The sequence below is a fragment of the Hyaena hyaena genome, unplaced genomic scaffold (assembly GCF_003009895.1).
Source record: "Hyaena hyaena isolate Hyena2069 unplaced genomic scaffold, ASM300989v1 scaffold_655, whole genome shotgun sequence".
NCBI lineage: Eukaryota > Metazoa > Chordata > Mammalia > Carnivora > Hyaenidae > Hyaena > Hyaena hyaena.
This window is the reverse complement of record NW_024081289.1, coordinates 867,346-1,007,378: the sequence shown is the minus strand read 5'-3', so window position 1 is coordinate 1,007,378 and position 140,033 is coordinate 867,346. Positions and strand designations below refer to the sequence as shown.

The window sequence follows — 140,033 nt, the reverse complement described above, 5'->3', positions numbered from 1 at the left end:
AAATAATAAAATTGATAAAATTCTAGCCAAATTCATCAAAGAGAATAGAGAAAGGATCCAAATAAATAAAATCACAAATGAGAAGAGAAATCACAACCAACAACATAGAAATACAAACAATTATATGACAATATTATGAAAAACTATATGCTAAGAAATTGGAGAAACTGGAAGAAATGGAAAAATTCCTAAAACCATATAAAAAGGCTGAAAAAGGAAGAAACAGGAAATTTGAACAGACCAATAACCAAGAAAGAAATTGAATCAGTAATCAAAAACTCCCGACAAACAAAAGTCCAAGGTCAGATGGCTTCACTATGAATTCTACCAAACATTTAAAGAAAAGTTAAAAACTTATTCTTCTCAAACTATTCCAAAAAATACAAGAGGAAGGAAAATTTCCAAACTTATTCTATGAGGCCAGCATTACCCTGATTCCAAAACCAAATAAACACACCATAAAAAAGAACTACAGGCCAATATCTCTGATGAACACAGGTGTAAAAAAATCCTCAACAAAATACTAGCAAACTGAATGCAACAATACATTAAAAATATAATTCAGGGTGCCTGGGGGGGTTCAGTCAGTTGAATTTCCATCAACTGATCTCATGGTTTGTGAGATCAAACCCTGCAGCTGACTCTGCTTACAGAGCGTACTTGGGATTCTCTTTCCCCCTCTCTCTATACCTCTCACTTGCTTGCACATATGTGCACTATTTCTCTCTCTCTCTCTCTCTCTCTCTCTCAAAATAAATAAATAAACATGAAAAAAATTTTAAATAAAAACTTTTAAATATCATTTACCACAATCAAGTGGGATTTATTCCTGGGTTGCAAGTGTGGTTTGATATTTGTAAATCAATCAATGTGATACATCACACTAGTAAAAGAAAGGTTGAGAACTATATAATCCTCTCAATAGATGCAGAAAAAGCATTTGACAAAGTATAGGATTAGAGGGTACACACCTCACTATAATAAAGACCTTATAAGAAAACCACACAGCCAACATCATACTAAATGGGGACAACTGAGAGCTTTTCCCCTAAGGTCAAGAACAAGACAAGAATGTCCACTCTCACCACTGTATTCAACATAGTACTGGAAGTCACAGCCATTGCAATAAGACAACAAAAAGAAATAAAGGCATCCAAATTGGCAAGGAAGAAGTATTGACAGATAACATGATACTATCTATAGAAAATCCTAAAGAGTCCACGAAAAAATTGCTAGAACTGATAATTGAATTGGGTAAAGTCATAAGATACAAAATCAACATACAGAAACCTGTTGCATTTTTATATACCAAATAATAAAGCAGCAGAACAAGAAATCAAGGTATCAATCCCACTTACAATTGCAACAAAAATAAGATACCTAGGAATATACCTAACCAAAAAGGTGAAAGACCTGTACTCTGAAAACTATAAAACATGGATGAAAGAATGAGGATGACACAAAGAAATGGAAAGACATTCCATGCTCATGGATTGGAAGAACAAATATTGTTAAAATGTCTATACTACCCAAAGCAATCTATACATTTAATGCAATCTCTATAAAAATACCAGTAATATTTTTCTCAGAGCTAGAAAAAGCAATCCTAAAATTTGTATGGAACTACAAAAGACCCCAAAGACCCAAAGCACACTTAGAAAACCAAAGCTGGAGGCATAATAATTCCAGACTTCAAGTTATATTACAAATCTATCATAATTGGGGCCTCTGGATGGCTCAGTAAGTTATATCTGACTCTTGATTTCATCTCAGGTCATGATCTCACAGTTCATGGGTTTGAGCCCCACATCAGGCTCTGTGATGACAGTGTGGAGCCTTCTTGGGATTCTCTGTTTCCTGATCTCTCTCCTTCTGTCCCTCCCACACCCGCATGTAAAATCTTTCTCAAAAATAAATAAACTTAAAGAATAAATAAAAAGAATGAAACAAAGCGGTCACAATCAAAACAAGTATGGCACTGGCACAAACTAGGAACATAGATCAATAGAACAGAATAGAAAACTCAGAAATGAACCCACAACTATATGGTCAATTAATCTTAAACAAAGCAGGAAAGAATACCCAATGGGAAAATGAACGTCTCTTCAACAAACGGTGTTGGGAAAACTGGACAGCAACAGGCAACAAGGTAAAAATGGACCATTTTCTTACACCATACACAAAAATAATTTTAAAATATATTAAAGACCTAACTGTGAGACCTGAAACCATAAAAATCCTAGAAGAAAGCACATGCAGTAATTTCTTTGACATTGGCCATAACAACTTCTTTCTAGAAATGTGTGTAATTTTTTATATCAACTACACTTCAATAAAGTTTTTTTAAACTTTGAATTAAATGAAAAGTTTAAATTTCATGGAACACAATCCATCAATACAACTTACTATACCAACAAAAACAAAACTTTAAAAATATATGATTATCTCAATATCTGCAGAAAATACATATTTAAAATTCAGTATACATTCATGATATTTTTAACTCCTAGAAAATTAGAAAGAGAAGGTAACATTTTGAACTTAATATAAGGCGTCCATGAAAAACCAGCAACTAACATTAATCTTAATGGGAAAGACTGAGTATCTTTCACCTAAGATTGGGAACAAGGCATTGTCCACTGTCACCACTCATATTCAACACTATTATAAAAGTCCACTTATAAAAGTGGGATAAGACATGAAAAAATATTGGAAAGAAATAAAACTGTCTTATTTGTAGACTACATGATCATCAACACAAAATTCCAAAGATTCTACAAAGGCTACTGGAAATAATAAGTGAATATAGCAAGATCACAAAGTACAAGTAAACATATAAAAATCAACTGTATTTCTATATAGTAACAATGAGCAATTACTAGAGCACCAGACACAAGACAGCTGTGTGAGTTCTCTGGCGATCTGCATACGGTTCTCTTGAATCATCACTGAGTACTAATCAGCAAATGTGTATAAAGAAACTACTCAAGATTTGATCAGTTACTTGTATCTAGCCCTCTCTGGCTTCTTTCTGTATGAACCAGGAAGACATCTAGCTAATCCCCAAAACAAAAATCCCTAAAGCCATCTCCCTGGGGCAAAGACAACAAGTCTTCTTTTGTACCTACAGAGACTTATTAATGAATTCCTGTGCCTTCCCTGAGGGCACTTCCATTAGTTCCCTAGAAGCCAAACACAGCTTCAGGGTGAGCAGGCAAAAAGGTAACTGGAATTTCAGATGGAATCATGAAGAGTATGGAAAAGGTGAACAGAAACCTGTTCACAATATTCTAGAATATGAGAAGTATAGGGAAGTTTCTCAAAGCATGAAAACAATGAAATTAAGACAAATCAAAAGACATCTAATATATAGCATGATCTTAACAGCCAGAAAGTTTTGTTAAAAACTGAAAAACTAAATCCAAAATCAATAAAGAACTTACTGAACTCAACACCCGAAAAACAAAAAATCCAGTGAAGAAATGGGCAGAGGACATGAATAGTCACTTTTCCAAAGAAGACATCCAGATGGCCAACAGACACATTAAAAGATGCTCAACATTACTCATCATCAGGGAAATACAAACCAAAACCACATTGAGATACCACCTTACACTAGTCAGAGTGGCTAAAATTAACAATTCAGGAAACAACAGATGCTGGTGAGGATGTGGAAGAACTGGAACCCTCTTGCAGTGCTGGTGGGAATGCAAACTGGTACAACTGCTCTGGGAAACAGTGTGGAGTTTCCTCAAAAAAATTAAAAATAAAATCACCCTACAACCGAGCAACTGCACTCCTAGGAATTTATTCAAAGGATACATGAGTGCTGATTCACAGGGGCACTTATACCCCAATGTTTATAGCAGCACTTTCAACAATAGCCAAATTATGGAAAGAGCCCAAATGTGCATCAACTGATGAGTGGATAAAGGAGATGTGGTTTACATATACAATGGAATACTCTTTGGCAATGAGAAAGGATGAAATCCTGCCATTTGCAACCATGTGGATGGAACTGGAGGGTATTACGCTAAGTGAAATAAGTCAATCAGAGAAAGACAGATATCATATATTTTCACTCTTATGTGGAACTCAAGAAACTTAACAGAAAACCATGGGAGAAGGGAAGGGGAAAAAATAGTTTCAAACGGAGAGGGAGGCAAACCATAAGAGACTCTTAAATACAGAGAATAATCTGAGGGTTGATGGCCGGGGGTGGGGTGGGGGGAGTAAGGGAAGGGAGGAAATGGGTGATGGGCATTGAGGACTTGTTGGGATGAGCACTGGATGTTGTATGTAAGCAATGAATCACAGGGGTCTACCCCCAAAACCAAGACCACACTGTATACACTGTATGTTAGCTAACTTGACAATAAATTATATTTAAAAAATTATAATAAAATAAATCATCACAAAAAAATTTTCAGTAAAAAATAAAAACTGAAAAACTAAGATTCAGGAGAGGGAAATGAATTGTCCAAGGGTTAATAAGAGAACTAGACTAGAATCAGAGTCTTCTGATGTCTGATACAAAGGCATACCATATCCACATCATGAAAAAGTACCCTTATTTAATGCCATTTCTGAGCATGTTTTAGCAATACAATTTAAAAGAAAATGAATATTGTGAACAGGCTGGACATAGATGGCTATGGTTTGAGGACTAGCCAGAATTATAAGGATGACAAAGTTCTTTGATGCCTTTTGACCTACTTATCATTTCTCAAAAATATTTACAAGCAGAGAAAACAGATTCTTAAATATAGAGAACAGAGGGTTATCAGAGGGAGGGTGGGGGGTGAAATAGCTGATGAGGATTAAAAGTACACTTACAATGATAAGCATGAAAAACTGTACAGAATTGTTGAATCACTATATTGAACACCTGAAACTAATATAAAGTTATATGTTAACAATACTGGAATTAAAATTTTAAACTAAATTTTAAAAATTTACCAACAGTTATTACCAACTACATTATCAACAACTGATAGGGACAAAAATATTCATTAAGAAGCAAGCTCTTAGGTAAGTATTTTGTCATTGTCACAGGGGATTTTTGACAAACTGTTCTGCTTATAATTTGTAAACTACATCCTGAGTGGATTAGTGAATTCTGATTACAAATTCCCCTGGGTACCACTTGGTTTTTTTCCCAGCATTTATCCCCTGAGTCTGTAATAGAAGAGTCTATAAAGCAAATGTCCCTTTTCATTGAATGGAACCTGTTCAGAAGCCTCTCAAATGACCTAAAACTTCAGAACCTTAGATTCCAGGAGGAACCATGGACCATAGCACGAGGGGGAAGCTCCCAGCCGCACCTCAGACTTTCCCTGAACCTTCTGCTGCATGGTTTGGATGTTGACTAAACAACAGTATTTTGTCTTTGGATAGCTATTTTTTGGATTGTTGCTGCTGAAGGGCTAGAAAAAAGAAAAATGGGTCAAGAAAAGATTTCTATGGAAATGTAACCTGTGACTATTTCTACAGAATTGCCTCCACATTTCGCTAAGAGTCTGAGCTCTTTTCATGAAACCACAGTGGACTTGCCAGACTGTACGCTCCCTACTCCCTCTTTGGGGGATCCTCAGAGACCTGAAAAGCTTGTGTTGTCCCTGGGCTGGTGAGTTCCTGAGGCCACTTCTCAGATAACCAGTCATTGTGCAGAAAGGGAGGGAGCCGCAGAGCATAGCTTCCCTTGCCAGGGCCCAGAAATGACCCAAGATGAAGGTTTCTGAATTACTAGGCACTTTGGCTACTGCTCCTAGGAGCTTTCTTGTGCTCATTCTGAGAAAACAACAGGCTCGGAAACTTAAAGAAAAAAAAGGGAAGAAGAAGAAGAAGCTAAAGGATAGTCTCTCCAAAAAGAAAATGAGCCTCTTTGCAAACACTGGCTGCCTGTGGGAAGGAAGATAGGCAACAGGTCCCTAGGCAAAAATTTTCCAAGCTTTTTAAATCATATATCACATCAGTGAAAACTTTTAAATGAAGTTGAGGAAGTATCACCAATATATGTGTATGTTCATTAATTTTTAAATTATTTACATATATAGATACATAAGCATATGGTTTATGTTTTAAAACATACACAGAACATTCTTTTCTTCATGAAGTAGCTTCCTGGCAATGTTATATTAGTTTTGAGAAAGACCTGAAACCATAAAACTCCTAAAAGAAAACATAGGTGGTAACCTTTTAGACGTTGGTCTTACAACATTTTTCTGGAGAAGCAAACTTTTTTAATAAGCTAAAAATAAATCCCATAGCTTAGCAACTTTAGGACATACATTTCAATATCTCTGAAACTGGGAGGCATCTTATGATCAATGGCATTTTAGCATGGGGTCACTGTCTGGTTGGGTTAGCATCTTTCTTTCTTAATGGCACATAAAATAGTAGTGTGTCTCACACTGAATTGCACCTTAGATTTTATGAAGTGGTGTAACTAGAAGGCTCTCATATCTACTGCAGTGATTCATCTGGCACACCAGCAATGTAGGTGTCCCTCACATTTAAAGAGCAGTGAAAGGGACCACGGGGGGTGGGTCTTGGGCCATTGGTCTCCAATGAAAAGGAGCAAGGGAAAATCCCTCATAAGAATTCCATATATTTCTCCAAAGAAAAATCCCTGTTCCATTCAGTAAAACAACACATCTATAAGCCTCAGAGAATCTGATCTGATTAGGAAACATTCAAGAGGCTTTCATTTATTTGTTTTAGGTTCTTACCATGGCCCTAGGCCAATAGTTAATTTCTGTGAAGTTTATCTTTCTTCTCAAAAACTGTGAGTGCAATAAGCCCCACAGTATTTCATTTCTTGTCAGAACTGCCCTAGCAATCTTTACAGGTAACTAATCACATGCCAGAGATCAGTATGAGAAAGGGGTCTGAGCACCTGAATAGACATCTTTCCAAAGAAAATATACATATGGCAAACAAATACATGAAAAGATGCCAACATCACTAATCATCAAGTAAATGCAAATCAAAGCCACAATGATATGTCATCTCACACCTGTCAGGGTGTCTATGGTCAAAAAGACAAGAAGTAACAAGTGCTGGTGAGTGAATGTGGAGAAAAGAAAACCATTGTGCACTGTTGAACAGAAAAGTAAACTGGCACAGCCACTATGTAAAATAGTGTAGAGGTTCCTCAAGAAATTAAAAATAGAACTACCATATGATCCAGCAATCCCAACTCTGGGTATACATCCAAAGGAAACAAAATCATTTCAAAGAGATCCCTGTACTCCCATCTTCATTGCAACATTATTCACAGTATCCAAGGTACGGAAACAACCTAGCTGCCATCAACGGATGAATGGATAAAGAAAATGTGACATATATAATAGAATATTATTCAGCCTCAAAAAAGGAAGTCCTGCCATTTGCAATGACATAGATGAACTTGGAGGCCATTATGCTGTGTGAAATAAGCCAGACAGAGAAAGACAAATACTGTATGATATCTTTTATATGTAGAATGTTAATTAAAACTCAAACTCGAGGAAACAGAGTAGAATGGTGGTTACCATGGGGTAGGGATGGGGGGTGAATGGAGAGAGGTTGGTAGTAGGGTACAAGCTTTCAGTTAGAAGACGAATAAGGTCTTAAGATCTAATGTATAACATAGTGACTATAGCTTTCTGAAGGTCCGTGTCCCTTCTGCCAGCGGCTCTAGGTCTTTGGCCACCCTGGTGGGCCTTGGGCCTCACTCCTGGCCTTCAGAACCGAGCCCAAGCCCAAGGGCATCCTCTCACACCGGAGGCTTCAGAACTCCGGGACTCCAGAACCCAGGCCCCAGCACTTGCCAAAGCGCCAGCTCCCACCCAGCTCCCAGCGTGGGAACCGGGAGCAGAGGAGGCCGGGCAATCATCAGCTTCGCAGACTTGGGGTACTGCTCCCCGTAGGAATGGGGTGTCTGCGGACCGAGCAGAGGGCCTGCGCAGGAGACCTACCGCCCCCTGGGTGCGCTCCGTGAGGCCCTGCCCTCTCGCCAGGGCCACCTCCCAGCTCACCCTGCCCACCCTCAGGCCGGCACCCACAGTGGGAGGCCCCAGGCCAGGAAGTGGGGACAGCAGAGGGCGGCCTCCCCGCGGTGTGGGGTTTGTTTGCATTTTCCTTCCTCAGTGTTCCGAGGCACTAAACCAGCCTTCCTCTGGGTGGAGGAAGAGGCCGACCGGTGGAGCCCTGATGCCCGGAATCCGGAAGTGGGAGAGTGTCTGACCGAAGCAGACGCAGAAGCCAGAAATGGATGGGAAAGACCAAAGAGAAAGGACTGAGGCACCGGAGAAGATCCTTCTGTGGAAGCTCAGCCTCCTGGGCTGAAGGCTCTGAAACACCCTTCTGCTGGCTCCCTCATAGCTCGGAGCGGCCGTCCAAGGCAACCCGCCAGGCTCACTCCCCACTCTGTGCCCATCCCCGTCCTCAGAGCCGAACAGTGTCAAGGTTGCTACATGTGCAGTAGGAGTTTTGCCTGGCGCTTGGCCCTGGTGACGCACCTGTGCTACCACGTGGGCGAGAAGCCCTTCTGTAGCCCTGACAGTGGCACAGCACAGGCTGCGGCCAGGCCTCCTCTGCGAGCAAGCCCCGGGCCAGCCATCGCGAGAGCAGCCCCAGCGCTGCCTGGACTGTGGCCCGGCTTCACCCGGCGCTCGGCCCTCCCCACTCACCTACGGGTCCACGCAGACCAGAAGCCCTGTCGCCGTACTGACTGTGGCCGCTGCTTTAGCCAGAGCTCTGCCCTCTACCAGCACCATCGGGTCCACGGCTGCGAGACTCCTTTCCCCTGCGAGGACTGTGGCCGCGCCTATGCCCCGGCGTCAGACCTTCGGCGTCACGCGCGCACGCACACCCGCGGGAAGCCCTACGCGCGCCCAGACTGCGGGCGCTGCTTCTTCAGAGCTCAGAAACGCCAGCGCATCGGTGGACCCACACTGGTGACCGCCCCCACCCCAGTCCTCCGTGTGGCAGGCACTTTGGCCAGAAGTCAGCCGCGGCCAAGCACCAGTGGGTCCATAGGCCTGGTGCCCAGGGGGCACAGGGGCTAGAGTGCCGGTGAGATGCCTGAGCCAGGGGCCAGGGGACCTGGATCCACCTGTGGGCTTCCAACACTACCCAGAAATATTCCAGGAGCGTGGGTGATGGTCTCAAAGGTTGCAAGTCAAAGGGTGGAGATCTAGACATTGCCTGAGGCCCAGGCTGGGCTCAAGGGCCAGAACCACTGTGGCAGCTCCAGGGAGGTCACAGAATTCTGGGCAAGAGGTGGACCTGGGGATGAGGATCATGTTACCTTGGGCCTTCGCAAGCTTGATCTGCTGACACCTTGCTCCCAACTGTCCCAGACTCTAGAAGCCCCCTTTGCTGAGTTGGGGCATGAGGTAAGCCCCTCCATAAGACAACCACTGTGGGGAAGAAAAAGCTGTTTCTCAGCTTACACAAGAGAACTGAGGTAGAAGAGAACTTTGTTTTATCCATGGTCTTTTCAGTTCAGAAGCTGAAAACTTATGGCCATGTACTGAATCTGGCTTGCAGCAACCTTTGAAAAATTAGTTTTGGCCCAACCAGCATTTTTAAAATGTTACAGATTTAAATGGTTAAGATTTAAAAAGATATTTCACACAAAAACTTAGCATTTAAATGGTTAAGGTTTAAAAAGATATTTCACACAAAAACTTGGGTTTCTAGCCTCTTCAAAGATTTGGCAACTTGACCTAAGCTGAGGGACAGCTGTTCGGTGTGCCCATCACTCCATTTCCACTCCTGAACAGTGCCAGCTGGCACTTGTCATTGTTTCTCCATGTCTCTGGTAAAGCAGGCCCTCTCCATCTGGCATTTCCCCTCATTTGCATGACCTGTTGGGCTCCTGTAGTCATTTGGGTTTGCACACTGGTGTACAACATTCATGTTTTTCTGTATCAGAGATTCAGGTAGACAGCATAGATGTGAAAGGGTGGCACAGGGAGAGAAGTAAAAGCAGACTTTATTAAAAAAAAAAAAAAAAAGACCATGGTGACTATAGTTGATAATACTATATTGTGTAATTGAAATTTCCTAAATGAAAAAAAAAAGGTTAATATGTGAGGTGATGGATGTGCTAATTAACTGTGGGGCCTTTTCACAATGTATACATATATCAAATCATCACAATGTATACATTAAATATCTTACAATTTTATTTATAAAGTATACCTCGATAAAGCTGGTGGTGGGGGGAGGTAAGGGAGTCTGAGTAAAAGTAAGACGCTCCCTCTCTTCCAGTAATTTACAATCCAGGTGCAAATGTCAGACAACTTTTAATAAGGGTTCAATGTAAGCAAACAGCAAGGTAAGTGAAAAATGCTTCTTATTCCAAAATACATGCTACATATGCAAGCAATGCTTTAGGAAGCAGAAAATTTTGTTGTGAAACTGAGAGTTGACAGAGGGAAGTGGGTGGGAGATGGGCCAAATGAGTGATAGATGAGTGATAGGTATTAAGGAGGGCACTTGTCAGTGTGCCTGGGTGGCTCAGTCAGTTAAGCATCTAACTTCAGCTCAGATCATGATCTCACAGTTTGTGGGTTCAAGCCCCACATCAGGCTCTGTGCTGACAGCTCAGAGCCTGGATCCTGCTTCAGATTCTGTGTCTCCCTCTGTCTCTGCCCCACCCTCACTTGCAATATGTCTCTCAAAAATAAACAAACATTTTTTAAAAATTTTAAAAAAGGATGGCACTTGTGTTGAGCACTGGGTGTTATATGCAAGTGATAAGTCACTAAACTCTACTCCTGAAAACAATAATACACTGTATGTTAAGTAACTAGAACTTAAATGAAAATTTGAAGAAGGAAAAAAAAAAAGGAAAATTTTGCTGTGAATACAGATCTGAGAAGACCAGTGCATATACTGATAAGGGAAAGGTTAGGTGCTGAGATACACAGATGAACAAAAAGCAGTCCCTAAGCTCAAGGTATTTATGGCCTGGCAGGGAAGAGAGGTTCTATCCTACATCACTGACTCCACAGAAATATAACAGAGGCATAAAGTATGTGTTACCAGAGCTGGAAGAAAGCAGCAGAATTAGCCTAGGGCTTATAGGAAAGGCCTTGTGTAAGAGGTCACACTTAGACTGGATCTTGAAGGATGGATAAGTGTTTGCCAGTTTTAAAGAGAACTGGAGGAACAGCAGAGAATTCTTATGGCCTCTCTCAGAGGAAATAAAAGTAAGAAAAAAGGAAAGAAAGAAAGAAAAGAAAGAAAGAAAGAAAGAGAGAGAGAAAGAGAGAAAGAGAAGAAAGAAAAGAAAAGAAAGAAAGAAAGAAAGAAAGAGAAAGAAAGAAAGAAAGAAAGAAAGAGAGAGAGAGAGAGAAAGGAGAGGGGAAAGTCACTGACATTCAATAATTCCTCAATGATTCTGAAAGATCTAGGCTGATTTCTGACTAGGGAAGAGTCTCCAGAAGCTTCTGCTCTGCTCCCCTGAATCCGTAGGGAGACACTGGACAGGTAAAAGAATGATGCACTTTGGCAGAAATTTTCATCTTCTTCATCCTAATTTCTGATGCTCCTATCTGCCCAGGTTGCACGTTTCTGGAAAGGGCTGAGGCCCACAATGGCCAATCAGACCATAGTGACTGAGTTCTTCCTCCAAGGCCTGACAGACACCAAAGAGCTTTAGGTGGCAGTTTTCCTGCTCCTGCTGTTTGCCTACCTTGTGACTGTCTCTGGAAACCTGGTTGTCATCAGCCTGACCTTGCTGGACACACGCCTGCAAACCCCTATGTACTTCTTCCTCCGGAATCTGTCCTGCCTAGAAATTTGGTTCCAGACTGTCATTGTGCCCAAGATGTTGCTCAACATTGCCACAGGGACCAAGACCATCAGTTTTGCTGGCTGCATTACTCAGGAGTTTTTCCACATCTTCCTGGGGGCCACAGAGTTCCTCCTCCTTACAGCCATGGCCTATGACAGGTACATTGCCATTTGCCAGCCCCTCCGCTACCCCATTCTCATGAGCAACAGAGTCTGCACACAACTTATCCTCACCTGCTGGCTGACAGGATTCTCCTTCATCATAGTGCCTGTCATCCTGACCAGTCAGCTTCCATTCTGTGACACCCACATCAACCACTTCTTCTGTGACTATACGCCTCTAATGGAGGTGGTATGCAGTGGGCCACAGGTGTTAGAGATGGTGGATTTTACCCTGGCCGTGGTGGCACTGGTTAGCACTCTGGTGCTGATCAGCATATCCTATGTCCAGATCATCCGGACTATTGTCAGGATCCCCTCTGTCCAAGAGAGAAAGAAGGCTTTCTCCACCTGTTCCTCCCATATCATTGTGGTCACCCTGTGCTATGGCAGCTGTTTCTTCATGTATGTGAAGCCCTCTCCAGGTAAGGGGGTTGATTTCAACAAAGGAGTGTCCCTAATCAATACAATTATTGCCCCCCTCTTGAATCCCTTTATCTACACTCTCAGGAACCAACAAGTTAAGCAAGCAGTGAAAGACCTTATCAGGAGAATGGCATGGCTCCAAAATAAATGACAGCCCTACAAGGCACCTTACTGAGAAACATGACTCTCCTCCCCAGAGTCCAAGAATTCTACAAAAAAAAAAAAAAAAAAGTAGTTTTGAGGTTAAGCTTTCATGAATAGTCTCTTCAAAATCCTCAAAACTTTTCCAGCTTCCACCCATTCTCTGGTCCCAAGGCCACACCCATATATTAGGTATTTGTTATGGCAGCACCCCACTTCTAGGTACCAAAATCTGTATTAATTACCTGTTGCCCTTTAATGAGTTACTCACAAAACCTAGTGGCTTATAGCTTCAGTGAGCCAGAATCTGGGTGATTAGCTTGGTAACTCAGGCTTTAGGTAACTCATGAGGTTGTAGTTAAGCTGTCAACAAGGGCTGTGGCCTCATCTGAAGTCATGATTGAGGAGACATGTGCTTCAAATTTCACTCACTTGGTTGTCAGTAGGAATATCCCTATGGGACCAAAGCCAATGCTCCCTGTAAACCAGGGAAGGAGGTGAAGAAAAAGGAAAGAAAGGTAAGACTGAGGCAAGAATCTGAACAGGGACCACTCAAAAACACAATAGTATTGGGACACCTGGGTGGCTCAGTCAGTTAAGCATCCAGTTTGGCTCAGGTCATGATCTCACACTCGTGGGTTTGTGTCGCATTTCGGGCTCTGTGCTGACAGAGCCTGGAGCCTGCTTTGGATTCTGTGTCTCCCTTTTTCTCTGCACCTCCCCTGCTTGTCCTCTGTCTCTCTCTCTCTCTCAAAAATAAATAAACATTTTTTTAAAAGTCTGAAAAAAAAGTAGTGTCCCCAGTAACAAGTCTAAATGCCCTTCTGTGCACGGCAAAGGAAACAACCCACAAAACTAATAGGCAACCAACGAAATGGGAAAAGATAGTTGCAAATGACATATCAGATAAAGGGTTAATATCCAAAATCTATAAGGAACTCACCAAACTCCACACCCAAAAAACAAACAACCCAGTAAAGAAATGGGCAGAAGATATGAACAGACATTTCTCCAAAGAGGACATCCACATGGCCAACAGACACATGAAATGATGCTCAGCATCCCTCCTCATCAGGGAAATACAAATCAAAACCACACTGAGATACCACCTCACACCAGTCAGAGTGGCTAAAATGAGTAAATCAGAGAACTCTAGATGCTGGCGAGGATGTGGAGAAATGGGCACCCTCCTACACTGTTGGTGGGAATGTAAACGGGTACAGCCCCTCTAGAAAACAGTGTGGAGGTTCCTCAGGAAAGTAACAATAGAACTCCCCTATGACCCAGCAATAGCACTGCTAGGAATTTACCCAAGGGATATAAGAGTGCTGATGCTTAGGATCACATGTACCCCAATGTTCATAGCAGCACTCTCCACAATAGCTAAAACATGGAAAGAGCCTAAGTGTCCATCAATGGACGAATGGATCAAGAAGATGTGGTTTATCTATACCATGGAATACTACATGGCAATGAGAAACAATGAAATCTGGCCATGTGTAGCAACGTGGATAGACCTTGAAGGTGTTATGCTGAACGAAATAAGTCAGGCAGAGAAGGACAAATATCACATGTTTGCACGTATAGGAGGATTAGGAGGAACTTAACGGAGAACCATGGGGGAGAAGAAGGGGAGCAATGGTGGGGGAAAGGGAAAGAGGCAAACCATGAGAGACTCTTGAATGCTGAGAACAAACTGAGGACTGATGGGTGTGGGGGGGAGGGGGGGAGATGGACATGGAGGGGGGCATTTGTGGGGATGAGCACTGGGTGTTATATGGAAACCAACTTGACAATAAACTATTTGTAAAAAAATAAATAAATAATAAAAATAAATAAATAAATGTCCCTCTGTATGAAGAGGCAGCTCTGAAACTCCAGGAAGACAGGCTATTAACCAGACATCAAGGGGAAAGTTGAGTTGCACACACAGTCACAGACTTCAGACTCCAGCTTCACCATCATATTCACCACTGCCTAACTTCCAGAACTTAGGCCTCACTTACCCTCCTGACCTTTCCCCACGTCCGTCATGCCAAGCCCATAACCTTCAACCCACTGTCAGCCTCCTCTAACTCTGCTCCCAAGATAGCATGATCCTGAAGAAACAGGAGGCCCCCAGACCTGGCCTGTTCTGCTTCATGCCTCTCCCTTCAAATCTGGCCCTCACAGCTGCTCAGGAATCCCTTTCCTTACCTCTGAAATCCCTGATGAAAGTGTCTGGGAGACAATATTTCTCTCTTCAATCATGATCCCTGCCCTTTCCCACCCTTTTTCTCCTTGGTGAGCTCATTACATAATTTTCAGAAGAGCATGAAGCTGTGCAGCCTAAGCCCAGAAAAGTTCACTCCCTTCACCTCAGTGTATCTCTGGCCCTGCGTCTTTCTCATCCTTGCCTCCTCTTTCAAAGGAAGAGGGATCTCTGGATCTCTGTCACCTCAAAAGACACAACATGGTGCAGGGAGTATTAAAGAGAACATAGGGGTGCCTGGGTGGCTCAGTCGGTTAAGCATCCAACTCTTGATTTGGGCCCAGGTCATGATCTCATGTTTCATGAGATTGAGCCACACATCGGGCTCTGCCCTGACAGCACAGAGCCTGTTTGGGATTTTCTCTATCCCTCTCTCTCTGCTCCTCCCTGTTGGCCCTCTCTCCCTCTCTCTCAAAACAAACATTCTTTTCAAGAAAGAACACAAATTCTCAAGCTAAGCAGGCCTGTATTTAGACCCTACTTCTCCTGATTTCTAGTTTATGTGGCCTTGATCAAGCAAGATATTTTTTCTCTCTCTGAGTCTTTGTTTCTCTTCTAAAATATAGTCTGTAGTAGAAAATATTTGATGCTTCTAGCCCTTTTCTTATCCTCCCAAGCCCCTCACAGCTGGACCTTTACCCCAGAAATGAGTCCCTATTGCCTTTGCTCACTTGCCTCCACCATGTTGCTTCTTTTGAGGTAATAGGGATGCAAAAATACCTCCTCCTCTGAGAGGGGTTGGTTCCCCAAACCAGCTCCAAATCATTCCCATTTGTATTCGTTGTACCACCATCCTTTCACTTTTTTGGGCTAGACATCTCCCTTTTTAAAAAATATTTATTTAGTTTAGGGAGAGCACAAGATGGGGAAAGGCAGAAAGAGGAAGACAGGTGATCCAAAGTGGGCTTTGCACTGACAGGCTTACAGCAGAGAGTCCGATGTGGGGCTCAGACTCACAAACAGCAAGATCATGACCCAAGCCGAAGTCAGACACTCAACTGACTGAGCCACCCAGGTGCCCAGGATAGACATCTTGAAGCCATCACTGACCCTTCCCTGCAATCTTTCACCCACCCCTGCTGTCTCCTCCCTCAAAATGATTCTCAGATTCACTCTACTCCTGTATTTCAACACTCTGCATATAGGCCACATGTCAAATACGACCAACTATCAGAGACTGCAAGAGGTGGTCTCACAGTCTTTGCTTCCCTACAGCCACTTTCTTTGGTAAGACCCTCCCACATTGACCCTGGGTTTGGCCATATGGCTTGCTTCAGACATTGTGACACTAGCAAACATAATGCAAGCAGAAATTCCAAAAGCCTTTGAAACCCTCTGACTGCCATGTGAACAAGACTGAGTTGTCCTACTAGATGGTAAAAGACCCAAGACTTCTTTGCCACCATCACCCTTGCTGATAATAATCACACACACACACACACACACACACACACACACACACACACATACACACATACCCTGCCCAGGTGGCCAGGTAGGCAGCAGCCAACCAAGGATGCATGAATGAGCCCATCAAAAATCAACAGAAGAAACACCCAGATGAGCCCAGCCCAAGCTGTCTACTGAATCATGAATTAAATAAATGTGGTTGTTTTAAGTCACTAAGTATTCAAGTGGTTTATTACTCAACAAAAATTAACCAGTACACAAACCAAAAGTAAGAATATATGGTAAATATATGTTGTGTGCCAGTTAAGGATCCAAGATTAAGAAGTGAGTTTAAGTTGGCTTTGTCAGGTCAGGAAAGAGAACTTCATCTCTTCTCATCCATGGCTATAGATAGACCTGAGAAAGTTACCCAGAAATGGGCCCTCAACAGAATGCATACTGAGGCAAAATTACTTACTTTTCTTCTGGGACATTCCATGTTCTTATCACAGGTAATCTGACCCCTAAAGTAAGACTTAGGTGGAAATATGCACCCAGTGGACTTTGAAAGTCTTATCCCAAGGAACCTGATTTGAACATTCTCTATGTGAAATGAGGTTTCAAAGTTTCCCAGAAAGGGACGCCTGAGTGGCTGAGTCGGTTAAGCATCTGACTTCGGCTCTAGCCACGATCTCACGGTTCAAGCCCTGTGATGGGCTCTGTGCTGACAGCTCCAAACCTGGGGCATGCTTCAGATTCTGTGTCTCCCTCCCTCCTTGTCCCTTTCCCGCTGGCACTCTGTGTGTATCTCTCTCAAAAATAAATAAACATCTTTTAGAAATGTTTTTAAATAAAGTTTCCCAGAAAGTTCAGAAACCACATGGACTTCACATCCCCACACTCTTGTCAGGAGCATTTCTGGGATACCCTTTTCCAGGGACTCTATCCCCAGAGAATAAAAATTCTCACATGAAGGCCGTAGTCTACAAGAGAGAGACCTGGAGCTACCGAGGCTGAGTGTGGGTAGCTGTGGAGAACAGACAGGAGGAGGATGTGCTGTTTCACTCACTTCTCAGCCTGAATCAGCCTTAACTGAATGTAGGTCTTTCCTTTGTCCACACCCAGTAGACACAATTTATGAGCCAAATCCAAAGTAGATAAATGCTTTATATGCCCACAATGTGTTCTCATCTCAAGCACCAGCATACTGTATTAGTACCACATAAATTCATTCCATCTTCTACTTCGATGTTATTAGGATAATTCCTTTGTGATGCCCCCACCAGAACTGTGGAATGAGAAGAGAGACTGAAGACCCAGGTGGTCACTTGTAAGTGGCCTGTACAGGCAGATGCAACCAGATTCTCAAATCGTGGAGCCAATATTCCAGAGACTATCAGGGAAATGGCCCCCTCTAGTGGGATTTTCTATTTTTACAATGTCACATTCACACCACAGTTTAAGAAGCTCAAAGGATTAAATTCTCAAACAATGGAATCACTGTCCCAGGAATGAACAGCTCCCTCTAGTTAGAATTTCTGTTGTTTTGTATTTTGTTTTTTGTTTTGTTTTGTTTTTGTTTTGTTTTGTTTTGTTTTGGAATGTTTTGGAAAATGTCCACTACAGTGGCTGGCACGAAATTGACAACCCTAATGAATCGATTAATTTTCACCCCTGCTGTGTCACATATGGGTGTAATCAGGTTAAGGAAGGCATTGTGGGCTACTCTTTATTCTTCTTAATGTCTGTTCTTTCTAATCTTAATGTCTGCTCTTTCTAATCGCTGGTGATTTGGAGGGCAGTCTCACTGGGATGCAGATACTTTCATGTGTAATTTTATTAAAAATTAATTTAATAAAAATTAATTAAAACCTGCATTTATGGAGTTAATAAACTCAGCGAGGCATTTTGAGTGCCTTGCTTTAATTATTAAACCAATAACAAGTCAAATCTGTTAGATCTGCCTGTAGAGAATTTATAAATTTAAGTGATATGTTGGTATTATTGAGATGAGGTTTTAAATTGTTAAGTAATTTTTTTAGTCTGTTAAGGTTAAGAATTATGAGGACTTTTTAAAATGTTTATTTATTTATTTATTTATTTATTTGAAAAGGACAGAGAAAGAACACATGCATGAGCATGAGCAGGAAAGAGGCAGAGAGAGAGAGGGAGAGGAAGGATCCCAAGCAGGCTCTGAGCTGTCAATGCAGAACCCAACACAGGGCTCCATCCACGAACCATGAGATCATGATTTGAGGTAAAATCGAGTCAGATGCTTAACTGAATGAGCCAACCAGACTCAAGAATGATGGGGATTTGTATTTTAGGGCTTAGTGAAATGTATTTTTATTTTAATTTTAATCAAACAAAACACCAGATCTAGGGAGATGCTTATGAAAATTTTATGAATTTAAGTAGCATGCTGGTATTAGTGGGAAAGATGTTTCTAAGTGGTTAAGTAGTCTTTCTAATCTAGTAGGGCTGAGGACATAAATATTTTTGTTTAGAACACTGAAGGGGTGTACTCACAGATTCAGGAACTCTGCTTAGATACAATTCCCAATAGCAATCTAACCACTTTTAATAAAAATTAAAAATCAAAGAAAAATCCTTAAAGAAAATAGCAGAATTGACTATACACTGCTCTTGCCTCACAGTTCAAATAAGGAAGAACAGTGACTTGGAGTGTTCTCTTCCTCCCTTCTTTTTTTTTTTATGTTTATTTATTTATTCTTGACAGAGAAAGAGGGAGAGGGAGCACGCATGAGAGCATGCATGTGTGGGAGAAGGGCAGAGAGGGAGGGAGGGAGAGAGAGAATATCAAGCAGGCTCCATGCTTAGCATGGAGCCCCATGTGAGGTTCCCTCTCCCAACCATGAGATCATGACCTGAGCTGAAATCAAGAGTCAAATGCTTGACCTACTGAGCCACCCAGGCACCTCTCTTCTTCCTTTCCTAAACAGACCAACTGGGGGGAGAGAGAGAGAGAGAGAGAGAGAGAGGGAGGAGAGAGAAATGTTCAGCAGCTTCTAAGCTGAAAGGGACAAGAAACTCCTGTGTTAAAAAATAATTTTAGGGGCTCCTGAGTAGTTCAATTGGTTGAACATCTGATTCTTGATTCAAGCTCAGGTCATGATCCCAGAGTCATGGGATTGAGTCCCACATCAGGCTCCATGCAGAGCATGGAGCCTGCTCGAGATTCTCAAAAATAAAATAAAATAATAAAATAAAATAAATTTAAATTAAATTAAATTAAATTTTAAAATAGTAAAATAAAATAAAATAAATCTCTCCCTCTATCCCTTTTCCACATTTGCTCTCTCTGAAATTAAAATATATATATATTGGGGCACCTGGGTGGCTTAGTCAATTGAGCCTGTTTAAAATATATTTTTTTAAGTAATTTAAAGAATCTACAATAATGCATTGGAAATATTTTAGCAATTGCACCATTCACAGCTAGTGTGTATGTAAGAAAATTTCATATTTATGTTGCTAAAACTCCAAGCACTTTAGCAAAACACTGTAGTAAAAGTCTTGAGTTACACACAGGTGATTTGAAATGAGCACCATGAAAAGGAACAAGGAACTGCCTATTGGTTGTTGCTGGCTAGAAGACTTTCTGTTACACACAGTGCAACTGTTAGTTAACAACCATACTAATTAATGGTCAGGAGTAATTTTTAAGCATTTTACAACCTAAATTGATACCTTTTTGTTGTTTGTTATAGTTTGGTAACATTTGTGTTTATTTATTTCTTGGGAAGTTGGAGGCTTAAGGTTGACACCATCACATAACATTTTTTCCCATTTAAAATGATGGGAAATAAGTTCCCAGTTAGCATTCTCACCCAGAACATCTGTCTTTCATGAGTGGATTATTGATTGTAAAGAGGAGATGCCTGTGTAAACATTGAGATATCTCAACAATAGCATTGGTATCTTGAAGATAATGGAATAACACCTTCAAAATTCTAAAAACAAAAGAATTAATCACACCTAGACTACTACACTCAGTCAATTCTCAATCAAGCACAAGGTTAGAATGAAGAATTTTCAGATATGCAAAGTTCCAAAAACTGTATTTCCTTTGGACCACCCAGTAGTACCTGGAGCTACTGGAGAGTGCACTTCACCAAAACAAGAGTAAGCTAAGAGAGAAAGAGACATTGGAGCCAGGAAACAGGAGTTCTGGTACAAAAGAGAGTGGAAGGCATTCCCAGCCATCCCCGATGGAAGCCACTCATCAGGCTGAAAAAGACACAGCCCAGAGGGGAATCTGTAGACAGTCTCTTGCACATGCCACACCCCAGGTACATCATAAACACTCACAGGTCCATCGCACTCAAACTGTACAAGGCACATCTACACCCACTACACGACCACACCTCCCTCCCTTCATAGACACTACACACACTACAGGCTCAGTTTCCAGAGCCAGTGACAAATAGTAATCTAAGACATTCTTTCTCAGGTCCCAATTTTAAGAAAAGATTGCCTTTCCTTGTTCCAAATTCCAGTTTCCTATTGACATCAAGCCAGAGGATCTCTGCCTCAGTGGAACCATCTACCCTCAGGAGCTTCTTTCTACTTCATACCTCCTCCAAGAGTGTCACCTCTTGCCTTCACAGGCCACCTGGCCATCCAGTAATCCAGCCAGCCAGCCACACTTCCACCTGTCCCTCTTCTGTCCATGTGGCCAGTTATCCATCCATTTATGTGCCTATCAATCAATTTGTCCATCTGTCCATCTCTCCCGAACTTGTCAGCATAGTTTACAGATCCACAAAGAGCCTTACCACAAACCCCTCTCTAGGTGCTGCTTTGTGAATGAGTCAGAAATGCCACCCAAGAGCAGGAAACAGGCCCAGTTTCTCTATCATTAGGCCCAGGGGAACCAGTGCACACCAGCATGCATCAGACAAAATCCTCCCAGGGAGGATCACCACAGGGAGGGTCACCACATCCTCAAACCAGGGAGGCTTGTCTCCTGGCCCAGCCAAGGGCCCTCTGAGCTGTTGGTTCATAAACCAGGCCCATACACGGAGGGAAGGAGACACTGAAAAAAGAGACAGCCAGTCCAGATTGACAGGTGGCAGGTTAACAAACAAGCAAAATTACTTACAAGGCTTCTCTTGCGCATCTGCTGAATGCATAGACCGCAGCACCCACCGGCCAGAATCTTAATGGTTTATATGGATGACTTAACAGGCAGTAATGTACACCATCCAGAAAGTCTCAACAACAACTTATTCTCTCAATGTCGCATTCATGAAATGGTCCTGTGAGAGAAGCGCATATTCAAAAGACAGCGGAGGGGATAAGAAGCCTCCAGTTGCCCAGATGCAGCTCTGGGGTCAACCAGCAGTCACATCTTCTCAGTAACCTTCTCCTGCACACCCCCACGGTGACCAGCTCTTACAGTCTTACATGCCTGCCTCTTCCTCCTCTACAATGCTCCCTGAGCAGTCAGCAAAGAGTTTTACTGGCATGGAGGTGTCTCTTTTGGTGGCTATCTGGCTGCATTTGAGACATGTGAGGAATAAAACCACAAGATTAACATCATGATTCCCAAATAAGGAACAATCATTTTCACCAAGAGTCCCATGAACAGAACCATTGATTTATTAAGTCTCCTAGGGTGGAGGTTGGATCACTCGGGGCATTTACTTGTCCCCTCATGTGATTTAATACAGATGGTACATCAGCAGACTCATGAACACATTCTGTTTGGATAATGGCACAGGTGCCTCTTTTTGAGGCAATAATAATGTCCAAGGCCATTCTACTTTGTAGGACAGCTTTGCTCATTCTACTTTGGAGGACATTTCAGTGTTCATTAAAGACATGTTTTTCTGGCTATCATTTAAGGCTTGCTGAGTGAAAATAGTAAGGGCTTCTATGTGTGCTATACTGTCCTCCAGACCAATAGAGGGGGTACAAAGAGAGTAGCCAAATATTAGTACCAGTAGAAAACGGAATGTGCCTACTTGATCTTGCGGAAAGGGAGGGTGGCAGCTTTAGGAACTTGCCCTGGTTGTGCATATCATACATGATGGCCAAGGGCCGTAGCACTGGAGGGCATGCGCAAAAATAGGTGAAGGGGAGTGGGAGGTACAGGCTTCCAGCTATGGAATGAATAAGTCACAGGGATGAAAGGCACAGCATAGAGAATATAGTCAGTATTGTATGGTAACAAATGGTGGCTACGCTTGTGGTCAACACAGCATAACATATAGATGTGTTGAATCACTATGTTGTATGCCTGAACTTAATGTAACATTGTATGTCAACTATACTCAAATTTTTTAAAAATGAAATTTAAACTAAGAAATTCTCAGATAAGCAAGTATCTCTGCCAAGCTACTAACCAACAAAGTCCCTGCCTACACAGACATACCTTCTAGTAGGAGAGATATACACTAAACACCCAAGCAAACAAAAACAACAAATATTATAGTTCTGATTGAGATACATGCAATAAAGAATAAAAATAGGATGATCAGCGTATGGTGTCACAATCTCTAGGGCAGTTTAAGAAAGTCTTTCTAAAGTGGTGAAATTTGAACTGAGACTTCAGTAATGAGAAGGCATCTGTGGAAGATCTAGGGAAAAGCCTCTGGACAGAGGGAACAGCAAGAGCAAAGATCCTGAAGTATGTTTAAGGAGAAGAATGAAGGCTAGTGTGGCCAAAGTATAGTGGGCAAGGAAGACAAAAGCAGGGTGTTTTTAAATGTAGGTTTTAGGGGTGCCTGGGTGTCTCAGTCGGGTTAAGCATCTGACTTCAGCTCAGGTCATGATTTCACGGTTCACAGGTTCAAGCCCCGCATTGGGCTCTGTGCTGACAGCTAGCTCAGAGCCTGGAGCCTGCTTCGGATTCTGTGTGTGTCTCTCTCTCTGACCCTCCCCTGCTCGTGCTCTCTCTCTCTCTCTCTCTCTCTCAGAAATAAGTAAAATAGTAAAATTAAATAAATTAAATAAATAAATAAAATGTAGGTTTTATTATTATTATTCTAATACAATGAGAGCAACAGATCAGAAGACAATTCCCATTAAAAGATAGTTTGTTACTCATAGTTCCCAAGAGAAGAGGACATGCTGTACCACACAGAGCCACATGGAGAAGCACCAGGGTAGATCAGGAGGCAAAGGGAATGAGAGGTAATGTGAACAAGAGACTTTATTGTGGTTTTCATGGAAAGGAAGGCAAGGCAGGTTAAATAGACTAGGCAAATTTAGAGTTAGCTAGTTTTGATAATTTCAGCCAGTTCTGGGTTTAGGGACTGTGTCTAGTTGTCTGGTACCTGGCTCTGGATGATTAGGTCAAGAGGATATTGGCCCAGAGTGTTAGAACCCAATGAAAGTGGTGGCTGAGGATACAGACTCTTAATTTTTGCTTTACAATGGCAGGCATGCTTACAGGTGAGTCATTTGTTATCTCTAGGAATTAGCTGAGCCTGAGAGGGGCAGGCTACATAAGGTTAGTAAGGAGCCCAAAGTCAGTAAGGCTCCAGATGTCAAAACATCTGAATAAAAAGACATGCTTAATACACAGGGACAAAATCATTGGGTCTTATAAATCAAGGGAAGGAGTTTATAGTTTATTCCACCTGAACTGAGAAGCTATGGAGTTACTGGAGGGTTGAAGGGAGAAGAATGGTATCATCTGACTTACACTTGGAGAAAATCACATGGGCTGGGTAGAGACAAGATGGAGAACAAGATGGCCCTGGTGAGAGACAGTATGCTGGCCTAAGACCTAGCCATAGAGATGATAAGATGGTTGGCCAAGGAGTTGAATGTGGAGTGTTAAATGAATCAAAATCAACAGCTAGATTTTTTTATCTAAGCAACTGGATGGGAACAAGTCCCTTGCTGGGATGAGGAAATTTGGGAGAGGATCAAGAGTTCTATTTAAGACACAGTAAGTTTGAGATGATCAGACTCTAAAGGGAGATATTCAGTTGTGTATACAAGAAGAGGCCAGGGCCGGGGCTACTGGGTGGCTTAGTTGGTTAAGCGTCCGACTTCCGCTTAGGTCATGATCTCGCGGTTGGTGGGTTCGAGCCCCACGTCGGGCTCTGTGTTGACTGCCAGCTCAGAGCCTGGAACCTGTTTCAGTCTGTGACTCCCTCTGTCTCTGACCCTCCCCTGCTCATGCTGTCTCTCTCTCTCTCCTAGAAATAAATAAAACATTTAAAAAAATTTTTTTAAAAAGAAGAGGCCAGGGCCAAAGATTTGTGTTTGGGAGTCACAGAAGTTAAAAAATAAAGTGTTTTAAGAAGGGAGAAAGGACCAAATACTGCTGAGAGATTAAGATGAAGAATGAAAATTGGGGCACCTGGGTGACTCAGTCGGTTAAGCGTCTGACTTTGGCTCAGGTCATGATCTCACGGTTGGTGAGTTCCAGCCCCATGTCAGCCTCTGTGCTGACAGTGTGGAGACTGAAGCCTGCTTCCTGCGTCAAGTTCTGTGTCTCCCTCTCTGTCTGCCTCTCCTCTACTCATACTCTCAAAAATGAATAAATAGTTTTTAAAAAGACTGAAAATTACCCTTTGGATCTGGCAAGATGGAGGTTGTTGGTGACTTTGGTAAAAGAGTTTCAGTGGAGTTGCAGGGATAAATGGAGAAAATAGGAAATAAGAACTGGAGAAGAAGCATGTCAACTAAAGGGCATCAGGAGTCAAGGGAAAGGCCCAGGCTATTCCACGTAGTACTTTATTCTACCCCCAAACTTCACCACCCTTCCTAGACTGAAAACTTTCAGAAGGTTTACTTACTCTCTGTTTAACAATCCCATGAAGAACATTTGCAATAACAAAAGAGACCTAGAGATTGATGAATATCCTGTCCTCTCTGTCATGAACCCCTGGGTAACCAGACAAGCAATGTCTTCACTAGAACACTTTCCATCACAAAAGCAAACCAAGAATAGAGATCAATGGGACTAAATCACGTTTCACTGTAGTTAACTTCTAAAATTTTCCAGAAGCATCTATACTTAACTGGGAGCCAAGATTTACATAGATGGGTTGATTTACCCATGATAAGGTTCTAGACATATGAAGGGAGACCCTCAAATCTCATGTTATTTGTGACCAAGGAGACCCTACAATTAGTGAGGAGGTAAAAGTTAGGCAGGAGAGGGAACAAGGTGTGAGGAAAGGGAAAAGAACACAAGTTGGCCAAGAAAAATGAGACCAAGGAGCTATGAGAGGATACAGTAGGCACTGGGGACCCAGGCAGAATCACCTGCCCTCTGACACTACCTCAGCTCAGAGTCACCTAGGGAAATGCTGAGAGTCAGAGCCTCTTAGGTCCCAAGAGTAAGAAGACACAAGAGCAGTTGGAGAATAACTGTGGGCATAACAGAGGTTGAGACTTCCAAGAGCAGAGGCAAGAGTGGAGCCCAAGCCTATGCCCAGCAGCTCATGCACTGGCTGGGAGGCCATTTCTGTCTCCCCCAGGTAAGTGCCCCACACAGTGCTGGTCAGCCTTGGTCCTTCCCTGACAAGCCTAGACCTGCCAAGGGTAGAAAGAGAAGAGGAACAGAGGGCCTTAGAACTTCTCTGTGTAAGCTGGGAGCCAATACCTATCTCTGGTCACTAAAGAAAAGAGTCCAGGTGAAGGTTCCCAAATCTTTACTATTGTATTTGCAAATGTGTGATTCAGATGCCACCAGACTGGCTGGACAGGGAGAAAAAATGAGAAGGAGATGGGGGCCCTGGACAATTTCTCCCAGAAAAACTGCATAATACAGCAAGGCAAGTATGTATGTACTCAGACTATGCAAATCTTTGAATGTGTGATGAGGTGTGTATGGCAAAGTGGTGGAAGTAAGGCAGCAGGCAGAGTGTGCAGATCTGTGGGGTTACAGTGGTATGTAAATCAGGTGGGTGTTCATAGTCTCCATACTGCCTATGGTCAATGTCTGATGAAAACTTAGGACATTCTTCCTCAGGTTCCTGTTAATGGTCCCCATCTCGGAGCCTACAGACAGAACGGCTCACATCCTCCTTTGCTGCCCCATACCCTCCCCAACACACACACACACACACACACACACACACATACACACAAGTGTATGTGCCTATGTGCAGCCCCCATTATTAACATTTTAGACAAAAAAAAATCTGAAAGAACAAAGACAAGCTGTCTGGCTTTGCTCCCCAAGACATCCCTGACTTAATAAAAGCAGTCACCCCCCCCATTTCCCACATCCCCCAGAGGGCTCCAGAATCCCAGCTTCCTTACCCCCAAGATGAAAAATTTGCCCCTAAAGGATACTATTAGGGGCATCTGGGTGGCTCACTCGGTTGAGCGTCCGACTTCAGCTCAGGTCATGATCTCACAGTTCATGGGTTCGAGCCCCGCATCAGGTTCTGTGCTGACAGCTCAGAGCCTGGAGCCTGTTTTAGATTCTGTGTCTTCCTCTCTCTCTGCCCCTCCACCACTTGTGCTTTTTCTTTCTCTCTCAAAAATAAATAAACTATAAAAAAAATTTTTTTAATGATACTATTAATTCCTATCCCCTTTTGAGGTCCTCACCTCCTGCATTCAGGGCTTTCTAGGCTGACCAGTCTTTCAGTAAGCCAGCCATACCTTTGTCCATTCATCTTCTGTCCATCTAGACAGTTACCCACAAGTTATCTGTTGTTCCATCAACATACTAATTATCTGATTGAATTATCCGCCTTCCTATGTCACTAAGACTTACTGAAGGGGTAGGGGTAGGTGAAAGGTTCTGCCTTCAAGAGTCAAAAGGAAAAACAGGAAATTGATGAGTATATAGTTTTAGTTTTGCAAGACAAAAAAGTTCTGGAGACTTGTTGCATAACAATGTGAATATACTTAACACTACTGAACTGGTACATGAAAAAGTAGTTAAGATGGTAAATTTTGTGTTATGTGTTTAAAAAGAAAAAGTCTCAGCCCCTGCCTGTGACCCAGAAGGACTCTCTGTCCTCTCTGTTCCTCTGCAGATTTTGAAAAAGATAAGAGTGGCCTCAGGGCCAGTGCCTCTCTGAAGATTGTCCCAACTATGTCACAATGTATGGGAGATAAAAAGTTAAGAGGGAGATTTACAGAGGCAGAGTGCAAACAAAGAGGATGGAACTGGGAACAGAGAAAGGAAGAGAGGGGATGATAAGTTTAGGGAAGAAAAACATCTCTCTCCCTTCACAGATAATATCTTGGGACAAAATGTAATTAGAGGATTGACGTCAAGAGATGCCCATGGTGTGGCAAAGATGAGGTGGAAATGGTGGGAGAGGCTTACTGAGGACAGACAGGATGAAGAATTCCAGCTTTACTCAAGGAAGGAAGGCTGGCATTGCCACTGGTGTTCAGTTAAAGGAAATCCAAAAATACTGGGGCGCCTGGGTGAGTCAGTCTGTCAAGCATCCGACTTTAGCTCAGGTCATGGTCTCACGGTTCATGGGTTCGAGCCCCACATCAGGCTCTGTGCTGACAGCTACCTCAGAGCCTGGAGCCTGCTTTAGATTCTGTATCTCCCTCTCTCTCTGACCCTCCCCTGCTCATGCTGTCTGTCTATCTGTCTGTCTCTCTCTCTCTCAGAAATAAATGAAACATTTTTTAAAAAAATTTTTTAAGAAGGAAATCCAAAAATACCTATTACATGGCAGGACCCATAAAAATGTCCATATCCTTAGCCAATTACCTGACTCCTGGAAATTTTTCCTAAGGGAATAAGTTAACAGAGGCAAAATGAGACATACACAAAGATATTGTCTGCACTATTATCTAAAATAACAAATACGGTAAATGAAAGTATTTAAGTTGCAAGAGTACCAGAAGTGTTGGTTAAATGGTAGTGGAGAAATTCAACAGACTACTACAAGAACTTTGAATAAGATCACTCAGAATACAATGTGATCTCATGGCAAAATGCTTCAAGCAAATGTTGAAAAGAAAATGAAAGGAAAGGGGCACCTGCGTGGCTCAGTCAATTAAGCATCTAATTTGGCCCAGGTCATGATCGTCGTGAGATTGACCCTCACTATGAGCCCCACCTTGGTTCCACGCTCAGCATGGATTCTCTCTCCCTCTCCCTCTGCCCCTGCTCTACTCCCTCTCACAAAAAAAAAATTTTAATTAAATTAATTAATTACACTTGTGGGGATGAGCACTGGGTGTTATATGGAAACCAACTTGACAATAAACTATTTTTTAATAATTAATTAATTAGTTAATTAATTAATTAAAAAGGAAAAGGAAAGGAAAAAGAAGCTCCTGGCTGGCTCAGTCAGAAGAGCATGCAACTCTTGATCTCGGGGTCATGAGTTGGAGCCCTACATTGAGTGTAGAGATTACTTAAATAAATAAAACCTTTGGGAAAAAAAGGAAAGACAAAACTGTATATACACTATGATTACAAGCATGTAAACAGGTTGGTGGTGGGACAAGGACTTGAGGGTAATATACAAGAAAGAAAAAAACTTAACTAAAGTAAAGTAAAGCTACTTTACTCCAAATATCTCTTAAATATTTTCATTGCAAAAATAATATTTTTTAAATTTCAAAATAACAAGATCTATCCATAGGTTTTTAGTGGTGTGAGCATCTGAAGGGTTATAAATAGAAGTGAAGAGGACCAATGAATGGACTCAAATACCTCTTCTACCCAAACTCACTGAATGGAGTTTATCTCCTAGAAGTGTAGGGTAAGCCTGTTGGCCTTGCAAGAGATACGGTAGACATGATGGTTAACCTCAGGCTCCAAGTTACTATTCTGGTTCTGCCACTCACTAATCATGTGATGTTGGGTCAGTAATTTAAGCTCTCAGAGCTCTTGTTCCTCATCTTCAGTGAAGAAATAACAACTACCACTAGAGCTGTATGAAGTCAGCCAAGGTAGTGCACAGTGCCCACCACACAGCAATCTCTAAATGTAAGCTATAGAGTAAATGACAAAAGGCCAAAAAATACAGTCATCAGACAAAGTGGGAGTGGGAAGAATGTTAGGTCTGTGAGCAATAGGCAGAAAGTTTGAGATTCTCATGCGTACAGATGAAGATGGCTGGGCTAATATCATGTGTGGGGTGAATGCAGGTGAGAAAGCTCTACAGATGTTGAAAACCAAGATGTCTACAACACTTGGGCCCAGTGTCCTGTCTTTGTCTCACTAGCTGCCTAATATTAGGCAGATCAATTCATCTTTCTGTTCATCAGTTCCCCTATCTTCATACGCAAGATTCATTCATTTATCTAATAAATATTCAGCTGAACCTTTGACATGTGCAAGATCCCATGGTAGTTGTGCCAGTGATGAAATCTTGCCTCTAAGACAGTTAAGAGCACAGGCTCTGGTGTTAGGTGGGTCTGGATGTAAGCCTGAACACCCTCAGTTACTAGATGTGTGACTTTGAGAAGTCTGGGCTTCCATTTACTCATCTGTAAAATGGAGAAAGTAAATGTAATATTGTGATTGTGAAGATCCAATAATTTAGAGAATGTCGAGCCCTTTGGCATGGTGCCTGGCAGGAATCAGGCACTTGAGAAGCACCAGCAGCAGTAAAAACAGACAGCTCCCCAACTACCACCCCAACTATCCTGCAGGGTCTTACAGTGGAGACTCTAATAAAAAGTGCTGGGACCTGGGGCACCTGGTAGTGCAGTTGATTAAGCATCTGACTCTTGGTTGGGTCATGATCTTACAGTTCATGTGTTCGAGTCCCACATCGGGCTCTGTGCTAACAGTGTGATGCCTGCTTGGGATTCTCTCTCTCTCTCTCTCTCTCTGCCTCTCTCACTCTCAAAAATAAATAAATATTAATAGATATTATTTATATTTATTTATAATTTTTTTTTTAAATTTTAAGTCCTGGAACCCAGCCACAACTAATGATTCCTGAGAACACATATGAAGGTACTTTCTTCAAATACTTGAATAGCTGTCTGGTGCAAGAGCAGTGAGACATTCTATAAAACACTAAAAATCTAGCCAAGACAACTATAATGAAAGACCTGTCCTACAAGCAGAGGAGGCCAAAGCTAGATAGAGCTTCCTCAGTAGATGGTGAGTTCCCCACTGCTGCAGATATGCAGACAGACACCGCACAGCACCCCTCTAAGATGTGTTAAGACCCACGTCATGCTGAAATATATGATCTCGGTTGTCACATTTAATCCTGAAATGCCACGGGTGATCATTTCTGACGCTGAGGAACAGAGAAGCTGCCTTGGGGAAGGTGGAATTAGAATTGAGCTTGAAGGGTGAGTGGAATTAATAGAATGCATGGAAACATTCTTTGCAGGGGCCACTCTGTGGGAATGCATGGAGACTTGGGAGAACAGAGTTTGCTAAAACAGAGTAGCTGGTGTAGTAGGGACCCAGGTGAGAGGAGAGAAAAGTATGGTATGGCCAGTCCCTGTCCCACTCCCTTCATGGGGCACAGACTGGAACCCAGTAATCTATGAGAAAGGGCTTCATAGAATCCCAATGCATGATACAGTTGTGCTGTATTATTGCAATACCACCATTGCATGGCACTGTAGATCCGCAGCCCACCATGGTGATCACCACATACCAGCTTGGGACAGTCCCTAGCTGAGTCACCACTGTGGGTGCTACATAATCTCTTTCAAGCTGGGGTTTCAGTCTAGGGGATACAAAGGGGCTTAGGACATAGCACTGCACCATCCCACTCTGAAGAAATATCCAAAGTACAGGGTTGGGGTCTCTTCCCATGAGAATATGGAAATTAAGCCCTGCACCAGGACTCTCAGCATGGGGAATCATAGAGAATTTGGAGTCAAGAAACCTAGATTCAAGTCCCAGGCCTGCAACTCCCTTGGTATTCTTTCAGGCAAATTATTTAACCCCTCCAAGAACCATGGCCTCATCCATAAAGTGGAGACTCTAACTCTCTCAGTTGATTCCAGAGGGACTATATGAAAAGTGCTTTTCTAAATTACAGAAATGCTGAAGTTCTGTAACGTTTTACTTCTATATAAACGTCTCTTCCTTGGCTGTGCCATAGGTCCTGGCCTGAAGTGATGACTGAGGAAAATCAGACTCTGCCTGAATTTCTCCTTCTAGGATTTTCTGACCTCCAGGCCCTCCAGGGCCCCCTGTTCTGGGTGGTACTTCTGGTCTACCTGGTCACCTTGTTGGGTAATTCTGTGATCATCCTCCTGACACAGGCTAGCCCTGCCCTGCACTCCCCCATGTACTTCTTCCTGCGCCACCTCTCAGTGGTGGAGGTCCTGTACACCACAGACATAGTGCCCAGGACTCTGACTGACCTAGCCTCCCCACACCCCCGGGCCATCTCCTTCCAGAGCTGTGCAACCCAGATGTATGTCTTCATTGTCCTGGGCATCACAGAATGCTGCCTGCTCACAGCTATGGCCTATGACCGCTACGCTGCCATCTGCCAGCCCCTGCACTATTCCACTCTCATGAGCTGTCAGACCTGCACAGCCATGGTGGGTGTGTCCTGGCTCATGGGCATCATCACAGCCACCACCCATTCCTCTCTTATCTTCACTCTGCCTTTCCCCAGCCACCCGATCATCCCACACTTCCTCTGTGACATCCTGCCAGTACTGAGGTTGGCAAGTGCTGGGAAGCACAGGAGTGAAATCTCTGTGGTGACAGCCACCGTGGTCTTCATCATGGTCCCCTTCTCTCTGATTGTTGCCTCTTATGCCCGCATCCTGGGTGCCATCCTGGCAATGGCCTCCACCCAGAGCCGCCGCAAGGTCTTCTCTACCTGCTCCTCCCACCTACTCGTGGTCTTCCTCTTCTTTGGAACAGCCAGCATCACCTACATCCGGCCCCAGGCAGGCTCCTCTGTAACCATGAACCGCATCCTCAGCCTCTTCTACACAGTCATCACACCCATGCTCAACCCCATCATCTATACCCTTCGAAACAAGGAGGTGACAGGAGCCCTGTGGCACATGGTAAAGAGGCAGGTCTCCTCACCTTGAAGGGACTTGGGGGATGTATGTTCATTCACTGATTACTCTTCCTTCCAGCCTTCAGGTGTTGGATATAAATGCCAGCTGAACAGAAACCATGCAGCACCTCAAAGAAATAAGGCTTCCTGGCAGAAAGTGTTGGAATTAAAACTGAGATAAATTTATATCTTACCTCCTGTCTCAACGCCAGATTCACTATCAGAGCATGGGTAATTAGGACAAGATAGAATAGAAGGTAATGCTGCTCATGAGAAAGAACATTTATGCAGAAGAGCCTCTTCTAGATTGTTCTGGATCTCTGAGCAAGGTGATTGCTATGTCTATACCAATAGTCAGAATTCTTTCAGTAAGGAAGGCAAATTTCTATAAAGCTGACACCAACTAAGTGACTGACCCAGAGCCCACGAAGGAGTTTGCCTGGCCCTTCAATCTACCTTTCTCCAGAAACACACTGCAGTCTTATGCTCTGTGGCCTTTTAGAAAATGGGGTTATTCCCCCTTGAAATATTCTACATAAATCTTCTTCCTTGCCTTTCCCCACCCTTGATTTCTGACATCATCCATAATGGTTCATACAGGGTCCATCTGGACAAGACTATCTCCCTGTTCCCCTACCAACATGCACCATTAGCTTGATCCCATACCTCTTTCACCAGCACCTCAGACTGGGTGAAGACCTGGGGCCATCCTGGAGAAGACCAGAGAGTAAACATTTAACACTCTTGGTCACCTAACATTTGACCCTCTTTCAGTGTCTGGAGAATTCTCCTCTTTAAAAATCTGGTAGGCAGAGAAACCACTTCCTTCTGTGCAGCTGAGAGTGCTTCCCAGCCCTCCAGGCACATGACCTAGTTCCACCAATCAATGCACTGTGCCTGACTAAGTAGCTGGTGCTCAAAAGAGACAAGGAGCAGAACTCTCCCCCAGGAGACAGCAAAAAAGACTGCAGCAGCAAGTTTCTGGCATAGAAGTGGCATCTGGTCCCTGGTGACGGCACTAGTGCTTTCCTCAGCTGACAAGGTGATGTTTGGAAGTTACTCCTAGAAGTTTAGCCCCTGCCATGGTCTCCATACCTCTGTATTTTGTTAATCAATAGTTCTTCTGCTTCCTTATCCAGGTAGTGTCTGTCATTGTCAAGAATGTTGACTGATGCAATCACTTTGGAGGCTGAAAGCATCAGAGGGAAAACCTTAACCCTGGTGTACTTGGAATAAAATGGTCTAGATTCTGTTTAGAAAGATCAGCTAAGGGGTGCCTAGGTGGCTCAGTCAGTTGAGCATCCAACTTTGGCTCAGGTCATGATCTCACAGTCCATGAGTTCAAGCCCCACGTCGGGCTCTGTGCTGACAGCTCAGAGCCTGGAGCCTGCTTTGGATTCTGGGTCTCCCTTGCTCTCTGCCCCTCCCCTGCTTACTCTCTGTCTCTCAAAAATGAATAAATGTAAAAAAAAAAAAAAAAAAAAAAGAGGGGCACCTGGGTGGCTGAGTTGGTTAAGCTTCAACTTTGGCTCAGGTAAATGATCTCAAGGTTCATGGGTTCAAGCCCTGCCTCAGGCTTTGTGCAGCTCAGAGCCTAGAGCTTGCTTCAGATTCAGTGTCCCTCTCTCTCTCTGCCTCTCCCCTACTCGGGCTCTGTCTGTCTGTCTATCTCTTCCTCTCTCTCAAAAATAAATTAAAACGTTTAAAAAAAAATGAAATAAAGACCAGCTAAAAGGTACTTGGGGTCAGAGAACATCTGCAGACAAACAGACACAGAATCAAGGAGCCGCAGCTATGTGGCACTCCTGATACTCAGAAAAGACCTGATGAGGTCCTTGCTCTCACAGGGCTCCTAATCTAATGGGGGTAGTCATGGAGAGAATGGAGTGGAGAGAAAACAATCCAGCAGAAACATATAATGAGAGTCATAAAAATGTATAATCATGCATTGGAAGGTTAATGATTGATAAGAGTTTGAGGGTGTTTCTAAAAGTCTTCCTGGAAGAAGTGGCCCACTGCCATACTTCCAAACTTCCTCACCACATGGCACACATAGAAAGTGCTAATATTTGAATGGCACACTGGAGTTAACTGAAGGGGATTCGGATCAGGGCTTGATGCAAAAGACTTCATTGCACTTTTTACTATATAATTACAAGGCAAATCAAATATACAGTAATATGGAAGTTTTTAAACATTGGTTTTACATAAAACTTCCAAATAAACTATTTATATTTTTATAAGAAATTGAGCTTGTTTCTGTAAAGATAATTTTTACATTCGATTTTGTGCTTGAAAATGACTGAATGGGGAGACCTGGGTGGCTCAGTGAGTTAAGTGGCCAACTCTTGATTTCAGCTCAGGTCAGGATCTATTCACGATCAGTCAGTCATAGAGATTGACCTTTGGTCCAGCTCCATGCTGGGTGTAGAGCCTCCTCAGACACTTAAGATTCTCTCCCTCTCATGGGGCACCTGGGTGGCTCAGTTAGTTAAGCATCCAACTTTGGCTCAGGTCATAATCTCATGGTTTGTGGGTTTGAGCCCCATGTCGGGCTCTGTGCTGATAGCTAGCTCAGAGCCTGGAGCCTGTTTCAGATTCTGTGTCTCCCTCTCTCTGACCCTCCCCTGCTCATACTGTCTCTCTCTCTCTCTCTCTCTCTCTCTCTCTCTCAGAAACAAATAAAAAACATTAATTTAAAAAATTAAAATAAATAAATAAATATTCTCTCCCTCTCCATCTGTTCCTCCTCCACTTGCACACACTCTCTCTCTTTCTTTCTCTCTCTCAAAAAAAAAAGAAAAAGAAAAAGAAAATGACTAAATGCCTCCTGATAAAGATCTTTTACGTCCTGATTTCTTTTTTTGTTTTTAATGTTGTATTTGTTTCTGAGAGAGAGAGAGAGAGAGACAGCATGAGCAGGGGAGGGTCAGAGCCCAATGCGGGGCTTGAACCCCTGTGAGATCATGACCTAAGCAGAAGTTGGACGCTTAACCGACTGAGCCATGCAGGCGCCCCTAAGTCCTAATTTCTTAAAAACTGATGGTCATCATCAAAGAAAACTACTCACAGAAGTGGGTGATAAAAAATGGAAAGTCTTTTCAGTCATTCAAAATTTTGTAGTAACTGGGATTACATGCAAGTACATATTTATATTTACTAGCTCTTCCTTTTCTTTCATTGACAAATGGTAATTTTGAAAAATGTTGTCTCAGTCGGTTAAGTGTCCTACTCTTGATTTTGGCTCAGGTCATAATCTCACAGTTTCATAAGTTCGAGCCATATGTCAGACTCTGCACTGACAGCATGGAGCCTGCTTGGGATTTCCCTCTCACTCTGCCCTCCCCCCTGCTGTCACTGTCTCTGTCTTTCTCAAAAATAAAGAGCAAATTTTTTTAAAAAGGAAATTTTTTTTAATAATGAAAAAGGATTTTATATCCACTCATACTTTTTCATGTCAAGTATTTTAATACAGTACCATTGGAGCCCTAATGGTGCACAATGCAAACTCATTTTTACAGCTGCCACCATGAGGCCAGCTTAGCTACCACAGTGGGGCCAGCAGACAACAGACAAAAGTATTGGGTATACATGAAGACAGATATTCAGGACCATTATGAACAGCTGACCTCACAGGAGGACCCCTAGATTCCCCACCCTCCAACCCATGAGGGTCACATCTTAGGCTGCACTCCATGCTCCTTGAGCACATGAAAGTCCAGCTTCTTAATGGCTCATGGTCCTCTTTTCTACAGTGAGCAGCAGAACACTCAGGAGCTGGCTGCTGGAGTAGACATGAAGGTAGCAGAGCACCTCCTGGGCTGCCCTGAGCAGCTGTGGCTATGGCTCATTTTTCTGTCTCAGGGCTACCAAACCCCACTCCCTTTGGTCTCCCCCCTGAGGAGTCACAGGCAAGGCTGTTTATAGCCAGATGCAATAGGCCTGAGAGCCTTGTCTATTGAGAGACCCCACACATGCAGAAACCAAGGGCTTAGAGGATCATTCTCTTACAGAACACTTCCAATATGAGTGGACCTCCAGTGTGCAATGATGCATCCTTTAGGAAGTTCAAGTTTTTTGTTCAGAAAATACTATATCAAGCTGTGTGCCAGGAATTGGGGGCAGAGGAGAATAAAACACAACCTAATGGGGGAGGCAGGTCAATTAATAGACAGTTACAATCCTGGGATTTTTCAAAAGATGTGTACAAAAGACAGCAGCAAGACAGGATGATAAGGAGTAAAGAAGAGGTCCTGAATCCAGTCTGAGAAAGATGGAGAAGGCTTCATGGAGGAGAAGACATCTTAATTTAAGTCTGAATAACAAGAAGTTATCTGGAGGAAGAAATAAGAAAGGGGAAAAAAATGTACAAAAGTCCAACAGCACACACTATGAACTGTAAGGCATCCTTGACAATCTAATATAGCAAGCAATGGGGAAGTGACAAGACAGGAGGGAGAGATAAGGGTGACCAAAATTGTAGGGGTGTGAAGAGATCCAGTTAACCAAATATCTCTCTCCATATTGCGTTCTCTTCCAACTAAGAAAATACATTGGTAATAGATAGGGAGCAAAAGATCAGCTTTCTTACTGAATTGGGAGGATAGGACTTGAATCCAATGTCAAAATGAGTTTCCTATTCCCCACATTTACCATCACCCCCCAGTTATAGTTGGAGAATCTGAACAAATGACAGATCAATCCAATCAGGCCTACCCCTAATCTCACCATCTGAAGGGGGAAAGAGTATGTGCAGCCTCAGGCAGGGCAGCCTGAGAAAAAAGCCAAAGAGGGCTTAGGCCATGCATGGGCTATATTCTTTCTACAGTATCACAGGTAAGGTCTCCTCCTCCCAAGAAGAAGCGAGTGAAGTCTGGACAGAAAGGCAAGAGATATTCCCACCCTTATTTCCTTCTATGAAAGGAATTTAAAAATCCCCTCATTTGGTGGAAAATCTAAGGAGCAGGGTAATAGATGTGCTCCCACCTCCACTCAGCACAGATCATGAAGGATGTTGGGGGTCACTTACGAGTTGGGACTCATCCTGAGTGAGGATGGGATTTGAGAGTTTTTAAAAGTTTTAATGTTTATTTTTATTTTTAAGAGAGAGAGAGCTCACAAGAGTGGGGTTGGGGGGCAAAGAGCAGGGGACAGAGGACCCAACTGGGCTCCATTCTGACAGCAGGGAGCTCAACACAGGGGTCAAAACTCAAAAACCGTAAGATCATGCCCTGAGCTGAAGTCAGACACTTAACCAACTGATCCACCCAGGAGCCCTGGGATTTGAGTTTTTAAAAGATCATTCTAGCACTACATGAAGAATAGATAACAGTGGCAGAAAAAAAGAGAGCCAGAGACCACTAATCAGTTTCTTAGGGCATCCTGCTGCAAACCACAGATTCTGCTCTGATCATCTGAAGCAGAGAATTAATTGAAGACTTAGCAGTGCAGTCTTCAAGGGAAGCAGAGAGCCAAGGTCCTCAACCACGCATCAGAGCCAAAACTCAACACCCCATAAGGGCTCTCCCGAGACTTGGTTCACCCAACACTGCCCAGTACATACTTATGACCCTCGGGCCCCGACATCAGAGCTCTGCCACAACTGTCCCCAAGAGCCAGATACCTTCTCCACATACTCTCCAGACCATAAATTCTACATCCCTCTGCCACATTGCTCAGCTCCAAACCAATGTGTGACTTACAGTGGAACCACAGTCACATGCCAGCACCCTAGCTGCAAAGGTAGCTGGGAATGGAAGTCTTCTGGCTACTACTTTGAAGAAAGGGGACTTACAAGGCAGGAAACTTCCCAAACATTAGAGGGGTGTTTAAAAGATACTGAAATGACAAAAAAAAAAAAAAAAAAAAAGACAAATATCTACCACTTACAAATCCCACTACTGTAACTGGAATCCAGGTGATTCCAGCACACTCTCCATTGAAAAGAAGGAGAAATATAGTGCAGTCATCTGGTAGAAATTTGACACATAAACAAAATGATTAGGGCCTTACCAGAAGCACAGAAAGGCAGTTGAGCCAGAGTAAATAGTAATAATAATAGCTAATATTGTTTGAGTACATACTGTACTCGTATAATAACATGATACTAACCTCTTGACTAGTGATTGTCTTATTTAATTCTCATACAAGCCCTATGTGGTAGCCAAAGGAATGGATCCTCATTTTGTGGGACTTAAAGCTTATATAATTTGAGATGGCCCTATTTAATAAAATAAAACAAAACTACTAATATAAAATTAAGTACAAATGTTTATTTAAGATGAGAAAAGAAACTGGAGTGCCTCAGTTGGTTAAACATCCAACTCTTAGTTCAGTTTAGGTCATGATCTCATGGTTTACAGGATAGAGCCCCACGTGGGGCTTTGTCCTAACAGGATAGAGCCTGCTTGGGATTCTCTCTCCCTCTCTTTCTCTCTCTCATAATAAATAAATAGACATTTTAAAAAACTTCTTTAAGAAAAGATGAAAAAAGGGGACTCCTGGGTGGCTCAGTTGTTAAGCATCTGACTTCGGCTCAGATCGTGATCTCACATTTGGGGTTTTTGGCTCTCTGTGCTGACAGAGCATTGGTGCAGAGCCTGCTTCAGATCCTCTGTCTCCCTCTCTCTCTGCTCCTCCCTTATATCTTGCCTCAGAGTTATATTAGCTCTCTAGCTCACTCTCCATGTGGTATCTTCATCATCTCACCACCCTTAGGACACCACACTCCTGTTAAGACCATGCTGATAGCACCTGGAGAGAAGCAAATGGCAGGTACTCCAGATGCACATTCATAACAGAGAGTAGGAGATAAATCTTATCAAATTTAGATGTCTGTCACCTCAGTGAAGGTTTTGGGGGATTTCAAGACATCTCCTTAAATGCCTCAACTTTTTCATTGAAAAAGACCTCCTTTGGTTCTATAGATCTTAGAAACAATATACAGCCCATCTGGGTGCACTGCTTCAAACCGCTTGTCAGATGTCTTAAAACCCAGAGCAAGAAAATGTTCTCAAGCTGGTCCTGGCTACGTTCTGCAATCTGGCCCTCTGAACTAACCAGCAGACCCAGAGATGTTCAGTCTTAGGGACACTGGAACCTGTGGTAAATCCAAGAGGTGAATCACAGACTCATGAGCAGAACCTTGCCCTTTGGGACAATTAATTAATATATTTTTTTGAAATTGTCCTTGGGGTTTTTGCTGGCAACAGAATGTACTGAATACCTGACCACCGGACACCAAGTGACCGTTGAATTATATTGCCCTCCGTACATTGGGTATCATTTGATCCACCCAGCCTAAAGCTAGGCATTTTCAATAGCACTTCATCAATAAGTTGAAGTGTTACTGTATGTTAACAAACTGGAATTTAAATGAAAACTTAAAAAAAAAGTGGTAATGTTAAATTCAGATGGAGCCCAAGCACATCCTGAAGACACAAAAAAAGTTTCATCTACCTCCTTCCCCAGCAAATCATGCCCAGTTCATTCATAATGAGCCTGTGAATAAAATGGCCATAATGGCAAGAAAGGAGGCCGTGCATGAACTTGACAAAAGGGGCTTCTCCTTACCAAGCTAACCCAGTTACAACCACTGCTGAGAACAACTCGCCGTTTACTTTGGGTTGGTGGTTAAGAGCTTTGTGAGAGACAAATTTCCACCCTTGTACAAAAGGCAATAAGGCCAAAATATTGACTTTCCCTAAACTCTGGCAGCCCAGACTCAAGCCTATGACCTTGGCTAGTCCTGGCACTTAAGACTTTAAATTGAGTGCAAGTGATACAAAGAGTAGAAGAAAGTGTACAACTCCTTTTGGTGACAGCAGCAGTGTCATTCAGGGCCCAGAGTCAACAGGGCCACACAGTGCCAGAGGAGTCACCAATAACCAATGGTGGCAGTGCCAACAGCCTCCTAAGCACACCACTCTTGTAGTGTGACCTTAGCTGTAGCTCTGGTCTCTAAACTTCTCTTGGTTCCTAATCATTTTCTAAGCCTGATTCTCCAGGAATCTTATCAGCTCTGTGAGCCACCAGAGTTCTTTTTTCTCCACCCCAGAGTTGCTCACTTGCTTCCCTTTTCCTTCTCCCCCATGTCCCACCTCTACTCACAGTGTGCACCAAGATTTCCTAATTTCCAAATCCCACACCCCACTTCTCCCTTACTTCTTTTCAACATAACACATTTTTTTTAGAGAGAGAGAAAGAGGGAAGGAGGGGCAAAGGAAGAGGGAGAAAGAATCTTAAGCAGCCTCCACACTCAATGCAGAGCCGGACTCAGGGCTCTGCCCTGAGTATGCACTCTGCATTCAGGACCTCAATGTAACACATTTTAGACTTTCCAGCAACTTTAGAGAAATTATTTTTTTAATTTTTTTTCTAATGTTTATTTATTTTTGAGAGAGGAAGAGAGGGTGCAAGCAACAGAGGGGCAGAGAGAGAGGGAGACACAGAATCTGAAGCAGGCTCCAGGCCCCCAGCTGTCAGCACAGAGCCCAATGAGGGGAGCCGAAATTGGACACTTAACCCACTGAGCCACCCACGTGCCCCTAGAGGAGTTCTTTTTAATGGAGAACGTCCCCCATTTTTAAGATCTAAAAACCTCTGTGTGGGTCACCTGGGTGGCTCAGTTGGTTGAGTTTCTAACTCTTGATTTCAGCTTAGTCATGATCCCAGGCTTGTGGGATCAAGCCCTGAATTGGGCTCCACACTGAATGTGGAGGCTACTTGGGATTCCCTCTCTCTCCCTCTGCCCCTCTTCCCTGCTTTCTCTCTCTCCCTCTCCGTCTCTTTCTCTCTCTCTCTCTAAATAAAAATTTAGGGGCACCTGGGTGGCTCAGTCAGTTGGGCGTCCGACTTCGGCTCAGGTCATGATCTCACAGTTCATGGGTTGGAGCCCCACATCAGGCTCTGTGCTGACAGCTAGCTCAGAGTCTGGAGCCTGCTTCAGATTCTGTGTCTCCCCCTCTCTCTGACCCTCCCCTGCTCACGCTGTCTCTCTCTCTCTCTCTGTCTCTCAGAAATAAATAAAAACATTAAAAACTTTTTAAATAAATAAATAAATAAGATTTTTAAAAAATTTAAAGAAGTAACAAATTATAATAGTAGCAATCATAGTAGTAATCAAAATAGATTAGTTCACACTTCACTATTTGTCATGCGCTGTGCTAAGCAATTCTCTTATATTTATTTACCCAGTCATCAAATGTTTTCTGAATATCCACTATGTGCCAGACACTAAGAATACACTGGTGAACAAGACAGGCAGCATCACTGCCTTTATGGGACATATATTTTAGTGAAGGGAGAGAAGCCACAAATAAATAAACAAGTTGATTTCAGATCATGCTAAGTGGTTGTATACTAAAGAATGACTGGGGAAGGCTACATTTAATCCTTACAACAATCCTGTGAAGCATGGAAACTTTTGTAATCATTATTCTACAGTTGAGGAAATTAAGGCATAAAAATGTTGAGAAATCTCCCAAAGTCTTACAGATAGTGAATGACAGTTAAGATTTGATCTTGGTTAAAGTGGAAATTCTGTCACACCAAGGAAAGGAAATATATTTTAATAGCATATATATTTCCATAATTACTTTTTCTCTTACAAACATGGGTTTTAAATGTTTTCTTTATTTGAAAGGTACTGCATTACATATATTTTTAATCTTAGTTTTCTTAGATATTATTGGAGCTATAAAGATATTTATTATAACAAATAAATACATTCTAAGATATTTCACCGAATTTTATATTTTTTTCTTCTTTGTGACACTCCATTATTTTGTTAAGTAGTTACAGCTCAATTTTTTTTTAAGTGAGGGCACTATACTAACTTTAACTGTACAGAACTATTTTTTGATATACATCAAGACATTGATTCATCATAAGTTGATTCTCCATTTGTAGAAAAGAGTTAATTTAACACATAACGTATGTATATAATAACCCTTTTCCCTATTTCTTTAGTCAGAGAACTAGGATTTGGAGAAGGGACTCAGAATAAAAATCCATTTTCATTTTGTATCAAAATTGTTGAAAATCACTGTTAATTGGGTTCTATTCCACAAAATGTGAAAAATTCTGTTTAATATTTTTTGTTTCTTTAAATGTACAAAAAAATAAAATAAAATCTGAAGAGTTCAGCAAACACCAGTCTGTCCTAAATACTTAAAATATTTCCAATATTTTATATTTATTGAATATTTATTGAATAATAATATATATTAATATTCAATATTGCTAATACAGAAATGATTTTATTAATTTATTAATTTATTTTATTTATAATTTATAATTAATAAATAATTAATTTATTAATTTATTAATANCCATTCTACTCTTTTTTTTTTTTAATGTTTTTTATTTACTTCTGAGAGAGAGAGAGAGAGAGAGAGACAGCGTGAGCAGGGGAGGGTCAGAGAGAGAGGGAGACACAGAATCTGAAACAGGTTCCAGGCTCTGAGCTGGCAGTCAGCACAGAGCCTGATGTGGGGCTCAAACCCACGAACTGCAAGATCATGACCTGAGCTGAAGTCAGACACTTAACCGACTGAGCCACCCAGGCGCCCCGAAGGGACCCCATTCTACTCTTTAATGTCCTTGATTCCCAAGGATTGACATGGGCTCCTCCGTCTTCAGAATTTCATGTCTGCCTTTGCACTTACAGGCAGGCCAACGTTCACACAAGTACTCAGAATGGGTCTCTGGTCAAACCAAGGACTCATATCATAGGAAACTACTCTATTTACCAAGTGGTTTCCTTCTTCCTGAATGGAGGTGATCAGAGCTCTCTACTTAACTCCTCACCTCCAGCTGCAGTTCCCTACTCAAACATGTGGATATAGAGTTGCCAGATTTAACAAATATAAATACAAGATGTCTAGTTACATTTTACACTCTGGTGCACAATGAATAATTTTTTATGTATATATGTCCCTAATATTTCTTTCTTAAAAAGATTTTATTTTGGGGGCGCCTGGGTGGCTCAGTCGGTTGAGCATCCAGCTTTGGCTCAGGTCATGAGATCACGGTTCGTGGGTTCAAGCCCCGTGTCAGGCTCTGTGCCAACGGCTCAGAGCCTGGAGCCTGTCTTTGGATTCTGTGTCTCCCTCTTTCTCTGACCCTCCCCTGCTCATGCTGTCTCTCTTTCTCTCTCTCAAAAATAAATAAAAACATTTTTAAAAGATTTTATTTTTATTTTAATGTTTATTTATTTGGGGGAAGAGGGGCAGAGAGAGAGGGAGAGAAAGAATCTCAAGTAGGCCCCATACCCAGCACGGAGCCAGACTCGGGACTTAATCTCATGACCACAAGGTCATTACCCAAGCCAAAATTAAGAGGGGGACACTCCACTGACTGAGCCAGCCAGGCATTGCTCAAATATTTCTTTGCCCAGAAAGATAAAACAATGATAAATCCCTGTGGCCAAATATTTTATGGAATATATTTATACTAAAGTATTGTTTGTTGCTTATCTGAAATTCAAATTTAAGAGAGAACTCTGGATTTTCCTGACAATTCTAACCAAGAACCCTGAAAATAGGGGACCTCAGCTTCCTGAGATGACAGTCACCATTTCAAGTGAGAAAAGCCTGAAACCACCTCGGACTGAGCCAGTCTGATTGCATCATATCCTCCTCTTGTCACATTCCCAGCTCAGAACAATGGAGAAAGAATTCTCTCCCCTTGTCTTTTTCAGACACCAATCTATCAGGAACTGTGATGCCCCATGTTGCCCTCTCAGTCCACCTCTGTCTCAGCCAGCCCTTGGCTGACTGAGGGAAAGTGATTTCTTGTCTTCTTCATCACATCTTTCCTGCACTATAAGACTCTTAAGTATCCATATCTCTCCATCTTTTTTTACGCTAGGCCATCTAACACCAACACACTCCTGATCCTTAGTCCATCAACTTCCTTGCCCTGAAAGTTAGACTGCCCTCATCCAGGCTGCAAAACAATAAGAATTCTCTTGGTAGGCAATTTGGCAATATGTTTCAAAAGCTCTAAAACTGTATGTTGTTTTACACAGCAATTTTATTTCTAGAAATTTGTGTTCATAAAAAACATAACAATACAAAGATATAAGTGCAATAATAGCTATCTCAGCAAAATTTATAACAAAAATTATTAATTCCAGGGGCTCCTGGGTGGCTCATTAGGTTAAGCTTCTGATTCTTGATTTCATCTCAAGTCAAGATCTCACAGTTCATGAGATTAATTCCCACATCAGGCTCTGTGCTGTTAGCACAGAGCCTGCTTGGGATAGTATCTCTCCCTCTCTCTCTCTTTCTGCCCCTTCCCCACTCACAGTCTCTCTCTCTCTCTCCCAAAATAATAAATAAATAAACTTAAAAAAAAAAAGACACATCTCTGGTCTGCAGTTTATAGCCAAGAAACTAGATCTGTCCTTTTTATAAATAAATAAATGAATAAATAAACACACTTTAAAATATTATTAATTCCAGTAGTAGGAATTGCTTGATATTAAAGTATATATCCATATATCAATACTATAAGGATATTAAAATCATGCTTTGGAAGTTGACTTATATGTAACATGCTACCACATAGTTTAATAAAGTAGAAAAAGGTTATAGAACAATTTAGACAATAAAATCCCATTATTAGTTTTTAAAAATATGCTTATAAACATATATAGAGGGAAACCAGAATACAATAATTTTCCAAGATCATTAACATCAAAATAGTAATAGTTATTTTCTTTCTTCTGAATGTAACATTTTCTGTGATTAACAGTGTTAATTTTGTAAACTGATAATCAATGCTATTTTAAAGGCCCCATTTATTGTGTCTTGAGAGTGATTTTCCTACTTATACTGCCCCTTCCTGTGGCTTAGTGCTGAAAGTGAGTTCATGAACAAGCAAAATCTGGCTTTCGAAGAAAAGTAAAATGGTGCCAGGTCTCTCTGGGCAGCAAATTAAGGTGGCCTCCAAGTAGAAATAGTGGACAGTTTACAAGAAACAAAGCATCATCTTGGGAGTCTAGGGGCCAGATCGGACCTTTTGATCAGTCAGGGGAGAGAAACTATATGTGCATTTTTACCTTAGGACCAGAGGAGAAAATGGAGAGCGAGTCAGGCAACAGGTGAGAAGGAAGCTAAGTAGAAAATATCAGCATCTCAGGAGTCCCAAGATGGCAGTTATAAATAAGGAGCAAAATACTAGACAGATGCTAAAGCAACACCAAGCAAGGCTTGGCACCTGAGCTCCTGAGCCAGACAAGCTACTCCCTGCTTCTGTTCCTTCCCTGCCATCCCAGTCACACAGATCAGACCTGGCACCTGGACTAAAGGAGCTCTTGCTGTACAAAAGGCAACTGACACGAGAGAGAAAGGCTTGCAATGAGGCGTCTGGGAGAAGAGAGTCATCACCAGAAAGCATAGCCCCACACAGTGCCTTGAGCCTCAGAAAAGAGCAGGAATTGCTCAATCATCACACAAAATGGGCACAGCTGCCCTCTTTCCTCAACTTTCCCTCCAGTGTGTGTTTTCGTAGCTCTGCACCTACAGACAAGACAGGTCAAGTCCATAAGAGGAGCACCCAGAAGCAGAGCTCTGAGCAGCATGTCAGTGGCTTAGGCCTTTGAGCCGGACAGGCCAGGGAACCTCACACTCACAATGCAGAGCAGGCCAGATCCCTGCACACCGAGGGTCTTACTTCTCCCTCCTCTGAAAACATCCAAGGATCAGGCCCTTATCTCCAGGCCCTAACTTGAGGGAATCAAGGGCTCCAAAGGTATCTCTTCACAAGCCGCCTCATTGCCCCTGTGACCTCCTTGTTCCTCAGAGTGTAGACAAAAGGGTTGAACACAGGAGTGACAACTGTGTAGAAGAGAGCAAGGATCTGGTCCATGTCCTGAGAGGAGCCTGCCCAAGGCCTCATATAGGTCACAGTCCCAGTCCCAAAAAAGAGTAAGACTACAAACAGGTGGGAGGAACAGGTAGAAAAGACTTTTTGACGTCCCTGGGATGTTGTGACCCCAAGGAGGGTGGCAAGGATGCAGGCATAGGAGGCTACGATCAGTAAGAAGGGGGTCAGGATAAAGGCTATTGTGAGTGTAAGATTGCCCACTTCGCCCCAGAAGGTGCTGGCACTAGCGAGCCTCAGCACAGGCAGGATGTCGCAGAGGAAGTGGTGGATTGTGTTGGCACCACGGAAGGGCAAAGTGAAGATGAAGAAGGAGTGAGTGGTGCCTGTAATGATGCCCATGAGGTAGGAGGCCCCCACCATGCTCACACACGCTTCCTGGTTCATCAAGGTGGTATAATGGAGCGGCCGGCAGATAGCAGCATAGCGGTCATAGGCCATGGCAGTGAGCAAAGAGCATTCGGCAATGCCAAAGAGGGCATAGAAATACAGCTGGGTGAAGCAGCTGGCAGGGGAGATGGTGGGGCAGGAGGCAAGGAGATCAGCCAGCATCCTAGGCACGATGGTTGTGGTGTAGAGGATTTCCACCGTGGAGAAATGGCGAAGGAAGAAATACATGGGCGAGCGCAGGGCAGGGTCTGCCAGCGTGAGGAGGATGATGAGGGAGTTGCCCAGCAAGGTGACCAGGTAGATGCAAAGCACTCCCCAAAACAGAGGACCCCGAAGGGAACCAAAACCCGAGAACCCCAGCAAAACAAACTCAGTTACTGCTGTGCCATTACCACTTCCCATATCCTAAAGTCCACACTGTAAGAAGGAGCCAGGCAGGGGCTCATGCAGCACCAGAAGGCAGCCAGGCAAAGACAAAGGCTCCCTCTGCAGCAGGAAAGGCGTGAAATGGTCTATGAGAACATTCCAGTTACCAGGAGTGAGATGGGTGAGCACCTGAGCCGCTAACAATTCCCTCCCAGAAAATCCCTCAGAACAGAAAGAAGATAAACCAGGGGAATAGAGGGAGAATGGTGGGCCTTCCTCAAGCCTGGGAACTAGAAAGACATCAGGGTGGTTGTTCTAGTCACCGAGTTCTGGTTTCTAGGAGCAAAGAGCTGGTACAGGTAAAACAGCTTCCTTTGACAAAGTGGTAGTGAAAATGGGCAGAAAGATGGGTGAGCAGACAGAATAAATAAAGCTGGCAGGAAACTGAAAGAAAAATAGATCCAGCGTGTGGCAGAGAAAGAGCTGGAGTGAGAACATGAGAAAGAAAGAGAAGACACAGGATCACAGGCTACAGAGAGAAGGCACAGAGTGCTTTTAGCTACAGCTGAGTCCCCACAGCCCTCAGGATGCACCTCCCTGGCAGCACATCAACAGGAGCTCTGTCCCCCCAAGAGCCCGATTCCCAGAGGACAGGGAGGGAAAGTAAGCAGGGGAAGCTAAGGAAGGGGAAGAGAGTTTTGTCTGGGGCCCAGAAAGTAGGAAGCAGTTTTCTGCTGCCCCATCACCATGCCTAAGCACCTCTGAATTTCCTGCTGTCAGGCCTGGGGTCTGGATCCCACCCCAAGGACAGTGGAAAGACCACAAAGCAGAGGGGGTAGGATGTATCTAGGGTCCCTCTGTAAGGCCTAAATGAATCCGGATTCAGAAACCAAGCGTTCTAGCTCCCTGGCCAGTGCCTCTCTGCAGAGCTGCTCAGCCTGCTGCCCTAAGGGCTGCCCTCTGTCCGTGGCCCATTCCCAGAATCGGTCCTGGGCTTCTCCTATCCAGCACTGGAAAGCAGTGAAAGCCCTTTTTCCAAACTCTTTCGTAAAGCAGTGCTAATACTCAAAGAAAAGAAATTGCTGAAATAGCAATAGGTCTGACTTCTGGTAGAACTTCCTAAACCAGCCCAAGGATCCTCCCTCCAGCTGTTGAGGAAGGCTCTAGAAATAGGAAAACACTCACCCAGATCTCAGCTGGGGCAAAAATCGTCCCAACAGCAAGTGATGACAAGAGAATGTCTCGAGCACTAATGGCCCAGTGAATAAAGACCAGAGAGAAACTGCAGAGCCTTTGAATTATCTGTATCACTTAACCAGGAAAGATGGCATCTTCTTTTCCATCGGTTCACAGCCTATTTAGTGTTCTATGATATCCTTCTAAGTCAAGGCAGTCTCATTTGTTTAGGTTAGTGTCTTTTCTGGGTTGCAAAAAGTTTATTAAGAATTTCAAGGGGCGCCTGGGTGGCTTAGTCGGTTAAGCGTCCGACTTTCCGACTTTCGCTTAGGTCATGATCTCGCGGTTCGTGGGTTCGAGCCCCGCGTCGGGCTCTGGGCTGACTGCCAGCTCGGAGCCTGAAGCCTGTTTCAGAGTCTGTGTCTCCCTCTCTCTCTGACCCTCCCCTGCTCACGCTGTCTCTCTCTCTCCTAGAAATAAATAAAAATATTTAAAAAACAAAAGTTTAAAAAAAAAAAAAAAAAGGAAGGTTATCCAAAACAAGGAGCATCTGAGAAACTACAGAGCATAACAACTAAATGAACTGTAGTATCCCTGAAGGAAAGAAAAAGGATATTAGGCCAAAACTAAGGAAATCTGAATAAAGTATGAATCTTAGCTAATAATAACATATCAATATTGGTTCACTAACTGAGACTAGTGTATCATATGAATTTAAGACATTATTAATAAAGGAAACTGTACATGGAGTATTTGGGACCTATGAGTATTATCTTTGTAATTTTTCTGTAAATCTAAAACTATTCTTAAAAATGTTTATATTTATTTCATTGTTTTAATATTCATTTATTTTTGAAAAAGAGTGCTCGCTTTGGCAGCACATATACTAAAATTGGAATATTTATTTTTGAAAAAGAGAGAGACAGAGCATGAGCAGGGGAGGGGCAGAGAGAGAGGGAGATACAGAATCCGAAGCAGGCTCCAGGCTCTGAGCTGTCAGCACAGAGTGTGACGTGGGGCTTGAACTCAGAAACGGTGAGATCATAACTTGAGCCCAAGTTGTACACTTAACCAGTTGAGCCACCCAGGCACCCCAAAAATGTTTAAATTTAAAAGTTTGTTATTAAAAGTTAATTTATTTAACATTTTTTCTAAATAGAAGTTAATTTATTGACAGAGAAAGGTGTTTACAACATATTATTACATGATAAAAGCAGGGTTAAAAGACCAATAAATTCTCAATATAAAATATGTATCAAATAGATAGACAGATGGACACCAAAGTGCTAAATGATAGGCTCTAAATGAAAAAGATGTGGAGTTTTTGTCATGTTCTTTTGTGTTGTTTACTTTTTTATTATATTTTTGATCCAATGGTCATATAGCAGAAAAAGATGATTTATAAAACAATAAAAGAAAAAGATTAAATTTGTTTTAATATATTTTTACATTTTAAATGTCTAATTTATTTTCAATCAATGATGCCTACTTACACCTTTGGAAATGTTTTTATTAATAGTTTACTTACGCAATTTGATTAGTAGCGAATGTTTGTGAATACTTCAAAAGCTGTAAGTGGAACACTGCTGTGGACACTTAGGATGTTTTCAGATTTATGTTTCTGCAATTTCCAATTTAAAAGAGTTACAAATAAAAACAGCAGGGGGCGTGGGAAGTCTGGGAAACAGACCCCAAAAGGTAGTTTTTTTCCCCCTAAAGAATGCACAGTTCTGGAGTTTGTTCAAAATAGGATTGCATCGCTCCCCATGTAGTGAATCTCAGAATAGCCACGTTCTGTCTGCACAGGATGGAAGTGAGAGCTTCTCAATTCGTAACCTCCTAGAGAGCTTCTCAGGTGAAATCTGAAATTGGTCCCTGTACTCAGAAAGCAGTGAGAGATGGGAGAAAGAGGCAGCCACTCTAGGTTGGTAGGTGGCAGTTTTAATAAGCAAAGGGAACTTACAGATGAGGCTTGTCTTGGGTGGCAGCAAGGCAAATGGCATTCCTGCACCCACCCACTGCACCTTAAGAGTTTATAAAGATGCCCTAACTGGGTTTAGTCACCTATGCTCAACACCACATCACTATCTCAAGGCCATGTCCTTGAAGCAGCCTCTGGGAGTGGGAAAGGCAAGTGGAACCCACATTCCAAGAATAGGAGAGGAGGTGAGGAGCCTGTGATCACGCAGATGCAGCTCATGGGTCAACAAGTGGTCACATCTTTTCAATGACCTTCTCCAACGGATCTAGAAAAGCTCATATGGTTTACCCAAGATCACCAGTAATAACAGGTGTCATTTATACAGCATGGCATCATTGCATAAACCACCTCTCTTAATTCTGACACGGTGAGGTTCCATTAACCCCACCCTACGGTTGAGGAATGGATGAGAGAGATGTCTTGTCCAAGGTCACATAGCCTGATAGCAGCAGAGCTAGAATTCAAGCACAGTCTATCTGCCCCCAAAGCCAGTGTAACTGAACACTGTAAACCCAGTCTCTGTCAAACCCAACACCTACCCAAGTCTTTGCAATGTATCTGCATCTACATCACAAAAGAAGATGCCTTGGAGATATCTGCTCTAATCTCATTATGTTGCAAAAGAGGAAACAAAGGCAGAGGAGGAATAGATAGATTTTTCCACAGTCACTCAGGCAAAGAGCAAGAGCTGAGGCCAGGTTTCTCCTCTAATGCCCTCTCTCAGCCTTTGTTTTACCTCCCGATCCACTGCAACTCTGTGTACATGCGCATGTGTGTGTATGTGTGCTGTGTGGGTGCACATGTGTTCCATGTTTGTGTGCAGGAGCCATCCTACTCATAAGAAGAGTAACCATGAAAACCCCAGAGTAATCCCCACCAGTAACACGAGCTTCTCAAATCAGCACCTTCCCATTTGCAAAGCCTTGAAGTCAATGTCAGAGACCAAAGAGTTTAAAGGAAGAAAGGATTCATCAGTAGTATAAGGCACCACAACTGGGGCCCTGAGGTGGACTAAGGGTACTTCAGTGGTGCAATAACTCAGGGATATATAGTTGATCCTTGAACAATTTGGCAGGAGAAGGAGTGCCAAACCCCGCTCCACACTCAAAAATTCACTTATAACTTTTGACTCCCAAAACCCTTAACTACTGATAGTCTACTCTTGACCAGAAGCTTTACCAGTAACATAAATAGTCAACTAACACCTATTCTGCATGTTACCTGTGTTATATACTGTATTCTCACAATAAAGTAAGCTACAGAAGAGAAAATGTTATTAAGAAAATCAGAAGGGGTGCGCCTGGGTGGTTCAGTTGGTTAAGCGTCAGACTTCAGCTCAGGTCATGATCTCAGTTTGTGGGTTCATACCCCGCTTCAGGCTCTGTGCTGACAGCTCAGAGCACGGAGCCTGCTTTCGTTTCTCTGTTTCCCTCTCTCTCTGCCCCTCCCCTACTTGCACTCTGTCTCTCTGTCTCAAAAATAAATAAACATTAAAAATTTTTTTAAAAGCAAAGAAAATCATAAGGGAGGGATGTCTGGGTGGCTCAGTCAGTTGGGCATCGGACTTCAGCTCAGGTTGTGATCTCACAGTTGGTTGTGGGATCGAGCCCTATAGCAGGCTCCACGCACATGCATACTCATGCCCTCTCCTTCAAAAAAATTAAATTAAAAATTAAAAGAAAAGAAAATCATAAGGAGAACACATTTATACTATTGCATTTTTTTAAATCTACGTATAAGTGGACCCATGCAGTTCAAACCCATCTTGCTCGAGGGTCAACTGTACTTCCCTGAAGTCCAGTGTACAAGGCTCAAAGGGACACATGAGGCCACTAGGGGGTCAGACATCCTATAAATAGGCAGAGCTCAAACCATAAGCCCCTTCTTCCCCAAGGAGAAGAAGCTCAGGGCACCAAAATAGGATCTACTACAACCAAGTAGCTTAACCTCCTCCATGCTCCTGCTTCAGCACAGAACTCAGGGTCTGAGCCTCCACATGGATGCTGTGGAGGGGAAGCAGGCAAACTGAGACAGGAGCAGAGATGGTAGAAAAAGTAGCACTGGCCAGAGAGGAGAAAGCATGGCCAGAGCCAATGGAGGAACGTCCTTGATGCCTCTGAGGTGGAGGCGCCCCAGCACCCGTGAGCACGTGCTGGCGCACTCGAGGGCAAGATGTGAAGCAGCAGGGGACAAAGACCACAAGCCCTACGGAGACATGGACCACTGATACAGAAGAGCCACTCCTGCCTCGGGTAGGACGTTTTCATCCAGGTACATTTGCAGGTGAGGTGATTTCCACCAAACCAGATTTCACACTCCTGGAAAACTCTTGTTGGTTGTTCCCCTGCTTGAGAATCTTTCTCTATCTACTTCTCAAGTTCATATCCTGTCTACCCCTCCAGGCCCAGTACAGACACACCTCCTCTGAGAAGCCTCTCCTGATTCTCCCACAGAAACCACATCACCCCACAGCCTTCCATGTAGTATTACCTCAAAACTTAGTAACTTGAAACAACAAATATTTATTATCTCCTGGTTTCTGAGTCAGGAGTCCAGGTGTGAATGAGCTGGGTGCCTGTGGCTCTCACAAGACTGCAATTAAGACTTCAACTGGGCCGCCTTCTCTCAAGGCTCACCCATGGGGCTGTTGGTAGGCCTTAGGTGCTTGCTGGCTGAGGACCTCAATTCCTTGTCTTGTGGGCATCTTCACAGGGCAGCTGCCTTTCCTCTAAAGGTAAAGGAAAAAAGGAGAGAAGGAGAGAGTGAGCAAGACCAAAGGCACAGTCTTTTTGTAAGCTAATCTCAAAAGTGGTATCCCATCACTTTTGCTGTGCACGGTGAGTTAGGAGTGAGTCACAAATTCTAGTCCGAAAAGATCTAGGTTACAAAAAGACTGTGACTTCTGTTTTTTTCACTCTCTCTCTCTTGCTCCCTCACTCTGAGGGAGGGAATCTGCCATGTCGTGAGCTGCCCAGTGGAGAGGCCCACATGGCAAAGGACCGATCTCTCCATTTACTCAAAGGAAGGGGGTTTCATGAAGGCTCAAATACCAGGAGGTGAGGGTCTTGGGGGCCAGCTGAGGGGCAGCTACCCCACGTCCAGCTGGTACAGTGGCATTGCCAGAGCAGCTCCTGAGCTAAGCACTAGGCTGAGTAATCACTTCAGTTAAATCCCATCATCCACCTAGCGAGGCAGGCATTATTATCACCTCTTTACAGATAACATGCTGAGGCTAAGAGAGGTAATGTGTGTAACCTGCCTGAGGTCCCATTAGTCAGTGACCCAGCCAGGATTCAAACCCAAGCTCGGACCCAATCCCATGCCCTTTCTACCTCAACTGCCTGGCACTGATCACTTTCCAGGCTAGATTCCTGGCTTCACCACCTATAAGCTGTGTGATCTTGGGCACATTGTTTAACCTCTCAGAGACTTGGTTTTCTTATCTGTAAAACAAAGATAATTCTTACCTCTTAGGGTTGTTGCAAGAAATCAGTAACATAATGTTTGAGAAGCACATAGCACAATGTCCGGTGTATAATAAAAACCAGCATCATGTCACATGAATTGGGGTGATAGAAAAGGGGAGTTTACTATATCCATTTCCACCCCAGTCTGGGAGGACAAAAATTTCAAAACATTTATTTTTACTTTTATTTATTTTTGAAAGAGAGAGAGAGAGAAACAGAGTATGAGCGAGGGAGGGGCAGAGAGAGAAGGAGACACAGAATCTGAAGCAGGCTCCAGGCTCTGAGCTGTCAGCACAGAGCCCAACACAGGGCTCGAACTCATGAACCGCGAGATTATGACCTGAGCTGAAGTCGGATGCTTAACCGACTGAACCACTCAGGTGCCCCTTCAAAACCATTTAAAAAAGGTACCCAAAGGATACCAAGACTGGAGAAAGTATGGGATCTAAGGAAAAATACCTTGAAAGTTATTACTTTAAGTGAAGAGAAGGCCCTCCTCTCACAGCCTTGAGAGCAAGGAGATGGTTTTCTTGGTCACATCCTATGATCTTTCTCAGAACATTTTTAGAAATTGGTTGGCTGTGGTATTTAGGGTGCGTGTTGATGGGGGGACATGAAGGGAGCTAAGGAGAAGGAAAATGAAGAATATTATGAAAATGGAAGGCAACCTGAGGCTGTTGGCTAACCCTACAAAGGTCAGAAGATGAAACTGGCATCAAGAAGCACCTGAAGACACAATTAGACTCAAGAAACTAGGCTTTCACCCTAGAGATCATGAAAGAACACACAAGTCTAGGAAATCCATTACACTAAACCTCAGACCTTCTTGACTCCCCTCAGGGCAAGCTTTCTCTTTGTAGGGAAAACTGGTGAGTGAAGATCACTTAGGTGCTTGTTAGCTCCAGAGACAGAGAGAAAGAGAGAGAGAGACTAACAGAGATGGGGGTCAAGGGGAGGGCAGGTAAGGACTGGCCTCTCCAACTCCCTTAGATAATTTTTACTTTAAAAGTCTAGCAGTAGCTTGCGTCCGCCTGGGTATATGTATAGAATGATTAACAAATACTTTCTCCCCATGCATGTTATGTAAGTTTTAATTAATTCCCACACGTCAGCCAAGTCTGTCTGTTTCCCTCAGGGCTGCTTCCCAGCTCCAGAGCCCCCAGGGCCTCTGCCACAGCAATTACCCGCTCCAAATGAGCGTGTCTCCACAGCACCCCAGCAACCGTAATCACAGCCACAATAACTCCACGATGACTTTTGTCCCTCAACATTTAAAAAAAAGAAAGAAAAAGTTTGCACCCTGGCAATTAATAGAGCACTTCAACAATATTCCTTCAGTATCTCATTTGGTTCTCATGTCGACCCTAGAGACAAGCCTAACAGGTATCACTAACCTGTTTTAGCAATAGGAAAACTAAGGAGCCACGTGACTGCAAAGTCACTTGTCCAACAAGAGTGCAACCAAGACTTGAAACCTAGAAACCAGGGGCACCTGGGTGGCTCAGTCGGTTAAGTGTCCGACTTCAGCTCAGGTCATGATCTCACAGTCTGTGGGTTCTAGCCCTGCATCAGGCTCTGTGCTGACAGCTCAGAGCCTTGAGCCTGCTTCCGATTCTGTGTGTGTGTCTCTCTCCCTGCCCCTCCCCCACTCATGCTCTGTTTGTCTCAATAATAAATAAACATAAAAATTTAAAAAAAAAAATGAAGGAAAGAAACCTAGAAGCCAAACCCCTGACTACCAGGCCAGGACACTCTAATGCACCACCTAGTCCTGCCCCACCATCTCTGTCCCCACATCGGTTACTTGACCTCTGAAAGCCCAGCTCCTTCCAACACCAAGAGGCCACAGTGTCCCACATAGCAACCAGAAACAGCTCTCCTCCCTGAGAGTCCCCTACTTCCTTACGCCCTCACCACCTAGCCAGGCTTCTGGAGCACGAACTAGTATACTCTGGGGAAGTCATTGCTCCCTGCCCCCAGTCCTCATTATGCCCTGTAACACCACCATAATTCCACCTGATTATCTACCTCCTACCTCCCACTTCCATCCCAGAGCTACAGAGAGGCTCACATGTACACTTGTTAATTTGCTGTCTTGGTTCTTGTTGCACAGCATCAGTAGCTTACCAAGACCTATCAAGCACCACAAGATGGCAAAAATTAAATGTGGAAGCAAAGGAAAGAAAGAGAAAGAAAAGAAATGTCTTAAAAAGAAAGACAAAGGTAGGAACATAAGGAGCCAGGAACGAAACTAACAATCCAAATGTAAGACCCATGCCCTTCCCAAGGGTGGGCCACAAGTTTGGCCAAAACTGCTGAGCAGCCAATCCAAAAAGGAAAGTCTGATCAGTTCTAGAGTCCACTGTGTCCATGAGATAAAACGGAGACAGGCTACTCAGGGCAGTACAATTACTCTCAGAGCCAGGACCAGACAGAAATTTCTCCCAAAGACATTCCTAGAGGGATGACTGTGGTTCACATCCTTGCCATTGCTTTCAGAGTGAGTTGCCCAGGATGGATCCTGACAACTGTCTCCAACCTAGGGGAGGTCATCACACCAAATGACCTCTGTGACTGTGGGAGAGGTAGCTCCATATTTTTTTAATGTTTATTTTTGAGAGAGAGAGACAGAATGCAAGAGAGGGGAAGGGCAGAGGTGGGGCAGAGAGAGGGAGACATAGGATCCAAAGCAGGCTCCAGGCTCTGAGCTGTCAGCACAGAGTCTGACACAGGACTCAAACTTATGAACTGTGAGATCATGACCTGAGCAAAGACGCTTAACCGACCAAGCCACCCAGGTACCCCAAAGAGGTAGCTCCGTCTTGATGGAGCTTGATGTAGGGCAGGTTTCTCAACCTTGGCTCTACTGACAATTGGGCCAGATAATTCTTTGTTGCTGGTGAATGTACTCAGCACTTGATGGTTCTTAGCGTCATCCTTGGCATCTACCCACTAGATTCCAGAAGCTTCCTCTCTCAAAACTGTGACAAACAAAATGTCTCCAGATAAAGGCAAATGTCCCATGGGGAACAAAATGACTGAGAACCATAGATCCAACAATAGAAATCATTGCTTCTATTTTCTTTTTAAAGTGGAGAGGCAAAGAAGGGACCGGTTTTATTATTATTTTTTTTATAGCTTTCTTGAAGAATAATTTATATACCATACAAGTTCACTCATTTCTTTATTTTTTTTAATGTTTTATTTATTTCTAGGAGAGAGCGAGAGAGACAGCGTGAGCAGGGGAGGGTCAGAGAGAGAGGGAGTGACGCTCTGAAACAGGCTCCAGGCTCTGAGCTGGCGGTCAGCACAGAGCCCGACGCGGGGCTTGAACCCACAAACCGGGAGATCATGACCTAAGCGAAAGTCGGACGCTTAACCGACTAACCCACCCAGGTGCCCTACAAGTTCACTCATTTAAAGTATGCAATTCAGGGGCTCCTGGGTGGCTCAGCTGGTTGAGCATCTGACTTCGGCTCAGGTCATGATCTCAGGGTTCGTGAGTTCGTCGGGTTCTGTGCTGAGAGCTAGCTCAGAGCCTGGAGCCTGTTTCAGATTCTGTGTCTCTCTCTCTCTGACCCTCCCCTGCTCACGTTCTCTCTCTCTCTCAGAAATAAAGCATTAAAAAACTTTTTAAAAAAAGAATAAAGAATGCAATTCAGGGGCCCCTGAGTGGCTTAGTCGAGTGTCCAGTTTCGGCTCAGGTCATGATCTCACAGTTCATGGGTTTGAGCCCCTCGTCTGGCTCTGAGCTGGTAGCTCAGAGCCTGGAGCCTGTTTGGATTCTGTGTCTCCCTCTCTCTCTGACCCTCCCCTGCTTGTGCTCTGTTTCTCTCAAAAATAAATAAATAAACATTTAAAAATAAAAAAATAAAATTTTAAAAGCTAAATAAATAAAGTATGCAATTTAGTGGTTGCTTTTGTTTGTTTGTTAGTATATATTCACAGGACTGTGTAACCACCATCACCACCTAATTTTAGAAACTTTTCAGCATTTCATAAAGTGACTCCATACCCTATAGCAGTCACTCCCTATTCATCTTTTCCCCCAGCCTCTGAAAACAAGTAATTTGGTATCTCTGTTATGGATTTGCCTATTATGGACATTTTCTATAATAGGATCATACAAAGTGTGGGGGATTTTTGCACCTGGTTTCTTTCATTCAGCATAATTTTTCAAGTTTTGTCCATTATCAGTACTTCTATCCTTTTTATTGCCAGATACTATTCCATTGTGTGGCTATATCATATTTTGTCATTATTTGTTCACACTTTGGGGCTATTATTAATAATCTTGCTATGAACTTTCATGTGCAAGCTTTTGGGCAGACATTTGGTTTTAATTCTCTTGGGTATATCCCTGAAAACGGAATTGTTGGGTTATACAATAACACTGAGTTTAATATTTTGACAAGTTGCCAGTTTCCCAAAATAACTGTACCCTTTTATATTCCCACCAGCAATAAATAAAGGTTCTAATTTCTCTACCTCCAGCACTTGTTAGTTGGTACATAGCATTGTTCAAGCCTTCTGTTTCCTAGTTGATCTTCCTCCTATCTGTTCTCTCCATTATTGGAAGTGGAGTGTGGAAGTCTCCAGATACTACTTGTCCAATTGTCTCCTTCTGCCTTCAGTTCTGCCATATTTGGCTTCCTCTATTTGTTGTTAGGTGGCTCTACTAATCCCATGCAAAAAAGGGGTTTAAAACAGAGATTATTTATTAGAGGTGCCTGGGTGGCTCAGTTGGTTGAGCATCCGACTTTAGCTCAGGTCATGATCTCATGGTTTGTGGGTTCAAGCCCCGCGTCGGGCTCTGTGCTGACAACTAGCTCAGAGCCTGGAGCCTGCTTCAGATTCTGTATCTCCTCTCTCTCGCCCTCCCTTGCTCACGCTCTCTCTCTCTCTCTCTCAGAAATAAATAAAACATTTAAAAAAACTAAAAAACAATTAAACAGGTTATTACTAAGATAAAGAAGAACATTATATAGTGATAAGAGATTCACTCTATAGTGCAGAAAATAATAAACATTAAGATGAAATAGGTGATGTAGAAATTTTTAAAAATAGAGAAAATCATCAAAACAGGAGTTGAGTCTTTGAAAGGATCAACAAAATTGGCAAACTTTTAGCTAGACTGACCAAGAAAGAGAATAAAGGTATTAAAATCGGGAATGAAAGAGGAGACATCACTACTAACCTTACAGAAATAAAAAAGATTATAAGGGAAGGAGTACTAGGGTGGCTTAGCTGGTTGAGCATCTGATTCTTGATTTTGGCTCAAGTCATGATCCCAGGGTCGTGGGATAGAGCCCTGTGTCAGACTCTGCACCAAGAATGGAGCCTGCTTGGGGTTCTCTCTCTCTCTCCCTCTGCCCCTCCCTTGCTCACACTCTTTCTTTCTAAGATAAATAAAATGAAAAAAAATTTAATATTATAAGGGAATACTGTGTCTAGTAAGCCCAATATCTGGCTTTCCTTAGCAATCCTGTTTACTGCCTTCCCCTCTTCCTCCCCCACACCCCCCCACCCGTGGATGGGTCATGCTCTCCTGTTTCTTTTCATGTCTCATAACTTTTTGTTGAAAACTGGACATATTACTTATTTATGTTTTCTTAATTTTTTAAATTTTTTTAATGTTTATCTATTTTTGAGACAGAGAGAGCATGAGTGGGGGAAGGGCAGAGAAAGAGGGAGACACAGAACCCGAAGCAGGCTCCAGGCTCTGAGGTGTCAGCACAGAGCCTGACACGAACCTCAAACTCACAAACCAAACTGTGAGATCATGAGCTGAACCAAAAATTGGACACTTAACCAACTGAGTGATCCAGGCACCCCGATTTATGCTTTTTTTTTTAAAGTAGGCTTCATACCCAGTGAGGAGCCCATCGCAGGGCTTGAACTCACGACTCTGAGATCAAGACCTGAGCTGAGATCAAGAGTCAGATGTTTAACCAAGTAAGCCACCCAGGCACTCTGAAAACCGGATTTTTTTTTTTAATTTTTATTTATTTCTAGGAGAGAGAGAGAGACAGTGTGAGCAGGGGAGGGTCAGAGAGAGAGGGAGTCACAGACTGAAACAGGCTCCAAGCTCTGAGCTGGCAGTCAGCACAGAGCCCGACGCGGGGCTCGAACCCACGAACCGCGAGATCATGACCTAAGCGAAAGCTGGACGCTTAACCAACTAAGCCACCCAGGCGCCCCGAAAACCGGATATTTTAAATAATATTATGTGGTAGCCCTAAAAATCAGATTCCTATTTCCTCGGAGATTTTGTTGTTGTCTTTTGTTATCATTTTACTTAGTGACTTTCCTAATTCTATAAAGTCTATTTATTCTTTGTTATGTGTGGCCACCTAAGTCTCTGCTTGGCTGGTTTAGCAGTGCGCTAATAACAGATTTCCTCTAGGCCTGGACCACTAAATATCCCTGCTTTGCTGAGGCATTGTGTGAGTGTTGCGGCATGCCTTCAATTCTCCAGCAGTTTACAACTCCCACTTAGTCCTCATTTCCTGCTTGTACCGAGTCCCAAGGTCAGCCAGAGCTGAGAGATGTGCAACCGTGTACATTCTAGACCCCTAGGATTAAGAGATTTCAAAGCCTATCAATATCCCCAAATTTTCCTTTCAAGATTTTATCAGCCTCTCATATGCATCAATAGGTATCCCCACATCAGGCCACGGATTATTTGACCAATGCCCTAAGGGTAGGGAGTTCCTCACTGACCAAATAAAGAGAAGTGCCAATAATGGGGCTTTTCCAGGGACCTTTCAGACAGGTCAAATAGTGACAATTCTCTGGAAAACAGCTCTTTCAGGAGCTCAAGCCCATTTGACCCTGCTGAGTAGCTGCTAGGATTCTGGGTTTTGCAGTTACTGTGGTCCCAAGGCCACTGGTATCAAGGCTACACAGGGCTGGGGAAAGAAGATAAAAATAGGTCAAGTTAAAACGTCACAACAGACCTCTCTGTTCTTAAGAAAATTCTGCCATTATTCTTGGGGGGAAAAACTGCTCCTCAGGTTGCATGCCTTTGGTTAATTTCTAGAGTTCGGAAAAACTTGATTTTGATCATCTTTGTCAGTGTTCTTATTGCTTTTATGGAAAACCATGTTTTCAGAGGTCTTTGATTCACCATTTTAGAAGAGCTTCCTCCCACTCTTAATGTTTTAATCACACTTCTTTAATACCTCCCCGGGGTCTCAGTGGGGAGTGGGTCCTGAAGAAACAACCCAACCAAAAAAGATTTCAAGGACTTAAGTCTGCCTTTGGCGAGATCGCAGAGTTGTAAACCCTCAGGATGAGCCCTGTTTCTCCAAGACCACAGTTTTGGGGGTGCAGGAGTGCAATAGCCATGGTGGGAAACCAAGGCCAGCCCTGACAAGGGAGTGCCTCAGCAGCCAGTGACTAGAGCGAGTCGCAAGCTTTTATTAGTAAGTTGGTCTGTAAGACGGACACTCATGGTTTTCCATTGTTCTTAGTGCCTGTCCTGAAAGGGGGAAATACAGTTTTCACAGTGTTTCAGAACATACAAAAAACCATGAGTAACTTTCTACAACTGTCATAACTGACTTCACATTCTATCACCAGCCTGTGGCAAGCAAGGCCACTCAGAGATAGAGAGAAGACTAGTCCTCTTCATTTTCCAGCCTGCGGGTATATTAAAAAACAAAGAAATGGGGCACCTGGGTGGCTCAGTAGGTTGAGCGTCCGACTTCAGCTCAGGTCATGATCTCATGGTTCGTGGGTTCGAGCCCCACGTCAGGCTCTGTGCCTACAGCCAGCGCAAAGCCTGGAGCCTGCTTCAGATTCTGTATCTCCCTGTCTCTCTGACCCTCCCCTGCTCACACTGTCTCTCTCTCTCTCTCTCTCTCTCTCTCTCTCAGAAATAAATAAAACAGGGCGCCTGGATGGCTCAGGCGGTTGGGTGTTTGACTTTGGCTCAGGTCATGATCTCACAGTTTGTGGGTTTGAGCCCCGCATCAGGCTCTGTGCTGACAGCTCAGAAGCTGGAACCTGTTTCAGATTCTGTGTCTCCCCTTTCTCTGACCCTCCCCTGCTCACGCTGTCTCCATCTCTCAGAAATAAATAATAAAAACATTTGAAAAAAAAGAAAGAAAACATTAAAAAAAATTTTTTTAAAACAACAACAACAACAAGGAAATGCCAGTACAAGTTACTAAAATATTGATATATTTTAGATACTTATTTTTAACCAACCGAAAGTTCTAATACAACTAATCAATACATAGAAAATATGACCTTATTTGGAAATAAGGCAAAGTCTATGCTTGAGGCCCTTCATGGATACAAGGCCCAGACCTTATAGCTTTCCTAGTTCCCCAAGTAATAAGACCCCTCTTTTTCATGCTCCTGGGGAGTTCTTTGCCTCCTGATGGGAGGAAGGGAGTGAGAATTCAGATAAATCAACTTCAGGTTCCCTCTTGCCAGGAGAGCCACCTATAGGATCAGTAGATCGAAGTGGTGGCCCCTCCTCACACAGCCAAGGAGGTGAAAAGAAGTTGATGCTCCCCAACCCATGGCTACATGTCAACCCCTGCTCATGTCCGCCTTCCTGCCTCTCTGGGCTTCTTCTCCAGAGGGGGGGAAAATATCATTCCCTTGTGCTTTCACGGAGAGCTTCACCACGGCAGTCCAGAAGAAGACCAGAACTGTCGTTTTATCTAAAGAAGCCATTCCCTTGTATCACACAAGCAAAAGAGTCCTTGTAGACCTAGATTTCAGAAGAAAAGGATTTCCTGTGGACCCTTCCTCTCTCTCTACCCATGTTCCAACTTTAGATTTTAGCCAAATTTTAATAGAAACTTTCCTCTGTCCGGATTTTACCAGATCCAAAGTGGGGAGAAATTATCTCTGATTTCATGAATGAAGTAGACGTTGTGTGCTGTAGCCAATTTTCTCACAAGTTACCTAAAAAGCAAGCATACCTCATCCTAGTGAGGATTAATTTTTCTCCAAAATCTATAAAATCCAGTTTCATATCAAGAAAGCATATATTGGGGCGCCTGGGTGGCTCAGTTGGTTAAGCATCCAACTTCACCTCAGGTCATGATCTCATGGTTCATGGGTTCGAGCCCCGCATCAGGCTCTGTGCTGACAGCTAGCTCAGAGCCTGGAGCCTGCTTCAGATCCTGTGTCTCCCTCTCTCTCTGATCCTCCCCTGCTCACACTGTCTCTCCCTCTCTCTCAGAAATAAAAAAAACATTAAAAAAAAAAAAAAGAAAGCATATATTGCTATGATGTTAAGATTTTTTACTGTATTCCTTGCAAAATGATAACCCTAACAGGACTGTGCTAAGGAACACTTGACTTCTTCCTGAGTCTCCAGAAGGTCACTCAGCCCTCCCAGGCCAGATGCAAGCTCCAAATCCTGATCCACAATTCTCTTCCCTGACAGAAGAAAAGGGCAACTTCTTAATACATATCACATTTTGCATTCTAACATATCTCTGATGGCTTCCATTATTTTTGCTGTGAAATACCGGAATAGCACATTTCAACATAAGATGGTGCATGCAGGAGTCAACAACAAATATATATGATGAGAAGAGCACACTGAGATGCTGGGAAGGCACCAGGTCTTCTGCCACTCCACCCCATGCTCCCTGTGAGTTGTCCTTATGAGCACAAGAGACCTAAGGCATAAGTTTGCCAACTGCAGCATAAAGCAGGACACTTTAGCACAGCCACCCGTTCAAAAGGTAAATTATTGCTTTGGATCACTCAGAATGTTGTTTACACTCAATGTCCTGACCCTTACTCCAACCCTGTGCCTCGCCCCATTCCCGAAGCTGAGCGCCCAGCCCCAATCCCTGCCCCAACCCCAGGAATTGGCTCATCTGATCCTCTGGCCCTGACCTATGCTCACTGACCAGGCCCCTCATTGTCTCCCCTCTCGGTTCCATCCAGGTCCACCTCCTGCCACCCTTCCTTGCCTAATCCTGGCTGGACTCCATTTGGACCTATTTAGCCAAGCCCAGTTTCAGGCCCCAGACAGTTCCTGTTTGACCCAACCCGAGAGGTGCTCAGTCTCTAAACCTGACCTGGAACAGCTGCTAGATTGAGTCTTTTGCCACCACACCTTCCTGAGGTCAAGCTCTGGAATGTCCGGCCAGGCAAACCTTGCACAGCAGTGCTTCCTGAAGGAGTGAGAGGGACTACGAACCTAAGCTCACAAGCTTCATCCCCCTTTTCACTAATAGTTGTTTTTTATTAATGTTTATTTGAGAGAGAGAGAGAGAGAGAGAGAAAGCACACGTGCACGTGTCTGCGCACATGTGGGGGAGGGGCAGAGAGAGAGGGAGACACAGAATCTGAAGCAGGCTCCAAGCTCTGAGCTGTCAGCATAGAGCCCGATGCAGGTCTGAAACCCACAAACTGAGAGACCATGACCTGAGCTGAAGTCGGACGCTTAACCGACTGAGCCACCCACGTGCCCCAAAAGTAGTTTCTTAAGACAGTGTTTCTCAAACCTGAATGCACATGGAATGACCTGAGGATCTTGTTAAAATGCAGATTTCAATTCTGCAGGTCTAGAGTGGGGCCTGAGATGGCAGGTCTAACAAATGCTCAAGTGAAGCCAATATTGTTGGTCCAGGTAATACACTTTGAGTAGCAAGTTTCTAGAATACTAATTACTAATTGCAAAATAAAATACATATATATTTCATACTAGCAACAGCCCTAATATCACCAAGGGAAGAGGAAATATTTTTCCCTCACAGTTTGCTCTAGCCCACAGAATTTGGAGCCTTTCCCATGCATATTTTGTGCCAGTCATGTGCAATACTGCTTTGAATTTCCCTTAAAAGTTTCCTATATGTTATGATAAGCACCGGGTGATGTGTGGAAGTGTTGAATCACTATACTATACACCTGAAACTAATATACTATATGTTAACTAACTGGAATTTAAATAAAAACTTTTTAAAAAGTTTCTTATGTGTTTTGTTTACTATTCAAACATCAGATTCCTTTATAGCATGCATTCATTCTGCAAACAATATTGATAATCACTGTGTTCGGGCTATAGGAATATATAAGACATAATCCCTGTGCTCAGTAAGCCAACAGGCCATTAAAGGAGACAGATACAGAGGCACTTGGGTGTCTCGGTTAAGCATACGACTTCAGCTCAGGTCGTGATCTCACAGCTCATGAGTTTGAATTCCATGTTGGGCTCTTTGCTGACAGCTCAGAGGCTGGAGCTCGCTTTGGATTCTGTATCTTCTTTTCTTTCTGCCCCTCCCCCACTTATTCTCTCTCACTCTCTCTCAAAAATAAATAAATATTACAATTTTTAATAAAAATAAAGGAGACAGATACATAAACAAGTATTTTGGGCACGATATGGTAGCTACAACAATAGTATCTGTATATACTGTGAGAAAAAAGAGGCGTATGACATTATCAGAGTGGGGGTGGTCATCAGGAAAACATTCTGGGCAAAGAAGAGCCTGAGTTGAGTCTAACCAAGAGAGAGAGAAAGCCATGTGAGGTATAGGGGACACGGATGGCAGAGACTCCAACATGAAACAGCTGGGTAGCAGAGGGACTGCATATACTTGGGGTTGTCGAAACACATTACCAAAGGAGAAGGCATCAGAGAAGAGGCTGAGGTGTTGATCAGGGGCGGATCACAGAGAGCCTTTCTACCATATTAAGGAGTTTGGACCTTATCTTATGGGCAACAATGAGGAAACAATTCAGGTTTTTAAATAAGGACATGGCATAGTATTGTTTGTGTTTTAGGTAAATCATGTTTGGTGACTCTCTGGAGAGTGGATTTGGAGGCGACAAAATTAGAAACAGGGGAATCCATTAGGAAGCTGTTTTTGCCTAGAGGAGAAAGCAGGAAGCAAACTCCACCGCAGCAATTTCTTACTTGACACATCCTCAAAAGCAAAAGAATCAAGAGCAAAAATAAACTATTGGGACCTCATCAAGATTAAAAGTTTCTGCAAGGCAAAGGAGACAATCCATAAAACTAATAGACAACCGACGGAATGAAAAAGATAGTTGCAAATGACATATCAGATAAAGGATTAATATGCAAAATCTATAAGGAACTCACCAAACTCCACACCTGAAAAACAAACAACCCAGTGAAGAAATGGGCAGAAGATATGAACAGACACTTCTCCAAAGAGGACATCCACATGGCCAACAGACACATGAAATGATGCTCAGCATCCCTCCTCATCAAGGAAATACAAATCAAAACCACCTCACACCAGCCAGAGTGGCTAAAATGAGCAAATCCGAGGACTCTAGATGCTGGCAAGGATGTGGAGAAACGGGCACCCTCCTACACTGTTGGTGGGAATGTAAACGGGTACAGCCCCTCTGGAAAACAGTGTGGAGGTTCCTCAAAAAATTAACAATAGAATTCCCCTATGACTCAGCAATAGCGCTGCTAGGAATTTACCCAAGGGATATACGAGTTCTGATGCATAGGGGCACATGCACCCCAACGTTCATAGAGGCACTCTCAACAACAGCCAAAACATGGAAAGAGCCTAAGTGCCCATCAACGGACGAATGGATCAAGAAGATGTGGTTTATCTATACGATGGAATACCACATGGCAATGAGAAAGAATGAAATCTGGACACGTGTAGCAACATGGATGGAACTTGAGGTTGTTATGCTGGGCGAAATAAGTCAGGCAGAGAAGGACAAATATCATATGTTTGCAAGTATAGGAGGATTAAGAGGAACTTAACGGAGGACTGTGGGGGAGAAGGGGGGGGAAATGGTGAGGGAGAAGGAGAGAGGCAAACCATGAGAGACTCTTGAATGCTGGGAACAAACTGAGGACTGATCGGTGTGGGGGCGGGAGAGGGGAGATGGGCATGGAGGAGGGCACTTGTGGAGATGAGCACTGGGTGTTATGTGGAAACCAAGTTGACAATAAAAAAATTTTTATTGTAAAAATTTTTATTTGTAAAAAAATTTTTAAAAAGGAAGCTGTTTTCGTAGTCCAGAAACCAGATGACGTGGGCCTGAACTTAAAGTACTGGTGGTTGGGATAAGAGGAGATAGACTCAAGATATGTTTAGAAGGCATTTGGAAATACATGGCAAGATTTAGTGATGAATCCAAGTGCCTGGGTGGCTCAGTTGGTTGAGCGTCCAACTTTGGCTCAGGTTGTGATCTCATGGTGTGGCTGGAGCCCTGTATCTGACTCACTGCCGTCAGCACAGAGCCTGCTTTGGATCATCTGTCCCCCTCTCTCTGCTCCTCCCTGACTCACTCTTTCTCTGAAAAAGAAAAAAGAAAAAAAAGAAAAAAATTAGTGATGAATTGAGTGGGAATGGAGGTGAGAGAACAGGAAGATGAAAAATGGCTCCCAGGTGTTTCCTTGGAGGAATTTCAATGTATCCAACCAAACCAGAGAGGACAGAAGAGTCGCTGGATTGGAGTCCTGGACCAGACCAAATCTCTAGCCTAATGAGTCTCAAATATTTATCTCTACCTCAAAATGCTCTTCAAAATTCCAGATCCAGGGCACCTGGGTGGCTTAGTCGGTTAAGCGTCCGACTTTCGCTTAGGTCATGATCTCGCGGTTTGTGGGTTCGAGCCCCACGTGGGGCTCTGTGCTGACTGTCAGCTCAGAGCCTGGAGCCTGCTTCAGATTCTGTGTCTCCCTCTCTCTCTGACCCTCCCCTGCTCACGCTGTCTCTCTCTGTCTCTCTCCTAGAAATAAATAAAAACATTAAAAAAATTTTTTTTTAAATTCCAGATCCATATATTTAATAGCTCACTGGACATATCACTTCCAAGTCAGCATGCCAACACCCAATTCACTATCTTAAAAAAAAAATCTTATTGTGATTAATTGCACCCAATGACCAGAGTCAGAGGTCTCAGAGTAATCTGTTAAAAATTAAAAATATTGATCCCATTTACAACTGCACCAAAAACCATAAGAAACCTAAGAATAAACCTAACCAAAGAGGTGAAAGATCTGTACGCTGAAAACTATAGAACATTTGGAAAGAACCTGAAGAAGATACAAAGAAACATTTCATGCTCATGGATTGGAAGAACATTGTTAAAGTAAATAAATATAATCCTAAAGGAGAATACAGGCAGCAACTTCTTTGACCTCAACCAGAACAAATTCTTTCTAAACACATCTCCAAACGCAAAGGAAGGAAAAGCAAAAATTAATTATTGGGACTTCTTCAAGATAAAAAGCTTCTGCACAGCCAAGGAAACAATCAACAAACTAAAAGGCAGCCTACAAAATGGGAGAAGATATTTGCAAATGTCATATCTGATAAAGGGTTAATATCCAAAATCTATAAACAGTTTATCAGACTCAGCACACAAAAAACAATTAATCCAGTTAAGAAATGGGCAGAAGACTTTAACAGACATACATTTCTCCCAAGAAGACATACAAATGGCTAACACACATGAAAAGAGGCTCAACATCACTCATCATCAGAGAAATACAAATCAAAACCATGATGAGATTCAACCTCACACCTGTTGGAATAGCTAAAATTAATAACACAAGAAACAACAGGTGTTGGCAAGGATGTGGAGAAAAGGGAACTCTCTTGCACTGTTGGTCAGAATGCAAACTGGTGAAGCCACCCTGGAAAACAGTATGGAGGTTCCTCAAAAAGTTAGGAACAGAATTATCCTATGACACAGCAATTGCACCACTACTACCCAAAGGACAGAAAAATATAGATTCGAAGGGGTACATGCATCCCAATGTTTAAAGCAACATTATCCCAATAATCAAACTATGGAAAAAGCCCAAATGCCCATGGACTGAAAAATGGATAAAGATGTGGCATCTACACATACAATGGGATATTACTCAGCCACCACAAAGAATGAAATCTGAGGCTCCTGGGTGGCTCAGTCAGTTAAGCGTTCAAATTTGACTCAGGTCATGATCTCATGGTTCATGAGTTTGAGCCCCACATCAGGCTCTGTGCTGACATCTCAGAGACTCAAGCCTGTTTCAGATTCTGCATCTCTCTCGTTCTCTGCCCCTCCCCCACTCGTGCTCTGTCTCTCTCTCTCCCCCCTCTCTTAAAACTTAATTAATTAATTAATTAACATTAAAAAAATGAAATCTTGGGGCGCCTGAGTGGCTCAGTCTGTTGAGTGTCCAACTCTTGATTTCGGCTCAGGTCATGATCTCATGGTTTGTGGAACCCAGCCCTGTAACAGGCTCTTCACCGACAGTGCAGAACCTGCTTCAGATTCTCTCTCTCTCTCAAAAATAAATATTTAAAAATAATGAAATCTTGCCATTTGCAATGATATGGATGGAGCTAGAGAGTATTGCACTAAGCTAAATAAGTCAGAGAAAGACAAATAATTTCACTGATAATGTGGAATTTAAGAAACAAAACAGGAGAACATACGGGAAGTGGGGGAAAGGGAGAGGGAAACAAACCATAAGAGACTCTTAATTATAGAGAACAAACTGAGGGCTGATGGAGGGAGATGGGTGGGGGATGGGCTACATGGGTGATGGGCATTAAGGAGGGTGTTTGTTACGATGAGCACTGTGTGTTGCATGTAAGTGATGAATCACTGAATTTTCTACTCCTGAAACCAATATTGCACTGTATGTTAACTAACTAGATTTTAAATAAAAATTTGAAGAGAAAGAAGAATGATAAGTGTTTGGTGATTGCCGAGGGCTCATGTGAAATTAGTATTTAATAGGTATGGAGTGTCAGTTGTAAATGTCAAAAAGCTCTGGAGATGGGTGGTGGTGATGGTCGCACAATTATGGGAATGAAATTAATGCCATTGAGCTGTACACTTAAAATTGTCTTAAATGGTAACTTCTATGTTATCCATATTTTACCAAAATTTTATAAATGAAAAATAAAATGCTACCTTCTTAATGCCTCCTACACAAATCTCTTGGTTATCCACTTTTGCTTCATTTCTCATTATCCCTTTACCGGACAATTGTAAATCCTATCTCCTTTTTTTAAAAATGGTTTTCTTTTCTTTCCAGTATGATTAAGATACAATGTTATATTAGTTTCAGGTGTACAATATAGCGATTCAACAAGTCTATACATCACTCAGTGCTCATCATGGCAAGAGTACTCTTAATCCCCTTTATCTGTTTCACCCATCCCTCACCTGCCTGCCCCATGGCAACCATCAGTCTGTTCTCTACATTTAAGAGTCTGTTTTTTATTTGCCTCCTTTTTTCTTTGTTCACTTGTTTCTTCTTTTTATTATTTTTAAGATAATATTTTTAAGTCTATTTATTTATTTTGAGAGGGAAAGCACAAGTGGAGAAGGGCAGAGACAGACAGAATCCCAAGCAGGCCCTGCGCTGTCAGCACAGAGCCCAACTTGGAGCTCCATCTCACCAACTATGAGATCATGACCTGAGCCGAAATCAAGAGTCAAACACTTAACTGACTGAGCCATCTGGGTCCCCCAAGATTTTATTTTTAAGTAATCTCTACACCCAGCGTGAGGCTCAAACTCAGAATCCCAAGATCAAGAGTCACATGGTCTACTAACTGAGCCAGGCAGGCACCCCTGTTTTGTTTCTTAAATTCCACATATGAGTGAAATCATGGTATGTATCTTTCTCTGATTGACTTATTTCATTTAGCATTTATACCCTAGGTCCATCCACGTTGTTGCAGATGGCAAGATCCCATTCCTTTTGTGGCTGAATAATATTCCACTGTATATATATTACACATCTTCTTTATTCATCTGTGGATGGACACTTGAGTTGCTTCAATATCTTGGCTATTGTAAATAACGCTGCAATAAACATAGGGGTGCATATACCTTTTTGAACTAGAGTTTTTGTTTTCTTTGGATAAATACCCAGTAGTAGAATTACTGGATCATATGGTAATTCTATTTTTAATTTTCTGAGGAAATTCCCTACTGTTTTCCACAGTGGCTGCACCAATTTGCATTCCCACCAATAGTGCCTTTTTCTCCACATCTTCACCAACACTTGTTGTTTCTTATGTTTCTTATTTTAGGGGCGCCTGGGTGGCTCAGTCGGCTAATCATCGGACTTCAGCGCAGGTCATGATTTCACGGTTCGTGGGTTCACGTCGGGCTCTGTGCTGACAGCTAGCTCAGAGCCTGGAGACTGTTTCAGGTTCTGTGTCTCCCTCTCTCTCTGACCCTCCCCTGTTCATGCTATCTCTCTCTCTCTCTCTTTCTCTCTCTCTCAGAAATAACTAAAACATTAAAATTTTTTTTAACGTTTTAAAAGATTATTTTAGCCATTTGGGCAGGTGTGAGGTGCTAGCTCATCGTGATTTTGCTTTGTATTTCCCTGATGATGAGTGATGTTGAGCATCTTTTCAGGTGTCTATTAGCCATCTGGATGCTTTCTTTGGGGGAAAAAATGTCTGTTCATATCTTCTGCCTTTGTAATTGTATTATTTGGGGGGTTTTGTGTTGATTTTGTAAGTTATTTTTATATTTTGGATATTAACCCCTTATTGGACATATCATTTGCAGATATCTTCTCCCATTGGGTTGTCTTTTTGTTTTGCTTATGGTTTCCTTTGCTGTGCAAAAGCTTTTTATTCTGGTGTAGTACCAATAGTTTGTTTGCTTTTGTTTAGATCTAGAAAAATGTGTTTCTATGGTTGATGTCAATGCAAATCATCTCTTGACTGATCTCCCAGCCCCCTGTAAGTCAGTTATCAGAGAGATGCTTCCAACATGCCAATCATACTATATGACTCCTTCTTTTTTATGTAGGATAAGATCCAAACTCTTTAGGTTGGCATATAAGATTCTCAATGATACACTGATACATAATGAGACATTACTCAATGAAATGAACCCTTTCTCAATGACATGGACCTTTTATTCATCCATTCAATAAATATGTGTTCAGTGGTTTCTCAGACACTGGAAATGGCCCTGAGTATGTATGGCAATGAAAAGGAAAATATGCTTTCTGAGAATGTAGAGTTAATTCACTAGGAGACAGCAGGCTTTAAAGTATTGACAAAATTTTTAAATTACAAATTATGATAAAACTATTTGCTGTTTATTGATCACACATGTTTTTGATGCAGGCTGGCTGGGTCCAAAGACCAGAGGAGGGTCCCTCAGGACCAGCCAAGAGGGTCCTCAGCTTCTCGCAGGATGCAAATCAAATGCAAGCTGAGAGGAAGTGAGAATAGAGTTTACTGAAGACATAAAGAAAGTGAAAATACAGATACAGTGTTTGGGAGACTCAGAAAGGAAAGGAGAGTGAATCTCATCTTTGTTTGGGATTTGGGTTTTTATTGAGGATTGCAATCTAGTCCAGTGATGTGTCTTCTCAGGCATCCAGGAACAAAGACAAGTGTTTAGGTGTCCTCCATGAGTCACTTATGCCCTGGATCCAGGGGTCTTTGTGAGTTAGTGGTCTTGGAAAATGTTCATGACAACCCCACCCAGTCACTCCTTAGATGTTGTCTATTGTGCTGGAAGAGCCCAAAGAAATCATTAACTTCTTGACTTTTACAAGGAAGACATATATAATCTGTTCTACAAGGCATGGGTAAGGCAGGAGTGTAGGTCCCAGCAAGAATATAAGCAGGAAGGGGCGCCTGGGTGGCTTAGTTGGTTAAGCGTCCGACTGTCGCTTGGGTCATGATCTCGCGGTTCGTGGGTTCGAGCCCCGCGTCGGGCTCTGTGCTGACTGCCAGCTCAGAGCCTGGAGCCTGTTTCAGTCTGTGGCTCCCTCTCTCTCTGACCCTCCCCTGCTCACGCTGTCTCTCTCTATCTCTCCTAGAAATAAATAAAAAAAAAAAAAAAAAAAAGAATATAAGCAGGAAAAGGGGGGAAAAAAGCAGTTTTTTTCATGGGGTCCCTTTGGTTTCCTTTGTTCATTTTCAGGGTCTACTATTTGCCAGGCAACATGCTATGTGCTGGATATGTGATGATAAGAAAAAAATACATAATCCTTGCTCTTATGGAGCTCATCAGCAGAAATTAATCAGATAATAATAGCAGCAAACATTCATTATAAACTGAATTAAGAGTTCTTGGGGCAGCTGGGGGGCTCAGTTGGTTAAGTGTCCGACTTCAGCGCAGGTTATGATCTCACAGTTTATGAGTTCAAGCCCCACGTTGGGCTCTGTGCTGACAGCTCAGAGCCTGGAGCCTGCTTCAGATTCCATGTCTCCTTCTCTCTCTGTCCCTCCCTCATTCACATTCTGTCTCTCTCTCAAAAATAATAAACATTAAAAAAAAAGATAAATCAGGAAATAGAACTAGCAGGACTTGGAGATAGTTTGGATGTAAGAATAAGGGGGAAGAAAATTTTTTAAATGAGTCCTGGAGGGGCACCTGGATGGCTCAGTCAGTACAGCATGCAACTCTTGACATTGGAGTGGTGAGTTCAAGCCATAAAGAGAATAAAGAGGCCGTGAGATAGAGATAGATAGGTAGATAGATAGATAGAGATGATGATAGATGATAGACAGATAGATAGATAGATAGATGATAGATAGACAGATACATAGATACATAGATACACAGATAGATACATAGATAGATAGATAGATACATAGATAGATAATGGAATATTAGTCAACTATAAAAAGAATGAGATCTTGCCATTTGCAACAACGTGGATGGACCTAGAGGGTATAATGGTAAGTGAAATAAGTCAGACAGAGAAAGACAAATACCATACAACTTCACTCATATGTAGAATTTTTTTTTACAAATAGTTTATTGTCAAGTTGGTTTCCATATAACACCCAGTGCTCATCCACTCATATGTAGAATTTAAGAAACAAAACCAAAAAAGGGGGGGAGGGGGAAAGAGACAAACATAAAACAGACTTTTAAATACAGAAAAACAAACTGGTGTTTGCCAGAGGGGAGGTGAGTAGGGGGATGGGTGAAATAGATAAAGGTGATTATGAGTACTTATCATGATGAGCACTGAGCAATGTATAGAATTGTTGAGTCATCTTGTACACCTGAAAACATATGTCCACACAAAGACTTGTACATAAATGTTCATAGCAGCTTTATTTGTGATAAACAAAAACCATAAACAATCCAAATGTCAAATTAACAGCTGGATGGATAAATGATTTGTGGTATGCCCATAAAATGGAATACGACTTACCAATAAAATGAATTATTGATACATGCAACAACACAGATGAATCTCCAAATAATCATGCTGAGTGAAATAAGCCAGACAAAAAGAATACATACTATAGGATTCCATTTGTATAAAATTCTAGAAAATGCAAATAACCTATAGTGACAGAGCAGACCAGTGGTTCCCTGAGGATGGGGATGGAAGAGGGAAGGACAGATTGCAGAGACATGAGGAAACATCAGTGGTTGGTAGACATGTTCATTATGTTGATTGTGGTGATGGTCTCACAAGTGTATTCATACGTCAAAACTTACCTAGTTATACACTATATATATATATATATATATATATATATGTATGCTTTCTTATGCAAAATACACCTTAATACAACTGTAAATAAATGGGGTATTAAGTTATAACCTATTGAATAAAATAGAAAATCTGTGAGGCAATAATAATATGAATGAGTAAATAAATAAACAGATGATAGATAGGTAGATAGATAGATAGATAGATAGATAGATAAAAGATGCATAACACCAAATATATTACTGGTGGAAGTGTAAATTGAATTGAAATAGCCACTTTAGAAGACTTTTGGGCAGTATCTGCTAAACCCAATAAAGTAAGGTATTCAAGAGTGTGTACAACATACTGCCATTTGTGTAAGGGGAGAATGTATACACATATGTGTCTGTGCATCTAAATATGTGATGGGTGTGTTATCTGCTAATTCACAGATCAGCTCCATTTCCAGGATTCCAAGAAATTGTGTGATACTTAGTGTGTCCAGAGGGGGCATCTGAGTGATTGAGAGATGGGAATAGAAGACAGAACTTTCTCTGTAATCCCTTTGTACCTTTTAAATTTTGTACCATGTGATTGTACTATCTTTTCCAAAAAAAGCGTTTAATGATTCTTTTAAAAGCAAAAAGAGCCCTTCTCTGCGGAGAGACTATTCTCTGACCTCACCTCCCACCACTTCTCCAACTCTCCCCATTCTTCACTAAACTGAGCCACTCACCCTTTCCAGGAAGGGGCAGGCGGTGTCCGTCCCATACACCTGCTTTCTTCCATATACCTATCCCCCTCTGAGGCACCTCTTTCGATCCTCAGTTGGCTTGCCTACTCCTGACTCTCTTTACTACTGCAGAAGGTGGCTCTGTGTCTACACCACGTTGTGACCAGTCTTCGAACGTGGGTTGCCACTTCCGTTGTGAGCTCACACTCCTACTGTGGAGAGAATCGCTGCCTCCTTTACAGTGGCAACAAGAAGCCAAGCCCAGAGAAGAATGTGTCATGCTGTGGGGTCACAGAACCTCTCTCCTGAGCACAGCACAGGGGCTGCTCCTGGCTCTGGCAGCTCTGTGTGGGAAAAGACAGTTTCCTGAAATAGCTCATCTCTGTCTGCCTCAGGAGTTGTCCCCAGACCTTTTTTCTAAGGCTCCTACAGGCCAGGGCAGATCCGCTGAGGGGTTCAACTGGAGGACAGAGGCAGTGGACTTTGAGAGAGTGGCCCTCTCAACCAGGGACTTTTTTAAAACTCAATCCTCCTCCAGAGTCCACCAGGGGCCCTGGGAAATGTTCCTCACGAGATTTTAGAGTATTGTCATTTCCTCTTGTTTAATTCTGAGCTATACAAAATTTCCTTTGGCCTCTGTGCAATTGGTGTGCAGCCATTAGGACTGCCTGTGGGGAGCCTTCCCCCAAGATTTTGAGGGAGGCTTGGCCCAAAAGAGAAGCCACCACTAATAATTTGGGGACTTTCTGCTAAGATGACTGTGACCCCAAAATCTGGGCTCTGAGGCTCCCCTGCCTTAGTGGCCGCCTGGTACCGAAGCCTCAGGAGTACTGTCCTAGGCTGTGAGGACAGCTAGCACCACCTGCCTCCCATCTTCCCCCACTCTCCTTAGATCACACAAATGTGGAAACAGGAGGAGACCTCAGAAACTGTGTAAGGCCCACCCAATCCCTCTCTATCTCCCCATTTTACAGATGAGAAATTGGAGCCCAGCAAGTAAAAAGACTTGCCCAAAGAAACAGCAAGTTCTAATGGCAGAACTAATTCTGGGACCTAGGCTTCCTGACTCTTCTTCTCCACTCTGCCTTGTTCTCCCTTCTCTTCTTCTATTGCCAGGGCATTGCAGTCTCGGATGTGATAATAAACACCAGTCAGTTGAGAAAACACTTTCTTTCTGACCTGCAGCCTCCCTGCTTCTTCTGACCAATCCAGCCTTACCCTGAATACCCCGTGTTTGGCTTCTATCTGGGGCAAAGGCATGTTACAGTTTACAGAGCCCTGGGGGTGTGCCAGGAGAACCCAACCAGAGCTTCCAGCTTGCATAACCTGGACAGATCTTGGGGACAGAATGAGGCCAGCACATGCCCATGAGTCAGCTCTGTCCCAGCACTTGGCCCCCATGGAGCCATGACCTGAGACACATCCCTCTCTGCCCTTCCCACTCCTCTCTGATATGATCAGCACTTCCCACCTTCCACTGACAGAGCACCCCAGACCACAGGACACCAGCACCACCTGTTCTTCCACCCCACATAAAACTTGTTGAAGAGCGTGTGGGGCTGTAAGACCTGAGCCCTCGGAGGGATTACATACACCCTCCCCGTCCTGGCAAAGAAAAAAACTTGACAAGAAGGACACAGGGAGCAAAGTCCTGTCACAGGGGGAGGAGAGACTCCTGTCTGCAGTGGCTGGAAAGAGAGAAAAGGCCAGCGCCCCAGCGGAAACACCACTCAGAGCTGGTCTGTCATGGATGCCCTGGTTCGACTCCTGCAGCTGCTGGTGCTGCTCCTGACCCTGCCCCTCCACCTGATGGCCCTGCTGGGCTGCTGGCAGCCCCTGTGCAAAAGCTACTTCCCCTTCCTAATGGCTGTGCTGACTGCCAAGAGCAACCGGAAGATGGAGAGTAAGAAGCGGGAGCTCTTCGGCCAGATGAAGAAGCTTATAGGAGGCTCCGGGGAGGTGGCCTTGCTGGAGCTGGGCTGCGGCACTGGTGCCAACTTCCAGTTCTACCCAGCTGGCTGCCGGGTCACCTGCCTGGACCCAAACCCCAACATGGAGAAGTTGCTGACGAAGAGCATGGCTGAGAACAGGCATCTCCAATATGAACAGTTTGTGGTGGCTTCCGGAGAGGACATGAAACAACTGGCTGACAGCTCCATGGACGTGGTGGTCTGCACCCTGGTGCTGTGCTCCGTGCAGAGTCCTAAGAAGGTCCTGCAGGAGGTCCAGAGAGTGCTGCGGCCGGTAAGCAGGAGGGGGAGGGAATGGCGTGGGGCAGGCAAGCGCAGACTGGCCACTCCAGGACGGAGAACCTGCTGTACCAGCACATGAGACACCCATCCCCCCCCACCCCCCATCTGCTGGTGAAGAGCAAATATGACGAGGGCCTCGATAGGGCAGAATTGGGTGCTGTGGAAGCACAGGGGAGAGTCACCTTAAGCGGTGGTTGTTTGGGAGGTGGGGGGCGGGGGGGGGGAAGGTGGGAAGAGAGAAGGACACCTAAGGAAGTGAGGTTTACATCGAGATCTGAGGAATTAAGTGGGATGTGGAGGAGTGAAGAAAATAAAAGAGTGTTCTAGGTAGAGACATTTGGGGAAATAGAGTCTATAAGATTTTGAACTGGGTGTGGAAAGGAGTTTGGGATGGTTTCCAGGTTTCCAGTGACTGGTGGAGGGAGGGAGAGAGGGAGGGAAGAAGGAAGTGTCATTTGCTGAAATGGGAGGAAATTATTTGGGACTTGTTAGGTCTGGCTGAGACAGCCAGGCAGAAAAGCCACAGAGGCAGTTAGAAGTCCAGATCTGGAAGTCAGAAAAAGGTGTAGCCTGAAGATAGAGATTTGGATGTCACCACCAGCTTATAGCTGGTAAATTCAAAGCATAGGAGTACATGAGATCACCTAGAGAGGGTTCAAGAAGGAGACAAGAGCCAAAGGAACACCAGCATTAGTCAGGAGTCAGGTGCAGGGTTTCCCTGGGATGTTGGCCAAAGGATGAGGTTGAGTGTAACGTCTGAGTTTCAGAAGCGAGCATCTCTGTACACATTGAGATCTCTGCTCTTGTCTCTCCATCTCACCATCTATCTGCCCTTGGCTAGGCTGTCCCTGTGGCCATCTTTTCAAGATCTCTCACCAGTCATCCCCACTGGGAGGATCTTTACATGCACTTTTGAGTGGGAGGGTGGGAGCCAGAGTCCACAGAAAAAGTCGGGAGCAGAACAATTCCCTTCATACACTTGCAGACCAGCAACCCCTGCTTCACCAAGAGGCTTGACCAGGCTTGGTCAGCGAGGTGGGGGTGAGGTGAGAGGAAGGGTGCGGAATGGAGCAAATAAGTGACACTGACTCTCTCTCTTCTCTCCCAGGGAGGAGTGTTCTTTTTCTGGGAGCATGTGGCTGAGCCCCGTGAAAGCTGGGCCTTCCTGTGGCAGCAAGTTTTAGAGCCCACCTGGAAACACATTGGGGATGGCTGCTGCCTCACCAGAGAGACCTGGAAGGATCTGGAGAGTGCCCAGTTCTCTGAACTCCAAATGGAACAACAACCCCCTCCTTTCAAGTGGTTACCAGTCGGGCCCCACATCATGGGAAAGGCTATAAAATAACCCTTCCCCAAGCCCTGCCTCCAGCCAGAGCAATCCCACCTACTGGCTAAGTCTGTCTTCCCCTGAGAGAAATCTAGGCAAAGAAGCCATTCCTCTCCCCCTCACACACACCGTCTTCCTCCTTCCCTCCACCTCTGCCAGGGGTCTAACTTCAATTCTTCCTTCCAAAGTGAAAAAGCTCTGGGGCGCCAGACTGACTGGGTCAATAGAGCACATGACTTTTAATCTCAGGGTCATGAGTTCAAGCTCCACATTGGGTGTGGAGCCTACTTTCAAAACGATGAACAAACAAAGTGGAAGAGCTCCATTCCCACCCAGACCACAGAGAAGAAAGTGATATGTCCTTTCTTAGACTGGGTCTCGCAATTTTTGCCCACCCACTCCTGGGGCAGTTCCCTGTCCTTTTCCCTTGTTCCCATAGTAAAGCGCCCCCTCCTCTTCATCTAAGAACACATGCCCGTGCCTCCAGGAACTGGTCACAAAAGACATGATACATGCACCCCCACCGGCCTCCCAACCCTCCCTCCCACTACCAGTTTTGTGCAGAGCTGGGGTCTGGGGCTGGGGTGGGGGGTGCGGAGAGAAGCGGTCTTCTCCTGGAGACCCTGGACAAGGGGGAGCAGGACTCAGCAAAGAATTCAGAGGTTTTGTCCTCAAATATTGTTTAATAAATAGATAAAATCCACTAGATTGATGCAGCAAACTAAGGTCAGAGGGGAGGGGAAACTAGGGAGAGAAGAACCCCTGAGTCAGCAACACAACCTCCTCCCCAACCCTCTGGGCTTAAGGCACTTTCAAGGGGACAGGTCCTTGGGGTCCTATTAAACTGGGTGAATGGGAGAGGGAGAGATTAGGGTCCCTTCTCCCACTTTTGCGTCAGGACCTCACTGCCCTTCTCCCCCTACCCCACAACCCCATTCCTGATCTGCCCTCACCTCACAGTGTTCTAAGGGGAAGTGTGTTCTAAGGGGAAGTTTTGGGAGGTGTTCCTTGTAGGGGGGAGACATCTATGCCCCTGAGGAAACAGATCCTGTCACATCCTGATGGGACTCCAGCAACCCACTCTACCCTCTTCATCCCAAGGAGCCATGTCTGGGAAAAGGGTGGAGGGGACCCACAGGCCGGGCTGGGACGGAGGAAACTAGGCGGTGCCTGACACGGGATGCCCCTCCAAGCCTGGCTCAGGGTGCCCATCAGCAGCCAGGATGGGGTGTGCATCGGGGCCCTCCCGCCGGGGGCTGCCCCAGTTGTTCCTCAGGATGGTGCCCGTCTTCTCCTCTTTGAACTGCTGTCGGTCTTCCCGGGGGATCTTCACTGCGTGGTACTGGGGCACGGTGGCTTCAGGGTACCGTGCCCGCTTGAAGAATCCCATCTGTAAGGACAGCAGGCCCAATGTGAGGAGCGTGCGGGGCTGAGGTCCCTGGAGCAGATGCCCAGCACAGCACAGCGCCTTGTCTCCACCATCACTGGGACAGAAAGTACCAACTGCAGCTGAAAGGGGCTGTGTTGGACAGCACCCAGTGCAGTGCGCGACCCCTGCAGGTGAGACCATCAGTGTGGGGTCCCCAGGTCGTCACTCACAGCAAGAGAAAGACCAGGAGGGGCTAAGGGTGCAAGACCAAGGTCATCTCCCTTGGCTCCTGGAAGAAGGAGTTGCAGATGGAACATCAGGACCACTGACCCAACCCAAGCTTCTTTTTTTTTTTTTTTCAAATGTTTTATTTATTTATTTCTAGGAGAGAGAGAGACAGCATGAGCAGGGGAGGGTCAGAGAGAGAGGGAGTGACAGACTCTGAAACAGGCTCCAGGCTCTGAGCTGGCAGTCAGCACAGAGCCCGACGCGGGGCTCGAACCCACGAACCGCGAGATCATGACCTGAGCGAAAGTCGGACGCCCAACCGACTAAGCCACCCGGGCGCCCCCCAACCCAAGCTTCTTAAGAGACCCAATAGCACACCCCAGGACATAAATGCGATCTGAGGCAAAACATGGCTTCCTAGACCCCTGCTTGCTCAGAATGACTCCTCTGGAGCCTCAGATGCACACAGCCTGTGTACTCAAACACCATCTTCCTCAGGGCAGGGGCCCCTCATCCATGACTATGGTGGCCTAGCCCTTTCCTACAACAAGAACATGCTGGCCCTTATGCACCAGAGTGGGAATGGGCCCCCTTGCACACTCACACTCAGGACTGCCTGAGATGCCTACATGCTCCAGCTGCACCACATGTCCTTGCACATTTGTCTCTGCACACCCGTGCCTACAGAAAAGCCATGCATGCACCTTCCTGCACTCCCACATGCTCATACTCTGTGAGCCCACCCACCCCTCTGTGCATGCCTCGGGCTATGTATACTCACCCTTATAATTTCACCCTTAGGATAACCTCCCGTTCCCATTCCTAGAATTCACACCACCTTCATGCAAGCTTAGTTCTTCACCCTGCACATTCCTGGTCCCCTGAATGCTGGGGGCTCTACTCACAGTTACACACATACACACCCACGCACACGCACGCACACACACACACACACACATGCACACACACAATTACCCCACAGTCCCTGGGCCCCCAGCTTCCACGGCTGAGGGCTGCACAGCCAGACGGGCCCGGTGATAGTTGGTGGGAAAAGATGAGCTCTGGCTGCTCCGATGGAAGAAGCCACACTGGGATGTCAAGGGAGGAGGGGAGCAAAAGAGTAGTGGATGGGAAGACTCAGGAAGGACGGAGGCCCTTATCTCTGCTCTGTCCCTCTTCCCTGAAAGCAGGGAACAGGGATTCTGGGAGCCAATTTCATGAAAGTATCGATCTCCCCTATGACCAGCCAAGCTCCCAACAGTTTGGATGCTAATCCAGAGGCCTGGTCCATTAACAACTCACATTTGCCCAACAATGTGCTTGGTCTGCAACTGGTCCAGGGAAGACTGCAGCCAGTCCTCCATGGGGCCCCAAGGACATGCATGGTTCCCCATAGCCCAGTTGTGGCATGTGGTTCAGGGTCTGACCACTCGTGGTGGATGTGATTCCGTGTACTAACACGTGCATGGGAGTGCTTTTACGTGGAACCCCAGACACAAATGTGACTCTGTCTATACTATGCATGAAGCCAGTTCCAGGTAGAGCCTGGTACATGGAGGCTCTGAACTCAGTCCTGGTAAGTGTCCACCCGTTGTGCCTTCTGTGTCACAGTTTCCTTCCCGGCCCTACCCGCCAGGCTCCAGTGAGATCCGGCCACACTTCCCTGCCTCCATGACTTTGCCTCCCATGGTCCCACCCACCTCATCCTCCACCCCACCTTCTTCTAAGCCACCTGCTCTCAATACCTCTCACCTCTGAACTCCCCACTGCACTGCCTTGCCTTAGTGCCTTCTGCCTTGTCCTCAACTACAAGGCTCATCTCTTCCACTAGACTGACTATCAAATCCTTGAGGACAAGATCTGCATCTGATTTCTCTCTGAAACATCCAGAGCCTGACAGTCCCTGAGACAGACAAGTGTTGAGCGCAGACTGGCTGAATAAATGAGAGCGTGGGTGGGAAGGAGAACCACAGCATGAAAGGCCACCTGCCCAGCAGGGAAGCCCCCCGGCCCCACCTCCCCGAGCCTCACCTTCCACATGAGCAGCACCAGCAGTGCCAGCACCAGCAGCCCGGCCAGTACGGCCAGGAGGATGACCCACCAGGGGACTCCTTCTGCCACCACAGCCACAGGGTCCAGGTAAACCATCACTGGGATCTGGGGAATGAGGGATTAAGGGAATAAGGGCTGGCACAAGGGAAAGAAGAGCTTCCTTACCCCAACCTCCCCAGGCCTGCGGCTCACCACTGTGGAGGCATCTCTGAGCAGCAAGTTCTTGATAGAGGACTTCACAGTGATGTTTGCTCGGACAATCACTTCCAGGGACTTCACAGCTGAGTACTCCTGCAGGGAAGGACAGCCTCCTCCTAACTGCCCCATGCCCCCTCTTTCCCACCCTCCCCCAGCTCCTGATTTTGTAAATGGAATGATCCCCAACACAGAGGATATTTCTGTCTGTCTTGGGTTAAGAGCATGCTGCATTTCGGGAGAAGGCAGAAGTAGTTGTGAGTCCCAGAGGGGCTGCTGGGGAAGAAGACGCCAGCCCAGCACCCCCACAGGGCTCTTACCTCCAAGAAGGTACTGTTCCAGAGGCGGCCCCAGACGTGCAGCACGGCAGCTCGGTCAAAGCTATACAGAGGGCAGCTGAACACCACACAGTTGGCAGTGCCCCGGACACAGTCCTAGGGACAAGGACAGGCAGGGCTCTGAGCCTATGAAGGGCCCAACACCCTCACATATGTGGTCACACAGACATAGAGTCTGCCCAGAGCCTTCACTCCATCCCTCCATGAGCTCCCACACCTTGGACCCCCTTGTTCCTCACTCTCCCATTTTCCTTACCTGACGTCAAACTCACCTCCTCCAGGAAGTCTTCCCAAACTAACCCCATGGTCCAAAAGAGCAGCCCACCCCAAATCTGGCCTATCTGGCCTTGAAATACGTAGAGAGCAGGGGGGGGGGCGGGTCTCTTACTTGACAATAGAGAGTGGCTTCCCCAATGAATGTTTATGTTATATAACAATGGGGCTCCCTTTACTGAGCACCTCTTGCCTGCAAGGTACTTATTAAAGCTTCACAACTGTCCTGCAAGGTGCATATTATTATCATCCCCATTTTCCAAACTAGGAAATTAAAGTTCAAAGAGGCCAGGTGCAGGGCTCCTGGCTGGCTCAGTCAGTGGAGCATGCAATTCTTGATCCCAGGGTTGTGAGTTCGAGCCTCACATTGAGCGTGGAGATTACTTAAAAATAAAATCTTAAAAAAAAAAAAGGCCAGGTGACCTGCCTCAAGTCACACAGCTAGCAAAGCTGGTAAGTAGTGGAACAGATATTTGAACCCAGGTCCGTGGTGGGCAAAGCCACACGCCTACGCGAAGCCCAAACCCAAAGAATGAGCTACTGGGGGAATAGGGGACTTAAGCCCTGCTCCTTTCAGGTCTGACCTAATTTGGTCCAATCCCACTTGATGATCCAGTTGCCTAAAATCTGTGTTACATTCACCACACTTCATATACAGGATAATGGCTTTGAGGGCATTCGAATTCTTTGAATGGTCTTTTACTTTGCCACTTTTGAGCAATTCAAGAATCCTTGGTCAATTTGTCTAAAAGCAATTTTAAGGGGTTTTTTTTTGTAGTTTATTTCTTTATTTTGAAAGAGGGAAGAGAGAGATTGAGAGAGACAGAGACAGAGAGAGAGAAGGGCAGAGAAAAAGAAAGAGTAAGAAAGAATCCCAAGGAGGCCTGATGTGGGGCTCGAACCCGTGAATCGTAAGATCATGACCTGAGCCAAAACCAATGACATTTAATCAACTGAGCCACCCAGGCGCCCCTCTCTAAAAGCAATTTTAGGGGTGCCTAGGTGGCTCAGTTGGTTGAGTTGTCTGACTTCAGCTCAGGTCATGATCTCACAGTCCGTGGGTTCAAGCCCCGCATCGGGCTCTGTGCTGACAGCTAGCTCAGAGCCTGGAGCCTGCTTCAGATTTCTGCATCTCCCTCTCTCTCTGACCCTCCCCTGCTCATGCTATCTCTCTCTCTCTCTCTCTCTCTCAGAAATAAACAAAACATTAAAAAATATTAAAAGCAATTTTAGGCAAAAGAATAAATTTCAAAGTTCTTATTAGAAAGGGAGGCCTTTCTGGGAAATCGGTCACATGGAAAAGGCAGGAAAGCACATGTAACAGGGAGCCTGCTATTATGCAGATTTGTACTACCCCCATGTGCCTTCATCTTGCCTCCTGCCATGCTCCTGGCATGCTCTGGGGGAGAGGGGAGGCTGAGGGCCCCCACAAGAGACGGGGTATAACAGTGGAGCTCCCTCCCAAGCAGATGACACCAGAGCTGACCCAACTGTTTAACATTCCCTTGCACATGGTCTCTTTGACTCCTTCTACTGCCCACCCTTCCATAGCTGGGATTCACCTCCTTGCAACCAGGCCATATACCACCACCACCCCTCAGTCTGCACACTCTCCACACTCTCAGTCTCCGCACTGCACACTGCACAGTCTCCACACTCTCGCTGCCAGCACCATCCTACAAGGCTCGAGCACAGCGCATGTGCTCATCGGCTCAATACATCCACTTAAAGAGCAAAACGATGTAAAACAAGGAATTGATTGTGCGGCTAACTGGCTGTAGGTCAAGTGCCCTGCTCTGGAGTGAGTACTTGGCGGCCACAAGGGGACCTGTAATATCAGCAGCTGCTTCACAGTTGTGACATAAACTGTCTTGTCAACTCTGTCCAAGTGTCTGGCCATCACACCTTTCAACAGGCCAGCCTCCCGGACACCCACCCCCCTAAAGCTCCACGTCCCCCAACGTCCCCTATCACAGCTCCAACACCCCAGCCCTTCATTCCGACCGGACCATGCTTGCCCTGCCCTCACCAGGGTGATGTTTCTCTTCTTCTCGGCAGAGGACACCGGCCACCAGGATGTGCTGGGCTCTGGCTGCTCCGGACGCTCCTGCGGCTCTGGCTGCTCCAGCTCCCGTCGCCTCCTATCCCTGCTGTCCACGTCCTGGATGCAGGGAGTGAGGGCAGTGAGCATCCCTCCCAGCGGCAGTCCCGAGATGGCCTCTCCTCCCCCACTGCCTTCCTCCTGCCTCCCCCAGCCTCCCAGCCCCACGACATCCTCCCCAAAGTCTAACCCCCCACCACCCAGTTTCAGTGGCCCTGACCACCCTGCCTAAGCCTCACCAGTTGGAGGATGTTGGGCCTCGGGGAACAGAGCCCCTTCTGCCCAGGCCCTCGCCCGCCCTCCAGCTCCACCCGCATGGGGTACAGCAGCCACTTCCCGTTGGCAATCTCATGGGGCCACATGATGTTGAGGAAGGCAGAGCCCAGGGTGTTAAGCGATTGGCCTTGGTTGGAGACCTGTGGGCACAAATGAGTGTGAAGGGTAGGAGCTTGGTTTCTGAGCAGGCCAAATCTGCAGAGATAGAGGAGACAAGGGCTAGGGGAAGGCCTTAAAAAGCAGAGCTTCAACAAAGATTCAGGATCCTAGACCCCACCAGGCACCATTTGCTGCCAAATTTTCGCCCCAAAACCAGGAAGACCTGGACATGTCACTGCAAGGGTGGAGAGGCCCCAGCTGAGCAAGGGCAGAGTTCTAAGGAGAGACACCAGCCCTCCCCCACTGTCCCCATCCCCCAGCTAAGGACCCTGGCAGAAAAGCTCCCCTGAACCCTAACGGCCTACCCAGACCAGCAGGTGAGATGTCCAAAAATGACGAGGAAATGATCAACAGAGGCCCCAGCACAAACACCTGCCCACAACCAAGGTCCAGGAGCAAGGGGAGGCCCTGAACTTGCTGGACCATCATGTTGCCATAGGGTAGAAGAACCACAGCCCGTGAGACATGTGTCAGCCTCTCTAGGTGCCAAAAAAGGACAGGCTTTCCCAGGACACTCACCGTGACCTCATACTTGACCTTGCTGCCTATATCTCGCTCAGACTGCATGGCGCTCTCGCCCCGTACCACACCAGAGAAGAAGAGCTGCTGGGGAATGGCCACCCTGGTACAGAAGGGTCAAAATGGGGTCTGAGGAAGCCTGGGGCCTGGTTGCTTGGAGGATCAGTGGGCAGAGCCCAGGCCAGGGCTTGGGAGTAGCAATGCCCACCCCTCCAGCGGATGTGCCCATCTGGACGGAGCTTACCCCGTGATGGACAGCGGTAGCTCAATGAAGACACGTGCTCGGACAGAGACTGGATGAAGCTCCTGCTCACTGATCCTGGTATATGGGCAGGAGCAGGCATGGGCAGAGGGCACAGGTACCACCCCAAGGGCTCAGATGAAGACAGCAGAGCCCCATCCAGGTGGACAACCAAGCTGCCCCCACCCTCACCACACCCTGGCCCCACCAGGCTTACGTGGCCAACAGAAGCTCTACTTCCAGCTCTGTGGTCTCAATAGTGATCCCTGAGGTGCTAAGGATGAGGTAGAAGGTGACCTAGGCCAAGAGTGGAGAGAGAATAGGGTCAGGGAAGGCCAGGGGCGGGAGAAGGGGTCTGGGCTTAGACAGGCTCTCCAACAGAGATAAAGGCTGACATGCCCACCTGGGCACCTCTCTTCATGGGGTTCCCCAGCTCACACTCGACATGGGAGGCATTCTCATTGGACAGGCAGAGCGGCTTCTCCTGCACGGGGGAGAGAAGGAGAGGTCAGTTTGGTTTATTGGAGCCCTCGAGACCCCACCCTACCCTGATGCAGGTCCTCACCGCAGGGTCCAGGGCTCGGACTCCTGAGTAGTGCAGAGAGGCGGGGAGGGTGACCAGAAGCTGGGCTTCATGAGCATCATCCCCATCAGCCTGGGGGTGGGCTGGATCCGAGGGCAGGTTGGTGACCGTCAGCTCCAGGCCAATGACTGGCTGCCCACTCAGGGCAAACAGGGCTGTTGTCCCATCTGTATCCCTGGAGGTCAGATCACATTCACTTTAAATCTGAACACCTCCCTCTGCCTCTCCCACTCCTGCCTCCTCCTCGTGCAGTGCCTGCTGTCTGCCTCGACCCCGAGTCTCTCCTTCCACCAGCTCCCTCACACTGCCCTCCACACCAGCCCAAACCTCAGGTCTTCCCACACTCCAGAGAATCAGACTAGGAGTCAGGAGACCTCCCTTCTGGTCTGAGCTCCCTTACATACCCAGCTGGGGCGAGTGACTTAACCTCTCTAGGCCTCGTTCTCTATCTATAAAGGGACTAATAATAATTCCTACCTCACTGGGTTGCAAAGACTAAACACTGAGCTGTATGTAAAATGTGTACTATCACATACATTCATATACATATATTATCATATATTGTGAAGGTTTGCTATTCTTTGCCAGGACAGCTCCTATGGCCCATCACTGACCCTCATCGTCTGAATTATCACAGGTCCTCCCCAGCCTCAGCCTGGCCCTCCTGAGGAAGCTTCCTTCTCTCCCTTGAATTCTCGCCTTCCTGCCCTGCCTGATCCCTCGCTCCTTCTCACATGGGCAGAGGCTGGAACTCCGTGTCGCCAACCCGAGCACAGAAGCGAGCATGGACCAGCTGCAGATTGCTCTGACAGATCTTGTCTTCACCACAGCCTTGCTTCAGGAAGTGGATCTAAGGAGAGATATGAGGAGAGACTCACTCATAGGTGTGAGGCAGGGCACAAATGTGTCACTAAGACATACAGTGCGGTAAAGTATCACATGATTAAGCAACCTGGGTTCAGACCTCAGGTCTGCTGCTTACTAGCTGTGTGATACTGAGCTGGTCACTAAACCACCCTGTGCTATGTCCTTTTCAGTAAAACAAGCATGTGATGAGGCCGAGGTAGAGGCCAGTGGGTAAGTCCACAGCAAGGCCACATTTCCCTAGCCTCCCTTCTATGTAACTGAGTTTCAGACTTAGAACATGAAGGGAAGCGAAGAGCATCACTTCCGAACTAGCCAGGAAAGCCATACAGGGAGCTTCATGTTCCCCCTTCCAGGTGACAGGGATGAAAGCCACCTAAGGAGCTTGGAGGCCACATCTGAAGATGGCAGATCCCTATCAGCCCAGGCCCCTGAATGAATGCATGGGAAGGAGGAGCAGTGTCCCCTCTGACTAGGAACACATGATCACTTGGACCATTTTCCATCCAAGGGTCTACTTGTCACAGCACCTTGAGATATGAGGAACTGCTGGGGTAGCACATAAAAGAGCGTTGTAAGCTACGAATGCATGTCACTGGGAGGGACAATGATCACGGCTTCTCTAAGCCCCTTCTCCTGAGCTAAAGCAAACCCATGGCTCACCTCTGCCCGCTGGGTGCTGGGCTGGTGGGCATTGAGGATGGGAGCCACTGGGGGCAGTCCCTGGCCAGGAGCCTGTCGCCGGAGCCGTGGGGTCTGGAGACTATAGGAGAGGGTCACCACAATGGCCCGAAGCTTGTCTTTGACATTCTCCTGTGAAGGGGAAAGATGGACAAGGATACAATCCTCAGGCCCCAACCAAATCTAAGAGAGATTCTGAAACCTGGTGAGAAGACTGGGGAAATGAAGGAGAAAGGTGGAGACCAGGGCAAAGGGGAGGGAAAGCGACTGGGATGGAAGAGGGAGGAGCCCAGCATCTAGGGCTTTGAGGACCATGTGTGACAAGGAATACTCTGCCATCTCCATCTCCAGAGAGGACAGAACATATACTCTGGACATAGAAGGCAGAAGACACAAGTAGGCAACAGGCAAGGAGGAGGTCAGCCTCTAAGGGAGGCTTCCCAAAAGTTGAGATGGAAAAATGAGGTGTAAGCATGTTTGGGAAGAAGCTAAAAGGAGTCAACAAAAAAAGATCATGCAATGACAATGACTCTCGGAGGCCAAGGGGTCGGTGTCCACCTGTAGCTGGAACATGGTGTCTCCACAGACTCGGTCATGCTGGTGCTTCAGCCACACGGTGCCTGAGGCCTGGTGCTTGGGGTCATCAGGGCCACGGCTCAGGAAGGTCACACGGGGGACCTGGCCCCGGAGCCTTCGGTCTGTGTCCCCATCTAACACATAGTCCAGGGCTATTGCGTGTGGGGAGAGGAGGGGAGCCAGTGAGCTGGGGAACTGCTCTATTCCGACCCTATCTCTGCGATGCCTTTCTCTCCACCTCAGAGTGACCCACCCAGAAACCCAAAGGGGTGGGAAATGGGAGGGGAACCTCACTCACCCACAATAGGGCTGTAGCTGCTGGGGGTTGCAATGTAGCTGAAACAGACCCGCAGGTCCACACTGTGGGGGCAAAGGTAGCTCCTGAGCCAGGCACGACCGATGGGCCAAGGCCTCACTCCTCTCCCAGCCGCAGCCCCCAGCCCCACACTGGGCAGAGGAAGAAAGGGGGGAAAGGGACACTGAAGTCTCCCTGCCTCCCCTTGGATCCCACCTCACCAGACTGAGTGGCCAGCAGCACAGTTAGGCTGTTCTAGGTCAATGGCTCGGGGAGCAATGAAGACCTCATGGGATACATGAAGGACGGGTCTGGCCCTGAGGAATGGGGAGTCAAAAGCACAAGAAACATGAGATGAGGAGGCAGGGAAAGAGAGGAACTGGCCCCAAGGAAGGAGGGGCAAAGGCAGAGAAGGGGGGCTGCTCACCTGAAGAGCACAGCAGTGTCAGCTAGGGAGCCAACCAGTAGGTCTGGGTAATGATTCCCATCCACATCCAGGCCACCCGACAGCGAGTAGCCGAAGCTCTTTATGCCCACGGCCTCACCCTCCAGCACCTACAGGACAAGACCATCAGCTCCCCCAGCCCGCCCCCTGCCCTCTGCTGTTGTGCCCCCTTAGTTCCCCCATACCCATGACCCCCACACGTCATCCCAACGACCCCCCTCACCTGGGAAGGTTTGATGACAACCCCCAGGCTGCTCCCATGGTAGATAAAGACTTTCCCATCCCCATCAAAGGGGGCCCCCACAGCGATATCTGTGGGTGTGGGAGAAAGGGAATCAAACTGGGGCAGGGCAGGAAGGTGGGGTCCAGGCCCCAACTTTCCCTCAGTCACTCAGTTCCATATAATATATTTTCTATTTTATTGAGAGGCTACTAAGTCCCAGGCACCTTACACACATCATCTTTAAGCCACTTAGCTACTCTCTGCAGATATGACTATCAAAAAGGTTACTTGCCCAATATCACGAAGCTGGTAAAATGGTAAAGCTCAGATGTAAGCCCAGGTTGCTTCTCTCCCAGAGCCCTCAGAAGGCCTCTCCCTTGACCTCTGAGGCACTTCCCCATCCCTGCTCCTGCCCCCTCCTTCCCCCGAGGCTTTCCAGTTCCCAATCACACCTGCAAAGCCATCTTGGTTGAGGTCCCCTAAGACAGCCAGGCTGATCCCGAACATGGAGTCAGGAGAGCCACAGAGCCGGAGAGGGGAGACCCCAGCCCAGTGACCCCCCTGGTTCATGTACACATACACGGCACCCCCCAGCTCTTCTTGGCGCTCAAAGAAGTAGGGGGCACCCACTACCAGGTCTGACCAGCTATGGAGAGAGGGAAACAGTCAGTGTGGCTCCCTCCCCAGCCAGGGGAGTCAGACAGATGCCAGAGGCCCCTAAGGCCTCCTAGACCCAGCCTCCCCACCACCCCCGCCCCCCGGCTGCACTCCCCTGTGCCCACTCTTACCCATCATTGTTCAGATCGGCCACAGCCAGCGAGTAGCCAAAGCCGGAGGTCAGGCGCTCCCCAGACAGCATAACTTCGGGCACCAGGCGACTGGCGCTGTCTTTGCGCAGAATGACCACAGCACCCTTATGGTTGGCACGGGGGGCCCCTGCCACAAAGCTCAGCTCCTCTGCACGCACCAGACCCTTCCCCGAGTCGATGGAGAAACCTGGGTGGGGCGGCTTACCAGTGAGCACCCCCGAAAGACTTGGACCAGGGTGTGTCCAAGCTCCCCCCACTTTGCCCCCTCCTCACAAGTCTGGAGCCAAAAGGTAGAGGTGCCCTCCAAGTTATCAGCACCACAGCCACCGGACTGCTCTGCCTGCCCCTCCAGAACCTTGGAAGCCCTCCCACACCCACAGGCTGGAGTTTGGCACAAGAAGTGCAATGAGGTCAGCCTTGGGGACTGGGGAGGAAAGAGAAAGGCAATGACTAGGAAGGCGAGCCAGCTGGGCAGGAGCTGGGCAGGGCACCATGCAAGAAGGAACGTCTTCCCTCTGCACACCCAGAAGGCCCCAGTTCCATCCAATGCACCTTCTTGGCCCCCACTCCCAATATGCCGGCAGGGAGAAGAAAGGCAGCTGGGCGCCAAGGGGAAGTGGGAAAGAACTTGGTTCACCCAAACATCTCCCAGGCCTCGTTTCCTCCCCCTCTGCAGAGGGATGCAGATGAGACAAGGAGAGGGACTTATCAACAAGGCTAGGCCTTTCTCTGGCATGTGCCCGCAGCCCATCCTTCAGAGAAAGTCCCACTAAAGCTCCACCCTCCTTCTTCCCCAGTACAGTCTCAGCCCACCTGGTTCTTCCTCCATGGAGACCCCTGTTCACAGCCCCCTAGGCCATCCCCCGGGGGGCATCTTCTCAGGCCTGGTCACTGGGCCCAGCTCTTCTCTGAAATGTGGGCCCAACATGGATTTCCCCAGGTATATGTTGGTGAGGGCAGGGCAGGAGAGGAGGGGAGGCCAGGCCAAGCCCCCAGGGCCCAGGGGAGCTTACAAACCTAAGTAGCTATTCAGGGCCAAGTCTCCGGCTGGTCCTGGGAGCCGGTCAGCGGGGTCCAAAGTTTTATACACCAGCTGGTCAGGGTCTGAGCTATCAATGTTGGTCACAAAGAGCAACCCTGCGGGGGGGCGGGGGGGGGGGAGACACCGGGGAAGGGACATCGAGAGGAGGGGCCACAGAGTGGGGAGACAGAGCCAGACGTGAAGGCAAGAAGGAGATACAAGAGGAAGAGGTGGAGAAAGAATATGAGACAAAGAGGCCAGAGAGAGAAGAATCAGAGACTGAAAGACAGAGAGAGACAGGTGAAAGCCAGAGACAAAGACAGAGACAGAAGGATGGGAGCATGGAGAGGGAGAACAAGAGAGAGGAGCAGAGGGTTAGAGCAGCTCTGGGCCAGGGTGGGGTCCCTACCAAAGTAGCTGTTGGCAGGGACCGGGATGAGGCGGGGGTCCTGCTCCTTCTCACCCCCCGCCTCGTAGGGCCCGTCGTCCAGGTGCGCCAGGTCCGCTGAGCCCTGCGCACAGAGCTCCACCCTGGCGGTGCCTGCAAGGACAGACCCGTTAGTGCTCCGGGGCAGGGAGCCAGGAGCACCTCTCAGGCCAGATGCCCGTCAGGCACACAGGGAAGCCCCCGGTCTCCCGTGCAGCCCTGTCTCCACCCCTTCCCCAGCCCAAGCTTCCTGGCCCCACAGGCTTGCTGTCCCACTCACCGAGTGTCACCTCGGCCAGCGGCAACATGCGGACAACAGAAATGGGGATGATGAGGTTGGGGAGCGAGCGGGCGCAGCTGTGCACGTGGGGGTCATGCCAGCGTGGTGAAGAACACTCGGCCATTCGAAGGAGACGTGACACCCCCACTCGTGTGTGTGCAGGCATGATGGGAGTGGAAGGTGTGCCAGTGCCCAGGGCTACGTGGTGGTGAATGTGTGGCATGCTCAGCCATGTGCTGCCCCCAATCCCATCTCTGAGGTAAGAGGACATTTCGGTTCCCTTCTCCCCTCCCCAAGGAGTGACTCACCCTTCCAGTTATAGGTTCCTGGGGCCCCAAAGAGGAGGTAGTGGCTGTCAGGGGAGAAGGCGGCAGCTGTGCCCTGCTGGCAGAACCCAAACTGTTCATGCCCTTGGGGGCGCCCCTCACAGAACTTCCACTCCCCACCATCCAACTCATCGCGGACGGCCAGGTCTTGGCTTAGCACAAAACAGCGACCGATCACATCCCTGGTCTCCAGGATCTGGTCTACTCGCTGCCGTGCCTCGTACCGGTGTGCACAGGTCTGTGGGAGGAAGGGATGCTGGGTCATCCCACTGTGCGGGCCAGTGACCCCCTAGAGCCACGCGGCCCACATGCAGACGTTTGGCGGGCACGGTTTCGTGAGCACATACTCACGCACACAGACACACACATCACGTGAGCACCGCCACCCAGCCCAGTGTTGGGCAATAGATATATAACTATCCCCCCACACCCACTCACTTGTCCCGGCGGGAAGAAGCCTTATTCCACATTCTGCCCGGACACCACAGGTACCACTAAGCCAGCACACGGCATCCTGCCTCCTGACCTTGCTGTATGGCCCTGTCCCCAACACGCCAAGCTGGTCCTGTTTCTGCAATTTTTTAAGTGCCACCACTTTGTCCGTGAAAAACTTCCTCCCCTCTCCACTCCTGACACATTGTTTATTCTTGAAAGGCTGCCTGAAATCTCCACCACCTGCAGGAGTCTTTTCTCTCCACTCTCCTTTGGATTTTTCACACGGTGGGGACCTTCCCGCTCACTTAACGTTAACCATATTCTGCCCCACAGCGACTCATATTATAACTTGTGTTTCTGCATGTCAGTGATGATACAGAGAGAAACACACACAGAAAAAGAGAGAATGAGCGTCTCTATAACTAGGCAGTAGGCTCTCTGTGCCATGGACCAGGCTTTTCCTTGTCACTACCTTTCCTCTCTCAGTAGCTAGCACAACACCCGATGTTGAAAAGCCTCAGTAGGAGTGTGACAAATGGATAGATGGATGGATGGTTAGATGGCTTTAAATCATAAGGACAGGGACCAGGGGTGACTGGGTGGCTCAGTCAGTTGAGCGTCCAACTCTTGATTTTGGCTCAAATCATGATCCCAGGGTCGTGGGATTGAGCCCTGAGTTGGCCTACTTAAGATTCTCTCTCTCTCCCTCTGTCCCTCCCCCTGCTCACGCTCGCTCACTCTCTAAAAATAAAAATAAAATAAAATAAAAATATGGAGAGGGGCTATGTCTTATACCTTTTTGCTACCTCCCTGAGGTCCTGGAAATCAGGCCATCATACCACACGCCAACCTGTGTTCTATAAACACACCTGTGCACCTGCACACACCATATACACACTCACACACCCCACCCTTGCATACAGTCACAAGGAGTGGTACTCACGACAATCTTGCCCCCAGGCCCCTGGCTCCGAACACTGACTCCCAACCACTGGTTCTCCTTGCTCTCTTTCTGCACATCAGCTGGAGGCACAACACTGGGAATGAGGAGAGGGAAGAGGAGGCCAAGTCCTCTCCTCCCCTGCATGCACTGCACCCCCTCCCTACCCCTACGGGGCCCACACCTCCACGGTCGATGTCAACTCTGTAGCAGTCAGTCTCTTCCAGGCTCAGGGGACAAGCGAAGAGGCCCCCGGTGCGATTCGCCTGCTGCCCAGGCAGAGCCAGCGCCTGCGGAGCCCCCACCAGCAGCCTGCACGATGGGACAGGAGCAGGCGTTAGAGACAGAGTGCTGGGCCCCACCAGGGCTGCCCAGGCCCGACCCCTCAGAACCAAGTTGAGTGTGAAGAACTAAGGAATGGGGCCAGAAGTCAGTTTCCCCGAGTCTGGCGAGGGCAAATTATTTCACTTGGTGATGCAATCATCACATTACACACTCACATACTATCTGGATGAGGGGCCATGTGCACTGTAGATACACGCATGTGCGCATGCGCCAGACAAAGCAGCCTTGCCAGTTCTGCTCATTTGAAAGAACCGCCTGTTCCCAGCACCTGTTCCTGACCAGGCCCTTCCCTACTCACTTCCTGGCCACATCCCCAAGCTCTACCCTCCTCCCCAAACCCAGTCCAGTTGGAACCCTCCCAGAAATGCCAAGAATGCTGAGAGCAAACGTAACAGGGGCCCAGACTGGCACCACGAGGTGGTCCCGGGTCCCACTTCAGGGGCCAAGCAAGAGGCTAGATATGGGCCTGTCCCCCCATCCTTCATCTGGAACCCACCGAAGACCCCTCCCCACCCCCAGCAACCCTGCCAGCCCCAGATTCCATCAGTCACTCCCGCTGGCATGGAGGTAGGGACAAGTTCCTCATCTGTCTCCCATCCTGCCCCCATTTTCTGCTCCTATCCTGAATCCCCTTCCCCCTTGTTCCTTCTCCTCCCCACATCCAGGGTTTTCCCCATTCCTCCCACCCTCCCTGCCCCCACCCTGTCCTCTCCTACCTCCCCCTCAGACACTTTCCCAGCTACAACTTTCTTGGCAGGACAATTTTCCATGATCACAGCCAAGCCTTTTTCCCCAGGGGAGGCCTGTGCTGGGAATGAAGGCTGCCTGGGTCCCCTGGGGCTGAACCCCAGGCCAGGAGTGAAGGAAGGGTAAGGTGAGGTGACTGGCACCCAGCTGACTACAGGGATCTCTCTTCACAGAAGGAGAGACGCAAAAGTGGAAGCAGGGAAACCTCAAGTCCTCTCTCCTACACTCTTCCTCCATCTCCCTTGCTGGGGATGAGGCCCAAAGTGGTGTCGGGCAATATTGCAGACAGGCATCTATGGGGCACTGTGCCAGTCCCGAGGGGGGAGGAGAGGGCACAGAGCCACACTCCCTTCCCACAGCTCTAGTCTCTTAGCAGCTGTCATCCTGCGTCAGAGCCAGTGTCCAGAGCACGGAGGGGGCAGGGAGTGGCAAAAAAGACAGCATGCATTCGGCGTTCATCAAGAGCCATGTACTGAGAACTTAGCATCTGCCAAGCCTTGGGTCAGGCACTGGTGAGACAAGGAAGTAGTATTTCTTCAGCACCTACTATGGGCCAGGCCCTAGGCTAGATGGCAGGGATATGGGGAACGAACATTTGTCACTCCCTACCTAGGCTGCAAACATCAGGTTGGGCAAGTTACGTGCGTTCTCTCTTTTAAGTGTTACAGCAATCCTATGTGAGGGTTCTTTTCTCGTCTTTCAGATGAGGAAACTCACTCACATACATTAAGTAGGATGCTGGAATTCATATCCACATCTGCCTAACTCCAAAGCCCATGCCTTTTCCACCATAGCCAATGATGAGCCATCTCCAGAATACTGACACCATTCCAGAGAAAGAACTGGAGGGAGGGGAGAGAAGGGTACCATTGCAGAAAAGGAAACAACATGGCCAGCCTCCTGACAAGTCCACAGTACCCATCCCCACCCTGCCTCATCGCCAAACTCAGAGATGGCCATCTACTGGAGGACCGGGGCTACCTTACTCATCTCTGTGCCTGCCCCATAGGAGGCATCTGGATGCCTTTGTTGAACCCATACATTGTGTAGACTCAGAGAGACACCCAGTGCCTCAGCTGGTATGCTCAGTGTTCACATCTCTCCTAGAGGTCTAAGTAGGGAGGAGGGTGGGGGGAAGAGGTCCATATGGAGGAAAGAAGCCCGTGTGCATACATACGGCCAGCCGCACCCTCAGTGGAGAACAGACCAGCCCACCCAACCTAGGACAAGAGTTCCCACACACAGCCTCTCTAGTCCCTTCACCTCTGTCCCAGCCACACACTCTTCTGGCTTCACCCCACGGTCCCCAGACACCCCAGGTCTCTGGACAGAACAGCAGCCACAACTGTACCCACTGCGAACAAAAGCAAGAACACCTTGGCAGCTGGGGGTGGAGGGATTCCCCGGGAGCCTGGCCATGTGAAAGCAAAGGAGTATAGCCCACTACCACCACACCTCTCAACCGTGCACACACTCCAGGGCTCCGACCCAAGGCCTGTCCTCTCTGACTCTCTCAAACTGGGTGGCCCTCTGGGGAGGGCGCTCGGCCTAAAGGCTGACTCAACCAGGGTGATCTGGCCAAGCCTTTGGATCCAGGTTTGCAGTAAGGCCCTAAAGCTATTCTCTGGCTCCGTGGATCATGATACAGGAATAACAGTACTAACACTTTCATAGCACTCCCTGTGGGCCTCGCGCTATTCTAAGGGTTTTATATATACTAAGAACTCTTAATCCCCACAATGACTCTATCTGGTCGTCCTACTGTTTAACTCCATTTTATAGCTGAAAGATATAAATGAGGCTGAAACCACAAAGCAAAGAAGGTTAGACTTCAAAGTCTCATCCAGGGGCAAGACTGAAAAGGCATCACAACAGGTGAGGCCTTTCAATCAGTGGGTGCTGGTGATGGCCAACTGCAACTCAAAAGCTAGAGACTGAGCAAGGGACCTGGTCTCTCACATGCCACCGGCAGCAGAGCACCCCTTGCTGGAACCACAGCAAGGTTAGGCAGTCAGGCTCCTCTGGGAATGCCCCCAGTTTGGCTCTGGGAGACAGCGTCAGGGGCCACCTTCAGAGAGGAGGGGGAAATGACAAGAGACCAAGCTATTAAAAATAACCTAGAATTTGCCTGGAAATAGCTCAGAGAGTTCAGCATGTCCTAAAAAGGCCTCCAGTCCTGGAACTCTGGTGGATGGGGGAAGAAGGGAGGGAGAGAGACAAGATGAGGTAAGACGCAGATAGAAGGCTGAAGAAGAGATGAAGTCAGTTGCTTTCTATCTCTCCCAAAGCGTGGGGGACCACTGACCACGCTCCCTGATGAGAGGGATAATGGAAGAAGATTAGAGCTAGCCCCTCTTTCCCAAGAGGGGAAAGAGAAATGAGCTCCTGTCCCTACCCTGTGCCCCCAAGCAAATAGTATCAGGGAGAAGACAATCCCAGTGGACGGCATTGATCCCAGTAATGGACACTTAGTGTGGCTTAGGCGCTGGCCTAGGAAAGAAAGGCCCCCTGGCAGGAGGGGGTGGGAAGCTTTCTTCCCTTTGTCTCTCTTTTTAAAATCATACATGTAGCTGGAGCCAATAGGATAGGAAGCATGACAGGCATAGGCCCCACACGTATGTGTCCAAATCCCATGAGTCCTGAACTGAATAGGAAATAACCAGAATTGTCCTCTGCCCTTGACTCCTCCCTGCTCTCCCCTACTGCTGAGATTCCTAGACCTGGAAATTTCCTGAGGAGGAGGAAGGGGAGCACCAGCCTGGCCAGCATCCTTCCTGGATCTCTGTCACTGCCGATGCTGCGGCTACAACTTTTGGATGCTCTGTTTTCTGCTCCATCATCAAACCACCCAGTACAGGTTGTACAGGTTGCCATTCCCTCCCACGTCCTCTCAACCTTCTCTTTTGTTGAGCCACAGAAATAAGTGGCAGGTCTCCCCTGATCCCAGTGTCCTGCTCTCTTCATTCCATCCCACGGCAATGTTCTCACTGGAACTTACGTCTGGAGTCTACCCTCCATCCCTCCCTGGGTGTCTTCAGCCTCTCTGTCCTTTCCCTCTCCTACTCTAAGCAGAGACAAGTCCTTCTTCCTGGGGGAATGCAGCTCTCTGAAGAAGGGGAGTCACAGTCCTGGGACTGGAGCAAGGATGCAAGTTGGGGGGAAACAAAAGGAGACGGTTCCCTGCCAAGACAAGAACCCCTCTCTCCAACTCATCCCCAAAGCAAGACCCCGGGTCTCGGAGCCTGAGGGTACGCCTCCAGACCCCAGACTGAGGAGGCAAGGTGGAAGTGTGGGGTATCTGTGGGCAGCCTGAGTCGTCGTGGGGGTTGGGGGAAATCTGTGGCTCGGGCACGGGGATTCTGGGCGGGTGTGGTGACTCACCAACTCTGGGGTCGGGGATGCAGCTGCCGGTGCAGAGCCACAGAGAAGCCGAAGAAGCTACCCGGGTCGCCCTCCTTGCGCAGGGCGCCCATCACGTCCAGATTGAAGGCGACAGCCCCGGGGCAAAGCAGTCCGGCCAGCAGGGAGCCAAGAAGGTAACAAATCCCGGGGGGGCCCCGAGGACCACGGCTCGTAGTCCCCGCCATGCGGCGAACCTTGCGCGCGCTTCCCACGAGCGCAAGAAAACTCGCTTGCGCCCCAAGCTCCAGGTCTCCCACGGCAGGTCTCTGGTCTCGAGTCTCGCAGATCTTTCAGGGGTCTCTCAATCTCTCTCCTTGCCCCCCTCTCCCGCCGCTCCGCCTCCCCAGCACCCGCTAGGACAACTGCAGCGGCCGCAGCCCAAGGGTGAGCTGGGGCTCCCGCCTCCGCTCCCAGGGGCGCCGCCCCGCGCCCGGGCCCCGCCCTCGACCCCGCCCCTCGCTCCCGCGGCAGGTGGAGGCTTCGCTGCGTCGCAAAGGGATGCCCGGGCCAGCGACTCCGGGTAGGAGTGGGCCTGGCTCGGTGGGATCCCCACCCCAGCTTCGGCACCGCCCCCGCCTGCGCGCTCCTGCCCTTCCCCCCGCTCCAGGCCAAGCTCGCGAGTGGTGGGGGCGGCGCCTGGGAATGAGGAGGGAGAGAGAAGTACGGATAGAAAGGGATCGAAAAAGAGAAAGGAGGGTAAGAGATGAGAAGTGCGTGACGCAGTCTAAGAGAGATGCAGGCAGAGAAATGAAAGGGGAGGGTCCTGTGTGGTCCTTTGGTGCTCCCTTCTCTCCAAGGTCAAGTAGAGCGTCTCGCTGCATTTTGAATCACACCACTTCACACCCCATGCCATCCCACCCGCCAGAAACCGCCGGCAGTGACAACGGCTACGCTGGCCACGACGTCAGCATTCAGGGAGACTGAGGAAAAGACAGAAGCAAGAGGAGAGAGAAACTCAGCAGGCTTGGAGAGGAGAGCAAAAGAGGCAGGTAGAAAGAAAACAGAGAAAACAGACGGAGAAAGAAGGACAAAAGTTTGATTAATAAAGAATGGGGGCGCCTGGCTGACTCTGTCCATACAGCATGAGACTCTTGATCTCCCAGTCTGAGTTTGAGCCCCACCTTGGGCATAGAGATTACTAAAAATTAAAAATAATAATAATAAAATAAACACAAAAACAGAAACACCCACAAGGAATGGAATGGAGGAAAGAAAATTACTGAGGCTGATACAGGAAGAGGAAATTAAGCAGCAAAAAGGGAGTGGGGGTCAAAGAAGGGAAAAGATGAAAAAGACTGGACCCAAGAGACAGAGGGATGGAAAGGATGTCTTCATTGGAGAGGGCAGACTTCCAAGCTGTTCCAGGCAGGATCTGGGTGGGGCTTCGCAAGGATCTCCACAGGGAATGGCAAGCCTGTCCCTTTTCCTCTTCCTTTCCCCCAGGCTGAGACAGAAGCAAAGGGAGGGGGGACATTTTCCAACCCTCTGCTATTTATAACTCCAATCCAGAAATGGAGCCAGGAGGAGAGATAGGAAATAATTTGGCACAACTGGAACCTAGCTTGTTCCCACCTCCCCTTCTCATTGGGTGTTGGTCTTGTGTATCTCTACCTGTCCATCTTTCCTTTCTCTCTCTCACTATCTGATTTTGTCTCATCTCAAACTCTTTTTGTCCCTCTTCTTGCCTGTGTCATTTGGAACCCTTTTTCAACAACTTTTCGGTATCTCTAATGTTGTCTCTGCCTCTGAAGCTCTGTCATGCTCTTAAGATTTTTCTCTTCTCAGGGGCTCCTGGGCGGCTCAGTGGGTTAAGCTGACTTCAGCTCAGGTCGCGATCTCACAGTTCTTCATGGGTTTGAGCCCCGCGTCAGGCTCTGTGCTGACAGCTCAGAGCCTGGAGCCTGCTTTGGATTCTGCGTCTCCTTCTCTCTTTGCCCCTCCCCCATTGGCTCTCTGTCTCTCAGACATTAAAAAATACGTATTAAAAAAAGAATTTCTCTTCTCATGGGGCACCTGGCTGGCTCAGTCCATAGAGCATTTCACTCTTGATCTCAGGGTTGTAAGTTCGAGCCCCACTCTGGGTGGAGAAATTACTTAAAATTGAAATCTCTGGGGGAAAAAATTTCTCTTCTTCCCTTTCTTACAAGCCCCAATGCGTCCTACCTATTTTTCCCATGCTCCCTTTGTCTCTCTTACTTCTTTGTCCAAGATTATACTTTTAAAAAACAAACAAAAAGGTAAGCTCTCGCTCTGCTGGCCCTGAGACAGTCCTTGCCCGGGGTAAGCTACTGTACATTTGAAGATTTTGCCCCTCTGTTTTTGCAACACTACACTTGTGGACATCCCCTCCAGGGGACTAGCACACCTCTAAATGAGTACTATCGAGGCTACACGTGTTCTGCCAGCAAGTCGGCACCAGGATTCTACTTTTATTATCCCCAAGATCTGCCTTCTCCATCCCTTTTCTACCTCAGAGCCCCCAGACAGTAGAGCTGATGTTTGAATGCAGAGTAGTAAAATCAGGATTGAACCCCGGACTCCTGACTCTGAGCCCAGATCTTCAATGGGAGTCAGAATGCCTTTAGATCCCCAAGTACCTTCCTCTCTGCACCTGAAGCTTCTGCCTCCCTTCATGTCCACCCCACTGGCTCTTGCTAAACCCAAGGCTGAAATCAGATGCCAAGAATCTGCGTCTGACCTCCTTCCTCTGCCCAAATATTTGAGAAGTCCTCTCACCCGCCACAGGATGAAGGAGCAGGAAAAAGAGAGAGAGAGACTGCCCAAAATTAGCCTGGCTATAAATAGTGGGGCAAGGAAGGGCAGTTGAAAATGTAAGAGCCCTAAACCAGCCTTGTAAATTTAGACATGTAGATTTTCCCTAAAGGAGGAGTGAGACCAGGGGCGCCTGGGAGGCTCAGTCAGGGTTAAGCGTCCAACTTCAGCTCAGGTCATGATCTCCCAGTCCATGAGTTCTAGCCCTGCATCGGGCTCTGTGCTGACGGCTCAGACCCTGGAGCCTGCTTCGGATTCTGTGCCTCCCTCTCTCTGCCCCTCTCCCACTCACACTTTGTCACCCTCTTGTCTCTGAAAAATGAAGAAATCTTTAAAAAAATTTTTTTTAAAGAAAAGGAGGAGTGAGTCCAGATTGTTGGAGTGAGGCACAAAATTGTAGGTAAAGGGGGGGATGGGATGAAGAAGCAAGAAGAATCTGGAGAATATAGGAAGCTCAGTGTTTAGATATACAATCTGCCAGAGAGTTTCTTGTATTTGAGTGAAACGTTTGGAAATTCATTAAGTTAAAACCAACCAAAACTATAAAGATGAAGAATAGGTTAGTGATTGCCAGGGGACATGGATGGGAAGAGATGAATATAAAAAGATAGCACATTATACCTGAAACTATTATAACATTGTATGTTAGTTATACTTTAAATAAAGAGGGGCACCTGGGTGACTCAGTTGGTTTAAGCATCCCACTTCGGCTCAGGTCATGATCTCACAGTTTGTGAATTTGAACCCCACATTGAGCTCTCTGCTGTCAGCATAGAGCCAACTTCAGATCCTCTATCACCTCCCCCTCTGCTCTTAACCCCCTCTCGTGCACTCTCTCTCTTTCAAAAATAAACACTTATAAATAAGTAGATAAATAAATACCAAATAAATAAAAAAGACAGCATGGGAGGTTCTGTTGTGATGAAGAAATCTGTATGTTGATTTCGGTGATAGTTACTCAAATCGATACACGGGATAAAATTGCACAGAACTACACACACACGTACACATTTACACACACATGAATTCATGTAGAGCACTGATAAAAACAGAATAAGGCCTGTAAGCTAGTTAACGGTGTACCTATGTCAGCTTCTTGGTTTTGATATTGTGCTACAGTTCTATGAAATGTCACCACCGAGGGAAGCTGGGCGAAGGGTACATAGGACTTTATGTACTATTTTGCAACTTCCTCTGAGTCTATAACTATTTCAAAATCATTTTAAAAATTGATAAATGTCCAAGCCCAGCAAAATCTTCAGCCCTTATCTGAGTGGAACCTGGGACTTTCTCCAGCCCCTTCCCCCTCTAACAACCTTTTTTACCTCCATGTAGGATCCCTGTTTTTCAGCTTCCCCAGATTAGACATTTTCTAACTGCTGCCTTTAGTTTACAAGCAAACACTTCCAGAACTCACTGCAGCGTTAACTTCTCTCTCCACCTCATCTGGCAGCAGGGCCTTGGAGCATACATCCCAGGGTCAGCCTCTTCCTCCCCAACACACACAACATGAGGCCTTTCTCACCCCACCCACCTCTCCAGCACTGGAATCCTTCTGCCTGCCTCTGAATTCTGGCTGCAGCCAAAGCTTGAACTATGGGAGTGGCTGGGAGAGAAAGAATATAAGCGTGATTGAAAGGAGTCACTGGGGAAATGACTTGACCGCTTTAGAGATGCTAGGGAAACCCTAGGAGCATCTTCTGGAGAAGGGCTGGGAGGTCACTTCCCACAGGGAGCCATTTAGGCTGCCTTGAGGGGCCCTTTTCTTTGAGCACTGGCCTCAGGCCAACATTTGGAACTTGGCCACACCACCAACGGCACCCCCCTCTTGAAGCTCAGCCAGACTTCCCAGCATGAGAAGCCTTCTCCACTCACTCTATGTTCTCCTTCAGTCCTCACCCAACCCTTAACAATTCAGCAGCTTCCGGCCCTAATGTTTGGCCCAGGCGTTTAGTTTGAAGCTTGCTAATTAAAGCTATCTCAGAAAGAGACTTCAAAAGAACAAGGAAATGAGGGGAAAATGAGCGTGGAGTTGCATTTGTTCATTCATTCTAAGGAAAAATAATCTAGGTGGGAAAATGTAAAGAGAGGTGGGCAAAAAGAGATTTCAGATGTCAAGAGTCATTCTACAGGGATGCCTGAAACTTGTGCCCATCTCTACCAAAGGCAACCGGGGAGCTGAGCTTCATCTCAGCAGAAACTCAAGTTACACAGTGAGCAGCAAAAGCCTAGAAAAAAGGCAGCTGGAGGCCGACCCACAGAGATCAGCTGGGGTCCCCAGATACAGGTACCCGCGTCCCCTGCCCAGCTCTAGGGCAAAGGAACAGCCGGTGCGTGGGGAGGAGGGCGGGGCTGACGTCTGCAGAATCCTGGCAGTCTCCATACTGATTGTGAAAATGTCAGGCGGTTGTGCCAAGGGGGGTGAGGGTAATAGGATGGGCTGGCACTCTCCGTGAGTCAGTCTAATCTTAATGTTCACAAACTCACCACCAAAACCCCCAACACCGACCCCCCTCATCAGGCCCTGCCCTCTGTTTGACATGCCCAAGTAACCATTTCCTTCCAACCGCTGCTCTTCTCTCCCAGGTCCCACAGCTCTAGGAGTAAGGAAGCGAGCATCTTCCGATGTGCTTCTATTTTGCTTGTTCATTGCAGTTGGAAGCTGGAGCCAAGTGGGGGTTGGGGGGAAGACCGGGCTAGGCTGCCTGGTGATGCTCTCACTCTTCCCGCTTCTATTGATCAGCCCCTCTCTAGAGCAGAGCCTCTTCCCAAACATTCCTCCCCTTGCCAGAATTCCCTTCAAATGTGCCCACAGCCTAGAAGGTCATAGTGACGAGAGACAGAATCTCCCCTCCTGGGGTCTTTCCCATGGTTTATGCAGCATAGCACAGTGGTTACTTGGCCTCTGGAGCCAGATAGCCCAGATTTGTAACCTAGCTCTAGCACTTACCAGCTCTATTTCTTATCTGCTCTGTTCCTCAGATTCTTCATCAGAAAATTGAGGACAATACTTTACAAAATAGTTCTAGGGATTAAATGAAGTAATACATGTGAAGTGTTTGACCCATGGTAAGTACTCAGGAAATGTTGGAAAAGTAAGTAAGAGTACACAAGCATAGACACAGACGCACAAAGTCCAACATTTTTATTCAGAGTTTCTATTTTGGTGGCATTTGATGTCTTGCTTTATGCTACCACTTAACCATTTCATTGACTAACACTTTCAAAGTTGCACACCTCCCAGGATTTAATATGCTGCTTTCCAAATAGCTGTTTGACTCAATCAGTCAGTGATCCTCAACTCTTTCTCAGAAAACTCAAGAAGAATGTTTTATTCTAAATCAACACCCATTTCTCTTCCCTGCAAGTAGATATAGTGAGGCGAATTTTCTACTATATTTCTACTAGAATCACAAAATGAGAGAATGCCAAAGTTGGAAACAGCCTTAGTTATGGTTGGGTCCAGTGATTCTCAATGTTGGATGCGTACTAGAATTAGCTAAACAAACAGCTTTTTAAAAAATATTTGTGCTTGGGCTCCACTCCTTAGAGATCTAAGTTAATTAGTCTAGGGCCAAGACAGTTTTAAAAACTTCCCCAGGTGGTCCTAGTGTTTAGCCAGGGCTGAGAGCTGCTGATTTAATCCAAGCCCCTTATTTTAATAGGGGGAAAACCAAAATCCAGAGTGCATAAGCAACTTGCCCAGAGTCACCCAGCATGTTAGTGCTTGGGGAACCAAGGGAGATTATGGCAATAGCAAGAATATGTTGATAATGTTTCCAGTTTTTTTCTTGTTGGAGTTGATCCCGGAAGCATTTCTCTTTAATTCAGGGAGGTGTTATATGATTTACCTTTTACTGTGACAGCAGTACTTTTTCTTCTGGTCAGGCTGAAAGGGCTCGCATTCCCTGACCACAAAAGGGCAGAGATGGGATTATACTTTCACCACACATGGCCAGCCAAATTAGCAAAGCTCCCCAGGAGGCCGCTTGAAATGCCGAAAATGCTTCTTCTCCACGATGATCACCCAGAGCTGAGGAACCTTGGCAGCGTACTGAGAAGAGAAAGGGCTGGAAAAAAGAGGAATGCTTTTCCTCCCAGAGGGAGGGTGCTGAGAATCAACTGAGAACCGGCCAGAGCTGCCAGGAGGGAAAGGCGAGGAAAGGAAAAGAATTTCAATGAGTTCTGGGAGCCTCTGCTCCCCCCAATAACGGAATAAGGATGGATAGCCTGGCAGTACCAACTGTCCTGGGAGGGCTCAAAGGAAACCCAAAAGAGATGTTTAAAAAGGAGATCTCTGCAATATGGGTACTAAAGAAAATTTCTTCCAACGCTCACCAAAAAGGGAACCCCCAATAAAGACAGAGGTCGCTTGCCGCCAACTCTCTGCTAGTAACCTCCGTTCCCAGCCAAGATCTTCTATGCCCTCCACCCTTGGTCTCAAAGGGGGCGGTCCCGGGTTCACGTGACACTGCGGTCACGTGACCCGGGCCCCGCGGGAGCCGAGGCACCAGTTCCAGCTCCCAGAGTCGGAGAGGGCCGGGCGTGCCCAGCCCCCAGCCCGCCGCGACCATGCTGTCACGTCTGCTGAAAGAACACCAGGCCAAGCAGAACGAACGCAAGGAGCTGCAGGGTGAGCAGTATGTCCCCGTCCGCCGTTTTCTCTCCCGCCGCGGCCTAGCCTCAGCCGGAGCCTGGACCTCGAGTAACGGCCCAGCTCCAGGGAAGGGCGCGGGCGTCGGGGAGGGGGTGGGGACGCTTTTTTGGGAATCCCGTCCCCTTGCCAACGGGGTCTGGCCCCTGGGCAACACTGAGGCCCCCTCTGGGCCACGCCCCCCACGCTCCGACTTCCCGCACCCTGGTCCCGCCCCTGAGCGTGGAACGCTGTGCCGATTGGCCCAGGGAGTCTCGCGTCCCGAAAGTGGGAAGGGAAGGTCCTGCTGGGAGGAGGGTGCTAGGACCCGACTGAGCGGGGTTTCTTGGAGGCCTGAAGCCACCGAAATAGGGATGGGGCCCTTGTTTTCTGAATCTGGGCCGGGAATCCGGCGGTTACCAATCCGCAGGCCTAGACTGTGGGAAAATAGTGCCCGGGCGGGGGGGGGGGCGGATCTGGAGTCCTGGGCGCTGTCACTGACTCCTTAGCGTCCCTGGGCGAGTCGCTTCCCTTCCCAGGGTACCAGTTAGCTCACCTATCAAATGAAAAAGCCTAGAAAAAAAATTTTTTTTAATAAAAATGTAAAAAAAAAATAATGAAATATAATGAACAGGCTTGCTTTGTTTTGCAAGGTTCTTTTCAACTCTGGCGCTGGGAGATTAGTTGAGATGCTCCCGCAGCTAGCGGAGTAGTAATTAATGGGTGGCGAAACTTCAGCACCACCCTTCAAAAAACCAAGTCTCCACGCCAATCCCTTTTCCCCCCCACCCCTAGAGAAGAGGAGGCGAGAGGCTATCACTGCAGCGACCTGCCTGACAGAAGCTTTGGTGGATCACCTCAATGTGGGGTATGAACCTCTTCCCATCAACCACCACCCCTCCCCCCAAGTTTAGGCACTGGCAACGTCTAGCCCTCAGACTGCTGTTGGAGGGATGAGATCTTCCATTCATTCCCTCCATTCCCCTCACCCAGCTTAACTTTATGGAGAGAGGCTGGAGTCAGCTCTGACCCCTAACGTTGCACAAGGAGGAGCAGCAGCAGTGGTGGGAGAGGCAGCCAGATTTCCCCCTCCCCCTAATAATTTCCCTGATGCTCACAACTTGATGCCATCTGCCCACTTCCCTTCACTCCTCCAAGTCCAGCTGTCGCTCCAGCAGGAGGGAGAGCACCCTCCTTTACCACAACTTGCCACCCCCTCCTCCACTTCCCACCCTTTGGCAGGCCTGGGGAGCAGCTGGCAGGAAAGAGATGGCACAGCTGGTGAGGGTAAGGGCAGAGCATATGCCAGGAGCTATAGCAGAGTCAGGCTGTCTCTTCCCTTCCTTCCCAGCCTGCAGAGACCACCCCCTGTGCCAGTCCTATATGAGAATGCCAGTAACAACCAAAAATTTGTGAAGGAGCAAAGAATATTGTCTCTTGACCCTGAGTGACCCAGAAGAGCACTGAGATGATGATTTGATGATGTCCGTCGGAGAAAAGGGGCAGTATGATGCCTTCCACACCAGGCTAAGTAATATTGCTTGGTTGTGAATCCAGAGACTGAGTCACCCAAGTGAGCCATGCAGGGACTGTCATCATTACTCATCTCTGGGGAAGATTAAGGGACAAGAAGGCTGTGGTTGGGGCCTCTGATCTCTCTCCCCTGCAGATTTCTCCCTTCACTCAGTGTGAAAGTAGGAGGTCAGTAGGAAAAACTGGCATTTTAGGAACTCCCAGGGGAATCTCGAAGCATTGAGAGCCCGCTGTTACTGTTTCAGCTCGTACACTACCCCCTACTATGGCCAAGCTGTCTCCCAAAGAAAAAGGACAGGGTCTGCCCCCTTTCCTTCCTCCCACATTGGTGCCTCTTGGACTCTGCTGTGAGATTGGCCCAGGCTTCTTCGTCTGCTCTTCCTTTGCTAGGGGCCACCCCTCTTTCAGCTTAGAGGACAGCTAAGCCAAAGCCAGATTAGAAAGGGTTTTGTGTTGCTGCCCACGGGTCCTCTCATTCCCTGGAAAGGAACACAAAGACTCAGTCTATCTCAGCCCCTGTCAGGTGTCCTTCCCACTCTCTCCACCCACCCCCAACCCCTTGCCCCCTCCAGCCCCCACATTCCAGTGGGGGGTGGGCACCGGATGTGGAGTCTCCCAGCTGACCTAGAGCTTTAGGATGGTGAGTGAAAGACTCCCTAGCCAATAAGAGAGAACAATTATTGTGAGATTGGGGGAAGAAGGGACAGGGCAGAGAGTTGGAGATACCAACCTCATGGCATTAATGGTAACTGCAGCCACCCTTGATTGAGGAGAAAAAGAAAAACTACTGCCTAGAGCAGAAAGAAGGAAAGGAGAGAGAGAGAGATTATGTGTGTGTGTTCGTTCATCTGTGTGGGTGAAAGGAGAAGGGTTGGGAGAGAGACTTGAGAGCCAAGAAGCAGCCCCTGGGATATCTTCTCCTGACCTTGAGTTCCTGGGGAGGGGGGGCCGCTCTCCCATCCCACCCCAGAGTCAGGGAGGGGCCCCATTTCCCTTCCCAACTTCTTGCACAGACCCCTGGGCTTCCAATCACTGCCAGATGTGTCCCTGCTGCTGGATTTTCCCAGCTTCTCTGCACCCCCTTTACCCTCCCAGCTTCTTACTCGGGGATACTCCCTCCAGGTTAATCCTCCCTTGTCCCACCCAGCTTCAGGAATTCCTCTGGGGGGTAGGAGATGGTAAGTTTCTAGTCAGCTCCCAGCTAGGCTCTCGTGGGAATCCTGGGAGTGGGAAGAAGAAGCTGGTTCATTTGCATGTACTGTAGTTATTTGCATCACATCCAAGAATGGCCAAAATCCTGAGGTTTTCCCCAGCCTGACTCCTGGCTGGCCTCCTGCTCTTGCAGTGGAATATTAGTCCTAGAGACCACTCCCCACCAGCCGGGTGAGTTGATCTCATCTCTCTTCCAACCTCTAGTGTGGCCCAGGCCTACATGAACCAGAGAAAGCTGGACCATGAGGTGAAGACCCTACAGGTCCAGGCTGCCCAGTTTGCCAAGCAAACAGGCCAGTGGATCGGGATGGTGGAGAACTTCAATCAGGCACTCAAGGTGGGCCACACTCCGTACATTGCTGGCCCCATCCTGGGTCCCCGTTAAATGCCTCCAGTTGGGTCACCTCAGACCTCAGGTTAAAAACGAAGTGGGGATGGTCCCAGAAATGCTATCTATGGCCCAGTGTCAGAGAAGCTAGAGATAAAAGTAACTGGTGGGGCCAAGCAAAGCCCTTTCTAAGGGATGGATGGAAAGTGTCCCCGTCTGTCTCCTTAGAGCTACATTCTACCCACCCTGATTCCTGGCCTCCTACCTCCTCCCCTTCCCAGGAAATCGGGGATGTGGAGAACTGGGCTCGGAGCATCGAGCTGGATATGCGCACCATTGCCACCGCACTGGAATACGTGTACAAAGGGCAGCTGCAGTCTGCTCCTTCCTAGCCCCTCTTCCCTTTCCTCTGCCCCGGCCCTCCTACCTCCCCCAGGGGGGCAGGAGACAAGAATAAAACACAAGGCTCCATTTCTCTGTGGTATGTTTCAAAGAGCTACTAGCCCAGCATGGTGGGTAGGAGGGGAAGATTCAGAGACCGTTTCTCTAAGCTACAGGTACCCTTTGGCTAGAGGGTGGAACTAGCTTCCTCTTGCCAGCTCCCCGCTTTTCCTCTTGCGCCTGGTGCATGTGTATATTGGGTAAGCAGAGGGTACAAGTTTCCCACACCTCCCCAGAGAAGGTCAGGGGGCCCTGCCCCAAACTTCCTAACACAAGACTTCAGTTTCTTGCAGATGAGAAATATGATAGGAAGCAGGCTGGGTGCTGGCTCTGGCTCTCTGCCTCTCCACGTGCTCATGGCCTCTCCCAGCCTGGTGCTAAGCAGTGTCATGAGTCTGGACCAGGTTGCAGATTAATTCTTGGGCATGGGGGCACTTCAGGGCTTGGAAGGAGGAAGTGTGACAGGTTCAAGATCACCAATAGAGAGGGGTAGCTGCCATCCTTGCATATCCGTCCTCCTGGGAGTCCATGACAAAGGTGGTCCGGTACCCCAGCTGGAAAAGGTAGCCAAGAAGGGGGCCTGGGCACACCTAGCCTGTGCCAAGCCTTGGCTTCAACTGCCAGGCTCCAGCTTCCCTGGCCCCTCCTCCCAGTCCTCCCCCCCCCCCCCGCCACCCGCATACACTTAATACTCTGACACCCAGTCCGCCCACTGCGGACTTTGGCATTAGCTGTAGGTAGTGTGAGAGCCTGGGAAGACTGGGAGCAAAGCCTCTCAAACAAAGCAAAAGAAGGAACTTCAGGCACTGTATGACCTGCTAGCTTCCCCCAGAGGAGGTAAGCAGGGCACTGGGCACTGGGTGTTATGAGAGGGCTATCCAGGTGTTTCATGTATTGATAAGTAAAAGCTTGTAATGTGTTTCTTCACACATTATCCCCTCTGACCCTCCACAGTTCCCAGGTGGGCCCTTGTGGGTATTGGCCCCACTGACAGAATAGAAAACAGGTTCAGAGAAGCAGTGAGATACTCAGCACCACACAGTAAGTTTGGAGCCACCGGGACTAAAATGCGGGGCTCTTTGCCCCATATGTGTTTCCAAAACTAAGGCCCAGTTTACATTTAGAGAATTAGACGTCCCTGGCTTAGCAGGAGAGGTGACTGGGAACTAGATCCCTCTGTTCCCGTGCAGCCGGCCTGCACACAGGACCCGGCTAATCTGGTTTTAGTTTAAGTTAGCCACAAATATAGGGTCTGCCTCGATCTTTGCTTTGCTTAGATAAGCCATAGTTGGCTAATTACCTGCCCAGCAGATAATTTCTCAATATGCTCAGACCAGACTTCCAGCTCGGGAATATATTCGGGGCAAGGGTTTAGGAGCCTGAGTAAACTAGACAAGTTTTCCTGCCCAGCCTCGGCTGCCACCTGCAGGTCACTTGGGCTCTGGCCATGTGGCTGCCCCTGCTGCTGGGAGTCTTGCTCTGGGCAGCGCTGTGGTTGTTCAGGGACCGGCAGAGCCTGCCCGCCAGCGATGCTTTCGTCTTCATCACCGGCTGTGACTCAGGCTTCGGGCGCCTTCTGGCACTGAGACTGGACCAGAGAGGCTTCCGAGTCCTGGCCAGCTGCCTGACCCCCTCGGGGGCAGAAGACCTACAGCGGGTGGCCTCCTCTCGCCTCCACACCACCCTGCTTGATGTCACTGATCCCCAGAGTGTCCAGCGGGCAGCCAAGTGGGTGGAAACACATGTTGGGGAAGCAGGTGAGTCGCGCTGGGGCCCCCAGGTTCATGGCACAGGATCCTCAGTCACAGGGGCGGCCGGAAGCTAGAGGGACTGCGTGGGGAAGGAAGAGTGATCAGGAGAGAGTGTTGGAATGCCTTACCTACCCTGTGGTATCTGTTTCATCTCTCCACAGGGCTTTTTGGTCTGGTGAATAATGCTGGTGTGGCTGGTATCATTGGGCCCACACCGTGGCTCACACGGGATGATTTCTATCGGGTGCTGAGTGTGAATACGCTGGGTCCCATCGGGGTCACCCTTGCCCTGCTCCCGCTGCTCCAGCAGGCCCGGGGCCGGGTGGTCAACATTACCAGTGTTCTGGGTCGCCTGGCTGCCAATGGTGGGGGCTACTGTGTCTCCAAGTTTGCCCTGGAGGCCTTCTCTGACAGCCTGAGGTGAGGGATGCAGAGCCCTGGGCTGCCTTGCAGAGATGACTAAAACGCTAGAGTGTAATACTGAAGAGGAGGCAGTCGAGGGCTTAGCTTTGCGGCTTCAGACGCCAGCCTTCTCTCATGGGAGCTTTGTGACCTTGATAGGTTACTTCTCTTCCCCAATTTATTCCCCGTCTGTTAAATCAGAATGAGAAGACCTGCCTCACGGGTGTTGCAACTGGAATGAGGTACACGTAGAGAATGCCCCAAGAAGCCTGCTATCATTATTAGTATTATTATTAATAATAATGACTATTACTTGGATGAGCTAGTACCTTTATAGAACATTTTCTCATTTATTGCTCCCGACAACCTTATAAGGGATTAGGTATTCATGTCCTCTGGGTAATATAACTTACCCAAGTTACCCAAGATCTCACAACTAGTTAATAGAAATGCAGGGACTTACCCCAAGTCTGCTTGCCTGGTCTTTACATTCTCCCGTCCCTCATCTTTAAACAATAATGTTCAAAGTCCTATGAGAGCACAAAGGAGACTTGACAAATACCACATGAGACCAGGGCCTGAATTTTGAGCAGTACAAGTACACCCCAGCCAGCCTTCTGTAGGAAGCCTGGCTTTGTCATCATCACTCAGCAAAGAATTTTAATTGTATATCCTTGTCTTTTTTTTGAGAGAGAAAGAGAGAGAGAGAGAGCAAGCAGGAAAGGGGCAAGGGCAGAGCTCTCAATGCAGGGCTCAATCTCCTGACTGAGATCATGACCTGAGCCGAGATGAAGTCTGTCACATAACCAACTGGGCCGCCCAGGTGCCCATCCCTTGGCCTTTTAATTTTCCAATCAGCATCATGGAACACATTTCTGCATCCATGTCAGGGGGGTTGGGTGTATCCCTGCAGTCTCCCCAGCAAATACCAGTCTACACCCTTCATGCCCAGCACTCAGGATTCCACGCTGTGTTCTGGGACCTAGGGAATGGGGTTCTTCTAGGTCAGGAGTTGGCAAACTGGTTCTCAGTCCAAATCTGACCAATAGCTTACAAGCTAGTAATGGTATTTACATTTTTAAATGGTTATGCTGTAAGTGATTATAGAAGTACCTACCTGAGAGCTCCTGGGTGTCTGTCAGTTAAGCTTCCGACTTCAGCCCAGGTTATGATCTCCAGGTTCATGAGTTTGAGGCCCTCTATCGGGCTCTGTGCTATCAAAGTAGACCCTGCTTCCTATCCTCTTTCTCCCTCTTCTCTGCCCCTCCCCGACTGATACTCTGTCTCTCTCACTCAAAAATAAACATCTTTTTTTTCTTTTTTAAAGTACCAGGGTACCTGGGTGGCTCAGTCAGTTAGGTCATGATCACACAGATTGTGAATTTGAGCCCCTTGTCAGACTCTGTGCTGACAGCTCAGAGCCAGGAGCCTGCTTCAGGTTCTGTCTCCATCTCTCTGCCTCTCACCCCCAAATATAAATAGATGTTTTTAAAAAAGTACCTACCTGATATCATTAGTTTTTAGGCCTGTGATGTCCAAAAATATTTACTGCCTGGCCCCTTAAGAAGTTTACTGACCCCAGGGGCGCCTGGGTGGCTTAGTCGGTTAAGCGTCCGACTTTCGCTTAGGTCATGATCTCACGGTTCGTGGGTTCGAGCCCCGCGTCGGGCTCTGTGCTGACTGCCAGCTCAGAGCCTGGAGCCTATTTCAGAGTCTGTATCTCCCTCTCTCTCTGACCCTCCCCTGCTCACGCTGTCTCTCTCTCTCTCTCTCCTAGAAATAAATAAAAAAAAAAAAAAAAGAAGAAGAAGTTTACTGACCCCACTCTGGATTATAGAATATAAAGGAAAACAAACCTCAAAAATACCTGTCCCACTTGTCCCCATCCCAGGACAGCAGGGATCTCCTTTACCATCAGGACCCCTGTCCCTGTCCTGTGGTAACTTCCCCATTTTAGCCCCCACATCCATACCCCAGAAGATCCCTTTCCTATAGAGCAAGAACCCAGAAACCTCCGTCTACTCCCATCCAGGCGGGATGTGGCTCCTTTTGGGGTGCGAGTCGCCATCGTAGAGCCTGGCTTCTTCCGAACCCCTGTGACAAACCTGGAGAGTTTGGAGGACACACTGCACGAGTGCTGGGCACGGCTACCTCCTGACACACAGGCCCACTACGGGGAGGCCTTCCTCACCAAGTGTGAGTATCTGGGCCCACACAGGGGTGTACGAAGGAAAATGAGGGTGCCAGAAAGGACCATCCTACACCTGCCTGCTGGGAGCAGGTGGGCAGAGAGGAGGTGAGGGAGAATGAGATGCCAAAGAACATCCAGGCCATGTGGAACCTGCCCACTTTGTCAAACTGGGGAGGGGACTAAGGATCCATCTCCCTTCTGCTGGGGACCGACCAGCCCCAGGACCCAGAAGATAGGGCCTGAGACGGGCTGGAGAGGGACAGGGACCCTGATTACAACCACCTCCTGGACCGCAGACTTGAAAGTGCAGCGGCGCATCATGAGCCTGATCTGTGACCCAGACCTGACCAAGGTGAGCAGGTGCCTGGAGCACGCCCTGACTGCTCGTCACCCCAGAACCCGCTATAGCCCAGGCTGGGACGCCAAGCTGCTCTGGCTGCCGGCCTCCTACCTGCCAGCCAGCCTGGTGGATGCTGTGCTCACCTGGGTCCTTCCCAAGCCTGTCCAGGCAGTCCACTGAATTCAGCCTTCCAGCAAAAGATTGTTTCTGTCCCTACCTAGGTACTGCCTGGTGCTAGCACAAAATAAGTACTGAATAAATGTATGTTTAAAAAAAAAAAAAAAAAAAGGGGGCGCCTGGGTGGCTTAGTTGGTTAAGCGTCCGACTTTCGCTTAGGTCATGATCTCGCGGTTCGTGGGTTCGAGCCCCGCATCGGGCTCTGTGCTGACTGCCAGCTCAGAGCCTGGAGCCTGTTTCAGTCTGTGACTCCCTCTCTCTCTGACCCTCCCCTGCTCACGCTGTCTCTCTCTCTCCTATAAATAAAAAAAATAAAAAAAAAAAAAAAGGCGCTGTAAGTGGACAGAAATGGAGTTGCCCAGTGGAAGACTGACCCCATTTAAGTGCTATCCCCTTGGCTGACTTAATACCCAGGGTCTCTGGCCTGTTTAGTGCCTGCAAAACATCTAGCAGCTACCCAGGGAGGGGGACAGCCGTCCTGACTAGGTGTTCTTTGAAGCGGCACATGGAAGAATGGCCACCAGATGGCACTGTTGGGTTTGTATTTTCTACCAGAAGTTGTAGTTCAGTGTTTGGAGTGCAAATGGCCTTTACTTGCTTTTCTTGAGAGGGTCAGAAGGTGGTGAACAGTGGTCAGGGCCACGCTGGGTGGTTTCCATTGAAAAAAAAAAAAGGCAGTACCCACCTCAGTGGTCTTCTGTTAAGCTAATCTAAGTCAGAAAAGATGGATACTGGTCACAAAGCTGTCACAGCAACTTATCACCAGCCTGAAAGGAGCCAGGTCCCCTTCGTTGCGGAGGGAGTTGCTGGGCCCTCAGAGGTAGGCAGAAGGCCAGGGAAAAGATGTCCATGGTAAATCTGGGCTGGCCCCTCTCAGGTAGAAACTTTGTGGGGAACCCCCTGCCTTTTATAGGAGATGGCTTCCATGAACATTGCAGAACATGGCTAGGAGACAGGGAGGGCAATGGGCCACAGCCTCCAGATCCCCCTTCCAACAGCAGCCCCACCAACACCTTCAGCAAAATCCGCCTTTCCCAAAAATCACTCCCGCCCGCCCCCCCCCAAAAAATTAGCCTTTCTTGCCCAAGGTGCAAATAGAACAAGGTCCTACTGGACAGGAACATGGAGGAGGAGGAGAGGGAAAGGAAAGTATCACTCTTCAAGACAAATGGAGACTCTTTTTTCAGTCTGAAAAAATAATCAGTTTAATTGAAAAACCTGGAGCGTACTACCCCACTCCCTTATTAGATGTGGGGGCTGAAGAGACCAGACCCCCTACATCACCTCATAGCCACTTCGGATGCTCTTCACGAGGCAGCAGGCAAAGACAATTCCCAGTACCTAAAAGTAAAGATAGAGGGGTGGAGAGGAGTCAGAAAGGCAAAGTATCCCAGACCTACCCAAGAGACCCCAAACACAACCAAGCCCCCCCCCCCGGCCAGAACCTCCTCGGCACCTCTTCCCACTGCCCCTACTGCCCTGATGCCCCAGAATGAGTCGAAAAGCTGCCTCTCACCTCCACAAAGGCAATGCCCAAGGCTGCTGCAGCCACCACCAGCACATTGCTCCTCAGCCAGCCCCCAATCTTCTCCACACAGCCCTGAAGGGTAGTAGCCATACAAGGCAAGAACACAATCAGAAACTTCCCACCCACCTCCTGGGTCCATCAGTCCCTCCCCCACGCTCTGTATGTTTCACCCTGCCCCTAGCATTCCCAGATACCAGCCCCCCATCCCAGAACCCCAGCCGTCTCCACCTCCATCCCTAGTCCCTCTCAACTCTTGAAACAATTTCCCAGGTTTCCCAAGTCCCCTTCTATCTCAACTTTTCCCCTACCTCATGGTGGATCTCCTTCACACTGAAAGAAATCCCACAGTCCTGCGTGACATTGACGCAGCAGGAGTCCGGGACTCGGCCCTTGGGCATGAGGGGGATGCTCTCCCAGTCTGTGTAGTTAGCTGCCCCACAGCACTGAAACTGCAGAAGAGAAATGCCAGGCAGAAGGTTGTTACAGGAACATCCACCTTCCATATGAAGATGAGAATCTTCTTCCCCCACTACCCCTGCTCCCAGAAACCTCACTCACATCTTCCTGCATCCTGTCCACGATCGAAACCGTGTGGTTGCTTTTTGGATAATTCTGCATCTGCTGCCGGAAGTCCTTATTAAATTCTGACATCACCTGGGAATTGGAGCATTGTTGAGGTCAAAGTTTAGGGCACACGGGTCCCAGAGCAGCCAGACCTCTGAGGCAGGGCCCTCCCCTTTCCCCTGCTTACCTTGTCTCTAAACACGTAGCCAGCAATGGCTGCAGCCACCTCCACCAGCATGATAAGAGACAGGAAGATGGCAAACTGCAGGCACAAAGCGCAGGGGTCAGGTTTGGAGTCTTGGTGGGAGTGGCCTGCTATAGCCCGGCCAGCCTCTAGCTCGGGCATAAAGGTTTTCCTCCCCCACCTCCTAAGCCCCCAGGCAGAAGTGCACTCCCAGCAGTCCCAGACTCCCACGCTGGCCCCACACTGTGCTCACCGTGACCATAAGACAGTAGTTCTCCTTGCAGGCCCCACAGCAGCCCACAAAGGCCACCAGGAAGAGGAAGGCACCCACTGCGATGATGACCACAGGCAATAGGGAGCCAGGCGTGGCCCCCTGGACAATGGTCTCCTTCAGGACCAGCTGGGCCCCTACACCCACGGCGATCAATCCAATTGCACAGGCCTGTGAGGAGGGCAGGTCAGGATTAGGCCGGACCCACAGCCTATCAGCCCTCAGTGACAGGGCAGCAGCTGCACCCAAGACACAGACTTCGCCCCATCCCAGAGAGGCAGATTCTCACACCTCCAGGAACCTTTTGATTGTGGGGGAAGAAGATGACCCATATTTGCCCCACAGTTTGATCAAATGCCAAAAGAGGAGTTCCCAGAAAGCCTTGACCCCAAGGCACATATTCCTAACCTAGAGTGGTGCTTCCTATGGGCCTCTGGGGCTCCCAGAACTGCCCTCTCACTATGTTCCAATGGCCACCCCATCCTCGTCAGCTGTGACTCAGGTTTCTCAGGCCCACAAGGCCAGGGAGAAGGAACAGAGGCAAGAGTAGTGAGCTCCTCCCTGGACAAAGAGCAGCCTCTCAAGCCAGGACCCCAGGGGAGGAGCAAACTGTGGCGGGTTCTGAAGCGACCAAGGAAAGTGAGAGGGATGAAAGAATGGAAAGGAATGAGGAGGTAGGGGAGAAGGGAGAGAAGGTGGGGGAGGAGAGGGAAGCCCCAAGGCGATAGCATCAGGCCGGGCCGTTGGCTGGTTGCCCCATTGCCCGGTATCACAAGTGGTTGGGTCACCAGACAGGAAGGGCCAGAAGGGGCGAGGGGGAGGGTGCTGCGCACCCACGCTGTCCATTCTTGGTCCAAACAAGCCTCAGAGGTCCCTGAAAGCTGGAAGGGGTGGGGTGGCCCTGCTGTCTCCGGCCAGTTCCCCAGGCTCTCCTTCCACATCTGGTCTCCAGCTGACTTCATTCTTGGGCCCCCCCACCTCACCACTCCGGATCCCGGTCTCCCCGCACCCTGCCAGAGCGCCCCCATCGCCCCCCTTCCCACTCACGCAGAAGGCCAGCAGAAGAACGTAGAGCAAGAACTTGACACATTTCATTCCTCCTTCTACCGCCATGGCTGCCGGGCCTGGGGCAGAGGGGAGGGCAGGGGGATTTGAACAGGCCGAGTGGGACCTCGGTTGCAAAGCTCCCCGCCGGCCCTCGAGGCCTTCCCTGCTCGGCCCCCATTCCCGGCCCCTCCCACCCGGAAACCCGCGGTCGGATCCACGTCTCCCAGCCCCCTCTCCTTCCAGGCTGGAGAGGGGTGGGGGCGACGGCCGCGAAGCCCAGACCCGCCCCGCAGCCTCCCGCGCCTGGGGCGGATCCGAGGGCGCCGGAGCCCGACGCCCACCCTTGGCCCGCCAGGGCCCCGGCGTCCAACCCCCCCTCCCCACCCACCGCGCCAGGTCCTGAAAAAATGGTCCTAGGCCAAGCGCGACCCCCCGCCGCCTTCCCCTGCGCTCTGACCACCCCCAAAACAGAAGCGCCACCAGCCCGCCACCACACCCCGCCCGGGCCTCTGGAACTTATCAAAGTTGCAAAGTTTGGAGGGCCTCGGGAGCGCCCGAGAGCACGGCGGATCTCCGAGGGCCCGGGCCAAGTCCCGGAGGAGGGAGCTGCCAGCGACAACCCACCCAGGCCGAGGCCGACCGTGGGCCCGCGGCCTCACCTGGGCTCCCCGAGGCTGTGCGCTCCTCTCCCGCCGCGGCTCAGGGGCTCTCTAGCGGCGCCCCCCGGCTGCGGCCACGCCCGCCGCCCCGCCCCGGCCTCCAGCCACATCCCCCTCCCCCGCCGCCTCCCCCGCCCAGTGGCCGCCTGCCTCCCTCATGTGACGCGGGAACAGCTGCGGCCTGAGTCACCCGGCCGGCGAGGGGAGGGCCGAGCCCCCCGCCCGGCCAAGGCCATGTGGCCCCTACCCAGAAGGCGTCGCCCACCTCTTTCGCGAAGAAAGGCCACCGAGGACAGGACCTCAGGGTGCCTGGGGCCCTTCTGGCGTCCCAGTCCCCATACCACCTCGGACTGGGAGAGCGGGACCGAGCGGCGGCTGGTTGTCTCTGGTTCAGGGAAGCGGAGGAAGCGTGTGCCAGCCAAGCAGGGATAAGCGGCCCGGAGTTACCCTCTGAGCGCCCGGGCTGGGGCGACGGAGCTGAGGCAAGGTGACGAGATGGTCTTCAAGAGGCCGCCTCATCCTTCACCCGGAGCCCACCTTCCTCTGGCTCCATCTGTTGAAGCCCCCACCCCCACCCCCGAGTCGGCAGAGGGCGCTGTTAGATCCCTGGGATCGGGTGGGGTCAGAATAAACACAGAAAGTCCCTGGCCTCACATCCTGGGAGTCCCCCAACACTCTAGAGTGGGTATTCCTGTCCCCCTTCTGTTAGTCCCTTTCTCCATTTTCTGGGGCTCCGAGTAGTGGGCTAAGCACGGAAGGAAGCCAGTCAATCATGACACGTCAGAGTCATGGGGTTGGGTTGACAAGGGCTGTGCTCCCACCACTGCTGGATCAGCTTCTTATCAGGTGGAGGGCTGGGGGAGGGCCGCAAGGCAGGCGAGGCATCTCCCATCCCACACCAGCAGGCAGCACTTTGCATCCCAAGGGACAAAGCCAGATGAGGGCTGGAAGGGGAGGTGGCGGCCTCCAGCTGCCCCCCTCCATTGTGTGCCATGGTGGGCCCCAGAAGGAGCTGTGTGAACTGGCCAAGGACAGAACCAGACATTACTCCACTCTCCCCCAGCCTGGGCCCCATGCCCTGGGTTCTTATGGTCCCGACTTAAGAACCACTTCCTGAGTCTTAGTATGTGTACACAAAGAAGAAAAGAAACTGTTAACAGCAAAAGGAAGGAGATCTGGGCTGGGCTGAGAACCAGTTTCCAGGATCACAGCCTTCCAGCAAGGCACACCAAGCCCATTCTGGACCTTGCTCCCCAGTTATCACAGTAGGCAGGCAGCGGAAGAGGACCAAAGATGCTGGGGGGTGGGGGGAAGTATTCATCTGTTTATTGTGCTGCCACTAGATGCCAGGCATGTGTTATGCACAGGAGATGGAGGGGCAGACAAGGGCAGGAAGACAGTGACTGTGACCTCCAGCCAGCAGACAGAGCCAAGTCCACATTGAGCAGAGACAGAAACCCCTGGTGGTAGGTGGACAAGATCAGAGGGCGGGGCAGGTGGTGTCTCTGCCCCAGAGGAAAAAGAAGAGATTTCAGATTTTGTATCACAAAGGTGGGTGGTACTCTCTGAGAAGACTTTAGAGGATAAAGAAGGAAGCTCTCCGTTCCAGGGACAAGGAAAGAGCCAAGTATTAAAAAGGAGTAGTTTTAAAAGTCCAGGGCAGGCTGGGGTTGGCTAGCTCAAAGGGTTCGGGAAGGATGTGGTGAAAAAAGGACGGGAAAGTGGTCTGAAGTCAAGATTGAGAAACTTTAGACACATAATAACCAAGTATAACGCTTAGTCCTTGGTTAAATCTTTGTCTGAACAAACGAACTGTCAAAGACCTTTTGAGAACAACTGGGAGAGTTTGAATATGGACTGATAATTAGACATGAAAAAATAATTTTGTTAGCTATGATGACAATATGATCATATAGGAAAATTATTTTTTTAAGATGCACACTAAAATATTTAAGAGTGATGTCATAGCCGTGTATGTTGGCTTTGGAATAGTTCACAAAACAACAGATGAGGCGAAAAGCAGAGAGTCTAGGTGATAGGACCACTGAGGGCCTAGATGGCTACGTCAGGTATGTTGTTTTTTTCTTTTAAGGAAAGTCTGTGCCCAAAGTGGGGCTCAAACTCATGACCCCAAGATCAAGAGTCACATCCTCTACCGACTGAGCCACCCAGGCACCCCAATATTATAAAGGCAGTGGGAAATGTTCTAGAGGCAGTGGGGAGTGGTGGGAAGTTTTGGAGAGGGTGAACTATCTTGGGGCTGGTGCTATATTGAAATAAGGAGGAATGAATGGCAGGTGGCCCAGAAGATAGTTGAGACATCACTGCCACCATCCAAGGGAGAGTTAATGAAGGCTGGAACCACAGGGTGTCTGGGTGGCTCAGTCGGTTAAGCATCTGACTCTTGGTCTCAACTCAAGTCTTGATCTCAGGGTTGTGAGTTCAAATCCCACAGGGGCACCTGGGTGGCTCAGTTGTTTGAGTGTCCGACTTCAACTCAGGTCTTGATCTCACGGTTAGTGAGTTCGAGCCCCGCGTTGGGCTTTGTGCTGACAGCTCGGAGCCTGGAGCTTGCTTCGGATTCTGTGTTTCCCTCCCTCTCTGCCCCTCCCCTGCTCACGCTTTGTCTCTCTCTCTCTCTCTCTCTCTCTCTCTCAAAAATAAACATAAAAAAAAAAAAAGACGAATCCCACATCAGGCTCTGTCGTGAGGGTGAAGCCTACTTAAAAAAAAAAAGAAAGAAAGAAAAGAAAAAGAAGGCTGGAACCCTGGACAAGAGGGAAGTCTGAGTGGCATTTCAGAGGGCAAATAAAGGACTGGGTGACTGCCTACCTGTGGAAGGGGAGAGTAAGTGGGAAAAGTCCGAGACGATTCAGAGCTTCAAGACCTGGGCACCAGGGGAGGAGGTGGTGTTCACCCAAGGCAGGAGGCACACACCAGGGGCATCCAGGGGGAGATAACCACTAGGAATTGGAGATGTGAAACTTAGGAGAGAGTACTCAGACTAGAGATAAAAGTGATTTTAAATTCATAGATGGGTGAGAACCAGAGCAAGAAAAGAAAATGAAGACAGAGCTTCAGGGCACCCTTATGTTTCAGGAACATGTGGGAGGGGTCAGTTTCCAGTAAAGGAGCTGAAAAGAAAAGGAAGCTGCGGAGTAGGACCCCCACACACTACCAGGCTCAGTACTGGGATTATACACATTAGCTCATTTGACCCTCAGAAAAACCCTTCAAGATCTCTATGATTTGTCTTGTTTTAGAGATAGGAAACTGAGATTCTAGGACAGGGGATGACATATCCAAACCAGTAATCACCGGTGTTAGAATTTGAACCCAGATCTCGGAAGGTTCCAAGGCTTGTGTTCTTCCACTCTTTCGGGGGTTGGGAGAAAGAGAACTTCACAGCAGAGGCGGGATAGTGACCAGAAGCATCAAATAGTATAGAAAGGTCAACTTGGGTGAGAAACAAAAGAAGACCATTGGATGGGGTGGTCTTCTCCAGAGCAGTATGAGGGCAGGATCTGAAGCACCTGCTGGTCCTGAGAAGGGAGGAAGGAGATGGAGATGTCCAAGTGGGCAGGGGCAGAGCTGAGGTGAGTGTTATTATTCAGGAGAAGAATAATAGTGAAGGGAAGATGGCAGGGGGGAGGGCCAGAGAGACCCCTGGAAACAGCCAGTGTGGTGCTGGTAGTGGGAGGGCAAGAAAAGCCCACACCGAGTCAAGTTCATGGAGACAGAGAGTAGAAGGTGGTTGCCAGGGGCTGGGGGGAAGGAGAAATGGGGAGTTAGCAGTCAATGGGTTTCAGTTTGGGAAGATGAAAAAGTTCTGGAGATGGATGGCCATGATGGTTGCATCCCACAGTGAATGTACTTAGTGCTGCTGAACTGTACTCTTTTCAAGTTTATTTATTTTGAGAGAGAGAAGGGCAGAGAGAGGGAGACAGAATCCCAGCACAGAGCCCGACACAGAGCTCAAACCCACTAACCATGAGATCATGACCTGAGCAGAGATCAAGAGTCAGTTGCTTAACCAATGGAGCCACCCAGGCTCCTCACCTGTTCTCTTAAAAATGGTTCAACTGGTAGCTTTTATGTCATATATACTTTAATACACACACACACACACACACACACAAATGGCCCACCCTGTAGTCTGGGAAGTCTGGAAAGTCAGCATACAGCCCAGTGTCCCTCTGAGTTGGGAAGCAGCTAACTGAGACCTGGCCCCTCACATCATGCCCTTCAGAGCTTCGAGCACCCACTCCAAGGGCCTGGCATCCAGACATGCCATCCAGATATGTATCTGCCCTGACTGTCTCATGCCGCTGTTCCTTGGATTCCTGGCACTGGTTGCTGGCTGGTGAGCTGGGGTGGGCACCCTCACCCCTCCCCAGAGCCCAAGGCCTCCTGAAGCGCAGATCCACATGGGGAGCCCAGCACCTGCTTGCATGCATACCTTCTCCCCTCCACCTAGTAGCCCCTGCGCCTGCCTACACCCCACTAGGAGGGGCTGGCTCAAGGATAAGCCGTAGGTGCCCTGGTAGGAGAGGTCCCATGACCTAGGAGCTGCCATCTGCCAAGGCCAGTGGGGGTGGGGAGCCTGAGAAAGGAGTGAGGAAGGACAAGAGGAGAGAGAGAAGGGAAGAGAAGAGAAGAGTTGAGGACAGGGGCGCCTGGGTGGCTTAGTCGGTTAAGCATCCAACTTTCGCTTAGGTCATGATCTCGCGGTTCGTGGGTTCGAGCCCCGCATCGGGCTCTGTGCTGACAGCCAGCTCAGAGCCTGGAGCCTGTTTCAGTCTGTGACTCCCTCTCTCTCTGACCCTCCCCTGCTCACGCTGTCTCTCTCTCTCCCTCCTATAAATAAATAAAACATTAAAAAAATTTAAAAAAAAAAAAAGAAGAGTTGAGGACAGCAGGGACATAGATACAGGAGAGAATAGGGGAGGCATGGCGGGGGGCAGGCAATAGACAGGGGAAAACAGATGCCAGGGAAAGGGTGGGGAGGAGGAAGAGGAGGAGAGGGGCGAGAGACAGAGGAACCAAACCGAAGGGTACATCGGCCTCAAGGCCATCCCTTCGCTAGAGGGGATAGAAAGGGTGGTGGCTTGGGGCGCCTGGGTGGCTTAGTCGGTTAAGCGTCCTTTCGCTTAGGTCATGATCTCACGGTTCGTGGGTTTGGGCCCCGCGTCGGGCTCTGTGCTGACTGCCAGCTCAGAGCCTGGAGCCTGTTTCAGTCTGTGACTCCCTCTCTCTCTGACCCTCCCCTGCTCATGCTGTCTCTCTCTCTCTCTCCTAGAAATAAATAAAACATTTAAAAAAAAAAAAGAAAGAAAGGGTGGTGGCTAGAACTTAAGAACCAGGGCCCGCTCAGGAGGGCAGTGGTCTCCACCTGAGGCTCACAGACCCACACAACTAACCAGTCCCTGATGTAGCAGATATGAACATGGGAGCAATGAGAAGAGGAAATGCTGGGATGGGGAAGCTACTTCAGGCTTCTGTTCCTTGGGGCGTTCCTTCATCCATCTATGTATCCATCCATTTATTGAAAACCTAAACCAGCCAGGCACAGGGATTCTATGGAGATCAGAGACACAGTGCTGCCATCAAGATGATTACAGCCTGTATGCACAGACAACAAATAGTGTGGGGAGGGGTGTGCCAAAGAGAAGCTCTGGGTGCTGGGAGCCACCTATGATAGGCTGAGGGGAGCAGAGAGCACTGATGGCCTTGGGGAGCATTCACTCAACCTGCTCACTCGGTAGACTCCTCCCCGTGGATGTGGCCTTGCAGTCCAGGGCACTAGAAGTGAGGAGAAGATGCAGGGTTTGAATGGGTGGGGGTCACTGGCACCACCAGGCAGAGCCCAGAGCAGTCGGTCCTGCCTCACGTCTCTCATTTCTGGCTCCCATTCCCAGACCCCACCCAGACCTTTTGGCCATCTGCGTACCCTCACCATTGCTACACACACGTGCATGCACATACCTCATCTGGCAACAGCCTTGAACTTCACTGCCCTATGCTTTCTCCTAGACATTGGATTCCCTCTGAACATTCCAGCTCCCCTCACCTGGCAGCCCACCTCCTGGGTCAGCACACCCACCAGCGTTTTGAAGTCCCTGGAGAAGGAGAGCTGGAATTATACTCAGACCCCTCCTTTCCTTGGATCAGCAGGTGCCTCCTGCTGGCCAAATTGGGCAAGGGAGCAGCCTTGGCCGTGGTCCCCAGCAGGACCCCATGTCAGGCCTGGGCCTGGAGAGGGAGCAATTGTTGAGAAAGACGGAAAAGATGGAGAAGCCTGGGGGGACTGAGTGACGGTGGGAAAGAGGTGCACCTGTGAGACTGTAAGGCTGGGCCTGCGCTAAGGGAAGCTGAAGGGGGCAGGGAAGGGGTGTCTTCAGGAAGACCAGTGGGCCAAGGAAGATGTGACTCCAAATGATTCTCAGAGTTCCCCAGGTGTACTCCACCTCCACCTGCTCCCAGCCAGATACAAACTCTCTGGCTCCCTCCTCCCGACCTCCAACTTCTCTTCAAGGGCCTTGGGGTTAAAGAGGTTAACAGGCCTGCTAGGAGATCCCACAGGATAATTATAGGGTTTAGAACTGTGGTGTGGAAGAGGATAGTAATTACACAGTGAGGTCCTCACTGGGGGCTTCAGGCTTTGTGGGCACAGACCTGGGTGGAGTCCATTCCACTAACATTCCAGCCCAGAATAGTCTCCCCATACCACATTCCCAGAGGCTCACGCTGGGGAGGCCAGGGGAAGGGGGAAGCAAGCCTATGAGGGAAGCCCCTCAGTTCCTTCCCCTCAGCAAGCTTCTCGATGACCCCAGTCCCTCCCCTCCTTGAAAAGACCTGCGGTGCCAGGGAATGAGCCACTGATCCCCAAAATAGGGCCTTTAGGGGGAAAAGGTGAGAAGAGATGGTATTAGGGATTCTTGGTTGCTGCCCACTGACCCAGCTGGAAGAGACAAGGCAGTTTAGGAATGCAGGGTAGTCTGCGGGGTAGAAGTGCACGCTAGCAGGAGTCCCTCCTCTCTGCAGAGGTTCCGCAGTTCGGTGTCTCCGGCTCCGAGAGTGGCCCAGGTGTCTCTGGTTTGAACCCTGGTGACCGGCTCCCAAGACCTGCAGTTCCTCTTCGTGAGGATGGAACAGACCCTCAACCGGGCGCCTTTCTCCTCCTGTAGCTCCAGAAACCTCCCCCCTCCCCCTGGGACACTTCCTGCTTCTCTCCGGGCAGCTCGCCGCCTTCAAACCTCAAGCCTTCGCTTAGGCCCCGACCCACATTTGCGGTGAACCAGTCAGGACCTTGAAGGAGGCGGGCCTTGAAGGTTGCCTGGGTAACGCCAGTGAGGGGCACCCCTAGCAGGAAGACAGTTGCCAGGGAGACCAGGACAGTGGGCGGGGCCCCAAACCCTGGTTAGCCTGTTTGGGGATGAGAAAAGATCTAAATGTCCAGATCCTCTCTCCCAGAAGCTTTTCCGTGAAGCCTGCAGGGCCCCCTCCTGGGGACTGGGTCCTGGGCAGTTGGAAGTCTGAAGCTCCTGAAAGAGACCTCCCAGGGGTTAGTTCCTGCAGCTCAGGGGAACCCAACAGTAACCAAGCCTGAGGGAACTAAGGGTAGAGACAAGATGCAGGAGGGGCTGGAGAAAGAAACAAGGCTTAATGCATTATGATATAGAACTCCTGGGCTAGAAATCTAAAGTGAAAATATGCAAAGTATGCAAAGCAAAACAGCAGTTCCAGTCCCACCTCCAAGGAGCTAAAATTCCAGATTCTACCACCAGGTGGCAGTCTTGCCCACGCATTGTATTCAGCCAGGAGGTGGAAATCTTCTGTCTCACAAGTTGTTCCCGACTCTTGCTCTCTGGCATTTGGCAGACACTCATAACTCCTCATGGCCATAAATACCCAGTTCTCTCTTCCCCCAACACAGCTCTGACCAGATCCAGTTAGCGGGGTTCATTCAATCTTCGCTCAGAGGAGCTAAGGAATTCTTCGGTGGAAAAATTTCCTGCTGCCTTTGGTCCCCCTCACAGTGTAAGGGTGATAAATTGGGGTAGGGTAATAGTAATGACTAGTTAACTCATTTAGAATTGTGTGTCAGATGGGGAAAAAAAGAAGTCTGTGTTAGGCAGTTAATCCTCATAACTTTATGAAATAGTTAGAATATTGTTATCCCCATCTTACAGAGGAGCATAAAGAGCCAAGTTCACACAGCCAGGTAAGCAGGAGGGCTGAACCTTGAACCCAGGCAGCCTAGTTCTAGTCTAGAAGCTATGTGAAAATAACCTCCATACCACACAGAATGGTGCAGGTCTAGCTAGGAAGAGCATCTACTCTAGGCTTTAGAGTCAGGAATGGACTTCTGGAAGACACGTCTAAAATCTTTATACTGCGACTTGAAGAAAGAATAAGTTTGGCCAAGAGACTGAGGAGTGGGGATAGAAGGGGGAGCTGTTCTTCTAAGAAGAGGAAACAATTTATGCAAAGATTCAGAGTTGATCAAGAGAAAGAAGGTGAAGTCTAGCTCCAGGTTTCTAGCCTGATGATTGTCATTCAGTAAAGTGAAAATGTGCCTCAGCAAGATGGGGGCATGTGTTCAGGGGAGAGAAGGAGTTCTCTATTTATCAAATTTAACTCATGATATTTGAGGTACCTTGGGACATCCAGGTAGAAATATCAAGGAGGCATCTGTCTTGGAGTTTTGCCCGGTACTGTTTACCTAGTCTCCTGTACAATCTAGATGTTTTCTGAGGAAAGGGGCTGAGTCATTTATCTTTGCACCTCTCAAAGACCTACCATTAGAAACATGCTTGGTGAGGAAGTGAAGGCTAGGCAGCTTCCTCCAAGGAAGGGGAAGGGGGTTGATATCACCTCTGCTCTCAAGGAGTTTTGCTGAGGAAATTACCTCAAAGAAACATTTTGGAGAACAGGCTATGCCAGAATATGTCACAAAGGCAATCACTGCTCTAAGAGATCAGAAAGGAAAGAATCATGAAGAAGAAGGAGCCAATGAAGGCCATTATTGATTGATTGATTACTATGTAATCCTCACAACTTGTTGAGGAGAGATGATGTGATCTTCATTTTATTTTTTTTTTAATGTTTTATTTATTTCTAGGAGAGAGAGAGAGAGAGACAGCGTGAGCAGGGGAGGGTCAGAGAGAGAGGGAGTCAGAGAATGAAACAGGCTCCAGGCCCTGAGCTGGCAGTCAGCACAGAGCCCGACGCGGGGCTCGAACCCACGAACCGCGAGATCATGACCTAAGCGAAAGTCGGACGCTTAACCGACTAAGCCACCCAGGCGCCCCGTGATCTTCATTTTATAGATGAGGAAACTTGATGAAATGTTGAGATGCCCATGTCTTGGTCCAAAGCAAGACAGAGAACAAGCTGTCTAAGTTATCCCATTCTGTTCCAGTCTGAGTTCCTGTTCTCCATGGAAATGGTTCATCTCTTCAAAGCTCCCCAGCTTCGTCCTCCCGATCCCTGCCCAACTTTCCTACCTCACACCTGGACCTCCAGTTTCTTCCCTCATTTCACTCCAGCTCCCAACCCAAGTTGGTCCTTATGCCTAGTGTTCCATTTCAAGACATTCTCTTGGGCTCTAATCCAGAGAGGAAATGAGTGTCTCTTTTTTCTACCTGAGAAGCCCAATAATGATCATCTCATTACTCAATAAAACATTGTGTGTACCATAAAAAGACCTGATCCCTTCAAACATTTTTGATCTATTGGTTGTCTATTGACCTCCAGGACTTTGGACTCCAGAAATACGTGTGGGCAAACTGAGGACTGGGAAGAAGAATCCAGAGCCAGAAGTCAAGCACCTCAGGAGCATTTTAGCTCTCTTCCACTCTACCGTCTGGCTACACCCAGGGCCACACCTGCAAGCTAGGGCTGGTCCCGCATCTAGGTTTCTCCGTTTGCAACTTGCTGTCTCCAACTCAAGACATCTGAGGGCAGACCTCTGTCTCTCATTCTCTGCCATTACAAGAGCCTTCTTAGACTTCTAAGACCCTGCCGATGCAACAGTGTAGTTAGGGATTCAGAGTTCCAGGTTCCTCTGCTGCAAGCAAGTGGTCTCACGCCTGCTTCCTCTACTCCTCCCCCAGTGGTCCCCAGTGGTCCATAGTTCCTGTCTTTTCCAGCCTGCTGACTCCTTTATCCCTCTCAGGCCTCAATTTCAGGCCCACACTCTTCCCAGCTCTAAGACTCCCTCTTGTGTCAGGGCTTCCCACCACCTCCCCACCTGCTCAGATCGTCCCTGGGCCCTTTCTCTCCTAGTCTTCCTTGCTAACCCCCATGTTCCTTCCTTCCATTTCACTGTTCTGAGCCCCAAGTGAGCCCAGCCTGATGCTGCCCTCTGTGGCTTCTGTAAACATTTTCTCTGGGCTACCTCTGGTAGCTGGGGCCCTCTGGGTTCAAATTCTCCACCTCTTCCTCCTTGGGCTCTCCATACTCCAACCAAGGCTGACCCTGTCACTGTGCTGTCTCTCCTTCCCTCGGGAGTCTCTGTCTTCTCATCTCTGCCTTCTCCCACCGATCATCTGTGCCTGCCTCCTCACTGGTTCCCTTGGCATCTCCCAAGCCTCCCTCTCCAGATGTTTCTCCCTCGCCTTCTTTCCCAGGGCTCTGGTCTCTGTCTCATCAGTTCCTCTGCCCCTGTTCCCATCTCTCTGCATCTCTGACCTCTTGTGGTCTGGCTCCATAGACCTCCATCTCTTCCCTCTGTCTGGCCATACTTCTCTCCTCTCTCTGGTCTCTCTCATCTGCTTTGTCCCTGATTCTCCCCCTCTAACTGTCCCTCCAGTTCTAGCAGTCTCTTTCCTTCTCTATCTCTGTCTCTCTAGCTAAGTCTCTCCTCTCTCTGTCTTCTCCCCTCTGACTCTTATCCTCCCCTTTGTCTCTCTCTTTCCTCTTGCTGCTGCTCTTATCTCTCTGTCTCTGATCTGTGTCCTACCCCTTTATCTTTCTGTCTCTCCTTGGTCTCTTTGAGTCTGACTTTCTCTATCTCTCCTTTCCTCTCCCTCACCCCAGTATCTCTGTCTCTTCATCTCTCTCTGGGCCCTCGCTCGCTCTCGCGCTCTCTCTCTCTCTCTCTCTCCCTCCCTCTCTCTCTTTTCCTCGGCTCTCTCCGGCTCCCTCTCTCGCCTCGGATGACAGCGCTGCCTCTTTTGTTGGCTCCGCAGCCAATCGCGGCCGCTGACGACACGGGGGCCGGGGCTATAAAGGGCCTGGCCCGGGCTCGGGCCCCCCCAGCCGCCCGCCCCGGCCGCCCGCCCGCCCCGCCCGCGCGCCCGCCGCCCCCGGCCCCCCCGGCCCCCCCTCGGCCGGGCAGCCCCCAATCCCGCGCCGCCCGGACCCCCTCCTCCTCCCTCCCTTCTCCCTCCGCCCCCTCCCTGCGGGACTCCGGCGTCCCCGCCCCCCAGTCCTCCCTCCCCTCCCCTCCAGCATGGTGCTCGCGGCCCCGCTGCTGCTGGGCTTCCTGCTCCTCGCCCTGGAGCTGCGGCCCCGGGGGGAGGCGGCCGAGGGCCCCGCGGCGGCGGCGGCGGCGGCGGCGGCGGCGGGGGCCGGGGGGGAGCGCTCGAGCCGGCCGGCCCCGTCCGCGGCGCCCGAGCCCGACGGCTGCCCCGTGTGCGTGTGGCGGCAGCACAGCCGCGAGCTGCGCCTGGAGAGCATCAAGTCGCAGATCCTGAGCAAACTGCGGCTCAAGGAGGCGCCCAACATCAGCCGCGAGGTGGTGAAGCAGCTGCTCCCCAAGGCGCCGCCGCTACAGCAGATCCTGGACCTACACGACTTCCAGGGCGACGCGCTGCAGCCCGAGGACTTCCTGGAGGAGGACGAGTACCACGCCACCACCGAGACTGTCATTAGCATGGCTCAGGAGAGTAAGTGGGCGGCGGGGCGCGAGCAGTGGGGTGCCTGCTCGGGCTCCGGGAAAGTGAGCGCCTCCGGCTCTGAAGCGGGGCGCTCGCGGCTGCTCTGGCCCAGAAGCCTTTTCTGCGAAAACTTGACTGATTGGGGGGCGGGGGCTGCTCCGTAGAAGTTTTTCGAGCGGTGGAGATGGGCTGCGGAGTCGTGTGCACACTCCGTTCCCTGAGGTGGGAGGGCGAACCGAGAGGGTTTCGAGTACTGCCTTCCACCCCGTGCGTGAGAAAAAGACCCGTGTTGCGGGGAGCCTGGGGGAGCCGGGGCCCATTCGCAGCGGAGTGGAAGGGGCAGCAGCTCAGTCCTGAGGGGCGATGGTGGAGAGGCTGGAGAACCGAACCGGGACGCTTCGGGACCCCCGCAGTCCCTAGCGGGCTGCGGTGCTCTCTGCGTCCCAGTGGCCTTGGCACCAGCTCTCCACCCTTTCCACCCCTGGCTCCGCAACGCGCCCACTTGGGCTGCAGGAGACCTGAGTGCTCTTCTCCCTCCAGCAGGAGTGAGGTCCCAGAGCCCTCTGTCTCTCCCGGCAGCCCAGCTGGCACTCATTTCACCCAGAGCCCTTCTGACACCCGGTCTCCCAAGGGGCTGGAAATGCTGTGCCTTCTCGGTACTGACCGAGCTCAGAGAACTCAACTCCATTGCGCTAGGGCTAAGGGCACCCTTTTGGCTACTCAAAGCTTATCGTTCCTTTCCGTATTCACCCGCCCCTACTAGAAACCGGACTTGAGAAGAGAGAGGGAGACCTAGGGAGAAAAAGAAATAGACAAGGAGGGAGGGGGGAACCCAGGCATTCAAGCCCCTGGCCAAACGGAAGATGAACATGTTAATAGACTTGAGCTGCTTTGAAATTTTATGGCCTGGAAAATCCAGGCCAACACCCCCCGCCGTCCCCAGCCCCCGCCCCCCCCACCAGCTCTCCCTAGGGTCAGATGACTCCCTTTCCCCTCCCCCGCTGAGGTCCCTTCGCCCCTTCCCCGCCCCAACTCCAGGGAACCAAGCCCTCCCTTATTCCCTAGTGGTTTGGCAAAGTCACTCCCCCCACTCCACAGTTTGGTTTTATGGTTCTGAACAGAAGGGGGGGGACTGGTTTATTGGCAGATGGGTCATAAAAAGCTGGGGGCTGAGGTGCAGTCCTAGTGGCCCACCCCATGGGAGAGGCACAGGAACCCAGGTGTGCTTCTGGGAGGCTGAGTGCCTCATACTGCCACTAGTCTTTCCGCAGACCCTAACTCCGCAATACTTGGCCAGGCCAGAAAGAAAAGAAAACCCAAATGACTAGGAAACTTGCTGAGGAGGGTGGTGGTGGTGGTAAAGAGAGCCTGGGATCTGTCCGGATTCCTCAATCTCCCGTGTGTTTTTAAGGTTTCTGCTTTACAGAAGCTAGGGTCAGCCTAAGATTGACTGAAGGCAGGGGTGGGGGCGGGGATTCTAGGAAACAGTTGTAGAGGAATTCTGAAAAAGAGTTTGCTGGAAGAAGGTGAAGGGTACAGCGGGAAAAGGTATTCTGGTCGCTGTGGTATAGTGTGTGTAAGGAGTTTCAGAATGGGTGATTGACCTTTCCCTTGCCTCTTTCCATCCTTAGCATCTCTTAACCAACAGGCAGGAGCCCAGATTTAGTCTTGGTAATGGGAGTGCAGGAAGTGAAGACGCTCTACGTGCGTGGATCGGGAAGGGCAGGTTAGGCTGGGGTGGGGGGAAGCAGGGAAGAACACCAGTAGGTGGGGTTCTACCCGAACTCCCGCCCTCTTTCCACTTAAGGATAACTAGGGAACTAGGTCTCCAGCCAGGTATTGTACGTCCCCTTTAAGAGCAAAGCTGAGCTCTTAAAGAGAGGGAGGGGGAGCGGAGGGGAAGGGAGGGAGAGAGGGGAAAAGGAAAAAGAGACTTTTATAGTCTAATCCCCAGGGACCCGCTTTAATAAGAGACTTGTGCTCTGCTAATCGGGGGAGGTGTTTGTCAGCAGAGATGGCCTCCGCTCCCCTCCCCCTTCCTCCCCTCCCCCAGCCCTCAGCCCTGGACCCCCGCCCCCACCTCTCCTAGGCTGCAGTGCCTGCCCTAGTTCCCTCCACCCTCTCAGGCTCTCCCACCCCAGCCTTCATCCTGGGAACCCAGCCCCCTTGCCCTTCTGGGAGCCAAGCCCAGCCCCTCAGTTTCTCTCTGCTCTCAGACACCAAGAGGCCCCTGCCCTCTCGGCCCAACCTCCTGCCCCTAGGCCTTCCAGCCTGGGTATGGGGAGTGTGGAAGGGGTTGGGGGGGTGGTGGTGGAGGAGGAGGTGGTGAGCTGGGAGGGGGTTGGGCTTTTGCTGAAAATAGTGCAATGACCTCTCTCCAGACCAGCACCGCCTACTAAACCTGACCTGCTGCCTGCCATCAACCCGATCAATCCAACACAGATGTGGCTCCTTCCCCTCCCCTTGGGAGCTGGGCCTATGTGTGTGTTGGGGACTCTCTCAAGCCTCTTGTTTCCCTCTGTGGCACTACCTGCTTCTCCTTTGTTCCCCTTTCTGTATCCTTCTATCCTTTCTCTTTACCCCACTGGGCTCACTACCTTCCTCCTTTCACTTTTTAGCCTCCACCTACTCCTTTCGCATTCCCCCTCCTCAGCCAGTGTTCTTCAAATCCCAAGCTTATTCCTTCTCCTGTCTCTTCCTCTTTGCCTCTTCTTTCTCCATCCATCTTGGCCCAGTCCTCTGGTAGTACCAGTTGTCCCCACATCCACTGGGGGGAGGAGGGGACGGTGACTCCGTGGGGTGTCTATCTGAAGTCCCTAGGGGACTCTGTCTGAAGAAAGCCTTAGAGGGATGGGGCCCTGGTGCCCAATCCTCCATCTCCGAACCTTGGGTCAGCTTAGGTAGGGCAGTATGTTTAGGGCTTACAGAACTAACAATAAACCAGCGCTTCTTGAGCAGCTACTACTATTTTCATTCTTTATTTAATGCTGAGCGCTTCTGTGAAACAAGAATTATTATCTTTATCACTGAGAAGTTTGGTGGGTAAGGTCAGATACAGGTTAATGAGGAGTCAAGCAGTGATCAAACACACTTTGATTGTAGTCAAAGAATAGCGTTTAGATGCCGGGAAGAACTTTTAGGCCCTTGCCTGGAGAATTTGAGATTTGGAGCTTAGGGAGTTCGTTCAGCGTGCATTTGTTGAACACTGCTTGGTGTTATGGGAGGCATCGAAGCTACAACGGGGAGCAAAACAGACACAATATTGACAAGCGTCCACCCCCACGGAGATTAATAGTGAAGACTGGTGGGAAAAGAAGACAACCTTATGAAATCAGGCATAGTAGCCCCATCTCACCAACAGCCTCCGTGCCCCAGCTACTCTCTGAATCTCTGCTCCCAGAACCTCCGTCGTGTGCTGGCACTACAGCTCCAGCAGGAGGGTAGCTGGGAGGACCACCAGTGCCCTCGGACCTCAGAGCAGAACCAAGGGGAAGGAAGCTACCACTGGAGCTTTGTGTCTCATTCCTGAATATATGAAGATCATTGAACATTTTCCTCCTCACTTCACTTGGAGGACCCTCCTTCTCCTGGGGTGGAGGTAGGGGCGGTGCTGACGGGAGACAACAGATGCTAAGTCCTCCATTACGCAGAACTCAAGAGCTGGGCATGATACGTGAGGTCCTGGACTTCCTGGTCGTACTTACATAGCTCTGGACACCCATCCCCGACTCTTTTTCTCTCAGTCTGTTTAGAAAGAGAATGGATATTCCTGTCTAATGGAAACATGATTTAGGGCATTTGCAACTGACTTAAGAGATTAGAAAGGGGAACTGAGAGGAGCTGAAATGCAAGCAGAGGCAGATGCTGAGGATCAGCCATTAGACCCAAGAAGGGTCAATTTATAGTCCAGAATAAGCGGTAATGGGCCAAAATGTAAAGTTGAGATGGTAAACCTTTGTCAAGACATACTGGCCCTGGACTGAGAAACCAGAGGAAACTCAGGGGAGAAAAGAAGACTGATTCCAGTTGATCTGATGTGTTGAATATTATTGCTGATGCTTTGGGCAGTAGAATTAAACAACATGGAGGTCGTTTTTCCGTTCCTCAAAAGTTGAGGCAGTAACGGTGATGACAAGGAGGAAGCAGCTGAGGAAGCTTGTTCTCAGGCTCAAGGGATTGGAGAGTCAGATGCACAGGAAGTGTTTGAGTAGCTCCATTGTTCTGAGTATTCTAACAGGAATGGTACAAGAAGCCTAGATCTGAATTCTGGTTTACTTCATGGAGTACATTTAGTTCCTGTTCCCTATCTGGATCCTGGTTATCCACTCTTGAGGCCATCTGGTTGGGGGTAGGGGCTGTGCCAGGCTCCACCTGGCCACCATACAACACAGAGCAGAAATGGGGCAAGGTGACCTGGGGACAGCAGGTGTGATATGAGGTTTGGCTCAAAAGAGCATCAAAAGTTCAGAAAAATTTGGAGCACTACATGCTGGGGTGGGGGGATGGGGGCGGGTGAGTGGAAAGTTGGAGGAATGGAAGGCTGGCTGCAGGTGGAATGGAAGGCTGGCTGCAGGTGGAAGGGGATATCCCTGATAGCTATCTGTGCAGGCTTTCTGGTATTGGGGATCCTATGTACTGGGGCAAATGGATGCAGAGACATCCTATATGAAAGAAAGGAGGCACTGTTCTGAATACCAGTGACATAGTGATCAACAAGACAAACAGAGAAAGGTAAAGAACTGGACAACTCAGGCGGAGTTTTCCAAGTTGTCAGTGCCACCCAGGGCTGCTGACGCCCTTCACAAATAACCCTTTGCTGATGCTGTGCCCCCTTCTCTCTTATCAGCGGATCCTGCGGTGCAGACAGATGGTAGCCCTCTATGCTGCCATTTCCACTTCAGCCCCAAGGTGATGTTCACAAAGGTACTGAAGGCCCAGCTGTGGGTGTATCTACGGCCTGTGCCCCGCCCAGCCACAGTCTACCTGCAGATCTTGCGACTGAAGCCCCTAACTGGGGAAGGGACTGCAGGGGGAGGGGGCGGAGGCCGGCGTCACATCCGTATCCGCTCACTCAAGATTGAGCTGCACTCACGCTCAGGCCACTGGCAGAGCATCGACTTCAAGCAAGTGCTACACAGCTGGTTCCGCCAGCCACAGAGCAACTGGGGCATCGAGATCAACGCCTTTGATCCCAGTGGCACAGACCTGGCTGTCACCTCCCTGGGGCCGGGAGCTGAGGGGCTGGTGAGCAGGGAGCCTGAGATGGTGTCACATATGTGTAGCCTGGCCCTGAGGAGGTGGGATGTTGGAAAAAGGTAGACCAGTGATGAGAAGGGCTGGGGACCAACATTATTTCTCTTGGGCCAGGAGCTGATTCTAGAGGAGCAGTTTTGGGGGACTGGGTGGGGAGTGGCAGCCATCATTTTTCAGATACAAGCCAGGCAACGGCTGAAAAGTAGGTTTGGGGTGAAGGTGTGAGTTAATGGGAGACCCAAGAGAACACAAAAACGGGCTGTTGATGAGGCCTGGGGCCAAGGGGCTGATCAGGTTCAGATTGCCAGGTGAGGGGGAATTCGAGAAGGGAGCTGAAGGACAGATAGCTAGTTTTCAAGGAAAGAGGGTAGAAGATACGGGGTATGGGAGCAAAGGAATGGATGGTCTCTGTTCTGATGTCCCTGTTGAAGGGCAGGTGAGAAAGGAAAGGGAGGAGGAGGAGCTCTTTAGGGCTCTATCACAACTCTTTCTCCTCTCCCTCACCCCCAGCATCCTTTTATGGAGCTTCGGGTCCTAGAGAACACAAAACGGTCCCGGCGGAACCTGGGCCTGGACTGCGATGAGCACTCGAGTGAGTCCCGCTGCTGCCGATACCCCCTCACAGTGGACTTTGAGGCTTTTGGCTGGGACTGGATCATCGCGCCTAAACGATACAAGGCCAACTACTGCTCCGGCCAGTGCGAGTACATGTTCATGCAAAAATATCCGCACACCCACTTGGTGCAACAGGCTAATCCAAGAGGCTCTGCTGGGCCCTGCTGTACTCCCACCAAGATGTCCCCAATCAACATGCTCTACTTCAATGACAAGCAGCAGATTATCTACGGCAAGATCCCTGGCATGGTGGTGGATCGCTGTGGCTGCTCCTAAGGTGGGGGACAGAGGATGCCTCCCCCATAGACCCTACCCCTAGACCCCCAGCCCTGACCCCCATACCCCCAGGCCCTAGAGCTCCCTCCACCTCTTCCCATGAACATCACACCTTGTTCCCTGCCCAAGCAGTGTGCAATACAACAGAGGGAGGCAGGTGGGGATTGATGGGTGAGGGGTTTGGGGGACGGGGGAAGAGGGGGCATGGTCAGGTGGGGAGTGTTTGAGGTTTGCAGGTGAGAAGGTTTGGCAAGAAGAAAGAGAGACGTAGAGACAGAGGTAGAGCAGAGGGATAGAGACAGAGGAACAAAAAGAGCAGCAGTGAGAAGGTAAAGGGAGAGAGAGGCAGAAGAGACAGAGACCAGGCAGAGATAAAAGGTGAGAAAGAGGCTGAAATGGAATAGGAGAAAGCCCCACACCCAGCCTCCTTTCTTCCACTGGCAAGGTGAGGGGCTTGGTATGGTTTGGGGAGATCCCCTGACTACCATTCTCCGTAGGAGGAAATAAAAAATCCATTCTTAGCTTCTTCCCTTTCTCCCTCCAGCAGTGGCCAGGGAAAGGGAAGTGAGGGCAGGGGCAAAAGTAAGGATTTTGGAATTTTATTTATTTATTTATTGTGACTTTTCATTTTTTGGTATTTGGCTTTACTGAAATAGAAGGGCCCCTGCCCACTGTGCCCCATTTCTCCCTTATTACCCACCTACCCACCCACTGTTCTCCCTCAGTACCCACCTACTTAAGCACTTGTAAAAAGCCTCCAGGGTTGGGAATGGGTGTAGAGGGCAAGAGGGCTAACATATGGAAGTTTCCAACCCATAATCACCCAACTTAACCTTCCTGAGCCAAATGGGTCGAATGAATTCCAGCAGTCATGGAAACTGGTAAGAGGTTAGAGTTTAGGAGCTGGGGGTGGGGTAAAGGGGAGGGGAGCACCCTCAACATTCAGGATCTGTATGAGAGCCACTAAACTAACCCTCAGATCCACCCTCATAGTCCTGAGTTATTTAGCCGGAGGGTGTGACCCACATATGCCCAAATTCCCCCCAGCCAAGAGAGAGACCAAAGAGCCTGTGGAATATCCCTACTCCCAGCCTCTATCTTCAGGTCAATAAAAAGAGTATAGAGATCCCAGAGTCCCAGGTCTGGGAAGGGTTAGGAGGAGTCAAGAAATGAGTAGTAAGAAGGTTGAAGGTTACAGGGCATTTGAATCCAAATCACTGCTCTGGGCTAGGGAATAGAGCCAGCAGACCAAGATGGAAGGGATTCCGGAGGGGGGACATTTTAGTTCCTCCAAACCCAAAGCTCAGGGTGGAAGGGGGGAGAACAAGGGAGCAGAGTGTCTATAATTATTTTTATCTTTTATTTTTGGAATCTAGCAGTACCTGGCAGCAGGGAGGGGACAATACAATGGGGAAGGGAAAACATCTGACAAGGCCAGTTAGAGCGGAGGATTAGAAGGATGGAGACTCCCTGGTTTGGAAGGCTAGGAAATAGGCAAGGACTTGTTGCCACTTCAAGTGACTAGCTGGGCCTATTCATTCCTCCCATAATCCTGACCCACCATCCTCTGGACTCACTGTGCCTCAGTTTCTTCCCCTCGATGGAATGAGAAATAGCAGCACCCGCCACAGCCAAGAGATGAATTCTGAGCACTTACCACGGGCACTTTATGGACATAAAATACCTCTCGCTGTGGGACAGATAACCAGGGCACCAGAGTAGTGGTGAAGAGATGTGAGGCTTAGAGGAGTCACAGGCTTCAGAGTACAAGTTCCCCTCTGCCTCCCAGCTGGACAGTGTGCCTGAAGCCAAGGAGTTGAGATTCTCCTGATCCACACCCTATCCATACCTCACCACAGACCTCTTGGCTCCAGGCAAGAGCCTAGAGGATGTCAGGAGGGGAGGTAAAGAACCTTCAGCAAAACTGTCGCTCTAAGTAGAGCCAGCAGTTATGGGTCTGATGCAAACAGTACTGAACTAAAGCCCGGCCTGGAGAGATGACCTGGAAGGCCTGTTCTTCCCGAGAGTAGGACTCTCCTGACTGGCCCAGATAGTAGAAGGGGCAAAGGTGTGTGGCCACCCTTGGGAAGGTGATGTTGGTGAGCTTTAGTATCTTCTTCCCATTCCCATAGTGAAAAAATGAGATGTGGCGTTTTGGTACAGGAATGGGCAGGGGCTGTTAAGCATTTCAACTCGCCTCCCATATAACAGCTACGCTAACCCCCAGCCTCTCCTCTCTGGCCCTGTTCTTCATCCTTCCTTCTACCCCAATCTTGGAGAACAAGATACACCTGACCATCAACACCATTCGCATTTCTTTGGTTGAAGGAGAGGAACAGAGAACTGAAGAACAGAAGATGCCTCCTCCAAGATCAAATGCTTCTCTCTTGATCTTGGCACAGGGTGGGGGTTGGGCAATAGACATCAGGTGACTTCCCTCTACAAATTCTAGAGAACTGGAGCATTAGACTTGGGGGGACACTTAGAATATGCCCCTTTAACACCACCAAATAATGACCTTTGTTGGGGGGAGGGTCTTTTTCTTATGAACATAAATCTAAGAGTTGAAGTCTCATTTCCTTGGTCCCCCTCATCCCCAAAGAGGCATGGGGTAAAGAGGCTTGGGGGCACAGTCCAGCAACCTAGTGGGAACTAGCACCCCCTCTCCCACTTTATGTTGTGTGTGGACCTGGCCAGTGCCCCTCTGATCGTAAGTAGTGTAATTATTATTTACTTTGTGTATTTGTTACACCGTGTGTGTGATTGCCTTTGTTTGTTAAGGGTGACTGAGGAGTATGGGGTGACAGGGGCACTGGAATGCCGGGAAAGGACTTCTTCACTGAGATCAAGGCTTCCTGGAGGGAACCATTGCAAAAAGGCCATCTGGCAGTTTTCAAGTTATGTGACAGAGGGCAAGGATGGCCATAGGGTGCTCTGAGTTTTGGGATGGTCACATGACACAATCCAGCACTTGAACCTGAAAAAAATAAATAAATAAAAGCAGTCAAAGAGTTTAGAATTCAGTGATGAACTCTTCTCCCTAATCAAGCGCCACATTTATACACTGGAGACCAGGAACAAAAGAGGATCTGACAGGATAAAACCTTGTGCTCAAAGAAGAAGATGGGGGTGGTGGGGTGGGAGTCTTTGGAGCAAGAAAAAAACATTAGGGGCATTTGGGATGAGGGTGGTGACATATAGTCCAAGGGAGGATGGGCAGAGAATGGGAAAGGGAGGGGACCTGAAACAACTCTTTTGTGGATAACCTGATCCAAAACAGTCCCAAAGATTACCAAAACCCTCTTCCAGGCTCACGTTAACAGACATGAAAGTTCTCTTGAGATGATCCAGCTAATCTGTCCCATTCCCCTGCAGTTCCCAGATCCTAAGTTTCCTCAACAAAGTTTCACCAAAATCCACAAACCAAACCAACACATTCAACTTGTAAATGTACCAAGATGATTCAGTATCTGAGTCTTTGATTCCACCATAAAAATGTCTCCCATGTATCTACAGCATAAGAATATTGCCTCACTCACATTAAAAAAAAAACAAAGGAAAGCTCCTATCACATCAACCTGATCCATAATACGGGCCAAGGCCATTGTAGGTTCAATGTGCCACCATGTTTTTCCTGTCCTGTCAGTTGTCAGTAGACTGACCCCACCTCCGACTAACAACAGTGAGGATGAAAGACGATAAAAGTGCTACATGTCGTATTTTCCCAAGTAATTGCTTTATCCACACCTA

At 47.8% G+C, this 140,033-nt stretch overlaps 9 protein-coding genes and 1 pseudogene across 10 annotated transcripts; 7 read left to right on the top strand and 3 right to left on the bottom strand.

Annotated features, from left to right (window-relative positions):
* The first annotated feature begins 7,536 nt into the window (after positions 1–7,536).
* LOC120219917 lies at positions 7,537–9,147 on the top strand (annotated as a pseudogene).
* Positions 9,148–11,593: 2,446 nt separating this feature from the next.
* On the top strand, positions 11,594–12,529 carry LOC120219916 (olfactory receptor 2AP1-like). The gene is given in 1 exon segment (XM_039216833.1): positions 11,594–12,529. A coding segment is annotated over 1 exon segment (936 nt).
* Positions 12,530–31,177: 18,648 nt separating this feature from the next.
* On the top strand, positions 31,178–32,116 carry LOC120219901 (olfactory receptor 10P1). Its single transcript, XM_039216809.1, has one exon. It carries the CDS (start codon positions 31,178–31,180, stop codon positions 32,114–32,116), a length of 939 nt encoding a protein of 312 aa, XP_039072740.1.
* Positions 32,117–45,828: 13,712 nt separating this feature from the next.
* Positions 45,829–46,767, bottom strand: LOC120219900 (olfactory receptor 9-like). The gene has a single exon (XM_039216808.1). It carries the CDS (start codon positions 46,765–46,767, stop codon positions 45,829–45,831), a length of 939 nt encoding a protein of 312 aa, XP_039072739.1.
* Positions 46,768–76,186: 29,419 nt separating this feature from the next.
* On the top strand, positions 76,187–78,774 carry METTL7B (methyltransferase like 7B). Its single transcript, XM_039216896.1, has 2 exons — positions 76,187–76,736; positions 77,853–78,774. The coding sequence occupies exons 1-2, from the start codon at positions 76,239–76,241 to the stop codon at positions 78,087–78,089; spliced, it is 735 nt and encodes a 244-aa protein (XP_039072827.1). The 5' UTR covers positions 76,187–76,238; the 3' UTR covers positions 78,090–78,774.
* ITGA7 (integrin subunit alpha 7) lies at positions 78,769–98,421 on the bottom strand. Its single transcript, XM_039216895.1, has 25 exons — positions 98,201–98,421; positions 93,912–94,039; positions 93,731–93,810; positions 92,335–92,590; positions 91,316–91,435; positions 90,278–90,485; positions 89,942–90,135; positions 89,490–89,578; positions 89,249–89,376; positions 89,043–89,138; positions 88,825–88,886; positions 88,509–88,678; positions 87,933–88,082; positions 87,140–87,255; positions 86,388–86,580; positions 86,226–86,306; positions 86,040–86,119; positions 85,826–85,900; positions 85,582–85,684; positions 84,867–85,043; positions 84,556–84,687; positions 82,236–82,349; positions 81,913–82,011; positions 81,700–81,825; positions 78,769–79,461 (listed from the first exon to the last, which is right to left on the bottom strand). The coding sequence occupies exons 1-25, from the start codon at positions 98,404–98,406 to the stop codon at positions 79,231–79,233; spliced, it is 3,414 nt and encodes a 1,137-aa protein (XP_039072826.1). The 5' UTR covers positions 98,407–98,421; the 3' UTR covers positions 78,769–79,230.
* A 7,033-nt stretch (positions 98,422–105,454) lies between these two features.
* On the top strand, positions 105,455–109,170 carry BLOC1S1 (biogenesis of lysosomal organelles complex 1 subunit 1). Its single transcript, XM_039216881.1, has 4 exons — positions 105,455–105,626; positions 106,422–106,494; positions 108,576–108,708; positions 108,981–109,170. Exons 1-4 carry the CDS (start codon positions 105,566–105,568, stop codon positions 109,089–109,091), a joined length of 378 nt encoding a protein of 125 aa, XP_039072812.1. The 5' UTR covers positions 105,455–105,565; the 3' UTR covers positions 109,092–109,170.
* Positions 109,171–109,249: 79 nt separating this feature from the next.
* RDH5 (retinol dehydrogenase 5) lies at positions 109,250–114,100 on the top strand. The gene is made up of 4 exons (XM_039216880.1): positions 109,250–110,897; positions 111,053–111,311; positions 113,326–113,489; positions 113,781–114,100. Exons 1-4 carry the CDS (start codon positions 110,588–110,590, stop codon positions 114,002–114,004), a joined length of 957 nt encoding a protein of 318 aa, XP_039072811.1. The 5' UTR covers positions 109,250–110,587; the 3' UTR covers positions 114,005–114,100.
* A 1,077-nt stretch (positions 114,101–115,177) lies between these two features.
* CD63 (CD63 molecule) lies at positions 115,178–118,758 on the bottom strand. Of its 2 annotated transcripts, none has more exons than XM_039216903.1 (8): positions 118,520–118,758; positions 117,596–117,672; positions 116,531–116,719; positions 116,281–116,355; positions 116,088–116,183; positions 115,838–115,978; positions 115,518–115,601; positions 115,178–115,342 (listed from the first exon to the last, which is right to left on the bottom strand). In XM_039216903.1, the coding sequence occupies exons 2-8, from the start codon at positions 117,659–117,661 to the stop codon at positions 115,277–115,279; spliced, it is 717 nt and encodes a 238-aa protein (XP_039072834.1). In that variant the 5' UTR covers positions 117,662–117,672; positions 118,520–118,758; the 3' UTR covers positions 115,178–115,276. The 2 variants fall into 2 exon arrangements, with proteins under 2 accessions (XP_039072834.1, XP_039072832.1); XM_039216901.1 differs by lacking the exon at positions 118,520–118,758 and adding an exon at positions 118,255–118,346.
* Positions 118,759–129,626: 10,868 nt separating this feature from the next.
* GDF11 (growth differentiation factor 11) lies at positions 129,627–139,306 on the top strand. The gene is made up of 3 exons (XM_039216887.1): positions 129,627–130,148; positions 134,986–135,383; positions 135,903–139,306. The coding sequence occupies exons 1-3, from the start codon at positions 129,713–129,715 to the stop codon at positions 136,281–136,283; spliced, it is 1,215 nt and encodes a 404-aa protein (XP_039072818.1). The 5' UTR covers positions 129,627–129,712; the 3' UTR covers positions 136,284–139,306.
* The last annotated feature ends 727 nt before the right edge of the window (positions 139,307–140,033 follow it).

Bases quoted from the DNA above. Each gene is read 5' to 3' on its own strand.
- LOC120219901 (XM_039216809.1), top strand. From the start codon at position 31,178: ATGACTGAGGAAAATCAGACTCTGCCTGAATTTCTCCTTCTAGGATTT.
- LOC120219900 (XM_039216808.1), bottom strand. From the start codon at position 46,767: ATGGGAAGTGGTAATGGCACAGCAGTAACTGAGTTTGTTTTGCTGGGG.
- METTL7B (XM_039216896.1), top strand. From the start codon at position 76,239: ATGGATGCCCTGGTTCGACTCCTGCAGCTGCTGGTGCTGCTCCTGACC. The intron at 76,737-77,852 runs GTAAGCAGGAGG...CTTCTCTCCCAG, and splicing joins TCCAGAGAGTGCTGCGGCCG to GGAGGAGTGTTCTTTTTCTG.
- ITGA7 (XM_039216895.1), bottom strand. From the start codon at position 98,406: ATGGCGGGGACTACGAGCCGTGGTCCTCGGGGCCCCCCCGGGATTTGT. The intron at 88,679-88,824 runs GTGAGTGAGGTT...CACACGCAATAG, and splicing joins CAGCTACAGCCCTATTGTGG to CCCTGGACTATGTGTTAGAT. The intron at 82,350-84,555 runs GTGAGGGCAGGG...CCTTGTCCCTAG, and splicing joins AGAAGAGAAACATCACCCTG to GACTGTGTCCGGGGCACTGC.
- BLOC1S1 (XM_039216881.1), top strand. From the start codon at position 105,566: ATGCTGTCACGTCTGCTGAAAGAACACCAGGCCAAGCAGAACGAACGC. The intron at 105,627-106,421 runs GTGAGCAGTATG...CCCCACCCCTAG, and splicing joins CGAACGCAAGGAGCTGCAGG to AGAAGAGGAGGCGAGAGGCT. The intron at 108,709-108,980 runs GTGGGCCACACT...TCCCCTTCCCAG, and splicing joins ACTTCAATCAGGCACTCAAG to GAAATCGGGGATGTGGAGAA.
- RDH5 (XM_039216880.1), top strand. From the start codon at position 110,588: ATGTGGCTGCCCCTGCTGCTGGGAGTCTTGCTCTGGGCAGCGCTGTGG. The intron at 110,898-111,052 runs GTGAGTCGCGCT...ATCTCTCCACAG, and splicing joins AACACATGTTGGGGAAGCAG to GGCTTTTTGGTCTGGTGAAT. The intron at 111,312-113,325 runs GTGAGGGATGCA...ACTCCCATCCAG, and splicing joins GCCTTCTCTGACAGCCTGAG to GCGGGATGTGGCTCCTTTTG.
- CD63 (XM_039216903.1), bottom strand. From the start codon at position 117,661: ATGGCGGTAGAAGGAGGAATGAAATGTGTCAAGTTCTTGCTCTACGTT. The intron at 116,720-117,595 runs GTGAGTGGGAAG...CCCTCCTCACAG, and splicing joins TTCTTCTGCTGGCCTTCTGC to GCCTGTGCAATTGGATTGAT. The intron at 115,979-116,087 runs GTGAGTGAGGTT...TCTCTTCTGCAG, and splicing joins TGGACAGGATGCAGGAAGAT to TTTCAGTGCTGTGGGGCAGC.
- GDF11 (XM_039216887.1), top strand. From the start codon at position 129,713: ATGGTGCTCGCGGCCCCGCTGCTGCTGGGCTTCCTGCTCCTCGCCCTG. The intron at 130,149-134,985 runs GTAAGTGGGCGG...CTCTCTTATCAG, and splicing joins CATTAGCATGGCTCAGGAGA to CGGATCCTGCGGTGCAGACA. The intron at 135,384-135,902 runs GTGAGCAGGGAG...CCTCACCCCCAG, and splicing joins GGCCGGGAGCTGAGGGGCTG to CATCCTTTTATGGAGCTTCG.